Source organism: Terrapene carolina, unplaced genomic scaffold, assembly GCF_002925995.2.
Source record: "Terrapene carolina triunguis isolate 2854851 unplaced genomic scaffold, T_m_triunguis-2.0 Scaffold262, whole genome shotgun sequence".
NCBI classification, from domain to species: Eukaryota; Metazoa; Chordata; order Testudines; family Emydidae; genus Terrapene; species Terrapene triunguis.
In genome coordinates this window covers 3,174,176-3,318,354 of record NW_020664613.1, presented here as the reverse complement: position 1 = coordinate 3,318,354, position 144,179 = coordinate 3,174,176, and the positions used below count along the sequence as shown (strand labels likewise).

General features: G+C 42.0%; 3 protein-coding genes across 3 annotated transcripts in view; 2 read left to right on the top strand and 1 right to left on the bottom strand.

The window, feature by feature from the left end:
* Window positions 1–22,675, top strand: part of RRP15 (ribosomal RNA processing 15 homolog) — a 27,310-nt gene extending 4,635 nt beyond the window's left edge. The window contains exon 4 of the mRNA XM_029912842.1: window positions 22,085–22,675. Within this exon, the coding sequence (XP_029768702.1) occupies window positions 22,085–22,237 (153 nt within the window). The 3' untranslated portion in view covers window positions 22,238–22,675. The remainder of the gene's footprint in view (window positions 1–22,084) is intronic.
* LOC113407737 (signal peptidase complex subunit 1-like) lies at window positions 15,334–15,747 on the bottom strand. Its single transcript, XM_026657668.2, has one exon. The coding sequence runs from the start codon at window positions 15,730–15,732 to the stop codon at window positions 15,334–15,336; it is 399 nt and encodes a 132-aa protein (XP_026513453.1). The 5' UTR covers window positions 15,733–15,747.
* An 18,682-nt stretch (window positions 22,676–41,357) lies between the features above and the next one.
* TGFB2 (transforming growth factor beta 2) lies at window positions 41,358–114,705 on the top strand. Its single transcript, XM_024209327.2, has 7 exons — window positions 41,358–42,417; window positions 87,331–87,494; window positions 107,106–107,238; window positions 107,356–107,466; window positions 109,375–109,540; window positions 110,586–110,739; window positions 113,275–114,705. Exons 1-7 carry the CDS (start codon window positions 42,075–42,077, stop codon window positions 113,431–113,433), a joined length of 1,230 nt encoding a protein of 409 aa, XP_024065095.1. The 5' UTR covers window positions 41,358–42,074; the 3' UTR covers window positions 113,434–114,705.
* The last annotated feature ends 29,474 nt before the right edge of the window (window positions 114,706–144,179 follow it).

The window sequence follows — 144,179 nt, the reverse complement described above, 5'->3', positions numbered from 1 at the left end:
ATGTTTTTTGTTTGTGTGCATTTAGGCAGCATGTTGAAACACTCCATGGCATGAAGAGCACTTAGAAATTTCACTCAAGTGTAGTAATAAAGTATTTTTAAAACTCTTTGGGTAATTAGAGCAAGTTAGTTTGGTGCTGACACTTTATTTTTCTTAAAATCTGTGTAGCTTGCTTGATTTCAAATAGCAAAAAAAAAAAAAAAAGCTGGTATAACAGCAATGCCCACTAGTGCTGCTGTGGTTAAGGGTCTGACAGTATTTATAACTCTGTGGTCAGGGGAGATTGTACATCACCTGCAAAAATATGGCAGGCTGAGATTGGGCCAATAGTTGAGGAACTATTGGTTTTTTGTTTTTTGTTTTTTTGTTTATATCTATCAAATTGTGGAGCAGCAGTTTTCTTCTAGTGACAAGATCACAAAATGTCGGTTTCGAGTGCCTCTTTGTGTCCTTATATACACTAGAATGACTGATTTTGGGGGAGTCAGCATGGGCGTGTTCGTTTTCTGGTGCTTTGGAAAATCAAATATAACTCTTTGGATGCTGAATGGTGGTTTGTCTTTTTTCTAGCTTTATATCTGATGTCTTCTTTTTCCCTATCTGAACAAATTTACAAAGTCCAGGACTTCCTGAGGTGGGGCGTGGGGCATGAAATTTGGGGGTTGTGCAGCTTGGATTTGGGGCCAAATTTGCCCTTTTATAACAGCCATATCTTCGCTGTAGATACCCCAGTTCTTCTCTTCCCATCATTTCCTTTTGTCACCATGGTCCTACAGCCAGGACTGAACCAAGTCGGGAACTTTGTTCAAGCTGCTCTTAATCAAGGCTTGTTTTCTCTTGGCAACTTAGCTCTCTCATAGCTCACTAGTTATGGACACTCCCAGCTCGAACCTTGGTGAGCGAGACTAAGGCAGGTATCTAAATCTAGGTTTTCTCCTTAGTATAACACAAACATTCTGCCACTGAACAGGACTTGTATCTTTTTCTCACATCATACCTTGCTGTTTGGAGTTTGTGGATCTTTTGGGGGATTTTGTGTTAATTAATTAATTGAGATATCCTATCTCCTAGAACTGGAAGGGACCTTGAAAGGTCCAGCCCCCTGCCTTCACTAGTAGGACCAAGTACTGATTTTGCCCCAGATCCCTAAGTGGCCCCCTCAAGGATTGAACTCTCAACCCTGGGTTTAGCAGGCCAATGCTCAAACCACTGAGCAGGAGATTTTTAGCTTGTGTGGAAGGTCTGTAGGCAGGTTTTGGTAGCAAGTTGCTGTACATTTCAGCATTGGAGCGTGTGGTCTTTACTTTTTAAGAAACGTGAATGTGTTTATTTCAACAAACAATTCTAAAAGATGCCAATCCCACGCTATGGGCACCCTGCCATCAAGCAGAATACAGTTCATAACAATTCACCACCACGACCACCCCACCCACATAAAACAACCAGTCAGCAAGAAGAACATAGCAGAACAAAATTTCCCCATGAAAGTGAACCTTTCTTAAACCAATCCTTTTGCTATGCAGATACACTCCTGAGCGTAGCCTGCCTATCTGCTGTAAGTTCCAAATGCAGCGAACCGTGTACTCATGAACTGCCATGTCTTGAGGGGATGCTAATTTTTCTCCTCCCCTCCAATATCCTGGTAGCTGTTCTTTGGAGAGGCACTGATGGGAACTTTCAGGGACCATTAGTATCTGCTTTTTGCTGTGATTTGCTTATTAAAGCATCTGTGTACAGATCTGTGCATGTGAACATTTTTGAGACACATAGAAGTCCACCTGTGGAATTGGGATTTATTTCAGTAGCATAGGCACCCTTCTAATCGGGTTTGATGTGTTCCTTCTTTACCCTTACAACTTGGTATCTTACTTAGAGGAGGAATTACTTGTACCTTTCCTAGAACTGTATTTGTTGTATATGGTCTTGTAGACTTGCTTTATATCCGTGAGCTTAAAATCTTTTCAGTGTTTTTCTTTTTTCCCTAATACAGCTACAAAAGGAGGATCCATGGGCTTCTGTAAAATATTTGCTCATACAATTTAAAACTGTAGCCCTTTTGCAGGTTGTGTGTGCCCAGATGGGAGTAATTACTTTTCTGAATTGAAGCCAAAGGCTTTGCCTTTCATATCATTAACTGTTTATCAAGGTATTTCTTAATCCTGGCTGAGCCAGCTAGCTTGTGGAATATTTTTCCTTGTTTTTTTCCTAAGGTACTGTGCACAATACTTATTTCTGGGCAAGATCCTCCACCTTATCTGAAAGCCTTTCTATGTGGGAGAAGAATGTAGTCATTGAAAAGTACTCCAGTTTTTTGAGCATTTATTTTACAATGAGATGTATTTTGGTTTAAAGTCCTACTAGAACAGCTTTCTGTACAGTGCATTGCTTCTCTTTCTCTTCCGCCCCCCTTCCTTCCCTCCTGACCCCACCAAAACAATAACATAATCTACAGTATCGACAATCTTTTTAAAAAAAATAAATAGTGCCTGTGAAAGGTGCCATATTGCCAGCTCTGGGGACAGAAATCCTCTGTGAATCCACAGAACAGGTACAACATGGATAGTGGCAGTGCAGGGAAGCGTGCACTGCTCTCCAGATATGCCTCAACTGTAAATTGGAAGGACAGTTGAGGCATATCTAGGTGGGGAAAAAGCAACTTGTCTTACATGTCCATTGAGTACTTGACCTCTGAGATTGACCTCAACGGCGTCGATTTAGGTAGTGAACAAGTGTCTGTCATAAAACAACCCACAGGTGCTCTGAGCTACAGACGCATTTCCCAGAGGCCCCCAGACCACAACTGTGATAACTTTGATTATTAGGGACCTGGCCCAGATTAGAAGTGATGATCTGGAGGTGATGGTAATGGGATACAGAATTGCCTAGAGAGGTTGTGGAATCTCCATCATTGTCTAACCCTGCTCTTAAAACTCTCCAGACTCCTGTCAGGGATGGAGATAATACTTCAGTCCTGCCTTAAGTGCAGAATACTGGACTAGAAGACCTCTCGAAGTCCCTTCCTGTCCTACAATTCTATGATTCGAGGTTAAGGAGAACTTTCTAATTATAAGGGTAGTTAAGCTCTGGAATAGGCTTCCAAGGGACATTGTTGTAGAATCCCCATCATTGGAGACTTTAATAAAAGGTTGGACAAACCTTTAGTCTAAGGTTAACTTGGTCCTGCCTCAGCACAAGGGTACTGGACTTGATGGCCTCTAATTTCTCTGATTCTTTGCATTTGTACTACTCGCAAGTAAGATTGTCTTAAGTGATAAGAGGTATCTCAGTGGTATGTAATTTACATGGGAGTTATTTAGAAATATACTTTGTAACAAGCTTAGTCTGTATTTGTCAGCCTTTTTTTGAGTTAGTCAGTGGTCTCCTGAGTGTGATCTTCGAAGTCTCAGCTGCTTGCTTTAACCAACAAAACTATACTTTTACTATAGTTTTTATTGCAGAGCTGTTGCAATGGTGAAGTGTGAGCAGGACTCTCTTCTGCCCTGTTTATAGTGAACTAAACTATGTTAAATTGTTATTCTAGAAGCTTCATTGGTGACTATACAAATCAGTAAAAAGCATAATTTGATTCTTAGACCAAATTGACTTTCCCATGGTGACAGCTAGAAAAATCCCTTTGGTTTCTAAACAGAGTAAATTTGCAATGGCATACAAAAAAGTGAAAAAACCAAGGTGCTATTTTCAGCCACCTTTTGGCCCTAAGTGTAATTCTAAGTCCTTGGTCTGGAGTTGTATCATGGACCTCAGGAGATGGAAGAGCTTTGCTACCAAGGTTTCTTCTTCCCTCTTACTTTTTTGAAACTGAGGTTCATTTTATGAATGCTCCTGGTATTTAGTAAGCAAATCACAAGTGCAGATGATTGCAGGAGCAGATTGGCTGGGGAGTCTAAAAAGCACGAGCTTTGTTTTTGTTTGTTTGCCGTGTCCTGGTTTTTGAAAAGTTTTAATCCATAAATGTGGAAGTTCTGACAATAGCTTGCCATTAGTATTTTCTTTTGCTTCTGAGAATGTTAGTTTGACTCTGTTACCATGACTGCATCAGATGCTGGATCACAAATAGATGCAGTATTTTGGGTTGTTTGTTTTTCTAATCAGGTTTGAGGAAAACAAAATCACATGACACAATAGAAAAACATTTTTCAGGTGAAAAGTCAAATATTTTTTAAATAGATGCAAAATTTTTTGTTTTGTTTTGGGGATATTTTTTGGTTGTTTTTGTTTAGTTACATAGCTTTATGGGCTTTGTCAAGTCACATTGCCTTGTTCAGGGTCCTGAGGGTACAGATATGAAAATAAGCTCCACATCCAGACAACTTGTTGAAGTCACAAGAATCTCTAGGGCTTTTTGGGTCAAGTAGGATCAGGAGGATCATAACAGGGTTCAAAAAAGAACGAGATAAATTCATGGAGGATAGGTCCATCAATGGCTATTATCCAGGATGGGCAGGGATGGTGTCCCTAGCCTTTGTTTGCCAGAAGCTGGGAATGGGCAACAGGGGATGGATCACTTGATGGATTACCTGTTCTGTTCATTCCCTCTGGGGCACGTGGCATTGGCCACTGGGCTAGATGGACCTTTGGTTTGACCTAGTGTAGCCGTTCTTATGAGTGTTGATGAAGGTCTAGAACTCTGCTAGCAATCTGGGGTCGTTTGAAACCTGTTTTGACCTTTAAAAAGCAGTTGCTTATTGCAACAGGAAGGCAAAAATATTGCAGAGTAGAGTATGGTGCCAGATCACTGCTGTGGATGTTCTTACTGGCATTTGTTTTCAGTGCTACAGCCACTGTCAGTTCTCTGCGAGTGTGGTGTGAGCATACCGTAACTGTCAGCATGTAGTACGCTGCTCTTACAGAAAGCACTTAAATATAAATCCAAAGTGATAGGAATTAGTTGGGGACAAATAATTTGGCTGGATTTTCTGCAAAGTAATGTCAGGAGTGACAGCAGCAAGAATTTATTGCAAAAGACTAGTATTTTGAGAGGAGATAACAGTGTACAGTGGATGCCACTTGAAAAAAATAGCAGGAGTTAACACATTGAGTGTTTGACTTTAGCGTGGTATTGACACTATTTCTTATACTTCAGGTAGGAAATACCATAGTAAAGTCCAATACTGTAACATAGTAAACCATTGCTTTTTTGGAGGAATGCACCTACATTTTAGAGTGTTTAATATTCAGGTAAAGTTACAGAGTATGCAACTTGTCCAGGCAGTGAACAATTCCCTTTAGCCCAATTGACCATGCTGACAGCTGCAGCAAACCTGGAGTAATCTGGTTTGGCAAACTCCTGGAGTAAAGTGAAAATCTCTCTCACCATCCTAGTCCACAGTGATGGTCCCAGCGTCAATACGTGGGGATTTTTCCATATGAATTTTAGTTTAGGTTATTGTATAAATCCTTTTATTTGTATCAATTTCTCTAGCTGTACATATCTTTTATTATTGCCAGCCCACCTGCTGGATCATGTTTGAAACTCACTTATATTTTTAGTCTAGGTTTTTGTTACAATGGAATGTGATCATATAATTAAATACTGTATTATACTGCATAGGCACAATGGGGCTGAATTAAGGTTGTGTACCTGTGCAACCTTAATTCTGGCATTTCCTAACTTTTGAGTGCTTGACTTTGCAACTTTAATGATCTTTTAATGTAGGTTTTCTTTGTGTGTAATTTCATAATTTTTTTTTTAAGCAAACTGGAAAAAAACAAAATTCTATCCTGTGAGACCATGATCTCCACCTTGGGTTATCGGCAAGATTGGGATGTTTACATCCATAGTACGGTTGTCTGGCGCTTGAGCAAATGGAGTAATTGGCAGCAGTAGAAGGCTGTATTCTTCTGTGTGAAGCAGCCACTAGACAGGGGGAGGGACAAACTTAGTTTTATAACTATTTGCTAGACAACAAAGGAATGTTGAGACTCAGCATCCTGAGTTCAGTTCCAGATTCTGGAGGAGCATGTGTTCTACTGGTTACAAACAGTTCTGCCACTGTCCCCACCCCCTTTCTGCTATCTTTTTCCCCTTCCTGGCTCCTGCTCCTCCCTCCCCTCTGCTTTACAGTCAAGCTATTTCTTCCTCTCTATGCTGTCTGGGCACCAACAGGGGGAGCATTCAGAGTATGAGAGAGAGTCTCCTTGCTCACAGTTCTGATTCCTAACACCAAAATGACCCCAGCTGCTGGGAGAAGGAATTGGAGGGCAAATCCTGCAGCTGTGGGATTGAGCATGCTTAATTAGTTTCCTTGTGGGGATGGTACCTGTGCAGTCTGATCTCATGTGAGAGCTGTCAGGGATCAGAGCATGGTCAATGAAGACCGACTATTTGGAATTTTTATCTGCCAAACTTTAACAAGTCTCTATTAGCATGTGCAAACTGAGATTTTTTTCCCCCAAAGGCTTATAACTTGACCAAATTAGAATGAATCTTCATGAGAACATCAAAAGGCAAATCTCTGGCATCAGGGTGACCCCCCCCTCCCCCCGGCAAATTACAAGTCCCTGCTCCAAAGCATGAGGGAGTCTGAGCTTCTTAACAAGGTGGTTGTAAGAAATTTTATCATCATGGGCAAAACAACATTTTTCTCTAATCTCACTCTCGATAATAGCAGAACTGTTTTAACTGAAACTTTGCTTCAAGTTGGATTTTTTTTGGGAGACACCTAGCATAGAAAATTTCAGCCCAAAGGGTTTGTTTGGCAAAGTTATAAGCAACTAAAAACAGGGTCTTATAATGGGTAATGTTGGGCAACTTTAACTATAGGCAGTGCTATCAGCTTCACCCATAATATAAAAATAAAGTATTTGAGAATTACATGCCTTGTTACACGTTCATTAGTAATGCAGAGGGGGCTCCAGTGTTACTTTATTTTCCCAGATGTTGCTGCCGAGCTGGTTTTCAATGAAATTGTGTCTAAAACAGTCACAGGGAGGGGGTACATTTGAACAATTTGCGGTATACATCTTCTTTTGATCTTCTGTAAATGCACAATGCATAGACATCCAAAATGTCTAATCCTATTAAGACTACTTTATTGAACTCTCAAACTATGATCTCCAAAGCTATTTTAATGGGAAATATGTCTTGAAGAACTCAAATTGGATGTCTAGTTGTGTTGGCTGTGGCTTTAATAGCTCATGGTGTCATGATTGGCTTGTTGAAGCTTGTCCTTTTAATTTGGACCCTTTTTTTCCCCAATGTTCCTTTTTTGTTGTATGGGATAGCAGACATGTGTTGCTTTGTGGATAAATCACTGAGATCACGGTTAGTTCTCCAGGTCCTTTTTAGGATGTTTGACTGTCTCTTTCTAAATTCCAATTCTTTGTTATGTTTGTTTACAGACTTTCTAAACTGTCAAATAGCGCCTTCTCTTTGCATCAAATGATCTTCTGACCATTGGCTAAACACTAATTGGTAATTAAGTTTTTCTGGTCACTGCTTATATGCTTTTATCACCGAATCAGTTTAAAGACAAGGAAGTTCAACATATTGGCCCAAACTCTAGCGGTAAGCAAATCTCAAAAAGTTTAGAGTATGGATTTTGTTTCGGTTAAAAAACAAAATCTGGACTGCTTGCATGAAGGATTCACTTCTGCAATATTGATCTGAACGTTTCCCAAAAACAGACTTTCCTTGAGAGGTTTCTGTCTTTGTTCATAGCAGTTATTGGCAGGACAATGTATGTAGAGAAGAATATATATAAACACTTCAGAACCTTTTATAGAAAGATTTTGTTCTGGAAATAACTGAAGATTTGGTGTAGGTCTTTTATCTGAACTAGCTTGATTTACCCCATCTGAGTGCTGTCTTTCACAGATTATCTTGGGGAGCAATTTCCTCAGCTCTGTATTACTTAGGTTTTTTCGGTGTGATGTGTTCTGATTTCTGTTTACCATAATACAGATATGCTCTTTTATAAGTATGACTTCTCTGTGCACCTACTCTTTGTTTATTTATGTGGGTAAATAGAAGAGCTCTGCAGTATGAACTGGAAGAACAGTTGGAAGACTGAGCTAAACGTTTTCTTTCATCAAAGAATTTGACCAATTTTTAATGATGGTTTCTGAAAGGACACTGGTGATTAAAAAATAAATCACATAATTGAGATCTTTTTTAAAACAACTGTTACAGAAAACACCAAAGATGTTTTTAACTGAAAGATTAGAGAGCAATTAACCCTTTTCCAGTTTGTTTGAGCATGTGACACTATTCTGTGTATAGTCAGTTTAATTTCCCCCTTAATAGCCAGTTGGCTTTCCCCTCTTTGCACGGTAAAAGACCACACAAGAAAGAACACCCCCCCCCCCCCCCCAAAAAAAAAAAATCAACCCATGAGAATGGGGTGGAAGAGTGGAACAATTGGTGGCAACAAAAGAGAGGGAGGATGGTCCACTGCCTGGGGTGGTAGCCTGGAACTCAGAAGACCAGGCTTAAATTCCTTGTTCTGCTCCAGACTTCCTGTGTGACCTTGAGAAAGTCACATAATGTCACTGCCTCTGTTCCCTCTTCATAAAATGGGGATAATAATGGATAATTCCTACTTCGCAAGTGTGTTCTGAGGATAAATATACTGAAGATATGTGCAGCACTCACATACTGTGTTATGGGTACATTAAGTAGGGGGTATATTCTCAGATAGGTAAGTGGGGAATTTGGGGACAAGGTGTAGTGCCTGAAACTTTGTAACTTGTTTCTAAAAACTGACTGAATTTCAAATGAACTGCATTCCTTTTAAACAAATCAAAGTCCTGCACTAGCCAGACACTTTTCTTCAAAGGAGACTTGTCTTTATTAGCTATGTGCCTGGGATCAAAAATTACATTGGTCTAAGGCTTGCTGTGTTAGATGCTGGACCATTGCAAAAATAGCACTTCTGCTCAATGCCAGTTTTAAGGCCCATTATCTCACAAAACACCAGGGCAAGACATACTTAATTATTTAGAAATGTGGTTATTTTTTGAATTGTGAACCTTGAAAAATTCATGATATTAATACTCTTTCATTTTTTCTACATTTCCATTCCAAACTGATTTTAATGGTTGCCATCTTGAGGATTGTAAGAGCTAAAATGAGTACTGTGCATCATCTGAAAGTCCCATATTTTCCACTTAACTTAGCATTTGTAACTCCTGAAGGTGGAGGCACTGACTGCTTTTATGATGATAGCAGCAGCATAGGACTGAAATAGACGGACAAGCTTTGTTGGGAGAAGGAACTACAGTGATAGTCCAAAAAGGCCTCAATTTGCAGACCTTCAAGACATCCTGCCAAAGCTATGTGTAGGACGAGGGACCAGATGGGGTTTTGGGTGGAAAAGATTTGCACAGCTATCAAGAAGTTTCCAAGTTATTCACTAACAAAGATTTTGAAACAATAAATTGGGTGATTTTCACTCTTGAAATTCCACTATTTTATAACTTTGGTAGACCAGTAATCTCATTTCAGGATCCATAAACTTAAGCATTTGCCTTGGACTGGTGATCGGAAAGGAGGACCTTTTCCAAACTGGGACCCATTTGATCGCTTTGTCAGGTCACTTCCTTACCTGAAATGCCAAAGGAACTATCATTACTTTAGTCTTCATCTATTTAGCAAGTCTGTCTGGGATTGACTCTTTTGTGTTTATTGATCAGCCTTGATAAGAATGGCAGTTGGTATTTGATTATCATTTGCAGAGAGGTTTTAGTGTTTCTTTGGGGTCCCCCCCCAGCATTAAACATTCATATTTATAGTAAAACTCTTCAGACTTAACATTAATTCACTTTTGGGGGGGGGAAATGTACTATGGGAACTGCATTTTTAAAAGAGATCTCATTTCTAAATGATAATTGGACTATTTCTAACCTAACCGAGCTATGATCATTAAAGCCGTAGCCATTCAAATTTAACAACTAACTTGTGTTATCAGATTTATGAATTTCAATCAGTTTTTCAGTTCCTCTACGAGACAGATTGCTTGCCTTACAATTTGAGCTCCCTCAGATATGAAAGGTATTTTTTGTCTGTTTTTACAAATATCTGGCTGACTGTTCAGAGTTTTCACTGCAGAACTGATATGCTTGGTCAGCTCCTGATCTTGCTCCTGTTGAAATCAGTGGAAAAACTCATGTGGACTTCACTGGTAGTTGGATGAGGCCTTCAATCCGTGCAATATTCTCACTTTGGGAGTAGATCCTCAGTTTCCAACAGCCACCATTTCAAGCAGGGAATATCTTAGATGTAATGTTATGATAATTAAAGTTATTAATTTGTCATCTTCATAGGGAATGGAAACTACTATAAACTCTAATAGTCTCTACCCATTAACTTAAATTAGTGTTTTTTTTTTTTTTTTTTAACTTTTAGATTACTTTAATTTCCACTGGTTAAATTCATCACCCTCAAATTGTCTGAAACTCTGCAGCTTGTGTGTTTACTCTCAGTTGGATCTGGATAATGCTCTTCTTGACCGTGTTCCTGGCTGACTCCCTTTTTCATACAAAGCTCATACCTTATAGTTTCCAGAAATTTCTTGGCACCCAAACCAATCCGATGATGCTTGAATTGCAACGTTTGACAAAACATATGACAAAATTCTAATCTGACTCTAGAATGTTTATCTAAATAAGATTTATTTTTAAAAGCAATAATACTTATTATTTGTATATGTGAGCGACTGGAAGCCCCAGTCATGGGCCAGGACCCCTTTTTGCTCGGCATCCCCCCCCCCCCCCCCCCCCCAGATCTATCTTTATGCAGCAATCTGTGCATTGGGAGGTCACATGGGGGATGCTGTATAAAGTTTGGGTTCAGTGTTGGTCCTTGAACTCTAATTCTGGCCTGATTTTAACTGTCACTATAATCCTGTATCATTTGATCCCATGACACTTGGGTACACAGTAATTTCATGAGTATGTTACTCTATCTCACAGAGTATTAGTTCAAAATATTAACATAAAATAGGACCTCTTATACCTGTAATGCATCTTATATACCTATAAAATATCACATTGCATTTCACTAAGACAGGCTTGTTTTCAGGTGTTTCTGCATTGGGTACATGAGATTAATATAAAAAGAGCCTGATTACATTTTGCTAGACAACTTTCAAATGTCTTGTGGGCTATTGTTTGTAAGTAAAATGGTTTGTCATGGAAGAAATGAGAATGACAAGAATATTCAACCTAAAAATATAATTTAAAGGGGTATCAGCTTAAAAAACACTTCTTAATTCTTTGTATCCAGTATTGTTCCATGTAACACCTACAATGACTATAATTGAAAGAGATTGAGAGAACAGCATCTGTCCAATTTCTTTAGCATATATTTTACTAACTTTGTATATAGTCAATTTCACAATATCTGCTCCCCTTTCCTCTTTTCATAGTACCTTCCCTTCCTCATTACAGCAAGTTTGTGTGGGGGTTTTCAGCAGCAACACAGGGGAGAAAACCATGTTTAAAATAGGAAAAGTGACTGTAAAATCGCAAATTTTCAGAAGGTTTATTACCTGAAACTGCTTTGAATGCTTTTTTTTAATAACGGATTAGATTTCATGTTGATTATGTTCCTTTTAAAAGTCATATGCTTTCCAAAATACATGTATATTGTGCATAGTATAATCTGGAACCCAAATTTATGTTTTTTTCCTGGGCAGCTCCTAGTTATAATACTCCCATATCTTTCCCTACTACTTTCAACAGGTATATGTGAATCTCTTTGCCAACATGTCTGTATGTTGTCTTGCAGCAGCATGTGGTAAAATTCTTCTTGCAGTGGAAAGAATTCCCAGATGGCTGCTATCAGAAATGGAATGCCCCAAACTCTGCAAAGCACCAAAACTTCCAGCCAAAAACCAGGCCCCTCCTAACTCTATTTTTTTCTTTTAATGTCTTTTACATCTTGTGGTACAAATGCTCTTGAAACTCATTGGGTTTCTTTTACCAGGACTAAACAAAGCTCCCCCCCCCCCCCCCATGTAAATAGCTTAAAATATAAATGACTTCTATTACGTCTCTTTACAGTCAAGTGTTAAGTAATAGTATTAGAGAATGAGGTTGCTGTTAATTTCTTTTTTTCACTAAAGCCCAGGTGAATGTTTATTTTCAGAATTTATGTAATTCAATTCTGGGCTTTATTAGGTTAGTGTGTATTCAAACCTCTGTGCATGCCAACCCAAGCATTCCTTCTCATTCACACATCCACCTTCACAATAAACCCAAGAAAAGGATGTAGGGATAGGGGGATTACTCACTCAGATTGCTAAACTGTGGATTACTCTTCCAGTTGTGCCCAAAATGCAAATCAATGTTTGTTGAGCCCGAGTTGCCCCTCTGTGCAGTAACTCCAATGTTTTACCCATGTAGAAGTTTGAATATTAACGACTGGAATCCAAATGCTGTAAACAATTGATTGTAATGGTTGTTAACTGGAAATGGCCTCCAACACAAGACTCCTGGGTAGAGCTGTGAATAAATGAGATTGTGTATTGCTCCTAAAATCAACAGCATAGATCTATCTCAAATATTCAGTTGCATTTCAATTTAGTCACTCTAACTTGAAGTCCAGGGGAAGTGTGAATGTGTGTTGAATGACATGCTTATCATTAGGAGTAAGTGTTTGTGAAATTACCCTGGAGCAGAACAGGCACCTGTTGTACAATCGGCATGTTCTACAAGCTTTCACTTGAAAATACTTTCCTAAACCAAATTAATATGAAGTGTGTTGTTCAGAGAATGTAATTTATCCTGTTACGACAATTTTTGTGTGAAGGGAGTGTTTGTGAAAGTTGCCAGATTGAGTGTCCAGATGCTAACAGGACAGAATAACATAAAACATAGTTTATAAAGTCTTCAGAGCAGGGATGTTACTTCTGTGTCTGTTCAGGGTCATGCATATTTATGATGCTTTATTATAGATGAAGTTGGTATCAACACCAATATTTTTCCATTATAAGCCTCTGTTTTCAATCGCTTCTTATATTGCCAATTTTTAACTGCTTGGGCTGCAATTTTCCTTACATGTTCTCTGCCTCAGGAGAATTTTTTTAAAGCTTCAGAGAAAAAGCTTAGATATTCCAGAGAATAAGGTTAGAAAGAGTAGATAGTTTTGGCAATGTTAAAAAAAAAAAAGTTTCCAACTGTTTCTTTGAAGAGCTTTAGCACTTTAGACGTTGGGAGCAGGAACTGGAAATTTAGCAGGGAAATTGTTGTCAGAATCAGAAGAGCCTTTTATTATTTCCTTAGAAATCCACCCAGATTTATCCCAAGTTACAAGCATCTGAAAATCCCCATTTGCACTTGTTCAGTAGAGCTTATTCGAGTTGACTGCTAAAATCACTAAACATTCTATTCACATGGGGCATATTCGCCTACCCCAGAGTTCGACTTCTACACAGAAGCGGCAGCATCAGCCAGCCCTTTTTGCTTATGGGAAGGAGTGCTGGGCCAGGAGTCAAGAAGAGACGAATTCTAGGGCTTGTTTATACTTAAAATGCTACAGCAGCAGCACTTTGGTATAGACACTACCTATGCCGACGGGAGGGATTCTTTTGTCGGCAGAGGTAATCCACCTCTCGGAGAGGAGGTAGCTAGGTGGATGAAAGAATTCTTCCATCCACCTAGTGCTGTCTATACGGTGACGTAGGTTGACTTAGCTACGCCATCCAGGGGTGTGGATTTTTCACACCCCAAGCAATGTTGTTATGCTGCCCTAATTTTCTAGTGTAGACTAGGCCGTACTCTCAGATCTTCTACTTATTGGTGTTCATAATTCCGTGTACTTTCATCTCTTCGTATTGAGCAAAGTCTCAGATCCCTATCTTGAAAGTCAGGTAGTTCTAATTCCTCGCATTTTACAGATGGTGTAACTGAGATGCCTCACAAGGTCACTTTGAACAGAGCTTATAATAGAATATGATCTCCACTATAGCTACCCAAGCCTTATCTACTCATCCACACATGGCTTTTCAAAACAGCTGGCCTGAATTTATATGCTTAGGTGTGCTGTTGTTAACTGCTAGACCTATTCACTAGAGCCAGGAGTGGATCCCAGTATTTGATTTCCAGCGTTCTACTGCTATCTAGCAAAATATGTCATGTTCCCCTCAAGTGACTGGTCCATACAGAGGTTAACGCCCTACTGCTGCTTCAGGCACTCCTTTAGCTGAAGTGGAAGGGTTTTTTTTACTGTAATTTATAGGCCCTGGGTTCCAACTCTGCTAATGAAAGACCCAGAAAGGGGTTCAGTATGGTTCCATATAAGGGAATTTCCTCAGTTTTCTGTTTTTTTTTTAAATGTTTTTTTTTTTTTTAAACCTTAAAATAACCAAAAACAAATCTGTGTTTAAAGGAATGTTGTAGCTGCAAAGTCAAGCAGAAACACCAGAATTAAGGTTGCCTCTGAAACCTCAATTTGACCAGTTTGTGCATATGCATTATGATAGTCTTGAATTACATGATCATTACTTGTTCCAATGGGATGCCTGCCTCATTCAGTGCACGATCTGGACAGTGAATGAGGCAGAGGGTTGTAAGAAAAGAACAGTGTTCTTCTGTGGTAAAGGCAACGTGACTTCTGATTCTACCACGTACTTTCTATGTGATGTTGCACAAGACTGTCGTGCATTGGTACAAGTTAAGATTGCATAGACCAGTGCTTCTCAAAACTGGTCCGCCGCTTGTTCAGGGAAAGCCCCTGGCGGTCCGGGCTGGTTTGTTTACCTGCCGCCTCCGCAGGTCCGGCCGATCGCAGCTCCCAGTGGCCGCGGTTCTTCGCTCCAGGCCAATGGGGGCTGCGGGAAGCGGCCTGGGCTGAGGGATGTGCTGGCCGCCCTTCCCGCAGCCCTCATTGGCCTGGAGCGGCGAACCATGGCCAGTGGGAGCCGCGATCGGCCGGACCTGCGGACACGGCAGGTAAACAAACCAGCCCGGACCGCCAGGGGCTTTCCCTGAACAAGCGGCGGCCCGACTTTGAGAAGCACTGACATAGACAACCATAGTACTCGCATTGCCTAACTTTAGAGTGCTTGACTTTGCAACCTTAATTTTCTTAAAACATAGGGCTTTCTTTGTATGTATTAAGCAACATGGCACAGGTAGTGTCAGTGCAGACTTTCCCACACTGCACTGTTGATGTCCCTCGTTCCTGTCCAGGAGCAGTTACTCTTGCGGGGGGGAAGAGAAGTTCCAGTCTCCTTCGCCATTCAAAATTTTGCCTGTCTTATACTGCCAACAGGGTGCCAGTCATGATGGTGGTTACTGTGGAATGTGTATGCAAATACCAATTAACCAGGAAAGCTTTGCCACAACTAGATACTATTTAAATAATAAATGCTAGTTATTGATTTTTCTAGGTTTTTTTTTTATCATCCTAGAAACCTTTAATGAAGCAAAATTCTCCAATGTTACATCATGAGGGTTCATATTCTTCAACTTTGAGTATGCCTTTTCAGTTCTCTCTGCTGGCTTTTTATCTTCTGTTCCCGACTCTTGGACAGGTAGCCATTTCAGAGGATTGCGGCGGTACATAGGCCATGGAGGGAATGTTAGCAGGCACGATAAAGCAAACCCAGCCATAACTATATAGACAGCCCAACCGAACTGTTCAGCGACGTAGCCATAGATAAAACCAATTACCGCAGAAACAAGAATGATCCCTCGAAAAATCTGTTCTGCTAGTTTTTGACTCTTGTAGTCCATCTGGGTGGGGATGGAGCCGAATATGTCCAGCATGGTACTAGCGACGGAATTCGCCTCGCCGGCTGCTTTTCCGCTCTCGCTGCTCTCCTTGGAATTGCCTGCCCCGCCCTGAGAAGCGCAGGCCTCGGAGGCGCTCCCAGCCTCCAAAAGGGAAACTTCAGGAGTGTCCTGAGAGTCAAAGCCGGACTTGGCCTGGGAGGAGGAGGGAGGCGAGGTCTCACGGGCGGCAGCCTCCCTGCCGGACCAGCTAGCCCGCATCGACACTCCACCAGTGGCGGCGGAGGAGCGGGTCCGAGTCCCAAAGGTAGGCGCTGAGCTGGCCGGGTAGAAAATTATTTGCAAGCTTCTCTCCAGCACTCCTATTCTACCAGGACCTCAGACAACACAAGACTATGGTCAGACAGCTAATTCCAGTAGTGGATTCAGAAATGTCAAACATATCAAATGACTTTTGTCAATTACATTTCACAGTTCTTTCATGGCAGTCAGTGTCTCTATGTTTCAAGCTTTCAGACTGCTGTCTTGAGCTTAATGGGTGCAATTGGAGATGTAGTTTGAATTAATTACGCTTTAAGACAAAATGTAAAAAAAAAAATTCTCTAGATGTAAAGCTGTTGCTTAAAAATGTTTATATTAGAAATTCCTTCCTTGACAGGTTCAAATAAACACTTACTGTAGGTGAAAGGTAATGCGAGAGGGATGTCAGTGTGGTGTCTGGTAGTTCATCTTTGAGTATAAAGTGAAGGCAAGGGAAACCCAGTATGTTGGTTATAATTCCCAGGCTTGCAAAATGCCTGCAAACGTATCTGTTAATGTTCTACACTTCCAGATAAGGGTGTCAATGTACTTTACACCAGAGGTGGGGAACCTTTTTTGTGTCAGGGGCCATTGACCCACCGAAAAAATAAATGGCGGGCCATACACATTCAACTTACCTGCCCGGGGGTGGGGAAGAGGGAGCGGGAGGGGGCGCAGAGGTTTGGGGCTTCCAGCGAGCCTGTTCTCGCGGCTCCAACCCCGCGGGTGGGAAGCCCTGAGCCTCTGCGTGCGCACACCCACACCCGCGCACACCCACACACCATGGGGCTGGAGCCACGAGCACTGGCTCGCCCCACCGCATGGGGGAAGCCCCAAGCCTCCACACCCCCCGCGGGCTGCAGGTTGCCCACCCCTGCTTTACACACACAGCCTCACAACTTCCATGTGAGATAGGTTATTGTTTTTGCAGATGGGGACACTGAGGCAGATAGAAGTTAAGTGACTTGCCAAAAGTTTCAATGAGTTAGTGGAAGAGCTGGGAGTAGAACCAATATTCTTACTCTGTCATGGGTTCTCACTACAGGAGTTCACTCCCACCAAGAACTATACTTTTGCTGATGTTGTCTCACCCTACAAGGTTTAGAATCTTTCCTTTCTTTCGCCTTTAAAAATACTGTATCAGTTGAATGACTGTGCTTTCCTCATTCACTTAAACTTAGTTTCTGGCACACTAGTTATTCTAATCGCGTTTGCCAAGAGCGAGTTACATAACAGGTATTGGTACAAGCAGTAAAAACAACGGCTAAAAGCAGAGAGGGATGCTCAGTTCTAAATTCCAAAATTACTTCATCACAAATATACAGATCCCTGCTGTGGTGGCCCGGAGGCTGCACAGAGCTTGTTACTGCACTGGCCCCACGACACCCCCAAAAATTAGATGCCAAGGCCATATTGCTGTGTTGTGCTGTACGGAGTGACCTCCATTAATGATTATGTCCTCCTAGTCTATTGGACCCTGACTTTACTCATTTTTCAAGATTTGGCTGGCAAGATTCAGCTCACCGTGGGTGAGTCTGAGCTCAGGTGATCGGCGCTCACGGCAGGTCCACGCTGGGAACTTACGTCAGCATAGCTGCGTCCCTCGGGTGTGAAAAATCCACACCCCTGAGAGACGTGCTGCCCTAACCCCAGGTGTTAACAGTGCTGGGTCGACAGAAGAATTCTTCCATCAACCTAGCTACTGCCTCTCGGGGCGGTGGATTAACTTCGCTGACCTTGGTAGCATCTACACTGAAGCGCTACAGTGACTCAGCTGCTGCACTGCAGCTGTGCTGTTGTAGCGGTTTGTGTGGGCATTCCCTTAGACTTAGCCTAGCCCAGGTGGAGCATCCTCTCTGCAAAGCGTACCCATGCCAGACCCGTTTGGTTGCATCCACACTAGTAGTGTGCTCATGGATGAGAGGCTCTAGGAAAGAAGGAAAGATGTGGAGGGGTTGGCTGTCTTTTAGTGTTTTTCAGTTGACCTTAAGTGCAGTTGCTGTCCTGATACAGAAACATATCTGGTTTTGGGAACAGAATAGGGTTAGTCTGGGTGCTCTGGTGAGATAGAGGTCATCCCAGTGCACTAAGAACTGCTGACTTAGCTTGTGTCCAGTGTGGTGTTGGCTGCCCAGATGTATTGTTCTCAGCGCTTCAAGCCAGTGTGAACATTTATCTTGTTTGCATGTCCGATATCTTTTATAATGTGCCCGTGTTGTGCAAGCAAGCAAGTTTCCAAGAGATGCTGTGGATTAGATTGCCTATATCAATTAATTCATGCAATACTTCTGAATATTATCGGTGAAAATATAAGAAGCCATATATGAAATGTTCTCCAGCCTCTTCCATCTTTTAAAGTGATAAATGGAATTAGCCATTGGGCCCCTGTTGAAATTGTGGAATAAAACAAAATAACTTGAACATCACTAGGAAACAGCGACTCTTCAAACATATTACTGTATATATAGACATTGTTCTAGTCTCCTGAATGTCATAACCTGTTCGAAGAACAGTTTGCTCTACACATGTGAAGCCCTTGGTGCTTTACTCTTGCCTTTCCAAAACAGTCCTTTTGTGTAGCACTACACGCTAATGTTTACACACAGTTTTTTGTTTTCATTTGGGGATGTTCAGAAGGGACTTCAATACCGTAGTAAAATCTGGAAGATGTGGACAAACAGCTGAGAGAAAGCTCAAAGCAATCATCTGGAATGAAAGCTGGTTTACTTGGCAAGTGCCAAGAATCAGTTTGTTTTTACTTCGATGAAACTAGATTATGGTATTAAAAACCCTAAGACGTGAACATTCTTGCATAGATAAAGCATGTTGTGAAATTAAACTTGAACTAACTGCTAATTATACGCACAGATTTACTGCACATTTTCCTAGAACTTAATTTTGTTTGTTTGATATTACAACAGCAAATAGGTCAGTCTTGTATTTTCTTCAGTCTTAATTCATTGACTCCTTCAATTTTTCCTTCCTGCAGTAGAAGTGCCCCACCATTAAGTGGGATGAACATGGGTTTTCTCCTAGTGGTAATATATTCAAAATTGATAAACCACCTGAACGTAAATGTTCATCTTCCAGATTGAGACCTGCTGCCACTTTCTAACTCTTTAGTTAATGCTTGTGCAAGTCTCTAATCAAAACTTTACATGTAATTCATTTACACAAGAGATGGTAGCTATACTGAAGTTCAGCCTTTGGTTTTTGTTGAAGTCCTGTTTTCACCCAGGTGTTGCTGTTCAGTTGGCTGAGCCAAAAGGAGGCCCACTGGCTTGCTGAAGGTCAGATGATACTGGATTTGAATCTAGGGCTTTTCTGGTTCCTAGCACTTTTCTCTAATCCCCTAGAACTCACTGCTGCTACCTCTTGTCCTTTATCTTTTTAAACGCACCATGTGGATTAAAATGTAGTAATCTTTTTCTGTTGCATTTTTCTTTAGCAAAAGCAGCTTATTGGAAAAACAAGCTGGATTTTTTTCAGTTGAGTATTTAGAGTTTTACTTCAGTGCTATATCCAGACTTTGGTGATTATTAAATGGGTTTAGCAAAGAAGGGTTTGTGAGTATTTTCTTTCATCATTTTAGCCTCTCTTCCCTGACAGGGTAGATGATGAGATATAAAACAGCTGGGGCCCAGTCAAGCCCCAGATTATCTCGGCAACAGTTTTCTTTTTAAACTGTTCTTGTGCATTCTGGCTATCGGCCAAAGCGAACACCACTCTGTCTTCTGGGCAGAGCTCTTCTGCAAGCAGCCGTAGAGGAGCCCACCCTGCATGCAGACAAAAGAGACTCCTGGTATGGCTACTTGAGACTTTTATTACCCAGAGTTCATTGATGTTTGTATCCTGGAACAAACATTTGCGAAATATCCACATTAGCCTTTACCAACATGTTAACTGCTTTGAGTTAATTGGAAATCATTAAGGCAAGGTGAAAAAGCCTAATGTAGACAAACGCTGCAGTAGGTGGAGGTCAGGTCTGGTCTGCACACAGTTTTTGTACTAGTATAACTGTTCAGTTAAGAGGATGATTCTTTTACTGATCTAGTTATACCTAGTACAATCCCTAGTTATGCTGGGATAAAGGGGCCTATTCCCCTTCCCATATGGGAATAATTTATACCGATAACTGAGCCCATGCTGTGGGAGAAGCAGGTGTTACCGATTCCATACTGCAATGTAGTTACTGTAGTGCAACTTCTGTGTGTAGCCAAGCCCTCTGTGGAGTTAATCAACTTCTCTTGAGGCCAGTTGCCATAAGAGTAGGTGGAATCGGAGACACTGCTGTTGGAGAAGAGGATGTTGCTGATTCCATGGTGGCTAGAGATGGGAGAACTACTCCTTGGAATAGGAAGTTGCGGAAGTAGATGTAAAGGCCAGGCAACCCATAAGGAGTCTAAGCAGCAGCTGCAGAGGGTACTTTTTTCTGGATTGGGCTTTTGGAAACTATTTTGAGATGGGTGTAAAATAATAAAATAACCAAGCTTATGAGAGGCATCTTTTTAATACAAGTGCAGGACAAGTTGTAATTCTAGATGAATGCTTCTGTTTTTTGACATCCATAGCTTAAACATCTCGCTCTTTCTGGGACAGATTTGTGTTCCCATAACTTGTATTCATTATGCAGAAAGGCTTTCTTGCTAGTCTTTTTATATGTTTGCTCTTTACTAACTGACCTGAGTTCTCCAGTCTCTTTTTTTCCCAGGGCACTAAATCCTTATAATCTCCGTTTGCTCTCTCCCTGAGATCACATGAAAGTAGGCTTACGCATATTGTGTTCTGTACTCTTAATATATAGCATCTAGAAATGCACTAGAACAAGGGAAAGCATGCATAAATTTGAAGAGACTGACTATGTGCAGTAGGCAGAGCAACAACCGTCTCATAGTATTCTCATTTCAATTAATTCCTTGTGACAAGATTCCTTTAATAAGATAGTATTAATCCTGACGTATCCCAAAGCACGTTACAACAATGTTATGTGTACGCTCTGTACACACCGTACAGCATCACGGAAGTGCAAGCGCTTCTGGGGTGACCATTTACTAGTCAGTGATAGCAGTGCAGGGGGAGAGGATATTTTTAGCCAGGGACAGCAGGGAAAACCCCTACTTTTTATGTTTGTCTATACAATCTCATCTCAATAACCCTTCAATGGTAAACTACATGTTACTCCATTACTCCAAGCAGATATTGAGCCATGTTGTTCCTTGAAATATTTCACACCGGAGGCTTAGATCACTAAACTACCACTCTAGTACATGGAACAGTTTTGAGTGATTATCTTCAATAATAGGATATAGGTACAAATTTGTATAAACTGTGTTGCTTAAATTATTTCCACAGGGTGGTGCTGTTGCACCATCTGTGTTTTACCATGTAATCTTTGGCGATCTGCTGCCTTGCAATACATTAAATGATAAGCTAACCAAAACTCTTTGTCACCCTTCTTTTTATTAACCCCTGAGCCTTTAAATATTGCCTCAGTTAAACCATTTTCATTCAGAAGCAAATTTGGAATCAAGGTGCTGTTGGCTTGCTGACCATAGATCAAATTTCCATTTCTTTTGGAAGCATCTTTGTACCATATGCAGGCCCAGGTAGTGAGGCAATAATAACCCACATAAAGGGGATTTGGTTCACAAATCACAAACTATGTTAAATGTTAAATTTGTTTTTTACAAAGCCTTTATTAAATCCATATTTGTATTGCAGAAATGTGCCAAAAATGTTCTAATGAAGCAGCACCTGGGGGTTAATAAGTGATATCATGAGTCCATTTTGATTGCCAAAAATGATTTTATTAAAGGAAGCCATGCCCAGGGTTGACCGTGTTTAGTCCATGAAAAATAATTGTTTTGTTTCCATATTTCTTTTATTGCTTTGTCAAGTTTTTTATAATTCACTTGCATGCTTGTTTGCACTGAAAGCAAATGAAGTCAGCCCTCAGTTTGTCTGTGTCTTTGCATACATTGTAAACGTGGGTTTGGGGAGTGGGAGGGGGTATTGTGGAGGATCAGAAACCTTCATACTGTCTGATTTCCGCATTCACCTTTTTCGGTTTTTGTTTTATCCTATTCAGGGTGAAGTGAAATCTGATGAAGAGCCAGCATGGAACATACTCCGTGACGATTTCATGATGGGAGCGTCTATGAAAGACTGGGATAAAGAGAGTGACCGGGAAAGCCACACAGGACAAGATGATGGACTAAGGCAGGATAGTGAAAGTGACTGATGGAGGAAATGAAAGAACGTTCAAGATAAAATATTAGTTTACTTGAATAAAAAGCTCTACATTCTGTGAATGCACAGCTTTTGGGGATTGTAGAGATGCCTATTGTAAGGAAAGCAAAGACTTTCTTAGGTTTGGGTGTGGCTTCTTTCCTCATTAGCGTCAAACTTTTATTTACCAAAACTTCACTCCCTATACTGAAATCCTGAAATATTTTCCAAAACATGTATAATTTTCAACATATTTCCAAAACATTTTGTACAGTCAAAATAGTGGCACTTGCCCAATGAAAGATATGTTTTGCCAAGGTCATTAAAAGTGAATACATTGGTCATGGCTATTGACGTATTATTGTGCCTGCATTTCCAAAGCTAGGTTGCACCTTGAAAAAGTGTCAGCAATTTGTAAAAGAAATGACTTACAATAAACATAAAAATTCCATCACCTTGTAAAGTTATTGGTCTCTTGTAGAGTCTGCAATCCTTTGGCCAAGAAAGATTTTGTAGATAATAAAACTAACCACTGGTGTCATAGTACTGGTCTCTGAGCATTGATTTGGTGGGAGACAGTCTTAGAAACTTAATTAAAAAAAAGAAACTGAGGCCTATGACTGATGTCATTTCTTTATATTGTCTCTTTATTTTTTTTGCAAGTCTTAAGTTAATCTCAGTACGAGACTAGTGGGAGAGGAAAGGGCCTCTCGCTTTTTATTTTATATTTTGCCATAAATAAAACTTCAGGGGGCGATGTTGAGATTTGGATATTCCAGATTCAGAAAGGAACCTCACCTGCGAGGTCCATGCCATAACTGCTGCGACAACTGTACAGCTTGATTAATTAATGGTTTTATAAAGTGCTGTCTGTACATGGTGTTGAATTGTGTCAAGGAAGAGTCACTGTTCTGAATTGCTTTTAGTATGAGGGTAAGATTCTCAGCTGGAGTAAACAAGTGTCGCTCTGTTGGCATCATTGGACCTAACCAATTTACCCCAATTGGTAATCCAGTCCTTAAAGTACAATGGGTACAATACATATACATGTAAAGAAGGGATAGTTGTGTGGATAAGGAAGAAAAGTAAGAACCAGGGGACTGAATTCTCTCTCCGCCCATCCATAGGCTTGCTGTGAGATCTTGTGTAGGTCAGTACCTCAGTTCCCCAATTGTAAAATGAAGATACTTCATGGGTTTTAAGGCATAATTCATTGATATTTTAAACCACATTGTGCTGATCTGGAAGTTGTTACAAAACTGCCAAGTATTCTTGAGTCTGCTGCTATGGATTTCTCATGCACCTTTGTATCTTATTATATGCAGAGCACTAAGGAGTATCTTCACTAATTTAAAAAAATATTCTAAGTATTCCCTTATTCAGCATCTAAGTGAAAATATAAAGGACTTCATTGATGTAATAGAGACAAACTATAAATGTTAAATTGGATTTAAATTTCTTAAATAAGATGAGTGGAGGGATTTGTATATATTATACCATGTAAATATAATATACATATATAATTCATAAAACCAGCCCCTAACAGCTGGCAGTAGTTCTGTTATACTGTAGCCTGTTCATGCATCTGGTATATATTGTAGCATAATTCTTCGAGGAGAACTCGAAGTTAACAGCAGAAATGTTTACGTTTTCAAACTGGTTTGAGTGTTAAGTGTATTAGATATCTAAGGAGACATTAGCTTGTGGCCTCATGATTATTATCACAAATGAAGGCATGTACCCAAAATATAGAGTGGCAAAACCACAAAAGTTTGATGTACGTTTATTCCAACTTCTGAGGATTTGACATCTGTATAGTTATTAAATTAGTAGAATTGGCATCTCATTATTGCAGTGTAAACAAATATTTTTAAAATAAGGTAATATAGTTTGAATCTTATAATGTACCATTATAGTCTCACATCACATTTCTTGGTTTCTGCAGAGTTTAATTACTTTATGAGTAAAACCTACATGGACAGCCTTAAATCTATAACTTTACTGAACAAAGAGTTGATGATGCTGATTTGAATTTTCTCTGTGGTTTGATCTTAAGGCCTGGTACTAACTTACATCCAACATGCAAGTCCTGTTTGATATCAGCAGTATCTGGCTCTGACCAGTGGCTCATTGAGATCAACTACTTTAAAAAGATGATTTTTCCTACCAGAAAGTTGCTTGAGAAACAATAGTATATTTTGAAATGACTAAATTTTATAAAATTATTTTTAGCAAACATTTCCATAATCTTTTAAGTTTTCAGAACTTGTTTGTATGCACTTAGGTTTTTGCAGTAAAGTTGTAAGTGACCAAAGCATTGAGTTGCCATTTATAAATGTTTTTAAGAAAAACACGGAGAGATTATACATAAAAGATAATGTCTTAAGCTATAATTTTAGATCGCACATCAGCACCTGAGTGGTGTGTGTGTGTGTGTGTGTGTGTGTGTAGGCCACATGTATTGCCTTTCAAATCCCTTAACATTCATAACTGACCTTTTTTATGTACTACTTCACAGACTGCCTAACCAACCCTCTCACCCTATAAAGCCTCCTTGCTTTTTCTTTTGGGTTGCATACAATATGCTTATTAATAATTAAAATCTAAATCTGAGCCCTGATTGTTTTAAATTAATCTTAAATAGGTACTTTACTTGGACTGAAATCTACAAAGCATCAGCACATCCGTGTGCTGTTTGAATTGCTATGTTATTGACAGCATTATTGTCTAACTTTCAGGGAAGTACATATATGTGAACTTCAATCCTGCAACTTCGCTGGTCAATAGATTTTTTTGGGGGAAAAAGTGTTTGGGGGACATGCAAATATTGTAATATTTCATCAAAAACAAATCTCTTTCTCCCACCACTACCTTCTCCATCCAAAGCAATTCTGAAACTTATTTCAAGGCACAGAAATGGTCCACTTAGCTTAACCCAACTGCCTTCTACCTTCTCTGCACCTGAACCATTTCCATGAACACAAATCCTGCCTTGGTATTGTGGTTTTAAGCTGAGGATTTAAATGTGTAGTAAAAGTAGATTCCTGTTGTATAGAAGCAACTCTGAGACTGATTTCCTTTCGCAAGAGGGGAAGGATGATCAGAACCATGGGCTCAGTAGATGCTCAACACCTCTGGAATAGTGTGGCAGAGACAGAGCTTGAACCCACGTCTGCTGACTCCCAGCCCTACCCCTTTCCCACAGAGTCATTCAGCCCGCCCTCCCTAGCAGTGCGCTCTTCCTCTATCATCACAGAGAGAGCAGAACTTGGTTCTCAAGCTCAGTCTCCTGCTCCCATGAGTTTCCAGGCTTCAGAAGAGCTGTGCTACAGCCTGAAGGGAGGAGTTCATGATCCTACTTACCATTATATGGTGTCTTTTTACATCCATAGAAACAAAGAGACCTAGGACTGGTTCCAGATGTGCAAGGCACCAGGTAGGCTCCATAATATGCACATCTGGAAAAGGATTCTTTGCTGCATGGATTGCAGACAATACATTTGCACTGGGGAGAGGAGCAGTTCACCTTAATCTGTTGATTAATTTTGCCTTCATCTTCTGATCATCTTAGGCTTCTCTTTCTGTGAGGAAAGGACCATCTTCCCCTGGGGTCTGCCCCTGTGAGAGGACTTTTGGTGGAGTGTTCTTGGGGTCTGTTTTATACTCTGTACTAATTTTACTGGGACACAGAGAGGCTCCGGGAACTTCCCTGCCATGGCTGCTTGAGTGGGGAGAGCTCCTGCCTGTGGTGCTTCTCTCTGGCTGGTGATCTCTTGGTTCGGGGCTGAGGAGCGTCTCCCTTCTGAAGTTCTATGCTCTGACCAAGATGAGTAATGTGAACCAAGCATTCCCTTAGTGCTGATTGGGGGCCCTGCCTGTTTCCTAGTGGAAAGGGGATTTCTTTTTAGAAAGAATGAAACTGTTCTGGGTAGGGTGGTGCTCCTAGAACAGGCTGACCTGTGTAGCTGCATGACCTGAATGTCCCTTGAGCTATCTCTGCAGTCACCACCAAGGAGGAAGGCAGTAACCACCATATCACATCTAGCTCTTTGATGGTTAGAAGGACAAACCCTTCACTCTTATTAAATGGGTCCTGGCATCCTTAATAACCAGACTGAGCAGTCATCAACTTTGCTTTCTTCCAGCCCTTGCAAACTGATCAATGACTTATCCAGGACTTGCTGCAAGATAGAGGCAGGGGAAGACTTGAAATGTCAGGAAGCCTTGAGATCTTGTTAAATTTTGATCATACTTGGAGCAAATGTGCAGAGATCCTAAAGCCAAACGAGGTGCACATTAAACATATAGACAACGAACAGATGCTTACAACCTTAGCCATGGGTTTTGCATTCTGCAGTAGATGGGAGGATTGTGAATGGTGGTTTTCCAAAAAGGCAGTTGAAAACCTGGTGACTTCACTCCCCTGCTTTCTGATATACTGGAGATGCTTGAAGCAGAATGTTCTGAATAAGATAATAAATAATACCACAGGGCAAATACTGTAGTAAAGATTACATTTGGGGAATGAGGGGGTATGGGCTAGCTTCCTGAGCTGTCTTACAACAGGTGTTTGCTTTCAAAGGCAGTTGTTTCTTATCGCTCTTATCTTTGGGTACACATTGACTGAACAGAGCTTGATTCAAAATGTGCAGCTTCAACACTGAATAAAATACTTGCTTTTATCCTCGTGCAACATTTCAATCTTTAGAGTGAGTTCAGTCACCCTAACACGTATATAACTTATGTGCTGCCAAATGCTTTAATAAGTTTAAAGGGGGCCTTTTCAAAAGCTCCTAAGGGATTTAGCATGGCATTACTTTCAATGGGATTCTAAATCCTTTCGGTGCTTTTGGAAATCTTCCGATAAATCAACAATATTTCATTATAGTATCATAGTTCATCCATTCCAGTGAAATGACCAATAGCCTCTTCCCTCACTCCACTGAATGGCGGAGATTCTCAAGCACCAGCATGCAGCTTTTCAGTAATAATCTTAGTTCTATTTTCAGCATTTCTATTGATTGTAAAATTGCTAAATAGGTTTGCATCCTGCAAAAACTTACACCGGAGAGGTCTCATTCTGTAAATTGCATACATAAGTCTTTGCAGGCTTACAGCTCTAATAACTTTAAAGGAGAGGTGCACTGGTTGCATTTGATATTAAGATTCCATTTATAAATGGTTAATACATGATCAATAGATGTTATAAGCATGTTACAAACATGAGTAGTGTGTGTCATAGATGGTTACAAGCACATCAGTAGAAGGTGTAGTCGATGATTGTATACCATGGTTGTAAACATCATCTTGACCTAACCGAATCTGTAAAATGCATTTAAAAACATCTGTTAACCCGTTATAAACTATCTTATAAATGTCATTTTAATATTACGTGTGACTGATGTAGTTAGTTTGGTGAGTAAGTTTATCTCCTTGTCAACTGCAATTCTGTTATCCCCATCTGAAGAAAGACAGTGCAGTTCTTAATTTGAAGGTTCCTGAAGTATTTCCTTTGCCATAATCTTGCCTGGGATGGGCAGGAGATAGTAACATTAATTAAATTAATGTTACTGACTATTGCCTGGCATATCCGTGCCTGTAACCACATAATGAATTTTAGTTAGCATATGTCTTATAAAGTCATTTCTTTACATGAGAGAAGTAATTCCTTTTTTTTGTATGCGATGTAGATGTTAAATACATGTAAAACATGTATATGTCACATAATCTAATAGAAAAGTGCAAACTAGGTTTTAGAACAAGACATGAGGATCCAGGAATTCTAGCTTTTATTCACAACTCTGCCACTGATTAAGTGACCTTCCCAAATACCTCCAAGGAATTTTTAGAGACACGAGATTTCCCCATTCTGTTATCAGGGCCACGTGAGCAGATCCCTGCACCTGTGTAGAGCTTTTGCATGATCAGAGCCTTAATAAATATTTCTAAAGTGCTTTTAGATTCAAGGATAAAAGACACTGTAACAGCAAGATGTTAATAACATTCAGAAAGTGTGCCTGGTATGCTTTGTATAATACATTTTTTTAAGACTGAATGAAAAATTCAAACACCCTGTTAATCTCTGTGCTACTTTTTATTTTGCAGGCACATGACTGAATATTTCTTTATAAAACATGTGGTTTCAGAAAATTCCTTTAGGCTAGTAGCTTGCAAATGGTGCTATTGATTAGCATCGTATCACAGTAGGACCATGCTAATGCTAGTGACTTAAGACCATAGGGTCTGATTCTTAGGCTTGGTCTACACTTACCCCCCAATTCGAACTAAGGTACGCAACTTCAGCTACGTGAATAACATAGCTGAAGTTCGAAGTACCTTAGTTTGAACTTACCTCGGTCCACACGCCGCAGGCAGGCTCCCCCGTCGACGCCGCGGTACTCCTCTCGTATAGCTGGAGTACCGCAGTCGACGGCGATCACTTCCTGGTTCGACTTATCGCGTCCAGACAAGACGCGATAAGTCGAACCCAGAACTTCGATTCCCAGCCGCCGAACTAGCGGCTGGGTGTAGACATACCCTTAGATACATTCAGGTCTCTTAACAGTGCCAGTACAGTGTGTCAGACCCACAGAGTGTAAGCACACACATCAAATAATATTTAAAAACAGACAACAGTGAAGTAATACATGGAAATTCAGTCTTGGAGCTTTGGGTAGCGAAGGCCTCAGTTCTTGCAAGGTACCCTTCTCTCCCATTGCAGAACCTTGCAGGATCATGTGTGAACCTGCCAACTCCACACCTGTTTGTCATCTCCACATCAGCTCAACAGAATTATAGTCTTTATTACACGGTTAGTTTTCTGTGATATTATTTAATTGCCTGGGGATTTTTTTGTTTTTAAGTTTTTGGTGACAAAATGAAGGATTAAAAAATAAATGAAGTGAAATGTATTTAGTAGGTGAAGAACATTCCTCACTGGATTGTAACAGTTTTTAAGTAGATCAAATAGGAAATTCAACCTACTGGCTGTGTCCTTTTAAATTCAAGTTCCTTTAAAGTTTGCTTTTTGTGAGGTAAAAGATGATCAGATGGCCATATGACATACATAAGGCTAAAGGCTTGATGCTGGTAGATACACGGCACCCGTAGACTTATTGGTTTGAGTGGGTGTTGAAACATTCTGCAGGATTGGGTACAACACACATAATCTAGACTTGGTCCAGGAGACATTGTTTTCCTTTATAGGGTCACAGACTCAATTTTTGGCCTCCCGTACAGTCCCATACTAAATCCAAAGGATGATTTGTATCCTTCCTACGTCATGCTAGCATATAGTACTGATAGATGGGCCCCAAGGCTTGTGAGAGGGGTGGCCAATATTATCAAGGGGGCAATTAGTCAAGGTAAATTGATAGCAAGACTGACTTTGGGAACTTCTTTGTGCCTGTATATAGCACTCTCCCTGCAGGTTGAATTTTGGCAGCTGGGTGTATGATTCTGGCTAGCTACTTGAGAATAAAAACCATAGACTTGCCTCTTGAGACTTGAACACACACAACCCGTTTGAGCTGCTGATGATTCAGTAGGCCAAGCGTAGGGCCAAACCACGATACAGCCTGCCAGTGATCTACACTGGTGAATAGAGCTTTATGGGACAGATGAGCTGTGACCCAAGCTCTGGAAATGACACCCAAGGTGACACAGGCAAAGTCACTTCACCTCTCTGCCTTAATTTCCCCCAGCTGTAGCATGCAGTTAATACTTGGCCCTGTTTGTAAAGCAGTAAGGAATTACACGGATCTACAGCAGCTGAGGCCCAAAACATTTATTAAAAGTTAAAATATAATGAAGAGGTTTTTTAAATTGCTGATTCCAGCTCTGTTTTAGAGTGAAGGACGACAGGCATCTGAAAGGGAAAGGATTTAGCTCGTGAAAGATGCTAGAGCAGAAGGTCTGTTGACGGAAGTCTGTTCATTGACACCCACAGGGCCAGAGGAGGTTTCTGCCACACTGCCTTACCATTTGATCTCCACGCCGCATTCAATCCTTGGCTGCTCTGCTCAGACAACTAACACGTGTGTACGTATGATAGGTAGCTCTGTGAGGTGGAGATCTGTGCATTCAGACCATTAAGCTTATTACACCCAGGATGTTCAAACAACTATTAGCAGTTAATAATACTAGCAACGTGTGTTGCACTTAATCCAGGTGGCTAAAAATCCATCTTAACTAGCTACCCAATATTTTCAAACATGATGAAAAAATACTTGGAAGCATACACATTGATGCAATATAAGATATCAATTCCAACTGATGTCCTCCTAATTAATCTTTTTTCATCACCGTAACAAAGTTATCCAACCTGCTGCATACATATAATTCAGTTCCATCTGTTTCTCACTTTAATACATGTTTTATAATTAAGTTTTAGACAGATTTTCCAGCAAGATAATAAAAATCTACCGGTCAGCACTAGGGGGAAAAGGAAGGAAAAAACAATTGAACAGAGTTTGGGCCAAGATTTGAATGAAATGAACAAAATTAAAAGAAAACACTCTGTGCCGCTTCAATCTGGCAGCTGTGTACAATGTTGAATGGCCCAATAGGAAAGATGCAAAAAGGAAAGGGAAAGCTACAAGGGGGTAATGTCTGTACAAGGAGGTCTGTCAGACAAATTCCTCTTAAGTCTAAACTTTCCATAAATTGGATCAGGAATGCTCAAGATAGTTAGGAGATAAGTTCCTATAATTAGATAATGGCCAAAGGGCAGATAATTTAATATTTATTAGCACAAAGAGAGGGTCCTTTTCATGGTATTCTGAGTCCTGGATCCCAGTGGTATAGAAATCCAGGTTACACAGAACTCCTATTTGACTCCATATAATTCTATTTTTTTATTATTTTTTTTTGCAATAGGTGCTGAGAAATGTAGGCTTCAAAGATTTGCAAAATATGCTGCAATTATTTTGGTCTTCCTTATGGATGTAAAGACCTGGGGGGTCTCTAATCCACAGCCTGGTTGGCAGGAAGAGGGGCCTGGCCGAAGCTGGAGCTCCCAAGGGCATTTTATCTGACTCGGTTTCAGTGCCCTTGGGGCAGTGTGTGTATATGCTCTGCTGTGGGAACTCCACCATCTTTTTACAGGGTGCTGTATGTACTCTCCCCCATGCTTGTTCCCCTCCACTGGGGGTGGGAGGGTGGACAGCAGCGCAAAATCGTCATGGTCTCAGGGACAGATTGTGGCTCACAGATGTGCAAGCAGTAGTGACTTCCTAGTGCCCTGTTTTCTTCCCTCTATACCCCAATTGTGGGCACCCATGTAAGAATGGCCACCATCTTGCCCTATGGGTGCTCTTCATTTAAATTAATGGACTCCTAGGGTGCTGGACTAGGAAGTGCTCTGTGACCAGACAGCCTAATTGCTATGTAGGTCTCCTGAGCTGCCAGCTTCTGCAGGCCTCAAAAACTGGAAGAAAGCTCCATGTTATTGTCTCCACCTGCTGCAACACCAAAATAGAATACAATGAAGGACACAGAGAAGGCAAAGCGGAAGTAATAGGTGGGACGGTCCTGCTCTTATTGAAGTCAATGGGAGATGGAATAGCTAGACCTTGGAGGCCCTTAAAGTTTGCATTGATGAGGAATTACCTGCTTTAATGGCAATAATATTTTCTGTAACCTCTGTTCCTTGATTCTGCATTTATGATGGAATAGATTTACTGTAATAAAAGAGGTGGCACCAAATTTGCATGGGAGTGGGGCAAATGTGAATTTAGATACAAGGACAGCTGAGAGTTACATCCCTGTGTGTGTGTGTGGCCTTTGCAGCTGCTAATCCATCCTACATCGAGCTTCATTTGGAATGCTATAGAATTGCCTTTATAGACCTTACAGGGTCAAGGGATTGGCTCTAAGTGAATAAATGGAACAGCTGACTGGAAGTGCTTTATAGGAAGCCTCCAAAACTGCATACTAAAGGAATCCAGTTTGAGAGAGTTTATAGAAATGCAAGCAGGATCATCTATGCATGACTGGAAAAGGCCTCCAATGTCAGAGTCTATCCCCACCCCACGCACGTGTAAGGTATAGTCCAGGTTGAGGGTACATCTGGCATTGAGATACTAGGCCTCAGCTAAAAGACCCATGGATCAATCAGATCCAAAGCTGCTGTCTGAGACTGTTTGTGGTGGAGGTCCTACAGCCCTTACTAAATGTAGTAATACTACTGCAGATTCTGAAGGATGCATACTGGATGTGAGCAGGGAGCCTGGATGGCTCAGGAGACTAGTGATCAGAGCCCTGTACCTCTAGGTCACTAGCGCAGGTGGAGTAGTGACCAAAAGTGGCTATCTAGTAGCCGATGTGAAATCAGTTTGGACTCAGACTGGTTTGTAGTGGGAATGTACAGTTCAAAGATATGAACACCAGAGTTACGGACTTACCGGTCAACCAGACACCCTGTGGAACTGGAAGTCCTCAATGAGGCAGCAGCGCAGACAAAAAAAAAAAAGCCACCAGCAAATACTGTCCTGCCTCAAGGCTTTAGGCCCGAGGCTCAGGGCTTCAGCCACGGTGGGTTGGGGCTGCGGCCACAGGGTAGGGGGGCTCGGAGCTTCTGATCCTCAGGAGCACTGGGGCGCAGGGCTTTAGACCTGGGGGAGCGCTGGGGCTCGGGACTTTAGCTAAGAGGGGAGTGCTGGTTTCAGCCCCAATGCTCTCCCCATAGCTAAAGCCCCGAGCCCTAATGCAACCTCCCTCCCCCTCCCCACTCCCGAAGCCAGGAGTGGAGCCCTGGGGAGCTCTGAGCCTCGGCGCCTCCCCCCCAGGGCTGAAGCCCTGAGTTCCGGTGCCCCCTGCAAGGCTGAAACTGGGAGCAGAGCCATGGGGCTGAAGCCCCAAGCCCCAGTGCTCCCCCCATGTGTAAAGCACTGAGCGCCCGTGCTTCCGTGGGACAGAAGCCCCGACTCTCCCCTCCCCCCAACCTGGTTCCAGCTGCAGTCCCAATGCCCCACCCTCACCCCCGAAGTCCGTAACCTCTTCTTCAGAGTTACGGAACATTTCAGAGTTACGGACAACCTCCATTCCCAAGGTGTCCGTAACTCTGAGGTGCCACTGTACCCACAGCAGAAAAATGCCAGCATGGTTGACGCTCTTGATGGCAGTATCAGCTGAGAGACCAATGAAGGAGTATAGATATTGAGCTGCCCTCTGACCTGTTCTAGTCAGGGGATGAGCTGTGTTAGCAGTATCATGCTGTAGACAAATGCAGGATTCCAGCTTCTAAGGATGTCAATTCCTCTCACTGCATTGACTAAAACAATCAAACAAAACCCATACCAAAACAAACTAGAATGACTTATGTATGAATGAAATAATCCAATGAAGCCTGGGTTATGACATGATAGACCAAGGATGCCCATTGTCACAGTGAAAGCCAGGAAAAATAGTGAGACACAAAGTTTATTACACTTTATTATGGATACATTTGCTCACCGGGGTGAAATTCACTCCTGTGCAGAGCAACCACACAAGGCTTACATAACACTTAAAAGCACTAAGGATGGCTAAATGCATAGGCTTTTTGTAGGCACTCTGTACAGAGGCAAATCTGATCTGAGTTGGTCTAGGGCTGTCTCTTCAGTTTGACAAATGACTGCAGTTTCCTCATTTACATCAGCTCATTCTAAAGGGACCCAATCCTGCAAGCCCTTCTTGTGCAGAGCTCCAGTTGATTTCAGTGGTCCATGGACAGTGGACTTGAAAATGTGTTTGTTTTATAAATTTGAAGAGGATATCAATCTCTGGCCAGGGAAAAAAAACTAGAAGTTGTTCCACCCCTCTCCCCCCTTCCTACTTCCCGAAGTAGATCAGCGTGGACTTTCTACTGGGACAGTCTGAAATAGTAAATTGAAATCTAACTGTCTAGAGTTTTTCTTCCCCACTGCCCTTGAAAATGAGCCACTTTGAAGATGTTACACTCTTAAGAATCCACTTTGTTTTATTTAAGGCTTTTCTTTGTGTAAGCTGCACCAACGGGCTGCCGGAGAAACAAGAACCCTACAGTCTTTGTGAACTAAAGAATAACTCTGTTCCTGTGCAGCTGCAATACATGGCTTAAGATATTACATTACTAAAGGCCCATTTTTGAGGCTGCCGCCACTTACTTAATATTGCTTTATAAACAATCCTCTTCTTAAAAAACCACCACAAGTACCGCTTGGACGCATGTTTTCACTGAAGTTGTACAATTGAATTTCCTGAATATTGTCATATAGATGTTCTGCTAGAACTACTAACAATTTCTACGATTATCATTTGTCTTATTTATTGGAGCACAACCAACACTGTCTCTATGCAATTCTAAAATAACATGCAATAACCTTTCAGGCCTTGAAATATTATGAAAGAAATACATACACACTCCATATAAAGGAGTGGTCTATGAATTTATAATAGTTTAGATTAGAGGTCCTGACCACTGTATTCCCTGACAATTTTCATAAGACTAGTGCTCCCGATTTTCTGCAGCATCCAGTCTCCACTGAGTAGTGGAGGGTTGTGCCCCAAAGGTGCTGTTGTGGCTTCCAGATTGTCAGGGTCTAATCCATGTCAGCTAGTAACAGTTCCTAAACTAGAGTATTGTGCAATCTGGCCATACCCCCATAATTCCTCCAACAGCTGGAGCTGCCGGGAGGAGTGGTCCAAGAGATAGCTATGTCAGCTCAGCACCTACTGGGGACTGCATGCTCCTCCAGTTAGGGAAATCTGTGGTTGATCTGGCCTTAGGTGTCTTAATGCTGGTATCCTGGTCAAAATCCATGCTAAATTTGCACTATAGCTTCAGTTTCTTATGGTATTGTTCTTTGTTTCCTGCCTTAAATTGTTGTGTAGTGGTGGTGTGCACTGGAGAACAGTTCCCACCTTTACTCAGAGGTGCTGGCACTGTATAAGTGGAAAAAGTTATTCGGACCAAATTCTGTTGTTCTTTCTCACATGAACACTCCTAATGAAGCCAAGAGGTCTGTTTGCATGAGCTGGAACTACTCATGAGGAAAGGTTGCAGGATCAGACCTTCACTTTATAAAGTTTGCAAAGAACTTTGGGCCTCTAAAACGAAAATCACTATGTTAACATAAGATCATTTTAATTTTATGTTAAACAGCCAGAGATACAAATTAGTCAATGTCTTTGAAACGTAAGGGCTGCAGGACAGAGTCCTGTATGAAATAAGAGACACATCCTGGTGGCCACTTGCACAATAAGTAAGCTCAATAGGATGTGTCAAGTACACATAGGAATCACTATGCTCACTAATGAAAAGTATGATACAGAAGTGTAGAGGACTGATGCTTCCAGCTACACCAAAGGTATTAAATGGTAAAATCAAGCATTTTATTACTGTACAGTTTTCCTCTATTTGTCATCTAATCTCACCATTATAAGGTGCCACCTCTGCTCTAGAAATTGAATGATTGTGTGTTCTTGTTTTTATAGAAAGGAGAATTCTAAAGTTTCTTGACTGGCAGACTGCATCAGAACAGCTAAGATTCAACATGAGCAGAATAACTGCTGTAAAGTTCTGTGTATGCCACAAAGAATTAATTGTGCAATTGTCAGACGCTCGTCATCAATGTGAAGCTTATGAAATGTGCCTCTTAAATTTTAAAAGTTATTCCTTCTCCAACAATGTTCTCTACTTTATGAAATGTGGCCAACCACCTTACTTAATGACCTGGTCGTCAGCAGTTTGAGAAAGATTATTGCCATTGTATTTTGCACAGCACATTTGTGTATAACCAAAACAATCTAAAAAAGAAACCACAAATTGTAAAATCCTGACCACATAATTTTTAAGTTAACAGGAAACATGAAAGCCTTAAGTTCAGTAAGTGAAGTAACTTTCCAGGTGTCTCTGTTTTTGTAATAAACAGTTACTGTTTATTAAAAAAAATCAACATATAAAAAGACAGCATTGTACTGAATTGAAAGCGCAAGAACAGATACGTCCTGTTCTTTCTCTGTGCTTTCTTTACTCACATTTGGGTGCCCAAGGAATGCAGGATGGGGTCCATTTTAAAAAATATGTATATAGATCAAATCAAATTTAACTGTATTTGTATTTAGTAAATGTTTTCCACAGTAGTTTTTCACTCTAATTCACTCTTTAGAATTCAATAAATACAACGGATACCTTCCCAAAATAAAATGCAAGGGGTTAATTATGATAGTTTAGCCTATTAGATATGTGCAGAATGAAAATAAAGTTATAACTCAAAAACTGAATTACCTGTATTGAAAGGCATGTGGTTGTTTAATTCTGAAAGTATGTTTAGTTTATGGCACTTTATCCAGCAGAATTGCATTGGACCATGCACACAAAATGGCAAAAGTTACAGGGCCAAATTTTGATTGCCTTACTCAATGCAATTGCTCACGTGTCCATGATAAATAGAGGTATAATTTCTTTGGGGTCCAATTCTGCATTGCTTGTATATCCACAAGAACATTTGTGGGAGCAAGAGTTTTGGGTGCACATAGAAAGTAAGCTCAGGCAATGTGTCATGAGAGCGAGAATGCCATACTTCAAAATAGAAACCTGGTGCTTGTGTATTTTGGTATATATTGTAATGAACTGGCTAGTATGTATGTGTGCCATTGTCCTCTACTAAGGAGAATCAAAATGGCTGAGCTGTGTGTATCAGGCCCTATGTTACAGGTGGTAGGGGCTTAGCTCAAGTGGTAGGGATTGGTCTATGCTTTTGGAACAGGAGTCTACATTCTATCCCTGCTGCTCCTGAGAGCTTCTGAATGGCAATAATTTGCACCATAGTGATACCAAGAAGCCTTAGGTAGCAACAGATTTGTTACACTGATGTCAAACTGAGAGCTGAACTATAGTGAATGCCAGACGCTTGAAGTTGAGATTTGTCAAACTAAGAAAGTGTGTAATGAACTGGTAGTGTGTACCATTATTGGCCTCTCTACTGGACAGCATAAGAACTGCTCTGCTGTAGGTTATAAGACTTATAACGAGAGTTGATCAGAAAAGGAATTTGCTGATTTGGCAAAATCAAAATGTTTCCTGGAGACCATTTGATTTCGCTGACATTTAGCAGAAAACCAGCCAGGTTTTGAAACCTGCCCGGTTTCCTGCCAGCTCATTTGCCTCACTCCCCAGCTCACCTGGAAGGGTCTACGGCTCTGGAGCAGCCCCCCGGACAGATTGCCTCAGAGTCCGAGACCCTAGGGATTCCAGGGTCCACAGAGAATTTTGAAATTTTCGGTTTTTATTCCTAACTGCAACAAAAGCAAGTTTCAAAATATCAAAATCCTGAAGGAGAATTACCTTTCTCTGCCCAGCTCTACTTATCACTGGCAACCGCTAGTGAAGAGTTTCTAAATGCTCACATGGGCTAGTGCTTGAGTAGGAGGATCTGAGTTCTAGCCATGTTGTCGCTGTGAAGTTCCGGATCGGCATGAGGTACAGCCTAGTAACAATTGTAAATTCTTACGTGGCCATGGATGTATTACAGTATATTTCTTCATGGTTTCAGGTAAAGTTTTGGGAGGAAATACATTAATTTCACAAACTTATGTTCAGAAACATTCACATCTTAGGTACAACCGGTGGCAGGGCCAGATCTTTAGCTGGTCAGTGAAGTCAATGGAGTTATACCAATTTATACTAGCTGAGGAAATGGCGTTTTGTTTTTAAACAGGAATCTTGTACAACCTATCCTGGAAAACGATCCCTCATGCTCACAGACCTTGGGAGGCAGGCCAGTCCTCACTTACAGACAACCCCCCAACCTGAAGCAAATACTCACCAGCAACTACACACCACACCACAGAAACACCAACCCAGGAACCAATCCCTGTAGCAAACCTCGTTGCCTACTCTGTTGCCATATCTAGCCACACCATCAAGGGCTCATTCACCTGCACGTCTACTAATGTTATATATGCCATCGTGTGCCAGCAATGCCCCTTTGCCATGTACATTGGCCAAATCAGACAGTCCCTACGTAAAAGAATAAATGGACACAAATTGGACATGGTAACATACCATTGGAATGGTAACATACAAAAGACAGTAGGTGAACACTTCAGTCTCCCTGGACATTCTAGAACAGATTTAAAAGTAACTATTCTTGAACAAAAAAACTTCAGAAACAGACTTCAAAGAGAAACAGCAGAACTAAAATTCATTTGCAAATTTAACACCATTAATTTGGGCTTGAATAGGGACTAGGAGTGGCTGGCTCATTACAAAAGCATCTTTGCCTCTCCTGGAATTGACACCTCCTCATCTATTATTGGGAGTAGACTACATCCACCCTGATCAAATTAGCCTTGTAAACACTGGTTCTCCACTTGTGAGGTAACTCCCTTCTCTTCATGTGTCATTATATAATGCCTGCATCTGTCACTTTCACTCCATGCATCTGAGGAAGTGAGGTTTTTTACCCATGAAAGCTTATGCCCAAATAAATCTGTTAGTCTTTAAGGTGCCACCAGACTCCTTGTTGTTTTCAACTATATAGTGGTGGTCCAGAGACATTTATACGGAACACATCACAGGACACCGTCAATACCGCATTGAGTAACCGAGACCGCCAACCAGGGAAATAACCCACTTCCTTCCCTGAAGGACCAAGGGACGCGCCCCACCCATGTACTTATCCGCGACATCGATACTGACTTGGACTCCTTATTCATTCCATGGGTGACGTACCCGAGCCCACTTATCCACTGACACTTTAAAAACCCTTGCACCCCAATCTGGGTCTATGCAGGTTATGCGATATGTATGTATATTCTCATCCTTGCAAACGATACCTGTAACCCCTCATAACCCAAGCCTGACCCCAGATGTACAGTACCTTGCCTCTTAACTTGTGTATATTTCATCTTAAACATTAACTTTAATAAAAATTTTAATTCTCATGTCCTTTATCCAGTAGGAAGGCTCTTCTTTGCTTGTATCCGCAGCAGTGCTGGATTAGTTGGCAACACTGCTTTCCCTACAGTGGAGCCCTGCCATTGCGAACAACATGCAATAGTTCAGTACTGCTAGGCCCCTTTATCTCCCCTCCCCGGCCCCACACTATAACTGCTTTAAGGAAGCTGTTTTCCTTGCAGACATACTGAGAAGTAAAATCTTGCTTTTAATCTAGGGGCTACCACTTTCAAGTGACTAGCAAGTCTTAGAAATCTTTTTAATACTTCCTAGAAACAGTAGATTGTACTTTTAAGGCTAGATCATCAGCTGTTGTAAATTGGTGTAACTCTTTTGACTTCAATGGTTCTGTGTTGATTTATACCATCTAAGGATCTGGGCCTATATCTTTTGGGATATTTGAGCCATCCTATCTGGCTTCCTCTGTACATTTTTTGTAATATAATTAGGAATGGTATAGCTGTGGTCCTAATCCTTTATGCCCCTTATGTCATCATGCTGCAATGAATGCTCCTATACCCCATCTTATACCATAATAGGAGGTTTAGAAACAATCTTGTCACTATGGAAGAGAGTGGGCTAGATGACTTAATAGAGGCTCCAAATGATTCTCTCTCTTAACACATCCAGTGAAAAATTATGACAACTTAATGCTTAAGGGAATTTAGGGATAGAATGGCGGGTGTTAAGGGAACAAAGGCTACTTGATCATTTCATGAAGTTCATGCTGATGTACAGATGTGATAAATGGACTGTGACAGAGAAAGAAAACACATAGGGGATGAAGTTAAGAATGAGATCTATTTGACTGTAAAATAATTTCTCAAGAGCAGGGCCAGAATGCAGTATGGGCACAATGCATTTAGGTCAAACCACTAGCAATTCCCTATGTACAAAAAAGGAATGATCATGCATTGGCACCAAGATGGACAAGGTAAACCCAATAGGTTTTTCTATATATAACATCTAGGAGACTGTGGTGGATATAAGAAGTAACTGAGAGATCAAATTAGAGAGACAGAAATTAAAAAGCTCCTGGAGTGAGCAATTGAGTGGCCTAGTACAAATGACAATGTGCACAAAGGACACCAAAGAGGAGGCAGGAGAGAATCATCATCACAGTCCTAATGGGTATGTAACACTTCAGAGGGAGATGACAAGGCCACAGAATGTGTATGGAAATCGAACTTAAGTACAGGGGAGTGGACTGAGCAAAGCCAGAATGCCTTCTGCTGACTATTAAAACAATGGGCCAAATTTGCTGCATAATATAATAATGAATCGTAATTATTTGCACATATTCTTCTAACAGAAATACACCTCTACCCCGATATAACGTGACCCAATATAACACGGTAAAGCGGTGCGGGGCTGTGCACTCCGGTGGATCAAAGCAAGTTCGCTATAAGGCGGTTTCACCTATAACCTGGTAAGATTTTTTGGCTCCTGAGGACAGCATTATATCGAGGTAAAGGTGTATCTCACAGAGCTCCACAAAAGGTGGGGCAGGCATGACAGTGACCCCCTATCGCGGGTGCCAGTCAATTGCCTGCAAGAGAGTTGAAAGCAGCGATGTGATTTGGCTCCATGACGGTAATAACAGGCTCAAGAAACAGTAAACCCCAAGCAAGCCTGACAAGAATCCCCCCGTCTTCCCCTCTCCCGCTTCTCTCCCACCCCGCACGGTGCGGCACCTTGAAGCGTATGCAGTGCTAATGCGGGCTCGCGGGGCCCCCGCCTGCTGCACAGAGGGACTAAGGAGCCGGGGTGAGGGAAAAGCTGGAGGAATCCTCTTCCATGCAATCCCACCACGTCATTTTGTTGGGAGGCAAACACGTGGTGCAGGGAGACCTTATAAATCTCCCTCTCCCTGCAAGAGCGTGATGTTATCTGCTGGCAAAGTTTCCCTCTTCGCAAGGAAAGCAACGGGGCTCAGCGAGGGAGGGAGGCAGGCAGGAGGAGAAAGAGAGAGAGAGAGAGACTAACGGGGCTGCAGATAAAGTAAAGCAGGAGCTACGCGTTTCGGGCCGGGGGAAGCCCTGCGGATCGGGCCGTGCGTGGCAAGCACTGAAACCAAGCAAGAGGGGAGAGGTGCCCCCGAGGGAGAAAGGGGCAAAGCACCTTTTGAACGCCCGGGCTCGCGACCCACAGGAGGCTGCAGCAGCAGCAACAGCGCCGGCTTGTTGACTGTGGCTTGGGTTGGCTTTTTTTTTTTTTTGGAGGAAGAGGAGGGCGCCGGGAAAGCTGCACCGCAAGAGAGGGGGGCTGGTCGGTGCATGCAGCCCGGTGTGCCGGCGGCAGGATCAGCACCGGAGGAAGGAGCGAAGAGCAGAGCAGAGCTCACCCCCTGTGCACCCAGCCCCGGGGCGTCCCGGGCTCTCCCCTCGCGCACACACACGCACGTGGGCGCCCTCTCGCCTGCGGGGCGGCTCGCTCTGCTCGCAGTTGCGTGTGTTGTTGCAGCTCCGCAGCGCGGGGCCAGCAGCTCAGCGCGCGCCGCCAGCCAGCCCGCCCCTGACATCGCCCCTCTCCCGTCCCGTCCCGTCCCGTGCGTGGCGCTGGAGGAGCCCAGAGCAGAAGCCCGGAGCTGAGCGCCCGGCTGCCACCCGCTCGCCCTCCGGCTTCAGGCGCGCTGCTCACTGGCCAGCCCCGGCTCGCTAGGGAAAGTCCTTTCGTGCCTCGCGCCGCGGTGGGGGCTGGTGGAAATACCCCCTGAGTTTGTTCAGTTTGGAGGCTGATGCAGAGGTAGCGACCTGCTTTCTTTGCAGCTCGCCTGTATAACCCGGGGGCGTTTTCATTTGCACCCCTGTTGCCTTTTCCTGGCAACCCGGTTGCATCTCCAACCGCAGCTGCTTCCCCTCCTTTGCACCCCTCTCGTCCCCTTCTTTTTCAAGTCACTCTTTTTGGGACGCTGGGTTTAAACCCGAAAATGCACTGCTATCTCCTGAGCGTGGTGCTCACCCTGGATCTGGCCACGGTGGCGCTCAGCCTGTCTACCTGCAGCACCCTAGACATGGATCAGTTTATGCGCAAGAGGATCGAGGCGATCCGAGGGCAGATCCTGAGCAAGCTGAAGCTCACCAGCCCTCCCGAAGAGTACCCCGAGCCCGAGGAGGTACCCCCGGAGGTCATCTCCATCTACAACAGCACCAGGGACCTGCTGCAGGAGAAAGCCAACCACAGAGCCGCCACTTGCGAAAGGGAGAGGAGCGATGAGGAGTATTATGCCAAAGAGGTTTACAAAATAGACATGCTGCCTGTTTTCCCCGAAAGTAAGTCCTGTGTGTGTGTGTGTGATTTCACCCCCCAAGCCTTGGCAGTGCCCAGTGCCTTGAAATACCTGCCCCATGTATCGTAACCCCTCCCCCCATCTGTTAATTTAACTCCTTCTTAGTTCGTTTTTCATACTTGTTGGAGGGGGGAAAGGGGTCGGTTGCTTGCAGATCTGCTGTGTTTGATCTCCTCTCACCCTCTCCCTCAAACTCATCACAGAAGTCACCGTGTGTCCCCCTGGGATCTGGGTGAGACACACACACACACACACACACACTCTCTCTGTCTCTCTCAAACGACCCTATCTCTTTCCACAGCTGTTCTTTCCCTCGACTTGCCTCAGTCTATCCCTGCTAAAAAAGGAATAAAAAAGAATCACAGGCTTCTTCCCCCCCCCCCCAACTCCCCAATCTGCAGAACATCATTCTCAAGATCTCTACTTAAATTGGTACCCTAACAGAGGACAACTGCAGAGACCTCTCCCTTCTGTTTTCAGTTTAATAGCCTCTGTTCCAATGAATGGTGCCTTTAATTTTAGGTACAAAGAAGTTCTCCCTTCTGTTTAGTGTCAGATTCCTGGAACCCCTCTCATTTTTCTGCCCTTTGCTATTTTTTTTTTTTGAATGACACTGATGATACACATCTCATTCTGAACAATAAAAGGGAAAAATGTTCTGTGCTGATATCTCATCAGATCCCACCTATAATGAATACAAATCATCATAACATGCCTCTTTGTTTTGGTGGTGGCAGTGGGTGTGCAGAAAAGCATAAAACTCCTTAAAAAAAAGTAAAAGCTAGCTGCTCATGCCAAGGAAGGTTAAATACCAGAGAGAGAAAAAAAAAACTTCACCATCAGGGTATCCAAAACTCCAGTGCCTAATCTTTTCATTTCCCTCCCTGTTCCCCCACCCTCCACTTGATGCCCTATATATTTGCTGTCTGTTTTTGAAAAGTACATACCTCTTGCTTAAATAGATAATGTAGCCATCTTGGTAACTTTATCCAAGAGTTTCTAATTGCATTTTCTTTTATTTATTTTTAGTTTAACAAGTTGTAGCTTTAGGGCTTGCTGTGTCTTGCATGTGATAGTCCCATGATGCCAGTCAAAGTGTCTGAACCCCTCTCTTTGCAGCTGCCTTTTTCTTCCTTTACTGTTAAATGACACCATCAGGTACAGGACACCCTTGCAGTCAAAGCCATTTTATTATTGTAATTACAATAACAGCTAGGATAAATATACTCCACCCTTGTTACCCTCGGTGAAGGAAGATTTTTTTTATGTATATTGGTGCCAAGTGGGTATACGCAAAAGGTTTAATGTAATTTGTAGCAATAACATTCAGACAGAACGTAGAAATCATGGCAATTTTCCTTCAAAACACACACCCACACCCTCATTGCCACGCCACCCTTGCTGGTATTTTGGTCAGAATTTTGTTTTGAGACCCAACACCTCATGCCCTGAGCCTGGTAGCAAGTATTTATTAACAAAGGCCATAGAAAATAGTAGCAACTACTTGATATATGGGTATGAACTTGTAATAGAGGGTTTTTGAAGGCATTAATCCTGACTACAGATTTGCCTCCTTTTCCACCCAAAGAAAATCACACAAAGAGCTACTACTATAAAATCCAGCCGTATACTTGTCAGAACATTAAAATATCTGAAGTGTGTGACATCAAAGTTGACAAAAGAGGGTCTATTTTTAAAATATTGTCAAAAGCCAGAGCGGTACTAAAGTATCAGCAGGGGTTTTGGCAGCGTAAAGAAGACTTCAGGTATCTACCAACAGAGTGCATCAGAAGTTTGGGATCAGAAGGCCATTTAGCAGCAGATCCAATACTACTGTGCAAGTGCCGTGGCTAACATCATAGTAAGTAGGTTAACTGTTTTTCCACTGCTCTTTAGTTATACTGGATTGAGTGAACCTTTCCAAAAAAGACAGAAAGGAAGGAATTGCTCCACCATATTTTAAACAAACAAATTGAAAGTGCAGGATTGGCTGCTATATACACTTTCTCCTAGACTTCACTGAATAATTTTCATAACTCTGCAGTTCCTGATCCCGCGGGACAGTGATGAGGAAGTAGAAGGAGATCAATATGAATGCATTGAAGGTCAAAAGCTGCTGAGATGAAGGCATGGGAAAGATCAGTGGTTGAGTTTTTAACCACAAAGTTGTTAGCGTTCAGTAACTGACTACAGCCCAAGTATTACAAATATGCTCTAATTATACTCATAGTCAGCTATATATCACTGCAGATTGCTGATAGGTCTTTGTGAGGCATTTTATACAGTTCAGACTAAATATTTTTAGCAATGAGGAGATGTAAAAGGAAAACTATAAGAGATATTGTATATACCCTAAGGCATATTTTGTCTTAAATATTATCCTTGGCCAACTGTACTATATAAATACAGTAAATATGAATAGAACTGGCGAGATGCCAATCTCCTGGGATGAATTTTAGTCAAGAAGGTATTTATGGGATATAAATAATACTGTGTCAACATTTAAAGAAGGGATCTGATTAGTTTTGAATTTATTCATATTAATCTTTTCACATGCTGTTAGTTTAAGGCTCAAAGTAAAGTTATGCTAAGGTTTACTGATAGTTTGCACTGAGGGAATAAGGGGGCATCTGGCGTCTGCTTGACAGTCCATTTGAGGTTAAAGACACTTGTAGTCAGAATATATGTGGAAATTCAGAGAGTCAAAGAATAATAGACCCATGTAGACAATAGATTGCAAAATTAGTGTCATGAAAATAATATCAAGAAGCTTTGGAAACTCAAAAAGCAGTTGAGCTTTGGTTTGTGCAGGGAATCCCTATGTATCTTGTTTTGGGTTAGGTAATAAAAGTCCAAACGGTCAGTAATTGAGTTGTTTTACAGAGATTGAATGTGAAATCTAAAGACAGTAGATGATAGAATGCTTGAAAACTCTATGTCTAGAAACAATTATCTTTTGAGTTCCAAAGTCCTGGTTTTATTAAAATGGGGTCATATTAGAAGATAATTTTGTCTCTGTGATAAAATTGCTGACTAGACAGGTTCTGATATTTAAATTGAATGTTTATTTCAACTTAGTGATGGCAAACATTGCATTGTTAATCTGCAGATATGTAATACCAGTACAGTTACAGATTGCAAATAATAATAATCCGACATATCTGGGACATTTATTATACATACATATAATTAACAAGGCATGTTTTCAGGGACTTGGAAGGCTTATTTGTGGTAAACATATAAAGGCCCAATTCGGTATTCCTTATTCATCTAAAATTCCCATTACAGTCAGTGAGTCAGTAAAAACTGATGGATTGGGCCCTATGAAAGTAAGTGATCACTTTGAGTATTCTATCATCTTTGGGGCTAAAAATATACAAAACCCTGAAAAATTATGATTTCTTTTCTTGATAGTTGTTTCACATTAATGTTATACTAATATTATACAGACCCCATTCCCCGCCATGAAGCCAAGCTCTTGCCTATACATCAATTTTATGGGAGTTATTGATATGTCTTATCTTTCAATGAACTCTATAGCATGAATATTGCATTACATAGGCTGTCATTCTGCTGAATATTTGCCTAATGAAAAAGAAAAAACTGTATAAACTGGCTGGGTACAAGGCCATGCTTCTGTTTTATGAACAAGGAGTTGATTTACCAGTGATTATATGCATGTGGACTTCTTGTCTTCAGAATAATTGAGTTACTAGTACAGCGGTGGCTACGCTGTATGCCTCCCCTTCACTGATTGCATCATTACCAAATGTTAACAGCTACTGATGTGCAGCTCACGTGTGTTTCGCATTTAGCAGAGCCCAGAACTTAATCTTTCAGGATTTTCTATTTCGTTAAAAATATGGACGCATTCTCAAAAGGAGTATATTATTTTAAACCTCCCAACTGTGTTGACCCAGTGGCCTAGCTGTGGTGCTTAGCACCTCCCTGGAATTTGATTCCCCATAGTCTCTTGTAAGGAATTTGGAGTACTGGTGGAGGCTTCCAGTAGGGTAGAGGGAAGGTGGTGGGAATGATGCCATGTGGCTTACACATGAGTATCATTCTTGAGTCCTCCTCTGCTCTTTAGAGCCAAGAAGTTGCTGATGGATTTTAAAAGGGGCATGATAATATTATGAACAATGGTATCATTTGTAATTATACATACTGAGTGGGGTAATCAAATGTCTTGCTTCACTGCATAAGCTGATCACCATAGGAGTCAGGAAGGAATCACTCCTCCCACATGTACCCTCATCATACAAATGGCAAAGTGCATTCTGGGTGTTTTTCCCTTTCTTCTGAACCATCAGGTATTGGCCACAGCCAATAGTAGAGAACCAGATTTGGGAGCTCAGTAATCTGATCTGGCATGGTAAATCCTGTTACTATGTGACTTGAGGAGAGGGAGACTAAAGAAAAGAAATATGGAAGGAACACCTTAGGCTCTTAGTGGGGTTCGGAAGACCATCCAGAACAACAACAACAAAAAAACAACCCTAGGACCAAAATCCTGAATCCCTGTCTCAGTGCCTACTCAAACAAAACTCCCATTGACATCTGTCTTAAAGAGATACCATCATCTTGGAATCTAGTCAAGTTTTAAAAAAAGTAAATTTTCTGGTACTCCACTCAGCCCCTACTCCTCTGCCAGTTTGGTGTTTTACAGTCACAGGTGACAATTTTTAGATGTTTTTCTGTCTTCTGCTTCTGTGTGAAAGACCCACATACATAAAGGAGGAAACTGACTGACTAAAGTGCCAACTCTGAAAATGACTGTGTAGATGGAACCCTATACCCACATGAAGTTCCTTTGGCTTCAGTCTATTATAGGATCAAGGCACAAATGGCTACAGAGGGAAGAGAGCAGAACTGAGTATTCTCAAAGTGCTGTCAAACACACTATGTAAATAAACTGAAAAAAACGAAGACAACCTATTTGCTTTCACTAACCTCTGTCAGTCCTAGTCATTTTAGGTGTCACTTGTAAGGACAATCGATAAAATATTTTCATAGGCTGATGTTATCACTTTAAATTTAGGACTCTTGTATGTATAAGAACTGAGCAAAAGCTAAACAAGGACGCTAGGATTTGTTCTTCAGTGAGGTCCCTATTCAGCAAGAAACACATGTACAGCTTTAAGGATGTGAATAGTCCTATTAACAATTAAAGCTTAAGTAGCTTGCTGAACTGGGACCTGATTTTGTGGGACATTAGCAGAGATATGAACAGAGTTTTGGAGCCATGCAGCTGAAATCCCTCACAGCGCTTAGAAAATGTATTGCTAAACATCAGGACCAGTAGCAGAGGCAAGACTTGAAAAGTCTTTTTAAAAAAAAAAAAAAAAAAGTTCTCTGTTCATTATCTTTGTTATCCTGAAGAGTCCCTTCTCCTGTTGGACAGCATGTTTTCTTTGCTTATGCAAGTGTCTCTATGCTAGAAATGCTTCCACATTACAGATTAAGAGGAAACTCCCAGCACATCTTGACAAAACAAGTCATTAGTGAAGATGCACAAATGTTTCCATTCCCATTGTGAAACCATATGCTATACATTTAAACAGGCAGTTTTTAGCCTGGGAATTATATGTTCTCCAGGTATTATTTTAATTTAATAAGATGTTATGGATACTGAACAGATTTGTTTAGACTAAAAAGTTTGCTTCAGTCATTTGTACAGAGTATGTTTGCATCCTGCCTACAACCACAAACTGTTGTGTGTTTCTTTTTAAATCTATGATATCCACAAGTAGGTGCCTAACTGCAACATTACTATCAATTTGCTTCCTGGAATGGTCTGGCTAAAGCAGCTACGTTTCCTCTTGAAACAACTCCTCCAAAACCATCTACACCGTCCTTGCTGTTCTATAATAACTGAGGGAAAACCCAGCAGTGCAAAAATACAGCTGAATGGTGAAGAAGGGAGTAAAGGAGAGGGGGAAAGGGTTCAAAGGCCATAACTCTGCATAAGGGGTCAGGGAGCACATTCAACACCAGACGTCATATCCCCCTTCCTCCCAATGTAAGCTGCAGGCTCTGTGTGAATGAATGAGTGAATGATGGTGCCCTCTAGTGGCTGGCAGAGAGGAAAAGGGACCTACTATTATAATTACTACAGGAGTTCTGCTTTAGCTCATATGACAGTGGGCTGGGCTTTTGGATCTGAACGACTAGGTGTATACCTCTAGGAGGTAATGGTTGAGTTTTTTTGTTACATACAGCAGGAGCTCTGCAAGTTGGTTCTGAAATGGAAAGCACGTTCTCTGTGCGATGGCCTCCAAACCCAGTGGAGTTCCAAGTGGAAATCTGCTTGGGCTTTCTCACTGCTTGTTGAAGTACAGTATTGACTTCCCCCAGGGGAAGAAACCTGTGGCTGTTGCGTGAGCCATATAATGTATCTGAGGAGAAGGATCTGGCAAGCAGTGCAGATGGACTCTCTCATACCCCAAGGCCCAGGGAGACACACCTGGATTTCCCTGTGGATTCCCATGCAGTGTGAAGTTTGCACCCTGAATGCCATTCTGTGGATACTATCCCATGTTCCCACCCTAGGGAAGAAAACCCTGTAGCAATCCTGTGAGTCTGAATTGGTGGGATTTTCAAAATATCTTTTCCCATCATGCACGTTTTCCTGCAAGAAGGGAAGGTATGCCCCTAGAAACAGAAATTTCCTATGATTGTGGTTGCATGATGCACAGTGAGGTGCATTGAAACTATTCTGGATTTTCACTACAGACCTCATCTTACTCCTATTGAAGTCAATGGAAGTTTTGCCACCAGGCTGAGCTCTTTGGGGCAGGGTCTGTCTCTTTGCTCTGTGTTTGTAGAGCACTTAGCACAGTGGGTCCTGGTCCATGACTGGGCCTCCTAATCAGTACTGCAATACAAATAAATAACAATAATAGTTTTAATCTGGACAAGATTGCACCACATATCCAAATTCCCTAAGACCCAAAAGTCATTGAAATCAATAGGAATCGTTCCACTGACTTCAGTGAGCTTTGGATCAGGCCCAATATGTTATATTTTCCTTGTATTATAAAACTATTACTCATTTGTTTATAAATTCATTTGCTTTCCTTGCATGGAGAAGATATTGCTTTTCAGACAAAAATATAGGGCAGGCTGAGTGAAAATATTGACTAGTGCATTATATTTCAGCAAACACTGTAGCAAACAAAACAAAACGGGGGGGAAAAAAAAGGAGAGAGAAAGAAAATGTTGTGACTTTGACCTTGGCTCTGTTTGTTTGGCTCCTTCCCACCATATCTAACCCACACTACTCTGACAAATACTGCATCTGTCTTGACAGGCTAGTTCACAAATAACCATCCATTCATAACTCAGGGCTGTTGTAAGAATCCCTGTTTGTTGCTTAATCTGACGACTGTGAATTCGAACATTGGCTTTGAAAAAAGGACCCTGCAAAATGACCACAAGTCCAGTCTGACTTCGCAAAAACTAAGAGGGAGGTCTTGCTTGAAAGAGGATACTACGCTTTTAAAATATATATATATATATATGTATATAAATATATTTAAGAGCATTAAAACATCTATTGTTGCCAAAGCCCAAATTGGAATGTTCTGGGAAAGATAATTTAATTTTAAACTGCTGGACTCATTTCAGTGATGGTAATTTCAACACTTCCTGGGGAAAGTCTATCAGTGATTATTATATGCACACGCAATGCAGCAGTAGATCTGTAATTCTTTCCATTTCAGTTCTTTACTCGTATAAATTCGTTATTTTTCCTCATTTGGCCAGTGTCAGTGTCTTGTGTTTTCACTGGCTGCATCTCATTCAAACCCCTGCCTTGAATTTTAAAAGGCAAGCTAAGTGCCGCTGAAGCTTCCTTTTCTTATTTGTTTTTGTTTACATTCAGCCTTTGCAATTCAGTAGCTAGCTCAGCTAAAGCAGAGTGTTGGTTCAATCATAGAGATGATTGAGGAATCAAATATGATTTTTTTCCTTTAAAAAAAATTGGGAGTGAACTTTGTGAAGGTGAAAAACTGATAGCCCCGTGTCTTGTTGTTTGTTTGTACAGCTCCTGGCACAGTGGGCCCTGATCCTGCCATATGAGTGTTAAACAATAATAATGAGCCCAACATTCAGTGAGTAGATGCTGTTTTAAGCTCTCCAGCCTGCACATGTCTGCTAATGCATCCCAAACCTGACCTACAATAGCCCTTGTTATTTCAAAGCTTGGCTGCTCCTGAGCAGACACTGCCCAGTGTGCTGTACGGATTGGTGGTTTTGTGCTCTGGAAAAACAGGCACTAAGGACTAGCTGAAATAGCCAAGAGTTCTAATACGAAGAGTAATACGTAGCAATTTTATAACAGTTTATGTCTTCAAAGTGTCATGTAAATATTAAGGCACAAATTTCCCCTCTTTAGGTACAGAGGAGTTGAAATATTGGCTAGAAGTGGCTGGCAAGCTTGGAATGGTGAGAGAAGGATCTAAGTCACCGCTGGTCATTAGAGAATATAGGAAGCTGCTTGTCCATTTTCAAACCCTACTTGCTCATAAGAATGAGGCAGACCAACAAATCTGAGAAACACTCCTGTGAGCATAGTGAACATAGCACCAGCTATTTCTCTTGGATCTTAATTGCAGACTTCCACGTTTATGAGGTTTTTCATACTGGAGTCAACTCCAGCTAACCCTGCGCAAACCTCATATTTAATGAACATATAGTCAATGAAATCTTTAGCGACTAGGAGCTAGTTTCATTCCCACATGTGAAGGTGACAATTTGCACCCTTTGACCACATGTCGGCCGGAGCAGCTTCAACAGGAGGCATTCACCCTTGGGGAAAGAAAGGCAGCTATATTACTGCCATCCTTCATCAGGATGGGCACTTTTAAACTGGGGCTGCATAGGAGCTCTGCCAGTGCCTGTTGCCTAGGAGATGTGTTGGATCAGTGCATATCCTGGGTGCTCTGGTCCCACGCCCTCACCAGCTGATTCTGCCCAGTTTGTGAGCTGCTGTACTGGCTCCAGACTCCTAGCAGAGTAGAGGTATAGGTGGCTTGCACCATTGCTTCCCTTCCCTGAGCTCAAGTTCTTTGCGATGTGCTCTTTAGATACAGAGTAGCCGCATCTCAGCATTAAGATATGCAGAAAGATGCTTGCACATTTTCTTTGTCCCTCCTGTTGCATATTGACGTAATATAGAGCGACAGAATATTTCAACAAACAGCATTTAGAGCACTAGGTATGTCAGCCTGTGAATAAGTGCCACCTTTCTTGAAGAAATCCACTGATCTGGTGGTGTTACCAACCAAGAGGCTTATATTCAGGATCTACATTTTGGGTGGCTGGATATCTAAACTAGCAGTTAGATGTCTTTACAATGGACTTGTACCAAAACCCTGGGTCTGAGCTCTCTCAAACGTTGAATCTGGATTCAAACATGGCAGGTTGGGTCCATCTTTATGTCTGGGAGTGTCAGTTGGAATTTTCACACACCCTTCCTTTCTTGTGAACAGAAGACCCTAAAAGAATGCAGAAAAAGAGATCTTTAAATAGATGGCCAAGTCACAACAAGTATCACATGTCTAAGGGAACATTACACCCTTCCAAATTGGGGTCCTGTCTTAATCCACTTTATTAGGAAAGTTCTCTTCCTCCTGGTGGTAGGGTATTTGTTATGGTAGGGCTGGAGAGAGTTCTGTCTAATCCACACTTACCACAAGACCAGCTGCACATGTGATGCAGCTAAGTCCCTGAACTTTCTGTTTCTACCTGACTGTTGAGAGTCTGTACTACTGGTTTAGGGCCTGATCCAAAGCCCACTGAAATCAGTGGGACTCTTTCCATTGACTACAAAGGGCTTTGCATCAGGTCTATGATGCTTTACCCTTGGTTTAAAAAAATGACCATATTTTCAAGGTATTTTTGGACATTTTTGTAATGTGGCTCCTTGCCTTTGATGAATTGCCATCCAAGATGTTCTTCTGTATAAGGCTTTGTAAAAAGCTTCAAAAATAAACTACATTGTAGCTTATTGGTAGCAGCATTTGATAGCAGATGTCATCTGGTAGCAGCATATGGCAGCAATATGGCAAGAGCAGATGATTATAGAATACAAAGTATTAGGCATGAGTTTCTGTCCTGTACCTCTCAGATATTCCACTCCCCCTCCCTAAAAGAAATGACAATCTGACCATGAAGACCTTGCCAATAAACATGCTGCAATACCTTACTATCATTCTCTCTAAAGCCACTTTTAGTCTAGAAGCTAAGGACTCCATATCTAAAAGTCTCTCTACAGACAACTGTAAAAATCAAACCTTAATACACATAGCAAGAAAGATTCTAAAGGCTGCAAATAAGAATCTGGTTACCCAGCAAGCAACCCAGAAAGAAAGGCCAGGGTTAAGCCAACAAGGTCCTTTTATGTTATCTGCAAAATCTTAAAGTCAGTCCTGAATAGAGCTGGAACCAGCAGAGCGACTGCTAAAAGCATAAGTTTTTGAGTCAACTAGCTGTAATGATATATGCTGAATTTACAAGCTGGAAAGCAAAGGAGTTTGGGAACAGGAACTGTGCTAATGGGATGGAAGTGAATGTGGTTTTATATAGTGCCTCTTGCTTGATGTGTCACAAAGTGATGAGTTAAATATTTGGAGGTACATTCTGATCTCAGTTACACAGATGAAACTTGGAGTAAATCCATTGAAACCAGTGAAGTTAATCCAGATTTTCACTGGAGTCGTGGAGATCGGAGTTTGTTGAGTGACTGATTCAGCAAATGGAGCAGTCAGGGTGGATGGGATTTTCAAAGGAGCCTAAGGGAATTAGCTATCTAGTTCCCATCAAATTGCAATGAGATTTGGTCCCTTAGGCCCCCTTTGTAAATAGCAGTCCCCTGTTCAGATGATAGATCGACAGAGGAACCTGCTTTACTAAGAGTTTATCCTGCTTTCTTAAAAACACAAACAAAATCAGTGAGAGCTCAGCAGGCTTCAGAGGAAAAAAGAAGGGGGCTTGGTATAACCTCTTGTCCAAAGGAAGCCCCCACTACTGCAATACTCCCCGTGCCTGATCAGGGTCAGCCTGGAGTATGTGCCCAAATACCCTGGAGTAGGAATTAAAGCCAAAGGGCCTGATTCTCATTTACTCCTTTACATTGTCAGAGTGGTGTGCAGGGGCCTTGGTGTACATGACAATCAGACCCACAATCTTCTACTTCAAAGGCTTGCTTACTAATGGAGCCATAATGCCTCCTGATTTGTGCAGGTGCCACTGAGAGGAGCAGAGACAAGAGATTCTGCTCAGAGCATACATTTCCAGATCTGGCTGCATTTTTAACTAATAACTAACTGATAACTTGACTGTGTGGTAGTTGGCGAGTGGCTGTGTGTTAACCTAGGATCCAGTAGGGTTAAATGCATTGACCTAGGTTTAGAGCCTAGCATATATCACAGTAATTATGAATTTATTGGGCTTATACTATTTTCCATGGGTAAAATATTGAAAAGTGTCCAAATGACTTAGGAGCCTAAATCCTGGTTTCAAAAGCGACGTAGGCACTTCAGAGCCTAAGTTCTGTTGGCTTATTATTAGTGGGTATCATTATGGAGGCTAATTTTGAAAATTTGGTTCATTAGCTCATCTTGCTCATCTGCCTGCCAATGTAACATTGTTCCTTACAGAACAGTTGCTAGTGCTGTGTCCAGTGTAATACTGTATGGAAGGACCCAATGTTGGTATCCAAAACTGTTGTTAAAGAATAGATGTGATCAGAGACATGCTGCCCTCCAGTACATTTGCAGTACAGAATGAAAGCTAAGTGTGGCAGGGTGAATCAAATTTGACTCCTGGTTATGGACTCAGGGTGCAGTCTGGGAGCAGGGAAAACTTCCATTACCTCCAGTGGGACTTTGGTCTGTATAATGACTGCAGCATCAATTGCTACATAGTTTGAATTCTACAGGTTGGTTTCAAAATCCTGTAGTTAGGGTCTTATTCCTTTTTAATATCTATAGGTTTTCAGAGTATTGTTTATTGCTAGGATTTTCAAAGGTGCCTAAAAGAATGCCTTTAAGATCACAGGCCAGATTGGTTTCACCCCATTCACATTTATAGAACTTGCCAATGAAGGGCAGGTTTGGCCTGAGTCTCACATACTAACAGTGTAAAAAATATTTAACATTGGCTAAAAGTTGGAATTTAGTTTTGTTTCTAGTTACTACGTGTTGGTTCCTCCTCAGGTTTGACCTTAGGCCAAGTAATGCAGGTGACCACTTAAGTCACATCCCTATACCTCACCCAGGCTGTACTGTGCTGATTCAGCAGCTTGCAGGCTGGCTCTGTATCTCCCAGTAGCCATTCTACCAGGGTGGAAAGAAACCCACACCCAGAATACTCTCCCCACTCACAGCTGCTTGGACATCACAAATAACCATAAGACCTGTGCTTCATGAATCCTAGCTGCATACTGGTCTGATCTGATCATTATTTGTTCATTATTTGACCTGAAGAAGAGCTCTGATGGACTCAAAAGCTTGTCTCTTTCCAATAAAACGTATTGCCTCACCTACCTTGTCTCTCTTGTATCTGGGGACCAACATGGCTACAACAACGCTACAAACATTTTTTTCACTGACAGATCAAATGGCTGCTTATTACACTAGCATTAAATAATAGACGAGTGCCTACTTGAAATTTTGTGGTTACTAAATTTGTACTTGAAGGCATTAGACTTGAAAGGTCTGTTAGTCACAGCTTAGGGCCAGTTCATTCAGATACCTCACTCTGAAATTTTATAAAGAGTAATCTCACCACTCTAGGAGTTAATATCATTAGTATTACCCAGTAGTTTATTCTGAGGTTTCTTCCTGGTTGACAATGCAAAATCATTCTGTGCATTTCCAGTCCTAATTTGCAAGCATTGCTTTCACTTGAATGATTGATGTGAGACAGAAAAGACATCAGAATTCCAATTCAGTTAAAAACTTGCTATTTTTTCTGTCTCTGCCATTCATCTATTATCCATTAGCTGGAGTATCTTTATCTTAACTATTTTAAATTGTATTGGCTGAGATTAGAATCTGTGAATTTCCGTTCGATTGCAATACAAATCAAAATGTCCAATTTTCTTTTTACTTTCTTTCCCCTCCCTTCTTTATTGCACTTTTTCTCTCTGTATATTTCCTGTTTTTGGTTTTTTTTGTCTCTAGAGCAAAAGGTTGGACTACCCAACCTGCTTTTCTTGAAAATGACTTGCTTTCATTTCCTTCTACAGCCAGGAAATAGTTTAGAAATTCTGTTCTCTGGGCCCCGGGCTAAGTGTCAGAAGCCAGCTTCAGGGCTTGCCAAAGGAGCAGCAGGAGTTGTTCCTGGCAGAGGTGGGGCTAGAGGAACAGGATCTAAACCGTGAGACTCACTTTCATCTCCTCTCTACAGACCAATGCAGAAATTTGCTGACTACTACTTTTAAATCTTCCAGGCAGGATCGATGGGCCATTGGGGCCCTCTGTTTAAAGTAAAACAACCTACTCTGATAGATAGTAATTGAGTAAAAAGATACCGTAATTAGTTTGTGGGGGGTGGGGATGGAAGGGAGGCATCTAGTGTAAGAGTAAGTTACTGCATGCTGATTGTGATTTTGAACACTTGGTAAGGGAAAATGGGCTATTCTAAGCAGCTGGAGCCATCCTCACTGTCACTTTCCATGAACTGCCTCTGTTCTCAGATACACACATGCTCAGAATTGTTCTAGGGAGAATAGGGCCTGTATTTTCCCCTCCATTTCAACATACTGTATTTAGAGGCAGGGACAAGCCCTAAAGTTCAGATTCACATCAGCTTTTTTCCAAAATTCAGGGGAAATTTGGATCTGTTGTTTTGGTTTGGCCCATCACTGGTTTGCAGTGTAAAAGTATCAATGCTCAGAGTGAACCCTTCTGCTGGAAATAGTGTATTGGATAGTGATGATGCTTCAGGATTCTTATAGTCCTTTGCAAATTGCAAGCATATTATATCAGTAACAACTTTACAAATATGATATGTTTACAGACTACTGATTAATGAGGTACAGAGTAATAAAAGTGTTACTTGCAGGACTGCTGGTAAGAGACAACAGAACTTTGTTTCCTAATGTCACTCACCTGACCTATGTCAGGTTTACATGGGTTAGTCCCCCTGACACAGGACAGGGTCAGTATCAGGTGTTGTGTCCCACCCACTAAACAGGTACACAGTGCAAAAAACCACTACTGTATACCTGCACTGTAGTTGGGACCATTCTGCTGCTAACATAAGTATTGAGAAGATGGAGGCATCCAGCAGCATCTGTCTTCTGCTAGACTCCTTGATTCATCATAATCAGGTTTCAGATCAGGGCATAATACAAAAATGGCCCTGATGGAGAATCTTCTCCAGGCCTATTATCTGTCTGCTGATACTGCTAGATCTCTGTGTCTCAATAATTGCTCCCTTGCTCTTTAACTTCTTCCTGAGACCACTCAGAGAGATCTTGAGATGCCATTAGACTCAGCTGTCACCCAACTCATCTGAATGTCTTCTCCAATGACTCAGCCTCTGCCATCACCAGGGACAGGTGCCCCAATGTCTATATGAAATCAGCAAAAGGATGAAGAGTCGTTAGCTTAATCTCAATGTAGGAAAGACAGAACCAGTGCTGGTAGGGAGTGGGAAATACTTTTAAGGAACTAACGAGTACATTAAAATCATCAGTGATCCAGAACATCACAGATCGTCAAGGTGGTGCAAAGCCTCAGGGTCTTGCTAGAAGCCTTACTCTCCCTCGACATGCAGCTTGCCACAGTGCCAAGAAACACCTCCTTTGACCTTCACTTGACCAGTCAGCTGTGTTCACTCCTTTCGAGTGAAGACCTAGCCAAAGTGATCCAGGCTTTAAACTTGCCCAGGTTGGAATATTGCAACTCAGTCTACTTAGGTTGGACACAACTGCTTCAAAAAGGCCAAAGCTGGTAGAGCATGTCTGACTGGTAGAAATACCCAATGCAAACACATCACATTTATGCTTTGCCAATTTCACTGGCTTCCCCCATTTGCTTCAGTGTAAAGCTCAAATGCCTGGTTCTAATCTAGAAGGCACTTAATAGGCTGAAATCTGTTTGTTTTAGAGACTGCCTTACCCTCCAGGAGATCCCAAGACATCTACCCTCACTTTACAGGGACCATGTAACTGGATAGGTCCAGATTCCAACAGTCAGCCAGATAGCAAGAAAGCATTCTTGGTGGCAGGGCTTTGGCTGTAAAACTTCGTGGCAGAAGAGGTCAGACAAAGTACAAACCAGACAGTGTTTAGATCAAGGTACACTTTTTTGATAAGGAATTGCTATTCCTAATAGTGCCCCAGAGAAAATAATCCAAACCTCTACACAAGCAGTAACACTGTGCTCCAGAAAAATGGAGACAAAACCATTTATATTCTGGACTTTTATTCTTCTTAACTTTTTAAAGATACCCCAGTAATAGTGGTTATATAACCTCCCCTCCAAAAAACAAACAAACAGCAGACAGTAATATAGATAGGTACAGCCTCCCTCTGCAGATTATTTCTATCAGCTATTGCCAGATCAGGGAGTCTGTGTAACCCACACATCTCCTGGGTGTGGTGCTCTGTCCCCGCTAGTGTCACCGAGACCACTTAGAGATTAATGAGTCTGCTCCAGCCTAAGTTAAGGGCCATGTGGCTTTTAGCTCATGCAGTAGAGGCTCGTGCATTTAGCTCCAGAGGTCCCAGGTTTAATCCTACCTGCCGACGAGGGTCTGTTGGTGTTAAATATGCATCCCCTCCTCCATAGTTCTTGTCACAGAGGCCCTGCAGATTCACTCTTCTTTGATGCTGTGGAGGGGCCAAAATGGGAGGAACCACTTTCCACTCCGTATTGCAGCTGCTGGCTGAGGATTTTCTGGTGCGTGGAACCACATGCCAACCAGAATTTGGCCATGTATTTACAGGGATCATTTCACTCCAAACCTAAATGCAGCCAACTCCTTGGTAGAAATATGCTGCATCCATCTGTTGCTAACAACACTATCCAAGAGAGGCTTTAGGAGGCAAAGTGATGGATACCTTAATATATGCAGTACAGAAGCCCCAACTGAGATCAGGCCTCTGTTGTGCTAGGCACTCTCATATTCATAGTAAGAAACAGTTCCTGCCCTGACAGGCTAGCCGTTTAAATTGATGAGCCAGTGGATGCTCCATGATTTAATCAGTTATGCTGAAGAAGAAACGAGCCTGCTCTAAACTGGAGACTTTCATACCAGCTCAAAGATTTCTTCGTGCTGGCAGTATTCGTCATCCTGCAGCTGTACTAGTCCAATATAATAGTACTTATCTAGAGACCAGTCCTACAGTAGAAACAGGGAATTATGTGTTAGAAATGTCACTTATCATTCAATGTTACTGCTTTTTGCTATTTCTTTAACAGTGGCCAGATAGCTTCTAGTGATTGTTATTTCTTGTCAGCCGAGTGTGAGGTTTGCAAAGAGAATTTAGAATCTAGAGTGTATTTCCTCATCAGACTATAGCAGTTGCAATGTAGGTCAAACTTCTGGCTCAAACTGTTAGACTGTTTTGCTTTAGGCTTTTACTGCAGACCAGCAATAGCAGGAAGTTCAAAATTAAGGATGAAATACCTCCAATGACTCCAAAAAACACACAGTATAATGAACTCACTAAAACTCTGCCACCCTACTTGTGTTGAGTATAACCTTATTCTATGAGTTATTCCAATGAAATCAATAGGATTACTCATGGAATAAAGTACTACTCAACCTAGTAAGGGGAGGGTGGTAAATTCTGGTCTTGAGAATGGGATGTCAGCAAGAATTTGGCACTGGGTTTCTTTTATCACAAATTTACATTATTGCAAAATAGTTTTTCTATTTTATTTATACTGGAGTTCTTTATTTCTCTGCATTAATAGAAGTTATATATAAAGATATCACATTATTCATCCAAATAACAAAACTATATATCATGGTTTCCCAGGTAAATATATATATATATATATATAGAGAGAGAGAGAGAGCATATTTTGTTACCAAAGCATATAGTTTTTAACCTGAGGAGCTGTTATTGTTGATTAGAGAGCTAGCTCTAGTACAGTACTAGCAAATTTTATTTTAAATGGGTTATTTATCCAGTAAACTGTGGATGCTTCAAAGAAATATTGCCATCTTTCATTTATTACCTACTTATTTGACTATTAAATAGCACATTGGTATAACCCTGTCATTCACCGTGACTGTAATGGGAGTTAGGTGTGTCTAACAACTATAGCTTCAGGCTCATCCACAGTGGCTGCATATGCTTCAAGACAGGAAGGTCTGGTTGGTGCAATTCATAGCTGCAGATTCCCTGGCTGTGCCTGCTCTCCTCTCTTTCAAAGAACAGCTACTGTACATGGGCTCTCGGCCTGCTGTCCCTACATACAGGTGAACTCCATTGATTCTGCCGCCTCTTGGCCCATCTGTGTCTGCATGAAAGAGGAAGACAGGTATCCGGATTCCCCCTAATAGAAATATGTAGCAAACATTGACTTGGAAGAAGACGTTGCTGAGCATGTATAGCATCTGATTTTCGAACGTGAACAGCTTGACCATCATAATTTTTGTTTTGTTTTAAATGGCTGTCTGTAGTACAACACTTAGCAGTTCTTTAGTATCTTTCATTCAAGGATCTCAAAGCACTTTACAAATGCACATGGGAAATTATGAGACAGTGGGAGCAGTATAACTCTGCTCTGACTGCCAGCCTTGTGATTTTATAATTGTTTCCTCTTTGTTAAGGGCTAAGGATCTGATAAATGTTCTCTCAAAAAACTGAAGCTATTTCGGAATGATAGGGTTGGTAAATAAGATAAAACATAAACTCAAAGAATTCCTTTTTTTTCCTGCCTCTGACCTCAAAATGAGCAAAAGAGTTTCTAAAGTAATTAATTTTCATTCATCTTCAAGAAGTCAAAGCCAAGTAGTATCATCTTCCTGACCTTATTCAATCAGTGCTGTGCAGTGCTGGCAAGGGTTGCCATACTATCAGTAGGGTTTAGCAGAAAATGCCATCTTCTCAGATTTGTTCTTTGGACAGGGACTATTTCAGTTATGTTTGTACAGTGCCTCACCCAATGGGGTGCGGATCTGGAAGCACCACCATCATTATTATGATTATTTTATTATGATTTCCAAAACACCATCTCACTAGTGCTCTACATGTGGTGCCATGAGTATATTGCTTTGCTAATGAACCTCCCTCTTTCACCTCTTCTGTGCTTCCCTTCATCTCAGCCTCCATCTCTTTGTCTCCATCTAATGCACCTGTCACTGCTTAACCTAGGCATTATCTAGCCTCCCGGACTCTTCAGGTGGACAATAGGGGAGAATGGTTCTATATATTTGGAATGGTTTAGGCAAGGGAGCATATATAGAAGTGGCATTTTCCTAAGCATCTTTTGTGTATCTAATCTGTTCGTGTTAATTGATATTAACTATAAATTTATATTTTGTTTTTTAAATGAATTGCATGCAGATCCTTAGCTGGTGTAAATTGGCATGGGGCATCATATTTAATTCTGAAGCCAAATGTTTGTGACATAGTCCTAATACCTGGAGGACAGGGATTTATAAAGGAAGTGTTAACCTCTAACTTGGGGCCAAATTCTTCCTTCAGATAAGTGTGTGTAACTTTCCTTTGAATCCAAGGGCCCAATTTACTCTTATGGAATCAGCAACAGTGTTGCTTTGATACTGTTTCAAGGAGATCATGCTAAATTCAGCAGCTGTTTAAAGTGCCAGCTGTTAACTCAATAGTCTCTAACAGAATATCAGAACCGGCCTTTAACTAATCATGATCCCGTAAGTGTAGGCCTGAAATATTAACATTGCATCACCCACAGGAAGGGGCATGTGCATTCTTTTGCGTCTCTTCTCTGAGCATGTTACTACTGCCTGATTTGGGCCCTGCTATAGTTTGCCTTCACTTTTTCACCTTAATGGCGGTTTTGTTTCCTTTTTCTGTTTCTATTATTAAGATCATATCTTTCTTTACAAAGGATATATAGTTCCTCCTGGCAAATCAGGAATGCCTGTCAATAATTCTTTTAGCATTGAGTAACATGCAAGCAGGAGATGATTTGGCCACTTCTGACAAAATTTGCATTGATTTACTTGAAATGTCTGAGACGTAGGTGGCAACCAATGTTTATAGATAAATCATGAAAAGAGCCCATTTAAAGTTTTTTTGGACTGGTTTGTATAGTTTTCTTGGAATGCTTATAAACAGCAAATTGCCTTATTAGGAAAGAATTATCCAAATAAAATGTATAAGCACCTTTTATAATCCTAGACACATCAATACAAGGGCCAACTTTCCTAAGTTCCGTTGTACACTTTCTTCTGTATCCGGTTTGACTTCTCAAACTGAGAGACTGCTATAAGATATTATTTGCAGATTGTCTTCTGTTTCCTGCTGTTCATAATAGATCCTTAATCAGGACCAAGATGGGGCAGGGAAACTACAAATGTTAAACTTTTGTGAGGGCGGGAGTGTTGAGTGATGTAGGTGCAAGTTGTTCATCACTTTGCTTCCAGAAGGCACTGAATATCCCTCTTGTTTTTTAAAGCAGAGCAGAGTTCAAAATATATATGTAACAGAACATATAGATCAGAGAAGTTAGGTATGGAAAAGATCTAATAGGACAGGTAGGCCATCTCCCTGCCAATGCTCGTGTGTGTTCACTTCAGTCCAGTCTGGTGGTAACTGTCTGAACCGATAGGCTAACTTTTCCTGAGGGACTATGATTAAAATTTTCAGAATCAGCTTGGTGACTTAGGAACTTAAGTCCCATTTTCAAAAGTGACTTAGGCACTCATCGAAAGTTAATGGGACTTAGGCTTCTATGTCACTTAAGTGCTTTTGAAAATTGTACCTAATATCTCACTGTCTGGAGATATTAGGTTTTCCTGATATTCAACCTAACCCAACCTTAACCCAGTGCTTTTAGCTTCTCTTCCTTCTGCCTAACTGATCTGTCTGTCTATTCTGTACTTACCACCATTGTATCTGAGTGCTTAAAAACACCTGATAATGTTTTTGGCACCTTGTTAGCATTCACATGACAGTGCCAGAAATTATTCTAACAAACAAGATATGTTCCAGGGTAATGTTAATACTGTCCTAAATAAGCTCTCTTTTCTTGGTGTTTAGATGCTTCAGAGGTTTGTCAACAGTTACTGTGACCCAGTATTTAGCTCTTGTCATTTTCCCTCATGAGCCAGACCCTCCTGCCCTCTAATCATTTTGTTGCTTTTCTCTGAAGTCTCTCCAATTAGCCAGTATCTTTCTTGTAAGAGATGCCCGGAACTGAATGCAATATTCTTGATGTGGCCACACTTGATTCACATAGGGATGGTCTACACTACCGCTTAAGTCGATGTAACTTATGTTGCTCAGGGGTCTGAAAAAGCCCCGAGCGACACAAGTTACAGCAACCTAAGCATTGTCCACACCGGAGCTGTGTCAGTGGGAGACACTCTCCCGCCGACATAGCTTCAGCCTCTCGTGGAGGTGGAATAATCATGCCGATGGGAGAGCGCTCTGCCATTGGCATAGCGCATCTTCGCCAGACGCGCTACCATGGCGCAGCTGCATCAGTGCTGCTGTGCCAATGTAGCACTTGAGTGTAGACTTGCCCATAGAAACAGCCTCCCTGCTCTGTGATGGGATGCCTCTGGGCATGCAGTCCAAAAGCACATATTTTTTTCTGCTGCCATGTCAGATTGGGAATTCATCTCTAATCTGCTATATCCATTGTCAACTCTCTCTCTCACTACTTCCCAGGTCTCTCCCTCCAGCAGAACACTGGTATTTGGGGTTATTTCTCCCCAGACATATTAACCTTCCGTTTAAACTTCATTGTTAATTACTCTGTTTTTACTTTCTCTAGGTTTCCATAAAGCTTTTTATATGCAGGGGCACATGGGAGAACCTCTTGAAATGTTTATGCATACTGAAAAAAATCTTCTTCATGTGTTGTATTTCAAGAATCCCAGTGGCATTAGATGAGGTGTCTCAATGGCCTGTATGTAAGTGTCATTCTACAGTGTTACGTGATTCCTGTCATATGTATCAAGCTGGGTAAAGTGCATTCCGCAACCAAATGCACGTGTTGGAATTCTGCGGTACAATTCTGCAACCACCCTCAACATAGGGAGTTTGCAGCTTACCAAAGCAACCTCCCCTTGGGCAAAGTATGGGCACCCCTGAAACACATGTAAATATGCATGATGCTTCGCAATAAAAACATTCCATGTAACTCCATTTCAGAGTTTACAAATTCAGGACGGTTTGCCCAAAGGGAGCATAGCTACTTGGTTTTCTAATTTCTGGGTCAGTTCCATGTTTCACATCCTAGTTTTCAGAAGGGTGTTGCCTATTTTCTGTAAATCCCTTGCCAATTTAAACACTATATACTGTACTTAATAGCCCTCAGTATCCTGTGTAACTTGAAACAGAATCATATGACTAAATTAAATCAGGAAGATTACTTGCAGTTATGCTTCTTTAGCTTTAATCAGTTAAATACCTGCACTATCCTACTGATAACAACTGTAATCAATAAAATATATCTATAATGTATATACGACACAAAGCCGACAACTTGTTCTGAAAGGCCCTCTTGGTTGCTCTGTTGCTTTATACTAGTGTGTTCATAAGTAATCAGCTCCATAGTCTGTTCTTAGCAAGAGCAGACGCTTTGATAGTCTGTTTTGATCTTTAAAGGTATTGTTTCTCAGAGTGCTGTACATCTGTATTTTCTGAATCATCCTATTATATGAAGCAATCTGTAGAATATAACTCAGTTCACAGTCTGGGTTAGTTTTGGATTCTTTCTGTCTGTCTGTCTCCTGTTTCCCCACCTCACCTCAACCATTTATGTTTGTCCAGGAGACCGGGAAGGGAACTCCTACAAAAATGACGCAAGCGTTGCTTCAAGGATAATTTATTTTGGTGTTATTGTTAGGAAAAGAACAGACTAAGTAACAAAAACAAAACGGGTGAAACTTCAGGGACAATTAATGGACTAAAAGCATCAATCAAAACTTGCAGAAATAGGGCCTTTTACTTTGATCTGTTGGTGAGCTTGGACATCATTTCAGTATCTGTGGAATTCTGAGTACCCACTAATGCGGTTTGTAGCTTGCAGTCATACCCATTGCTACTGATACAGCTCCATAGCTTTCAGCATTGTAGGGTCATTCTGAAGTGCAGGTTTTCTGTCATGCTTTCAAAGTTTTTGACACCTCTTTTGGTATGTGGAAGAGCTGACTTAAAAGAAAATCTGAAACTCACCAAGAAAAAAAGAAACCAACCCCTTGACAATTTAGCAGAATGTGCTCTTTGAAACCAATACTTTGCTGATGAACATGACGCAGGTAGCTGCCATCTCTGTGACTGATGGAAAATGAGTATGTCTCAATCAAAGACATTTGTCATATCCTTCAGTTAGATCCAACTAGCTCCATTTAGCTGTTGCAGTCGCATCCAGGAAAACCAAAGCTTGCCTTGTAAAATAGGAAGCTCAATCGATTTTGAAAACACCAGATGCAATACACACAAGACTTATGTCTTCACTCCCGAGTTAACTCATGTGATTACCCTTGAGTTACTTCCTTATCACCAGGGAGAGCAGCCATACTGCAGAATAACAGCTGTGCTGCTGTTATGCCCTGCCTCCACACTGGCACTCTACTACCTTGTGTTTGCTGCAAAGACTTCTGGAGACATATCCCATGGTCTGTAGTGCTATAGTAATCTGTGCTGCTCAGTGATTTTGTTAGGTTTTGCACTTCTTCCATTCCAGCCACTGAAGAGTTAAAATATCATAAGTGCACATTTACTATATCAAATATTAATCCTTTTTCAGTCTGTATATGATTTTGCTCCAGGCAAGGCATCTGTCTAGATCTACAATAACCAGTATTAGAAATAAGTCCGTTTTAAGGCTCAGAAGACTGTCTAGGGCACAGTAGATTATGCTAGGCTGAAATCTTTCAGAAAAATGATCTATTTTTTCAAATAAAAAATAGTGACTAGCCAAGTTTTGTAATAGAAATAACAACTGTGTTGTAATTTGAAAACTTAGAATCCAAGTATTTTGGCAATATGCCCTTTTTTACTAACTTCTTCCCATTTTAAATTATATTGGGGAAGCTCTCCGTTGTACACAAAAGACCTTCCTGGTAGCAGCTAGACGGTTGCCAACCAAATGATCTTATGTTTCAATATAAATCTCACGTTCATTGCAATCGGAGAATACATTAAAACTTTTGACCATGTCAGCGATCCATTTCTTAGATTTCTGGACACAGTCAGCCATTTCCAGATCTACTTCTGAATCTGAGGAATTGCTTAGATCAAAATATGTAAAAGATATGTTGTTTTAGTAGAAACCAAAAAATAACCGTGAATCTTTTATTTATACCAATGATTACAGCATTTCCAAGGATAGTTTGGAATACCAAGAAATCTGAAACAATAGTGCCTGAGGAACAATTGTTAGATCCTGCCCTTAGTCATGGAACTATTAAATAAATGTAGGATTTTTCCCTTTTTTGATTCAAAGTGATTTCATTTGTTTCTATTTTGTATATTAAGTGCTGAATTCTGTGCTCACTTATACCTGGGCAACACTATTGTGGATCTACTGCTGCAGGTGAGGGTAGACTGAAGCAGAGCAATCAACTAAAGGTGTTCCCATATTTCCCTGAATTGAAGCTCTTAGTACAGGCTGACTGGCCTTGTGTTTGTTTTATACCTTTGTCAAAATCCTGGTGGGTTTTGCAGTAATGGTCTGGAAGCAGACTTGCTTATCCATCTTTTGACAGAAGCCTGTTCAGGATAGATACCATGGAAAAACCTACCAGATAGCCAGACTACTCTAGTTGTGTAGGCTAGAAATACATAGTACTATACTCCCTTCAGCTGTTTAAAAAAATTCTTCCCTATAGTACAAGGAGTACCCAGGAATCCTTTTGCACTGTTTCATACTGATGGTCACAGCAGGCCACAGCATGATTCTGTCTCAGACTTCTTGGATACATGGCAGCCCATCTGTAATTGCTTTGAGAACCTTGTGCTACATGTGACCTCTTTGGACATTCAAGCCTAATGGTGCAAAGATTCCTGTTTAGTATTCCATTAGACAGAACAATACATACAGTAAGTCTGCTTCTCACACATGCACCTCTACAGGGTGGTCTCTTCTTCCTTCAATCTTGATAAAGAAACACACCTCCTTCCCTTTTTCCGTCCCAAGTGAGCAGATGATAAGAAGAGGTGCGTTCATAATACTTTTTTTGAGGTAAAGTTAGGTTTAAGGTATGTTTAGAAAGCTCTAAAGTTTTCATATGATTAGACTTTTTTGTGGCTACCATATAATCCATTCCTGCTATAGCTGGATGTGTAAAATCTTATATTAAGATAGTTTCTTCAGTGAGTGTAGCAGTGGGGATACATTCCATTTCTGTCATCATTACCTTTCGAGTGGAAATACCAGAGACTTCTAAACTCAGGTCATAGTGTAAGTCCCTTATTTGAGTCTCCTTCTGTTCCACAAGCAAATGCTACCCGCAGGATACAGTGTTCCAGTTTTCTCCAGGTGAACCATTTAGTGGGGGAAGGGGTAGACCACAGGTGCAGTTTTGGGGGGGATTCCCCCCCCCAATAGAGGTGAGGCACATGGGATTACATGCCACTCTCCCGTCCCCGCCCCCATTTCTGCAAACACAGAGCTGCCCAGCTGAAGGAGGCTGTGTCTCTGCTCTGCTGACTCTGCCGCTGGACACCACCTCCTGGGTCCTAGTGCCAGTTGAGCTCCCCTTCTGTGTGCTCTGAGCCTTCCTGTTTTCTGTGCAACAGTAGTGCCCGTGGTGGGGCTGGGTAAGGGAGGTGGGTGGGGGAAATGGGGTAGGGGAAGAGGCAGTGGGGAAGGAAGGAAGAGGGTGGAATAGGGCAGGGGAGGGGAATGTGGGAGTGAGGGGAGATGGGTTGGAACATGGGGCAGTGGGAGAGGGGTATGAGATGGGAAAGAAAAGGGGATAGAGGAATTGCAGGGGGAAGCGGGAGCCTGGCATGCGGCATCCCTTCAGCAGCAGCTGGGGCTCTCCCATTAAGCAGGCCCATTAAATCCTCACCCTGACAAGTCCTACCCCCTACACCTGGACCCCCCTAACAAGCCCCCCACACCAAGACCACACCCCACTGAGCCTCAACCAGCTGCACCTGCTACCCCATCCCATCAAGTCCCACTCCCCCAGCACCGGGACCCCCCACTAAGCCTCCCACACCAGACCCCCTGCCAAGCCCCATCTCACCACACCCAGCCCCCCCGCTGAGCCCCAACCATCTTCACCTGGATCCTCTGCAGAGTCCCATTGCCCCTGCACCTGGAACCCCCCAACGAGCCCCTGTTCATCCACCTCTCCCACTCAGCTGTCCGCACCCAGACTGGCCTCCACAGAGATCTCTCACCCCACACCTGGAACCCCCACCCTAAGCCCCTCCACACTTGGATCCTGCTGGGCTGAGCCTGCCCACCCACATCTGGTGCGCCTGGCACAGAAGGGCAAAGCCTCGGGGTGTTTCTGGGGCAGGCCCGACCCTTGCCCTGTGTCTGGGTCGGGTGCAGCCTCACTGCCAAGTCCCTGTACCAGGGGAGATGGGGGCTTCAGGGTGATCTCCCACCTCAATGCAGCCAGTGGCCTGTGCTCCCCACTGCCATGCTGGAGCTACATTTATTTATTGACAAATAAAATTTGCAGAGTTTTGCAGAATTTTAAAACATTGTTTGCATAATTTTTATTTTTTTTGGCGCAAAATTTTAAAAAATTTTGGCGTAGAATTCCCTCAGGAGTATTTAGTGGAGAGGTTCTATAAGTCATAATAAAAGGATAATCCTCTTATAGTTAGGTTAGTGTACCGTACCAGTAAGAAAGTCCTGAGACTGTTGACTGATATGGCAGATTAAGAAAGGATGGTATATTTCTTACCTGTTGTTTGAGTTCTGTCCAATTCTAGATTTCTCCTCACCCCATCTAAAATATTTCTTCAACCTTTCAGTATTTTAGGAGCATGCGGAATACGTCCAACTAAAGCATTCCGGGATGTGCTATGAGCTGGAAATCCTATCTGTTTTCTATTTCTGTGTGTTGGATGTAAGGAATCTTAACCCAAGCATGAGGACTAGAAAGTGAAAATGCTAAGAACTGAAAGGCCAAATTTCAGAGCGGTTCTGAACACTTTTGAAGCACCTGCAATTCCAGCTGAAGCCCATGGGAGCTGCATTTGCTTAGTACCTCTCAAGACTTGGCCCTAAATTAGCAGATAAGAAATGTGCTTTTTGACAGCACATTTGACAGCATACTTTGTGATACAGAAGGTAGTTGCCATGATATTTATTTTTGCCACTCAGTAATGCTTGCTTATAAAGAGAAGACATTTGAATCTGCCTACTGCACTGTGATTATATTTTTACCCTTTAGCATCAACATTGTCTCCTAGGCAGCAGGCAGAGGCCTGTTTAATGCATCCAAATAGGCATTTTCAGCTACTGGGAGATACTGTAAGCAAATGTCTCCAACCTGGCTCTCCTAACTCATTAAGTACCACACTTTGCAGACATCTATGACTAATTCTATGCTAGCAGAATGGCGGTCAAATGATTTTAAAATCCTGCATGCAGGAAAAGCTTTTACTTGGTTTAAAATACTGCCCCCTGAGCTTTGTTGTAAAATGCCAGGAACTCCTGCACTTGCTGATGACCATGGCTATGTGTGATGATGTGGGGAAAGATTCTATGGGAGGTGAAGAGCATAACAAATCGGCCCTGATCTTCCTTCCATTGTTCTATATTTATGAAGATCATACCAAAAAATGTAAACATTTTGTTCCTCTATCCAAAGTTGAAAGGTTTATTCAAGACCCGGCACTCTTTAAGGTTTCTAACTAAAAAGGCAAGTAGCACTTGTCTGTTTCCCTTAGGAAGGCATTTCTTTTAACTGTCACTTTGATTGGTAAACAGTCTGACTGTTTATATATCCCAAGATTTTAATACCTTTATTTGAATTGCATAAAGCCAGTTGAATGCAGTTTGGCACTAGGCAACAAAGCATATACATTTAGGTGCCAAGGAGAGACTCTGCTGTGCTTGAGATGCTTTACATTCCAAACCAGTTACCTTGTAAGTGTAATATTTACCAGATTTCAGTTCAGCTGGAGATGAAGAGCAGGCCTGTGGAGGAGGGGGAGCTAGGGAGAATTTGAGCTTGAGAAGGAAAAGCTTGAATGAATTGGTACAGCTTGCTAAATTCTTATTGGGTAATTGACTTAGGTGAAGACATTGTAAAGAACAGAGTCACTCACTGGGCAGTTTATTCAGGCTAAAATCACTGTGCAAGAAAGGGAAGGGGAAAATTGAAAGAACCACTCTAGCTGTGGATGTAAAGCTCTCTAGGCTTTGTTGGAGGTGGCTAACCTCTTAGCAAGCTTTGAGTTTTATTGCATTTGCACATGTGGACTGGTTATTACGATGACACAATAACAGTTTTAAGACTTTCATCCCTACATAGCTTTACTTTTGTGCCAAGCCAGAATTTGTCTAGCCACGAGACTCCACTCAGTCAGAGGGGATTTCGGTCAATTTCTCAATCAATGCTGGAAAACTTCTTGTTTATAAACAGAGCTAGTCAATGAGATAAAGCTAAATGGTTGCAGGGACAGGGTCCCATAAACATTTTTCTGCTGAGCAAATAATAAAATCCAGAGTCTGAGAAGAAACAAGATTGATTTGCAAAATCACCTACATAATTTGTGTCCCAATAATCCCCTCTACATGCCAGTGAAGAATGATTTCAAATGTTGTCTAGTAAACTGAAATATTAAAAAGAAGCTGGATCCAATTGGACTTCATTCTATTGGTTTTTTTCATGCCTCTCCAGATTGAAAAAAAATGCTCCAATTCCTAATACAATGTGTTACAATTGTGCAAAATCCTTAATCCTATTTTCCATTCATTTTATGTAGTAATTAAAACCACAGCACTGGGAACGGCTTTCATCGGCAACTTTCAATTGCAGAACCTACTTAACTTCACATGTCTTACAATTATGCATTTAATTTGACTGCCTTTCAATTCCAAAAGATGCTGAAACTTGACAATCTTACCTTAATTATCAATATATGCATCTGTTCTCCTTCTGACATGTACAGAATTGTACTGTACAGAACATGACAGCACAATTAGGCCTTTTTAAAAAAAAACAATGTTGTCTTTCATGGAGGGCATTGCAAAATGCTTCACTGAAAGAATAATTTATGAGCTTAAAGAGAAAGGAAAGTTTTAAGGGAATAATTAAAGATGGGAAATGACTCAGTGGCTTGAAGGAAGAAAATTATGGGAGAGTTCCAACTGAGATGCGGCAGCAAGAGTGATGGAGCCACCACCAACTGTGGAGAGTCATTTTTGGGAGGCACTCAGCATCTCTCGTGGTGGAGCCATACAAGTAGACTGAGAGATGGAGGGATAGTTTGGAAGGGACAACACCGAAGGATCATGATTCATTCAGATGGCAGAAATTCAACACTAAATCATTAATGGGTGCAGTGCCCACTTTTAATGGGATCTCTATGGAGAGAATTGTCCATATAAGCTAGCTCTCTTGACAATTAAAACAACACTTGCTTGTTGAGTTTTAAAAGCCAAACTTCATATTTCAAAGTTAGATGCTTTTTTGGGACTGGATGGCTCTGTCTAGACTGACATCCAGTCCAGGTGAATCTCACTCCAGTATGTAAATGTCTGCTTCACAGATTCCCCATCCACGGTTGACACTAATTGTCAGCCCTGATTGGGAGCCTCAGATAGGAGGGCAAGAATGGAATGGTCATGAAGATTGAACTACACTCTTAGAGGTGGTCTTTTCAAGACAGGAATCAAGTACATTGGCAGGGCACTAAGGGGAACTCACATTGCCACCATCATAGATAAATAGAGGGATTCAATCATTAGGGCTATCCATCCAACACAAAATTCACACCATTTGCTCTTACGGTTACAGACTGTAACTCAGGAGAGCTCTTAAGCACATGCTTAAATCGATGCCTGTTCAGAAAAGCTCTTAAACTGACTTAAGTGGGACATAAGTTTAAAGTTAAGCACAGGCTTAAGTGCTTTCCTTAATCAGAGCCAAAGACCTTTTATACCACTGCACTATAGAAGATTCAAACTGATTTTATCATTTTTCCCACACATATTCTTTTCCAATTGGTTGAAACTCTCTGCAGATTAATAAAGGGAAAAGAAAATGTTTTACATGAAAACAACAATGCTGTGAAACAAGAGCAAAATGATTACAGTTGGATTCCCCCGCTGTAAGGTAGAGACACATAAACACAACAGTCTGAACAGCTCAAATTGAATTGTGAAATAGCCTGAGAATGTATTTTCACTGCCATTTCCTTGATTTCAACACCACTAAGTTTGTCATGTATGACGGCTTTGTGGTTGTTGTGACACTGTTGTAGAAAATTGGATTTAGGGAAAGCTTACTTAGTAGTTCTTTAAGTAATTCAGAATGTTTCCAATCCCCCCTCCCCTTGCTCCCCCCCCCCCAGCACAGCTTGCTTCAGCAGTGGCATGTTTATGTATTGTATGAATAGTCTGTTAGCACTGAGTCATGGTGTCAGTGTATAACCGGGAGGTAACCTTGGGGGTTCCAACCATTGTACTGGGTTGTACAACAACACTTGCAGTTACAAGTCCTTTCCCACAGACAATTAAAATGCAGATGTGTGTTCAGAGAAGTAAAACATTGTCCTGGTAATTTAGCATTGAAAAGCTTAACTCAGCTGCTAAGAGAATTTGTGATGGCTGTGTGTATTGTGGAAGTTGTAAGGTTTACAGAACCGGTGTTTTGGGCCCGGTCTGATTTTAGGGACATAGAAATATCAAGGCCAGTTTAGTTTACATTAAAAGAAGAGTAAATATGTGCAGGGGATAGTCTTGAAAGTGTACTAAACCAGTTTTTGGTGTTGAAAGTTTGTGCCTGTGCTTTACTCCAAAGATAATGGGCTAATCACAATCTGTTTTACAGTCACCCAGGACTGGCTTCTGGTACCCCAAAAAACACACAGCCATGAATCCTCCAAATCAAGGGGACTGCAAACCAATTTGTGGCCGAGGGGGCTAGTGCCTCATGGGCTGCTGCTGCTGACAAGGCAGCAACAGGCCTCCTCTCAGCCTGCTGGCTGGCTCCCTGAGTACCCAGCATGGAAGGCTATATTATTAAATGGATTTAGCCTGGGACTAAGACCTGAGGCTTCCTACATTCTAATCTGTCAGACAGTGAATTCTTTCTGGGGGCTAGTCAAATCACTTAGCCACTCTTTGTTTCTGTGTATCCATATGTAAGATGGAGGCAATAATACATATCTCCATACCTACTTAACATATGTAGTGTTGCAAGTTTTGGTTGGACGTATTCCTGGAGGTTTCATCACATGACATAATCTTTAATTAAAGATTAATCTTTAATTCCTGGAGATTTCAGGACAATCCTGGAGATTTGGCAACCCTAGGGTGATAAGAACGGCCATACTGGGTCAAACCAAAGGTCCATCTAGCCCAGTCTCCTGTCTTCTGACAGTGGCCAATGCCAGGTGCCTCAGAGGGAATGAACAGAACAGGTAATCATCAAGTGATCCATCCCCTGTCGCCCCGTCCCAGTGTCTGGGATTAAATAGTGAATTGATGTTTGTAGAGCACTGTTATGCGTGTGCTAGAACTCTCCCGATTGCACACGCTCGTCCTCACAGGGACTGAGGCCTAGACCCCCAGACTCCAGTCTCATTTGGAGAATGTCCCCTTGAAATTAAACATTTCTAAATATTACAACCCTAGCCTCCACTTCTGCCGTGGAAGAGAGCATAAAATTTTGCTCCAGAACCTTTTTACATAAAATGAACCTGTTAAGTTTGGGATTCCCCACAGAACCACCATTTTAACCCACCCTAAACTCCTCAGCCTGGCCCTGAGAATGGTGCTGTGATCACAGCAGAGAGGAGTTATTTATATTTGGTAGGGGGTAGGGAAAGAGGATAGAAAAGTGGCCCCATAGACCCTAAAAATATTCAGGCCATTTCTGAAAGTGTCAAATACTAAGGAGTCCATTGGAGTCATTGAGAAATATCACCAGCTGTCCAGTATGCCCACTCAGGGCTTTAAACATAGCTGAAATAAGGTTACTTTCTTTTTCTAACTTATATGTATAGTATGTTTAGTTTATTAACAAACAATGATGACAAATCTTTTTGCACTTGGCGCAGTGTATTGAAAACTGCATTCTTGCTGCCTCAGAGCTGGCCTGAGCAGCCATATTGGCATCAGACCCCTGTCTCCAAGTGCAGGTGCATCCTGTCCATCTGCGGCAGGTTCCCCTTGAAGTTGTTAAGATTCCACAATTCCCATGTGCCTCTCTCTGACCTTATGCCTCGGTTCCAATACCTTGAGAAATCTTAGAGCCGTGAAAAGAGGGATATGCACAGCAGGTGCAGCGACGTAGCTATGCCAAGAGTCTCATATGCTGAAGAGAAGAATAGATTTGTAACAGAAGTAACGTTTGCAATAAGTCTGATGGATTCAGTAAAACTATGTCTGGACAATATTTTTTTTAAAAAATATGGCTCATTAGTAAATTGGCACTGAGATAACATCCCAAAGCCAGGTTTAATTCTGCTGTCAGTATAAATGAAATTTATGAGGCAGGTGCCAAAAAGAGGACAGATTTAATAATAATAAACGCACACGCAAACCCAGCCCAATACTTAATCTCCTGTTGATAAGAGAATGAAAAACACTGTCTTTCATAAAAAAACATTCTTGGGTTTTTTTTATTATAATTATTATTTTATTTTTACTACCACCCTCAAGAAGTCTGCGTATAAAGCAGTATAGTTACAAGTAATGTAGCCAGGCTTTTCATTGTATCTGCATGTTCACTCTGCCAATGGGGATGTCTCTTGTTACAGATCCCTTCTGAAAATTTCATTTAAGTAGTCTGCAACCAAGAAAAGAGGTGGGGGAAAGAAAGGAAGAAAAGGCCTTTGTTATGAAGTAGCCTGTGGTCAATCTTGCAAACATTGAAGGAGTTGAATCTGATACGTTTTAGGCATCAGCATGCTCAGCTTACCCAATACAACAAATTCAGAGGGCCTCAATTTTACCAGTTAAGAGGGTCAGCTTGTGTTCCCTGATCAGTTTCTTAAATGGAGATGGGAGCTAGCGCCTGTGATTCTTGCTTATAAATCCTAGCTGAAAAAGGAGCGGCACTCCATGGAAAGAGATGAAAGACACTTTGGGTATTTTTCTTACATTCCAGTATAAGCAGAATAGCAAAGTGCATACCTGAGAATTTTCCAAACACAACACACATCTATTTACGTATTTGATTTCAGTGGTGATACATGATAACCTGGGATTTCATTCAAAGGATACCGATGGCGATTTGGAAGGGTTCTCCTTCCTCAGACGTTCAGAAAATAGCTGGCGAAAGCTGAAGGACCGTTTGTTGGCAACCGTAAGCAGGAGAAAACATGAGGCAGAGAGCGTGAAGACTGTCATCTTGTGCCGAAAAAACCCTCTTCCATTGTTACACTAGACTGCTGTGCATGCAGGGTGAAATCCTGGCCCTCTTGAAGTCAATGGGATTGACTTCAGTAGGGCCAGAATTTTACCCCAGAGCTTTAAAGCGAGGCTGCCGGCCCTGGTGGAAAGACTTGCGCTAGTGGAAAGGGTCGAGCTAGCATGCTAAAGATAGCAGTGTTGGTTTTCTGGCTCGGTTCTGCCAAATCTCACCAGGAGTAGAAAATCATGAGACCATGTGACTGCAGTAATGATATGAGATTCTAGGGTAGAGCAAGCAAAGCTTCACTGTACATTTAGCTATAGAATTATATTGGTCTTTTTGCCTTTGTGTCATAATTGTAGAACATTCTGATGTGTAGCCACCATTAAGCCTTGAGCCGTGTGTGTCAATTACTAATTTAAAAAAATAGTTAAAGGGCCCGATTCACATTTACATTCCTTTAAAGGCCCCTTTACACTAGCAGAGTGGTGTAAAGGGGCCTTAGTGTAAATGAGGGTCAGTTTCATAGCTTTTAATCATTTTAGTTTGTGTATGTCTTAAAGATGGTCCAGGATGGAAAGCCAACTGGTACCACCAAAGTACTCTTTGGTTCCCCTTTTAAGTAGTCCAAGATAATTGTTGAGCGGCCCAAAATATGACCTGAAAATAGCTCTCTTGATGTGCACCAAGTGTTATCATCAGTGCTCAGTCCCTGTGTTTCAGCATGGGAGAGGAAAAGCAACACAGCAGCACCAAAAGATATAAATAAAGCAGAGGGAAGGAACGAGACGAGTGAGTGTGTGCCGTGGAATTTCTTTTCAATTGATTCATTTCCGAGCAATCCTAGAGGCAGCAGCAGAATGCATATAGTAAAGCAGAACACATCTGTGAAAAACTTGCAGGTGTTTACATGCAGGTTGCTGGCTGGCCTGATTTTCTGACTTTCTGATCTTCCAGAGAGAGAGAGAGAGAGGGAATAATTACTAGTCTTTCCCACTCCAGTGCTGCTTGTTCTGCTTCATCCTGCGAAGTGTAATTTAGAGGGGCAGATTCATAATCTGGGAAGGGTTCCATATTCATTTCTAAGAAAGTGAAGCATTCAACACTGGTCACACTAAGTCTTTCTTTGGTCTGTCACTGTGCCATCAGCAGTGATTGCTTTGTCCCATCTGGATTCTCTGTGCTCTGGGCAGGAGTATATAACTTCATTTATCATTTTATAATCCTAGAGATGTAATGTTACACAGCACTCACGCAGCAAATATAATAGTCTAGCACAGCCGTGAAGAAAGATGAGCTCTGAGTGCACATTGGAAAAAAGAGAAAGAAAGTTTTTCTAGGGAAGGCCACAGACCTTCTTTCTCTAGTCAGAGGTTTCAACCATTTGAATATAGCTTTCAAACACCTCTGTAGTTCAGAGATATTTGGATCAGGATTTTGATTCAGGGCTTTGTGCTTAGTCCTACCACACTAAAATGTTTCCCCCGATACTAGTAATGTTTCTTCTGTAGTGGAACTGCACTTCTATACAGTCCTGGCCCTTTACAATTCCACTTCTCTTGTGGGGGGAGAAGTGTCATTTTTACAGGAACTCAGACTTATTCAGTGGAATGCACTCTCAAAACAGGAGGATTTTTAAAGGGCCAGGATCATGTCTTGTGTTTGACTGAATAGCAGTGCCTGACTATGAAGCACTAATAAAAAAAGGTCCTCACAGTCCATATGATAATTTACTCTAACATATATTTAAACATGTAAGTCTGACTGCACAGTATCTAGTCTTCGTTCTCCTGTCTCTACCACTAGATTTCCATAGTCATTTCCTTTTCAATCTAAGCAGATGTTAGATGCACACATACAACTCCCTTTCCAATCAATGGGATTTTTGTGCGTGGAAAGACTTTGTGATGGTGTGTATGTAGCCCTGTATGATGGTGTGACTCCTAGCCCTGAGTCGCAATCAGATCCCCCATTCTGTTTTGCAAATGGGTGACCCTGCAATACTTCGTTTAGGCTAAATTCAACAAGGTCTCTCTCTCTCCAAAAATAAGTGTGTTCTAATTTGTTCTGTGGCCTGTTTCTCTTTATGGGAGCCTCTTAGATCCCACATAATGTCATTGGCATGTGTTGTGCAATGCAGGAAGAATGGGTTAGTAAGAGCACACTGACATACAGGTAATTGTTTTACAGCAGGCCTTCTTTTGAAAGGGAATAGTAGCTGTTGAAAAAAACCAGCTTTTGTTATCCACTGACATTAAATATGGTCACCCTTCTCTATAAAGGCCTTTTCCTCTCACCTCACCCACCAGCCATCCAGACTCTTTCACTATCGCTTTCTATTTTGGTAAAATTCTCCTGCAGCGGGTGGCAGTGTGTGTGGGCTGGAATGAAGCAGGCATGCGTAGTATCTCTTTCTCCAAACTATTTAGCTCTTGCTGTCTCTACTTCGACAGCACTTAGCGTTTGGTCTTGTTTTTTTCATAGTTCATTCATCTGCAGGAAAGGAAGAAGGAATGGGTGCCCATGATGCTGTACAGCATCCAGTGACATATTAATGTTGGGTTTGTTAATGGCAAATAGGCAATATCAAGAGAAAGAGAGCGGTAAAGAGAGGATACACAGATGTTTTTTCATAACATTTTTGCCTTTTCATTTAGGCCATGCCCAGTGTGTTACTTTATAGCCCACTGTGTGGCTTTTTGATCACGCAGACACTTGTGTTCAACAATTGTTTGCGTGTTTTTGTAGTTGGTCTGTTTATCACACGTTTGACACCATTATCCTAGGCAACTAGCAGGGGCTGGGAGAAAGTTTTTTGCTTTATGCCTTTTGGAGAAGGGAGCAAGGGATTGGCGAAGATTTAGGTCAGATTTTCAGTAGGTCTCACCACCCACAATTGGGGCCAGGTATTCAGGAGCACTCTGTTCCCATTTCAGCACCAGAATACATGCCAGATTTTCAAAAGAGCATAGCATCTGCTGAGTGCTTTTGAAAATCAGGCCACAAGTGTCACAGTAGCAACTACTGGTTGCTATGGTCTCTGGAAAATCTGACCCTTATTTAGGTATCTCTGTGGGAGCTGAGCAACTTTGAAAACCTATCCCGAATTATGGGTGCTGAGCATCCAGAAAATCTGGTCTTTCTTGTCTTGGCTTAAAGCACTGGAAGAGGTGTCTCAAAAATACGTTAGCATTAGTTTCACAGTTTGCAAGTGGACCCTGGGTCTCTTTGCACCAGGGTGGGTTCCAAGCCTGAATTAACTCAGTTTCCTTGCAGCTACAGTCTATCAGAAAGCAGTGGCTGTATGTGCCTGATAAAGGGATGATAATGTCAACTATGGCCTTTGGCCATCACCAGACACAGGTCATCTTTTCAGATAAACCAGCAGTGCACCCACATGTCCCTGTAACTTTGGGTATGTCTACACTACGGGATTAATCCGAATTTAGATAATTCGAATTTGGGAAACAGGTTGTATAAATTCGATTGTGCGCGGCCACACTAAGCACATTAATTCGGTTTTTAACCACATTAATTCGGTGGTGTGCGGCCACACTACCCCATTAATTTTAACCACATTAATTCGGTGGTGGCGGCCACACTAACCCTAATTTGAATTAACAAAATCGATTTTGGCGCTACTCCGCTCGTCGAGGTGGAGTACAGAAATCGATTTAAAGCGCCCTTTAATTCGAACTAAATGGCTCTGTTGTGTGGACGGGTGAAGGGTTAATTCGAATTAACGCTGCTAAATCCGAATTAATCCCGTAGTGTAGACCAGGCCTTTGTTAAGTTTCACCATCCTCCCCCACATTTTGAGGGAGTGAAGTAGCTGATATCCTTTCTCCTGGCCTCCTCAGCTGCGGGGACTGGATGTGTTTTGGCAGCGTGGCTAGCTGTTACTGCCATGAAGCACAGAAGATGGACATGCATTCACTCTTGCTGTCTTGCACAGCAGCCCTTCTCCACCCGGTAGCACACAGTAAATGAGAGAGGGAGAAGGAAGAGCCAGAACTGACTATGTTCAGTAGGGTAACCGGTTTGTAGCCTGTATTGGTGGTATGGGGTGGCACTGCACAGAATAGCAGCAGTAAGCTGTTGAGTCATGCTCTGCTAGCTCAGATTTGGGTAAAGAACTTGCAGGGCCTGCAGAGCAGCAGGTGAGAGTGCTGCATAGGTGGAGTGGGTGTATAGCCATTTACTGCCTTGTTTGTTTGTTTTCCAGATTGAATTATGTTTTAAGTTGAGACTGCAAAGATTAGTAGCTTCATGGGAATGGGAGTGGAAGGGAGACCAAGAGAACATGCACAGTCAGAGGCAACACGTGGCGGGGCAGGGACACAGAGTCATGTGACCCCCCTAGATTTCTGCCAGGCCTGCTGCAGGGTCACCGCTGGGCAACTGTCCCAGTATTTGTTTGGGTCTCGCACCGGGACGTGTGGGTGATTTAACCAGGGCCATAGGGTGGCTGATGCACAGGAGCCCCCTCCAGGGGGGGTGCGGGTCACCTTGGAAACCACGGCTGGAAGGAAACCACCCAGCCTCCAAGGGCTCGGGGCATGGCCAGGGCTGCCCCACTCCCGCGCTTGGATTTCCTGTTGACTCAGAGCCTGCCGTGCTCAGTCACGTGGTGCTGCCGGGCCCCAGCCCTGCGCAGCAGCTGGCGGAGCCAACCCAGGCAAGTGACCGCAGAGGCCAGGCGAGCTGCGCTGCAAGATGCACCCTGCGGGGAGAGGCAGGAGCAACAGCTGGGTGCTGCAGGGAAGGGCTGCTGCTTTCCGGGAGGGGAGACTGAGGGCAAGGGGGAGGCCTGCCCGGGTGTGTGACCTGAGCTGTTTGGGGGGGTGAGGAGGAGGGCAGTCGAACCTTTAAATTGTGCCCTCCCAGTATCAACAGTTATGCGTCATCTCTGTTAGAAGATTACATCTTTTTCTAACTGTGGCCAACTTTCCAAGCAAATAAACATATTAATTTTCTTATTGTATTGTAGATTTTTACAGAGGAACAGCAGTTCAACAGTGGAACACTAAGCACAAAGTTGGATAATTATCATCTTGTAAATCCATGACCCCCTAGAACTGTATGGCTGTAGTTGGCTGTGCACTGCGTGGCTACATGGAGCTTCACAGGCACAGCGTGGATAGAACTCACCTCCTCCTGTTGTAATACTTGTACCGTTTCAGCATAGATCATAATCTATTAGTTATCAGCAGAACAGGGCCTGTGATGTACATTGAGTCCTGATAGGCAGTTCATGAAAATATAAAGAGAAGATTACACAGATAGATTCCCTTCTGGGTATGCATTGACCATAATGACTCTTAAAAGTTCATGAGCTAATATGGAAAGAAGTTAATTAAATAAAGAGACCTTGTCAGTATTGATTTGTGTAAATATAACTGATTGGGGGAAAAGTCAGCATTTTGGGTAACTAGAGTAGGAGTCCTGTCTAGGGCTAAGGTTTTGGGTTTGGGTTTTTTCATAGCAAGGATTTGGACTTGACAATCCATGTTCTTAATGGTGGCATATTGGCCCTTTACCATTCTGCTGGGTTGACAGTTCTAGCAGCCAGTATCAGTGGTACAGCAACTGATTTGATTTCAGTTGTCATCAATCCTCAGTTTTCCCACGGCTTCAGAAGAGTAGTCAGCAATTGGGTCCCAAACCTATTCTCTTTCTTACTGCCTTTATGTTAAGGAAATATCTCTTCCTTTCTTTCTCTCTCTCTCTGTATATCCAAATATATTATGTCCATTGTCATGATATGTAGATACCAAACACAAATTCAAAGAAGTACCAGGGGTATGAGATTGTGAACCTTGTACTTCACTTCTCTTCCCTCCCCTCTGCCCACTGTGATTAGGATTTATTACTACGGATTATTCTGTGGAATAGATCAAGCTACCTACCATTTTGCTTTGGCCCTCCAGAACAGATTTTTAAACATATTTAGGCATTGCTGCACTCAGTGTTGCAACTTCTGACTTTGTTAGGAGCCTTAGTCTCATTTTCAAAAGGGATTTAGGCACTTAGGAACCAAAATCCCATTGAAAAATCAATGGAATTTAGGCTCCTGGGTGCCTAAATCCCTTTTGAAAATGAGACTCAGATTCCTAAATAAGTGATGGATTGCAGCGTGGAGTGCAGCAATACTTAATGCCTTTATAAATCTGGGCCTCCCTCAATAAGAGAAGCTACAAACAGATGTGTCTTGCATTATGCTCTGAAAGAGGCAAGACACAAATGTATCCTGATCTGTGGTGGAAGGGAATGCCATTGCCGGGAGCCCTCAGCTGAAAACTCCCTGCTGTACACTTCCAAGAATGTCACCCTTAGCTCCATCAGCCACAGTGTCCCTGTTGGATGGTAGTGTTAGCAGGGGACTGTGGATAGAGAAGTGGTTGCTGAAGGAGTCAGGTAATAACCCACTGACAACTTTGAAGATTAAAAACTGGGATGTTAAAGCGGATCCAGACAGGGAGCCAGTGCAGAGCTGACTTTCTGACTTTGTGGCATCACTGCAGGAAGTTGAATAGATATCTGCATCAAGCTCCACACTGCAGCCACAGTATGATCCATTTAGGTCCAAGGCATTGGAATAGCAGATGGATGTCTTCAGAAGCCTTTATCACAGAGGGAAAAGCTTACCATGGGGGTGTACATCTGAGCTGTCCATTTGGGCCTCTGAATACTTGAATGATGGACCCCTGAAAACACGAATGAAGCCCATAGGCATGATTTGGCTCATCTGTATATAGGCATCTGATTGCATTCTGGAGACTGCTTCCCACAGTATTCTGCAGTCACGTTGGAGTCACAAGGGGTGAGCAGAATAATTAGCCGTGAGCTTTTGGAATCCAGATGTGTTAGACAACTGTCTCATTCCTTGGAGAGGTTTTCACTGGAAGAGGGTGCCTGACAGCAAGGATAGGATCCTGCTGGAAAGATATTCAGTGATAGCTTACAAGTTGCCTTTCCCTCCACCCCCCAGTACATACAGCTTCAGTTGTCACATGCCATTGTTGTTAAAGGAGGGCTGCTCTGGACAAGAATCCATATGTAGGGCCAGGAATGAAATCTAAACAGGAGGTGGGAAGAAACAATGTCATGTTATGCAAAAGTGACTGCTGCCTATTTAAAAAAAAAAAAAAAAAGTAGGCTATTGCTATCAGTGAGTTGCAATCTAAACAGCCGAAATGGTTCTAATAGTCAGAGGGCTAGGGACCTCTGCCAGAGCATAGAAAGCATAACAACTGCATTTAATAACAATCAAGCTACTCTTATAAATATTTGCATATGCTTCTTCAAAGCCTAGTACATGGCCATTCATATAATTCAGTTAGGACGAATAAAAAGGAGAGACAGAGAGGGGAAAAAAAGGGACCCCATGTTTTGTAACTGTCATAATGAAGAACGGGCAGAGCACCAGAAAGAAGAGGAGAAGGAGGGGAAAATAAAAAGCAAAGAAAACCCTCCAAAGTTTAATAAACACAAAAGGGAATAAAAATAAATCTTTGAAGCATTTATTACCAGCCCTTGATGGAAGGATTAGATTGAAGCTCTCAACCTTTCCAGTGTGGGTGGATGTGTGAAGTCAGTCCTTATGGTTTCTACCAATGAGAAAAGAAAAGTTGTTTACATTTCCTAACAACAGGAAACATATTGAATTAGTTCCACTCATTCGTGATGCTCTTTCAAAGAATGTTTAAGGCTTCTGCTCTCTAACAATGAAACTGTGCTTGGAAACTAAATGGGACGGACTCATCCCTGGTGTAAATGCATTGAAATTCTTGGGCCAGAGTCAAAGGGGAGTTGAAGGGAGTCCAACTGTGCCTAATTTGATACAATTTGTATGCTAGGGAGGGGTCAGAAGAAGATACAAATTACAGCATCATAGAGTCACTTGGGGCCAAATTCAACTTTTTTTAAAGTCAGTGGGAGTCTTTCTACTGTCTTAAAGATGGCTACAATACACAGACTTAATGTTGATACAATAGGATGGATAGATTTCTGAAGCCCCAATTTTGCAGTTATTTTTAAAGATTTTGTAAGTTAAAGTAACCCGTCCTCAGTTATTTTCAAGTCTTTGATATCCCCACACCTTTCGTGTAATGGAGATTGAATTCTATTTTATTTGGCAACGAAAAAATGGTAAAATAAATAGATAAAAATATTGATTTTGTTTGATCGGAAAAAATATATTGGGGAGGTGCGTCAAGGAAATTATTGGCAGATCCTTCAAAAATGCATTCATGGATTAATAATAGGCTGTATCTAAAACAAAAAACAGAAAAGGGACAAGGAAGTATAATTTCTATAAACAACATTGAGCAACCTAGAGGAGACCCTTGCTAGATCTTATTCAGTAGAAATAGAGGAAGAAATATGTGGACATACAGTAGAACTTAATTTAATTCTGACACAGAGGGATGAATGGGATCTTATGTACCTCAAATAAAAGCATATGAACAGGATGTGTGCGTTTGTGCATGCGTGTGCATTTGCCTGTGTGTACGGGAGGAGTAGCCCTTTCCTAACCTGGTTTATCCACAGGGAATAAAATTGTAGGCTGATACCATAAATAATTGACAAGGAAGGACAATTTACAATTAATCCTAAAGACATCAATCATATATTTATGAATTATTAGCCAAAATTATATTCCTCCCATGATGTGAAATCTGAGGGTTCTATTGAAAAATTTCTTTTCCTAGTAGGACAAGATTTGAACCAGGGACAGGTAGTAATCTTGGAGTTCCCTATAACAGAAAAAGAAATCAAGAAGGTTATTTCTGCTCTAAATGGGGATATACCCCCTGATTCAGACACCTTTCTGAATTTCTCAAAAGTATTGAGACTAAATTTTGTTTGGTATGTAAAGGGAAGAAGGCAATTCCCTAGTACTTTGAGAGAGGCCCACAACCATTGTATTACTCAAGATAAGGACTTCCTGTTACCAAGGCTTTATAGACCAAATTCTGAATTTAAGATTATAGCAAACATTTTAGCCAGCTGGGTGGCAAGGATGTTGCCCAGCATAGTGATCAGATGGGGGTTGTTTTAGGATGTGGTATATTTGCTAATTTGAGAAGATTTTTTAATTGATGGGACCAGTAAGAAAGACTGGTAAGTCAATGTGCTAACTGCACTAGGTGTGAGGAAGGCATTTGACCATGTTGAGTGGAACTTTATTTTGGAAATCCTCTTTTATGTGGGCTTTGGTACGTATTCTGAGAATTGGTTATCTACTATGTATAGTGAAGCCAAACTATGGTCTAGATCAGTTCTTTATCATCTGAAGTTTTCCTCTTATTAAGAATTACTTTTCAAGATTATCCATTTTCCAGGTTTTAATGAGATTTTGGGCCATATGTCTAGAGGAGATGCCCTTGTAAAGGGCATAAGGACAGTAGAAATATATAACTTCATTTTTTGCTGATGGGGCCCTTCTCTTTACTGCATTGGTACTTGCCTTGTATTTGTTCTTTACTGTATTCAAATCCAGACAGAATGTATAAAATAGATGCAATGAACAGTGACAGGTGTACTAAATGTAAAAGTGAGGCTGGTGCCTTTTTGAAAATTATCTAGAACTGCTGGGTTGTTCAAAAGTTCAGATAGCAGAGGAAAAATACCTTAAAGACATTGTAGACATGCAACATGTTCTTTGTCTGTGGGTTTCCATTATTAATGATCTGTCCCAATCATCCTCTAGTGGCTTAGAAATAGACTCAAACTTATTGGAGTTGTCTTTTCAATAGCTAGGAATTGTATAATGCCTCACAGAAGAAAGAACTCTATTCCATCAGTAGGATAATGGATTAATGCCCTAGAGTCAGTATACTACAGGAAAAGGGATTGAGCAAGAGTCTCCTCCAGGATGTTTAAGAAAGCTCAAGAGTCACACTTGGGTTTTTAACTGTCCAGAGGCCCAATCCTATAATGTGCTGGGTGCCAACTGCTTCCACAGCATGACAAGTATTGAGCTGTGTGAAGGGTGGGGAGAATGTTGTGTTTTAAAGATGGTGGCCCAAATTTTCTGCTGGCATAACCCTGATGAAGCCCGCGGAGTTACATGGACAGAGGATTTGGCCCATTTTGTCAATTTGTAATGCTCCCCCCCCCCCCCATTATGTGTTTTTCATCTTTGTTGCTCTTCTATACAGTTTTCAATTTAAAAAAATGTAAAAGAAAAGTCAGACTTCCCCTTAGCTTTAGTGGGAGTTGTATCAGGCTCCTAGCTTCACTTAGACTCATCTCTGAATTTGGCTCACTGTACCCACTCTGCAATTGGAGGACCTCTTGCCAAACAGCAGTGTGAAGAATGTCACACATGCAGAGCGTTTTCAGCAACACTATTACTCCTGCACCAAAAAAATTAAAAATTCTGCACCAAAAAAATAAAAATTCTGCACACAATATTCTAAAATTCTGCAAATTTTATTTATCAAATATATGTGGAGGCTCCAGCATGGCATTGGGGAGCACAGGCCACTAGCTGCACAGAGGTGGGAGATCACACCTCTGTGCAGCTCCCCCCTGAGACATGGACTTAGCAGTGAGGCTACACCCAACCCTGACACAGTGCAAGGACTGGGCCTGCCCCAGAAACACCCCAGGGCTCTGCCCCTCCAGGCCAGATGTGGGCAGGCAGGCTCAGCAAGCCAGGATCCAAGTGTGGAGGGGCTTAGTATGGGGGATCCAGGTGTGGGTTGAGAGGGTTCTGTGTGGGGCAATCTGGGTGCGGGCAGCTCAGTAGGGGATCCAAGTGCAGGGGGGATCTAGATGCACAGGGTTTTGTTGGGGGGTTCTAGGTGCAGGGGAGTCCAGGTGAAGGTGGTTGGGGATCAGCAGGGGGAGGAGTGTGGGTGTACGGGGGACTGAACTCAGCAGGGGGGTCTGGGTGTGTGGGCAGCTCCCTGTACAGGGATCCCTCCCCCTGCACCTGAGGAGCAATCGGTGCAGGAAGCACAGGAGGAGACGAGGAGTTTGCAGAGCTTCCTGCAGCTGGGGGAGAAATCTGGGGGTGGGTCTGACTTGGCTCCAGATGCTGTGCAGGGGAAGAGGAAGTCCCGTCCTCCCCAGCCCAGCCGGGACTAGCAGCTGAGCCTGGTGCAGGATAGAAGCCACTAGCCAGGTCTTCCCCAGTCCCGTCCTTTGCCCCACAGTGATTTACCTCTCTGGTGGCTGCCCTGGGCACCCGAAACATACTGCTGGGGAGGGTAGCTCACTGCGCTTGTGGCTTCCCTTTGCTTCCCTGTCAGAAAGTCATTTTTCTGCAGGGAAGCAAAGAAATCTGCAGGGGACATAAATTCTGCGCATGTGCAGTGGTGCAGAATTCCCCCGGGAGTAGCATTATGCATAGTTTGCTGCTTGTGCTCATGGACAAAATTAGGTAGAACAGCTTACGATGATCACTGAACCCATTAAGTTACGTGGAATTGGGTGTAAGTGCTTGCCATGTTAACATCAGATAAGGTTTAGGAGAGGAAGCCTTTTGGAATTTAAACTGATGATTTTTGTAATGCTGTCTTTTAAGATTTTGATTCAGCTTTTCTAAATATTAAAATAGTGCCTGTGCTTTTGTCTGATCGTCTTCAGTGCACAGCAAGAGTTCATTTTAATATATATGATCAGTTATCGTTGATAGTTGGTCACTGGATATGTAGTTCTCTTTTTGTACATGCTGGTCTATTCCCTTTCCCTTCTAATTATTTTTTGCAGTTTAATACAATCAAAATATTTAAAACAGAAAACACATTGTACAGGGCTGAATATTTTTACTGTAGGCTTTGAAAAAATGAAACCTATATGGGGCAAAGTGCTTGCCATTAAATTCTGTTTTCTTGGAAAATACAATTAAGCCTATGCAAGTCTGAAGTCATTCGCCAGATATCAACTGTCATGAACATGCTCCAATTTATAAGCATCCAGGATTTTCCACTGTTACTTTCAAAGAACAGGGTTAAATGCATGCCCTGAAATAGAGTTTGAAATGGTTTGTTAATCTCTATTAATCTGCTATTCCTCTAGTCAAACACATGTGTTTATTTTTCTGGTTAAATTGTTAATGATATTAAATTGGCCATTGGAAACTGAATCATGCTGCACACATTTCCCTTACTGTTTCTTGAGGCTATCTTATGTTGCGGTCTTTGAAAGAACAATGTATTTTATCATTTTAAAAGATTACACTAACTTCTTGCAGATGCCATCCCACCAAACTATTACAGCCTTTACTACAGAATCGTAAGATTTGACGTCTCAGCGATGGAGAAAAATGCTTCCAACTTGGTGAAGGCAGAGTTTAGAGTTTTTCGTATGCAGAATTCAAGGGCACGGGTATCTGAACAACGAATAGAACTGTATCAGGTAAAGCTCTGACTATTACTGCGGATTATTGTACTAAGTCCTTATGATAACGTTCCCTGTGCCTGATTCTCTGCTGTCTTACTTTGGTTTACCCTCAAATGACTCCATTCATTTCAGTGGAGTGACTCCCAGTTTACACTTATGTAAGCGAGGAGAGAATCAGGCTTCATGTGCTCAAAATCTTAAATTGAAAAACTAATTTCAAGTGTCTTCACAGTTCAAGCTAGTAAATTAATAATAATAATAATAGTAATACTTTGCACTTCTACATCTCCTTTCATTGCAAAATCTCAAAGTGCTCTACAAATATTAATTCACTAATTAGGTCTTACAGCACCTTTCTGAAGTAAAAAAATATTATTATCCCCGATTAAACAGATGGAACAAAATGAGGCAGAAAGAGGTTAAGACCCAGTTTTCAAAAGCACCCTCTAATTTTGGGTGGCCAGCAACTTCAGTTGAAGTCAGTGGGAGCTGTAATGTGCTCAGCACCGTTGAAAATTAGACCTCAGATATCTAAATTTGGGCATGCAACATTGGAGGGTGCTTATGAAACTTGACCCTACGTGACCTGCCCCAAATAACACACTGAGTCAGTGGCAAGAGCAAGGAACAGAATCCAGGATCCTAACTCTCCATCTCTTGATCTAATCACTAGTTTACATATGAGAAATGGGACTGTTGTTCTCAGGCCTAATCCCCAGCTGAACTGGATCAGAGCCTGTTTACTCTTCTTTACCAAAAATTATCATTATAGCATTTCAAAGTAAGATTACAATTTGAGGCTTTATTTGTGGTACTGTTTCTGTATGATAGCCACATAGATCAAAGGGAAAGGAGGAAGCAGAAACAGAGAGACGAAGAGTTACATGCTCTTGCCTCTCTTCCATAGGTCCGTCCTGGTGAGACTTGTTTATATTTTAATAAAATGTATTTTTGTTGGTTACTCTGAAAGTTCACTAGGCATTTCAGCTAATAACATATGGTGACTTATGAGCTCAGCTCCCGGGAGTTCTCACCAAAGGAGTATGTTGGTTATCATATGGGTATTACAAGAACCACATGATACTTGTGTAGCATTGCCTCTCTGCTAGGCATTCTGCCCTGGATCACACCTGTTAAACCCCAGTAAAGTCCACAGGGGAGACTCTGGGCAGTATCATTGACTTCAGTGAGACTACTTGTGGAGTAAAGTACAGCTCAGTGGAATAAGGGTATTACCATTTGCTTTAAGAGTTTGTGCTACTTTCTTGCAATTGGAGCTCTGCTGCCATCATCCCTGAGAAGCTGCCATGAGAAGTATGCACTGCAGTCATCATTTAGGCCAGGGATACGTGGAATTCTGTTGCAGGTGCCCAGCTTGCAAAACAAAGGATCTCAGAATCCTCTTAGAAATCAGCAGCAGGAGTGCTAGAGTTCAGATCTGCAGCTGGTTGTAGACTGGAACCTGGCTTTATTTGATACCCACGATGGAGTGGGAGATAAGTTCAAATATATATGCTATGATTTGGAAGTTTCTGTAACATTCATTAAAAGAAATAATTAAAGTGAGTCTTTGATGAAGGTGACTGAAACCCTCTATTTATAAACAAGATAGGCAGATCATAGGGGAGTGACATTGCAAGCCCACTATGCTAGCACACCAATGTGTGTCTCCCTACCTGAGGGTAGTTCAGTCTGTGTACTGACTTGGTCTCCCTACTGAGACTTCCTCTAAGGGCCCCGCTCCTCAATGGTATTTCGGCACCTGGCTCCCATCAACAGGAGTTATGGTCACAGTGCTTCTGTGGTAGCTAATCAGCATCCTGAAAGGTGTGTGTTGGGGGCAGCCTGAGTTAAACCCATTGAATTTCTTCATTTGGGCAGTGAGGGACAGGAGGGTTAAAAAAAAAAAGTGCCTTTTCTTAACTGAGTACCTGACTGGTAATGAGGGCCAGCTGGAGCTCATTATTGAGGGTATGCGCTTGAGCAAGCTTGTGCCCTAGGTAAAGTATAGACACCTGGGAAAAGGCAGGTACTTTGACCTTATATATACAGTTATTGGTGAGAGCTGCCTACTTCTTTGTGTTGGGCAGGGGGTAATGAGGGAAGGTTTTATATCAGTAATAAATCTAGACTAGAGTGAAATCAAATCGGACTTCCCCAAAGAAATGAAGGCTAAAGCCAGCTAGCTGGGTGTATTCTTGTATAAGAAGAATGGGTTGTGCTTATTATTTTGCTCTTACTTACTGATTAAAGACACCAAGCCTGGGACTATAATACAGTCTTAGGTCCCCAGTGTGATAAACTGAATTTGTTTGCAACATTTCCTCTGCAGCACACCTATTGGAGTGATGGGTTTGTGTGGCCACCTGTTCACTGGGTACTGAAGTGAGACACTCTGATTCATTTCTTAAAGGCTCCTGAAACTCTGGGACTTTCTTATGGCTAGTTCCCTCCTCTCGTGGTTTTTATTTTCCTTTTCACTGAGGCCTCGTTATCAATCTTAAATCCTTATATACAGCTCTCAATAAAAGGGTTGACCCCAATCATTCAGCTAGCTCTGTAATGGTGAATCTGTGCTATAAGGTACCTTCACTAGTGGTTCTGCCTACATGAGCACCACCATCTCTAAGTACTGCTAAATTCTCTTTCTGACCACCCCAAGACCTGCAGGCCGAATAGGAGGCAGCAAAAGAAGGGGAACTTGGTGGGGTCTTCAGAAGACCAGTTCTTTGAAGTGCCTCAGTTGGCTCAAAGATGAATTGTTGTCCAACATGAAGAGTTGGAGCTGGGGAGGAAGGGAAAATCAAGGAGGGTGGGTGGGAGAGAGGGGATTAAAAAAGACCAGATGTCTTGGGAATGGAGGAGAGCTTGAATAGAAGCATGGGGCTAGGATGAGATTGAAACTAGAGCTAGAAGCTTCAGAAGTGGAGAGGAGAACCTGCGTATGGGAGGTAAAGCAAGGAGTGCTGAGGCAGGTTCTTAAGTCCACTGGGTTGGTAGAGGCAGGAAGGAGAGAGGAATAATAAAAGAAAGTTACTATCTGCAGAGACGTTCACAGCCAGCCCCTGTCACTGCTTCTAGTACACAATCCCATGCACGGACAGCGAATCTCACACAAGAGCAGCAGGGCTGCTAGTAGGGTCGGCCTGCACATTCCATATTCCCCTTCCATGCATAAATACAACCCTAACTTCCTGCTTCTCTGTGGGATATGTGGAGGGACTGCTTGTGCTAGGCTTGCTAGTACTAGTGAGCCTGGAAGGGACAATGTGGCTTTGCAGCCCACATGGGGAATATATAATTTGATTGTTAGCTTCCCACTCCCTCTGAGTTCAGGGGTGGGTATTTGCATTATGTGTCAGAGTTGCATTTCATTAATGAGATCCTATTCATTAGTTTTAAAAGGACTTCCACACCCACCAGTTTCAAGGAATGAGTGTGCATGTGAGTCCTCTACTACCTCTTTGGAGCTGAATTCAGGGGGTTGGGAGGGGCAGGAGCCACTTCAAGGGGAAGGAGGTGTTCTCCAATATGGTATGTGCAAGGATGATATGACGGGTGAGGGCTCCATGGAAACAAAGAGACCTGGTTAACTTTTGCCCTGTAGCAGATTTCACCTCATAGTCAGAGGCTATGATTTGAGTGTGTGCACCGGGGCTGGGACCAGTTGGTGTTCTTCCTAACCTGGTTAGATAGAAGTGAATGGAGCATGCATGGAAGGACTGGGTCCTAGTATTTGGAGTTAGTGTCATAGTCTTATCTTGGGAACAATTGCAGTCAAAAATATAAAGGTGGGAAAGAGAAAAACTAGGAAATTAGCACGTGACAGCTATCACAATGATAAACATTCCTTGCATTCTCCTTCTAGTTCTCCAGGTACCTGGGTCCCTCACCTTACAGAACCATCCCTTCAAGCTGAAAAAGATAGAAGGCAGCATCTTTGCTTCTCTAAGATCTTCTATTGACAGTACTCACCCATTCCTTTGAGGCCTCATCAGAAAATGGGTGCACTGCTTTTTGCTAAGGCCCAATAAAGGCACTTACTTCAAGACTGTATTAAGACAATCAAGGGCCTAGATGCACCAGAACACAAATCACCCAGGTCTCCAGCCCCGCATTTGGTGCGATGGTGCCAATGTCTTCTTTCCCAGAGAGGTGGTAGTGGCATGGAGCCCCATTCTTACTCCAGGAGCAGTAACAAGGGCCTTCCTCCCCTTAGGGGTGGCAGAAGGGTCCCCTCTCCCCATCCCCAGAGAGGCAGGGTTGGCAGCAAGGAGGCCTCCTTATATCTACCTCAGTAGTCAGAGTGTAGCTGTTTGAGAGGTTGGCCCAGGCCTTCTGTCACCAGAGCCAACGAGATGGGGGGAAAGCTGGTACAAATTACCGGGGCCCAGCGGTCCGGAAGGGGGCCCGGGGCCCAGCTTCCCCCCCCCTCGTCGGCCCCGTTTAGCTGGTCCACCCTTGCTGGGGGGCCTGAAAAAATTCCGGGCCCGGCTTCCCCCCCCCCCCCTCGTTGGCCCTATTTAGCTGGTCCGCCCTTGCTGGGGGGCCCGAAAAAATTTTTTCACCGGGGCCCGAACCCGCTCTCGGCGGCCCTGCCTGTCACATAATAGATCTCAGAGTTAACACCCCATTGAGATGCATAAGGAATTTACACTTCTCAGAGCTATTGTTTCTGTTTCCCTGTGGACTCAGGCAGACATGACTGCATTGGTTACATCAGGGGCATATATTCAAGATTTTCTTTACAGCCACGATGGCTAAAAATTTAAAATGAAAGCTTATTTCTGAGGTAATGACATGACTCCACAAGCTGGTCTCAGACATGCACTTATAGTACCTATGCCTTAATCTAGCTCTGATTGACTCTATTCTGTCATAGAATATCAGGATTGGAAGGGACCTCAGGAGGTCATCTAGTCCAACCCCCTGCTCAAAGCAGGGCCAATCCCCAGACAGATTTTTGCCCCAGATCCCTAAACGGCCCCCTCAAGGATTGAACTCATAACCTTGGGTTTAGCAGGCCAATGCTCAAACCACTTAGCTATCTGTCAATGATATTCCCCCTTCTGCACATTGTGGGGCCACTGTAGGTACCAGCTGATTTGTTCTAGTTCTGGCTCTTCCACTGACTTGCTGTGTGACCATGAGCAAGTCACTTGGTGTCCTTTGTACCAGATTCTGGTGTCTTTTACATCAGTGTAAATTTGGTGTACTTCCACTGAAATCAATGCCTGAGTAGCGTAACTGAGATCTGAACAAGACCCCGTTTGCCTTTGTTTCCCCATCTGTCAAAGAGGTATAATAACACTTACTTACCGCACGGTGGCATTCTCAGGATCAGTGAAAAGCCCTATGCAGATATGAAGTGCTGTATAGGTGCTAACTATTTCATCCTTATCATCAAAGGAAGGCTCTCAGGAGCAGGAACCAAATTTCTTCTGTATTACACAGATGCTACTATCTTTCCAAGACTGTAACAGGTGGACGGACCCACAGAGATTTAAACTTGTCAAAAGAGCTATAATTTCTGTCCCTTATCTTCCCTGAATCCTCCCTTTAATCAGTTCACGGTGGCTGCTGAACATCAGCACTCTGGAGAGTGGGAAGCTGGAAAGAAATAAAACAGCACAGCGACAAACACCAGAGAATGATCTTTCCTGCTCCCCCCCCAGCTATCGGCTCGAGAGCATTCACGTGATGCACTTTTGAATGTACATGAAGACTTTAGAGACTATTAGGAGGCTAAAGTACTTTTGGAGGAGGAATAAGATTAAATAAACAAGTCCTAGCATCCTCCAGTGGCCCTTGCTATGTTTTTAAAGATTTATGCCAAATGCCGGCTTTATTAGAAGTTGATCAGATAAAGCTCGGATGTTATGGGAATATCTTTGTTCATCAGTGCTTTGAAGACTTCAGCACATCTTTCTTTTATTAAGGTGCTTCTGTATTTATGAATAAAGCCTCTGCACTCTTCTGAAAAGGCCCGACTTTTATGAATAAGCATTCCAAAAATAAATAGGCACCTTAGCAAAGCTGGAGAAGTGAAAAGCGCAGCAGGGCAGACTCCTATCCACTCTAGTTCTGAGAGGTATTGTTTTTAAGGTAGCTTTATTAGGTACAGACTGTCAAACAATAACATGTTAAAATGACTTCCCGTGGAACCGGCGCCATGTTTTGGTAACACATCATAAAGCATCGTGAAGCATGCAGTTGAAACGCTGGTCTTACTGTGGCTGCTATCTGAGGCTGCTATATATATGGGTACCTGATAGGCTGGTAGAAGAGAGGAATGCACCACATGAAACATTAGAGGAAGAAATAGTCAAACTGAAATAAGCACGCAGCACCAGGGTAGAGCCCAAGGGGGACATCAGATTACAATGAAGAATTTGAAGAAACTGGGAGCAGAATTTTAGCCTTTGTGTCTCAGGACCCAATCCAAGACTTCAGTGGCATTGGATAAGCCCCTAAGAGCTGAACAGTAGAGTACACTTCAGACAAAGTTACCTCAAAAATTTTAAGGGCCCCCTTTTGAGGTGTAGAATGACGATGCCATGGAATATATCATCCCATTATAAATCAGATTTAAATGTAAGCCACAGCCAGTGTTCCAAATACCACACTTACAATTCAGGCAGCCTTTTGTCTTGTTTTCAGTTAGGGAGTACAGTTAGAACGAGATACTAAAAGCTTGGGCCAAGTTACACTCGTGTAAATTTGAAGTAATTACATTGACTTCAGTGGAGCAACCCCAGATTAACCTTACTGTAATTGAGAACAGAACGGGGAGGCCTCATTTCTCTTTTGAATGAGATTTCCAATTGATTCAATGGGCTTGCTAAATAATGCTTTTTTCATGCTATGGGAAATACTGGTTAGAGAAACTGGATTTGGGAATCTGAACCAGGACAATCTATCTGTATTATAAACCTCACCTGAGACATTTGACTTCACTTGGCTGGTTTTGCGATGGACTACATATAAAGCAGCTTATTTTGATAGTTATCACAATTTATATGATATTTTCCAGAAATTATACTCCTGCAATCTGAAATTTAGCCTTCACTATGGCAAATACACTATATGCTGTGAAACTATAAACTTTGTAGGATATGTGGGCATAACAGTTTTCTTCCTTGCAAAAGGAAAAAATGAATTGGTGAGGTGTGGCGGGTCAGTATGAAGTGTATGTCCGGGTATGTGGGGTATATTTCTGCCTAACCTTTTTCTATTTGTACTATAATTCCCTTTTGTCCAAATACTACTTGTCCTGCGAAGTCTAGCACACACCAGACCTTATATAGAGTACCTCTGGCATATCAGTTGATAATGCATATCAGTTGATTAGAAAGAGTCTCATTTTTTAAAAACTTTATATATAACTATATATTGTGCTTTTGGAAACTCACCTCACCTACTGAAGTGCAGCTATCTCCTGGCTGGAATGCAGCAACTGTTGGAGACAGGGTCTGGGAACCAATCCATATCCTATTAGAAATTCACACAGGTGAATACATATTCACAGCTATACATCATTGCACATAGAAATATAGACCATGGACTGACAGAGATTATTTACAGTTAGTGGCAAGTATACCTTATTAAAGCAAAAGAGTGTCAGAGCAACTGAATGCAGAGGTGCAGTATAGTATTTGGCTACATCTTAGGACCTAGTAGTTAATACCCTGTAGGATAGAGGGTTGGGCTGGGTTCCTACCCCCAAACAAGCAGGAGTTGGGAGTGTTATGGAGGGAAAAGCTTTAGCCTCCATTTTGGGCAGAATTTCAGGAGTGATAAAGAACCTTGAGCTGTTGAAAGTCATCCTTTTGGCTGATGAAAGAAAAGAGATGACGAGTTAGAAAGAGAGTTTAATAAATCCTGGGTCAGAAGAATGACCACCATGGTATTACAGTGCCTTTTGGGCACTGACAAGAGCGTGGGGGTTCCTTGGCAAAACGAGCTGATACTTTGCTCTGATGATTATTCATACAGGACTCCTTTGCCACTCTAAAGAGAAAGGGCTTCTGCCACACAGCTCCGTCTTGGGAGCTAGAATAATTTGTAAAAAGGGACCCAGGCATGAGCAAAAATAAGGGAAGAGTGAAGCAGAGCACAGGGACCCCTTCTCTGCTAAAAGAAGAGAGAAAGGTACCCCCTTCTTTCGCTGTCATGCAGGAACACAGATCCCCTTCTCCCATGAAATAAGAACTCCCTTGGCAGGGAAATCTGAAGAAGTTGCAGTGGAAAGAGCAGGTGCCTGGTGGGAAGAGTTTGGTGGAGTTCTAATCTTCCTACCTGTAGATGGAGCAGCATCAGTGCTTGACAGAGAAGAGATGACCCCATGAATATAAGACTCCTCCCTCCCCTTCATAAAATAAAAAGGATTGAAGAGGAGATGGTCCGTTAATGAGCTTCCCCTCCCATCTTGGAATAGAAGATCCCAGGGCAACAACATGGCTCTGTTGCCCCTTAGGTTCCGCACTACTGCTAGCACTCCATTGTGTATGCACAGGGAAGCAGTAATCAGTAAAGGGGGCAGATAAGTGAGTAGAAAAGATTTGAGTGTGGAGGACAGTGGAGAGAAAAGGTTGAAAGAAAATTGGCGTGGGACAGAGTAAAGATTTGGATGGGAGGGAAGTTAATCATAAGGGAAAACTGGAGTTTAAGGAAAACAAGGCAAACTGAGAGATGGAAAGGAACAAAGAGGAATGACTTATGGAGCAGGACAGGATCTTGGGAGATGTAGTAAGTCAAAACATTTTAAATTGGATAGTAAGTATGGTGCTAAAGTATTGCAATAAAATGCACATGAATGTGAGCTGTAGATGTCAGGGGACATGACTGTAGGAGGAGCAGGAGAGACCTAATTTTAGATGGGAGATGAGCTCATGATTGCACAGGACTCTGAGGGTAGGGATAGAAGAGTGGAAAACCCATTCTCTCCTTGTTGGCTTTGGCTCCTAGTTGTTGGTACTTTAATAAAACATAACTTGCCTCTGGCAAGTTACTGTTAAATGGCTAGATAAATGTACAGGATTTTTTTTGTTTTGATTCATTTTGATCTTGCTTCTGAGCTATCTTAAAATCTTCTAAACTGCAGGAAATTGCATTGAGTATTTCAAAATCTTCCGGGAGAAGGTTTCCCAGTCATCCTTTCCGGTTTGTTGCTTACACAATGAAGAGTCTTCCCTCCTGGTGAAGTGTAAAACATGCATTTGTAGAAAAGAGGCTGAGGAAAACCAGGGATGTCTCCCCAGCGCCATACATTGTACCCACCCAGGCATAACCTTCATTTGGCTGGCTAGGCCCCTCCTTGGAGGATAGAGATGCCTTCTGCATGGCTCGTCCCATCATCACAAGATGATGCAGTGCTGTATCATCACATTTAGAGACCTGTCCACGATGACCACCTGAACTGCTGGTCAGCTTCCTTTTTGATCTGCTTTAACCACTCCCCCATCCCTCCTCCATACCTTCAAAGCAACTAGCAGGCCGATGCAGCTAGGTCAGTGGTTCCCAAACTTGTTCCGCCACTTGTGTAGGGAAAGCCCCTGGTGGGCCGGGCCAGTTTGTTTACCTGCCGCGTCCGCAGGTCCGTCCAATCGCGGCTCCCAGTGGCCGCGGTTCGCTGCTTCAGGCCAATGGGAGCTGCTGGAAGCGGCGGCCAGTACGTCCCTCGGCCCACTCCGCTTCCAGCAGCTCCCATTGGCCTGGAGCAGTGAACCGCGGCCACTGGGAGCCGCGATCGGCTGAACCTGCGGACGCAGCAGGTAAACAAAGTGGCCCGGCCCGCCAGGGGCTTTCCCTGTACAAGCAGCGGAACAAGTTTGGGAACCACTGTGCTAGGCAGTTATTGTGCTCAGCGCAGCTGCATTGAACCTAGATATAAAGTGGATTTGGGTCTGTGTGCAATATGTTCTCTTTATTTGGAAGCTTGCATGAAGAACGTGTCTGGCAAGTTCCAAGCAAATGTATCACAGCGCTATAGATTTTCAAACATTTTGGCAAGTACTTTGTACTTTTGTATTTTGGCAAGAACTCTGCACCTCGTGTGTTAGTTTCTAAGGACCAGATTCTGCCCTCAGTTAGAGCCTATCCAAAGCCCACTAAGTCAGTGGAAAGATCCTCATTGACTTCAAGTGAGGTTTTGGATCAGGGCCATAGACCCTCGTAGGTCTATAATATTGCATAGGGTTGTATGGATCAGAGCAGACTCTGATTCTGAATGTTTTGCAAAACCTGTTCCAGAAAAATCTTGAAAATTGATGCAGCAAATATTACAGCAAATAAATGGTTGATCTCTTGCGCCGATGGTGAGAACCACTAAACAAGCAAATACAATTAGATCAGTTTTATCAGATAGTCGGTATCTTGTGAAATGTGCTGCAAAAGCTTTTCACAGCTAATTTACCACATGAACTTTCACACAGAATCATTAAAGAAGAGAAGAAGAGCAATCAAGAGATGAAAGTGGTTTACAACAAACATATAGGTTTGTTTCTTGCTAGAGTGCAAGATTTTGATCCCAGTTCCTGAATTCGGCAGTAGAGTGAGGAGAAATAGAGGACGAACGTGAAAGTTGATTTCTCACCCTTACTCCTTAGAAAGGGTGGGGTGAAGTCAAAGAGGACTGTCTGAGAATATCAGTGAAATCTGGGATCTGACAGGGAATGAGTCTCTTACTCACTAGAGCAAGTGGCACACACTTCAGAGGAACCAAAAGCTGCATATGTCAGAACTTGGAAACCTTTTCACGTATATTGTACAGGATGAGATAGCATCTGGTGACTCTTGGCATCTTACCTGAGGTCACAGTGTGAACTGTAAAAGCTGTTATCCTGACCATTTACAGCCATGGTGTTGTGCATAGTGATCTTATCTCTCATGCTCTTCCCTTGACCAATATCAGTACATAATTGGTCATTGTTTAGGGCTGTTCAGTACAAGGGATAAAAAGTTGAAAGAAGGTTATTTGTATTATTGATAAAGGACCATGAAGTAAAGGACACTGACTGATGAGTAAGGGAAGAATTAGTGAGTCTGCCGAGATGCTGTAATAGAAAACAGTCTGAGAGGTCCGAAGCAGCAGAGGAGAGGACAGAAGGAAGGAAGTTATAAGTGAGCCAACAGTATCTGGAAGGAGGACATCAGGAGAGGGGAAAACAGATTATTGACAGGTTTTTACAAGAGAATACCCTCATTGCTATTTCAAAAAAAAGAGCTAAACCCCACCTTAATTGATTATAATTGCAACCCTATTTAAGGTGGTAACGTAGCAGACAAGATAGTTATTTTAAGGTTGCCATTTGATTTTTGTGTTTTGAAAATTATTCAGCAATTTTTTTAAAGGAAGGGTAAATTGCCTTATAGTGACTATAATACTCAGCCTCAGATATCAAATACCCACATTATTATTACAGCTTGGCCTTTGATGTGTGAGCAGAGTTTTCTAGGCTTTAATTGATGTAAAAAAGCACAGTATCAGCCTGCATTTGTATATAGTCATTGCTGAACTGCAGTTGGGATTTTGTTTGTTTTTTAAGGAGGTGATGGATTTATTAGCCAAAATTACCTAGTAATAAATTACAAGGTTCCTGGAACACGTGTTTATAGTTTTTCTGTTCTTTCATTTTTTTAATGTAGTGGCTGAATACCAGCAGCTGTTGGCCAACCCACCGTACCTGGATTACACTATAGTCCTGATCCTGGAAGCCCTTATGCCTCTGGATAACTGTACAGTTGAATAGTCCAACTGAATTTAATAGGACTATCTATGTATGAACAGTTATTCAGATGAGTGAGTGTTTGCAGGATCAGGGTCTAATTTGCAGCTTAACTATATTTACTCTAAGAAAGTTGGTTTTGGAGTTCTAGTTATTTGAAGAGAGTTTCTAATTATTTGAAGAGACGTTCTGTCTGTCTCTCTGTGGGATTCTTACCTTTTTCTGTGGGGGGGGAAGGGAATCTGCTGTTTTAGATGGTTATTGTTTTCGAAGTCATTCATTCATCCCCTATTTTTGCCACTTGTTATGTGAAAAGGCCAATGAAAAGGTTAAAACAGAGCATTTCTGTATTTGCACATTCAGATCCTCAGCTGGTGGAAATCAGCATAACTCCATTGAAGTGAAACAGAGCCACACTGCTTTACACCACCTTAAGATCTGGTCTATCTTGAAAAAAGAGCTGAGTTTCTACTAGTCTCAGAAACTCTCCATTATTGTTTATTATCATATAAATAGCAGTGTAAGTGTACACAGTGCTTTACAAAACACAGAATAAGACAATCCTTGTCTTCAGTTTTTACATTGGCAGCTGATATGTTTTGCCTAGTTATTTACTGAAAAATGCAGTACTTTCTTGGGAGTGAGTACTCATACACACACTAAGCAGGTTTATCTTCCAAGATTTTAATGATTTCAGCTAATTGTCTTGTTCTCCTAGTTTTTTTTTAAAAAAGTCTTTTTAAAAGCTAATGCACTGTAGTGTCTATTAAAAATAAAGCGGAACGAGTGGCAACAGCAACTGAGAATACAGCCTATACTAGAAATGCATTTGTAGTTTCCTCTAACTTCTATCTGTGATGGAATCTGAACCTTCTTCACCATCGAATATAGTGACCCTACTCTTCGTAATTCCAGAGTCTCAGAAAAGTCTACTGTCTTCACAATGGATGGGGAGATGCATACATATATCCCTCCTTGCTGAGCAGTGAATGCACCCCTTTGAGCTTCAGGGTTACTTCGTAACTGTTCAAACTTAATAGTGAGTCCCTTTAAAGAATTAGTAAAGAGCAGCATGTTTGGTGGGAACGAGAACAGAATGGGGAATGGCAGAGAGAGGTGGGTTTTTTTGGTCCTTATGCTACCACCAGGAGAAAATTTCAGCATAAGATATAATACTTTGGGGTCTTGTAGGCAATAAGCAGCAAAAATGTGAATGCCCCGTTTGTTTACAGTGCCTTGGGTGTATTCTGCAAAGATGCCCTAATGTAATCTGCAAAGGACTAGACTGTGGAACCCTTACTTGCATCCATGAGGATTTATTCCTGTGAGTAGCCCCTTTGAAATCCCTGTGACTAGTCCTGCGAGTGCTCATCAGCATGAGTTAGGGTTCATTAAACATGTGCAGGTAGATGAGGTCTTATGCATGTTTCTGTCTACGCTGCTTCATCAGCCTCTCCAAATGAACTACAGTGTGTGTGTGTTTCTTTCACAGGTTTCTGATAGTACATGATCATACCCGATGTAAAGCATAGGCAACGGGGCAAGAGACCACCTGTGAGTTTTGTTAAGGTGCCTTCAATTCATGAGTTTGTAAAAAGAAACTTGGTCCAGAATATTTTTTTTTTTAGCAGTGCTATCGAAAACGAGCCCTTGAAGGTATGGCCCAAGTTTGGGAAACTCTGGTCTAGAATAATCCCATCCCTTAAGGATAAATACATTAAAGATTATAAGGCGCTCAGATACAACAGTAATCGGGATCTTGAAGAGATTAACAAAGACATTTCTCCCAGCCATTGCCTTTACAGAGGGGTACCGTACACAAAAGGAGAGCAGGGAAAAAACAAGAAATTGCTCTCAGACGTCAAAGCAATACTACCAAATAAAACTGATAGTGTGTGTAATTGTCCAGAACTTTACTGGATAAAGTCCTCTTACCTGGGTAATCTTTCCATCATGTGACCACATGCACTTGCATACCATGCTACTGTGCAGTAACCCTTTTTAAAATCACGATTGTGCGAGCCCACATGAAAGCTAGACCAAAAAAGCACTTTATACACACACAAGATCATTCACACACATATCTTTATAAGCTGCAGGTATTTCACAGAACTTTCACTCTCCTTTTGCATAGCTTGGGCCTGATTTTCAAAGGTGGCCTTCACTCATACACCGATAAAGCTGTGTATGCACAGACCTGTGCATGGATCCTTTTGAGCATTATCACCTACCCATGTGTGCATGTGATCAAATGTATCACTGGTACATGTGGCTGATGGGGTTTTGTACATGTAAATTCTGTCTCCTAAGCCTGCACATGATTGAATCTGTCACCTTCACACGCAGGTGATAATGCACAAAAAAAGGTTGGGATCCAAATGAAAATCAGACTCTTTGTAGCTGTTCAAAGGGAGGGATTAGAGGAGATGCTAGAGCAGGGGTAGGCAACCTATGGCACGTGTGCCGAAGGCGGCACGCAAGCTGATTTTCAGTGGCACTCACACTGCCCGGGTCCTGGCCACCGGTCAGGGGGGGCTCTGCATTTTAATTTAATTTTAAATGAAGCTTCTTAAACATTTTAAAAACCTTATTTACTTTACATACAACAATAGTTTAGTTATATATTATAGACTTATAGAACGAGACCTTCTAAAAAACGTTAAAATGTATTACTGGCACGCGAAACCTTAAATTAGAGTGAATAAATGAAGACTCGGCACACCGCTTCTGTAAGGTTGCCAACCCCTGTGCTAGAGGGACATCTGAAGTGATTGCTTTGTGAAGTGGGCATTTTACCTCAATGCCCCTCTCTGCACCCCTGGAGTCATTTATGTCTTTCCTTTCTCACTCCACTTATTTTCTTCTATTCTCCATTAGTATGTGGAACTACATGGTGCTTTGCAGATAATTTAAACAAGCAGGGTCCCTGCCCCAAAGACTCATCGTCTAACTCATGCAAATGCAAGTCACAAGACAATATTTCAGGTCAGAGAATGTGCTGAGACGTTGTCAGAGGGGAGAGCAGCATAGAAAGAAAAGCTTCCCAAAAGGAATGGGCTTTAAAGAGTATGTGACAGAGATGGCAGGTCCTAGTGCACGGGAAGTGGAGAGGTTGTTGCCAGTATGGAGTATGACCAGAAATAAAGTGCACAGCAAAAAGTATGAGAGAAGGACAACAGGGGAAGATAGGAGAGAGGATGTGAAGTGTTATCATCTCTATTCAGTTATAGAACACCTTTTTCCTGTAAGGATTCCAAAGCACTATCTAGAAAGAGGAGTCACTTTGTCTCCTACTGGGTGGCTGTGTCAGAGTGCACAACAATACTGTGCTGCAGTGTAGGAAAGGAAGTGGAGAATACTTTATCTAATTGAAAGTGCAGGAGGAATTTTGATCAGTAGATTGTAACGATCCATACTGGTATTTGGCCTGCACAGTGGGGCTAGTATGCCCTTACCTCTCGGGGAAGAAAATGCCATGGGGTCTTTCTTGATCACCAGCAGTCAGGGGACTGATTTTATGTATCTTCCTAACAACATATGGGGGTGCTGATTCAACCTAGAGGGAAGAGAGGAACACTCCTGCTGATTCACCAATATCACTCAATGCAGCACCTATAGTGCTTGGAGGCCTCCCATCCAGGAGCGCCGCCAGCTTTTCTGCCGCCCTAGGCGGCAGAAGGTCCCGCCCCGAAATACCGCCGTGGTCGCCGCCCCCCAAATTGTAGCGCCCTAGGCGACTGCCTAGGTCGCCTAATGGGTTGCGCCGGCCCTGCTCCCATCCAAGTACTGCTCAAGCCTGACTGATTAACCAGTGATACTGATAACATAGGTTAGCTGAGCACTGCTTAGTTTGTGAATTAATAACCTGGCCTGAGGTGCCATAGCTTTCTGTTCTTCCTGCAGATGCTGTGAATGGAATGAGGAGATAAGTCTCCTGATCAAATAATGTAATAATAGTCATGTAACCTTCACACTGAATTATCCCCATTCTAGTGTTTCTACACTTTTCTCATAACACTTTCAGTTCTGAGAGCAAGATTGGCTTTCAGTGCACCACCGTGTAAGCAGGGTGAGTGAAATACGCTCTGTCTCTTATGCCTGGTGAATACTGATAGTCTCTGACACATGCCTTTCACAGTGTTCCTCTTGCCAGCAGGTTGTCATGGGGGAGGGGGAAGGAAAGGGGTAGGAAGACATGCTCTTTGGGGACTGGTTCTCTCCTTTGGCCAGTCCCCTCTACTCTCTCAGGCCCACCGGAAGATCCTTAACTTGTCTCAGGGCAACCATATCAAATCTACTTGCTTTAGCAAATGGCTTTTTGCATGTTTCGTACTTTAGAGACATATGATGATATGAAGAGTCAAACCTGCTGTGAGGTGTGACTGCACAGAAGGGCGGAGTTGAGGAGAAGTGCTGGGTCCTCTTCAGCTCTCTTCTGAGAAGCATCCATCAATCCATGCAGCGTGACAGCTGTGTTTTCTTCTTAGGAACACTGGAAGTGATCCAGTAAAATTCCAAGGGAACCCAAAGTTATATCTGTGCCACCATTGGATTTTCACAGCTGTAAATACTGATTCACTCAGCCCTCGGGCACAGCTGAGAAATGGGAACCTCTTTGCTGCCTTCATTCTCTTGCTGTAGAGTTTTGTGAATGCTTAGTTTGAAGAATGCATTGTGAAAAAATAGGCCCCAGTTCTGAGAGGTGCCGAATGCCCTCAGTGCCCATTGAAGGAGTTCACCATTTCTGGGAGGGGCTCAGCAGCTTGTAGGATTGGACCAATAGCATCTTGTGTATCCCTTCTCTCCCAGTCCTTCAATAGAAGTCTGGGGGAGGAAGAAACGCTCCTTCCTTGGAGTAAGAACTTACCATACTGTTGTTCTTGTCAAGAGACAAGTTCAGTGCAAGGGCTGCTCTCTGAGAGGAGAGATCCAAATACAATTCTCTGATCCATACAGAGGCTCCAATGAAGTCAGTGGAGAAATACTGTATCTGGGGCAGTATCAGACCCTTAAAGAGTAGACAAATTCCCATTGTTTCACGATGAAGAACCTACTTCAATCACATGGCCTATTTTCGTGCCTGTTGTCCATGAATTTTTCAGGTGAATTCTACCATCTCATTTGCTGATTATGTACCAACAAAGTACTGACTTGGGGTTGAGAACACAGGATGGAAAAATGAATATGTCTGTCACTCATTCATTTTAGAGATGGACTCAGGCTGTGGCAAAAAAATCCATGAAGTCATGGAGCTGGCATACCAATGGGTGCAAACTGATATTATCATTAGTTCTTGATTAAAATGTACTTAACATGGCATGACATTCCAGCTCCCTGAATCAAAAAAATCATCAGTGTAGTAATGCTGGGGAATTGGGCAGTTCACAGACAGCCATAAGCCCAAGTTTTCCTTCCTCGATATGGAGGGAATCTGTGATTATATGCAATGCGGTGATTGCTCAGTTGTTTGGAAATAAGGGGAAGAATTTGTTGCACTTGAGAATCTGGAAATGTGCTGCAACATCGTATATAGGTAGAAAAAGGGGTTTTCTAATGAGGTGTGTGCTCAGTACCAGGTTGTGATAAACCTGTTGGCATAAAATACAAACTAAGTTGGAATGAAAATTTGGGTTAAAAAAAGCATCCTAAACAGTACAAATAAAAGATGATATTCAACTAGGATTTACACTGCTTTCTATTGCTGCATCCTCTACAAACAGCTGCATAAGCTACGTCTTCTTGCAGTTGTCTGTAATACAATGAGCATTCCTGTGGCCAGTAACCCTGAGTCAGAACATTAGTAGCTCTAACAAGGTAATTTTTATGTACAGATGAACTGCTCTTGAAGAATATAACAGTATCATCAATGTACAAAGCACCAACAGGCTTTCTTTTAGCCTGAGGTGTGCATGTGTTAATTTACCCAACATATGTTGTGACATTGTGCAGTCTATATGGTTTTATAAAAATATGATAATAAGTGAATATAATGCAACTGGAATATGCTTCATGCAAAAGGTCTCTTGTAAGGTATCATTACAAAGCTTATAATCTACTGAGTGTGATCATCCTATTTGTATAAATGTACCACTCTTGTATCTGAAACTAGAAATATTAAATATAACTCTGAGGGCCTATTGTAATTATGCAAAGTGTGGGCCATTAATGGTGGTTTGGGAATCTTGATGACTCCCATTGTCTGCAGATGGCTGTTTACCTGTGAGTCTTCCTGTATATGTGTGTACTGGCAAGTGGGTAATGAAGTCTTGCAGTGACATGTGATCATGTCACCTGACTTGGAATCCATCTTTAACCTGGTGCTTTTCCAGTGAGGGGGGTGGAAACCCAGAGGGACAAAGGGTTCCCTCCTTATGCAAAAAATATATAAAGGGGTGGAAGAGAACAGAGGGGGAGAGGAGCCATCATGAAGAATCCCCTAGCTATCACCTGAGCTGGAACAAGAGCTGTACCAGGGGAAAGAATTGTGCCCAGGCCTGGAAGGTTTCCAGTCTGAGAAAAAACTTATTGAAGCATTTCTGAGGGTGAGATTATCTGTATTCAGTTTGATTAGACATAGATTTGCGCATTTTATTTTATTTTGCTTGGTGACTTACTTTGTTCTGTCTGTTACTACTTGGAACCACTTAAATCCTACTTTCTGTATTTAATAAAATCACTTTTTTTCCTTATTAATTAACTCAGAGTATGTATTAATACCTGGGGGAGCAAACAACTGTGCATATCTCCCTTCAGTGTTATAGAGGGCGAACAATTTATGAGTTTACCCTGTATAAGCCTTATACAGGGTAAAACGGATTTACTTGGGTTTAGATCCCATTGGGAGTTGGGCATCTGAGTGCTAAAGACAAGCACACTTCTGTGAGCTGTTTTCAGGTAAACCTGCAGCTTTGGGGCAAGTAATTCAGACCCTGGGTCTGTGTTGGAGCAGACGGGAGTGTCTGGCTCAGCAAGACAGGGTGCTGGAGTCCTGAGCTGGCAGGGAAAACAGGAGCAGGGGTAGTCTTGGCATATCAGTTGGCAGCTCCCAGGGGAGTTTCTGTGATCCAACCCGTCACAGTAAGAATATAACAGTATCATCAATGTACAAAGCACCAACAGGCTTTCTTTTAGCCTGAGGTGTGGCATGTGTTAATTTACCCAACATATGTATTATGGCCAATGGTGGACTGTCCTCGCTAACTTGAATGTTGGAGTTTATTCCCATTGCTCCACCACTTCTGCAGTATTGTAGTGCAGGGCAGCATTTTGTTGCTGTCATTTCTCTAGATTTCCCTTGGAGAACTATGTGGAAGGCAGTGCTTTTGTTTCTGGATATAAGCTGATTACTTAAGTGGTTTCCCCAAGTCTACCCAGGAAAATACTTTGTAAGTCTAGGTGCAAATATGGGGATTCCTCACCCTTTTTTGAAGCATCAAGTATATTAGAGGTAAGATATATTGCATTAGGGATAGACATGAACTGCAGCTTGGCAACTCCCGTGTCCCTATGACTAAACAGAACTATAGAGTAACTGGTGGTGGACCATATGCACTACTGGTTCTGGAACAGAATAATAGATATAGAGATGAAAAGACCTCATTTGCCAGTATCTTTCATGTCACTTTTACCACAATGTGCAGATGACTTAATCCCTGCTCTTGTGTTCTCTGAAGTCAACAGCAAGCCTCCCATTGATAGAGCCTTCTCCTGCACCACTACTTAGCATACATTTTTGTGTCAAAATGCCTGAATGTCTGTCTATCCTGTGTATGTGTAGATTGCTGTTATGTTATTTATTAGCGTACCACTGTGTTATGTTAAGCTCTTATAGAGTGTCCATTTTGATAAGTCTTCAAAACTGTAATCTACAGAGTCTTGACATGTTCACTGTTTCTTTCAGGTTGTTAAATCCAAAGAACTACCTTCGCCAGGACAGCGCTACATTGATAGCAAGGTAGTTAAAACAAGAGCTGAAGGAGAATGGCTGTCTTTTGATGTCACTGAAGCTGTACACGAATGGCTCCATCACAAAGGTGATGAGAAATTCTCTTCTCTCTTGCCTTCCCACCCCAACTCTTCCTCCATTACCTGAATTATTTCAGGGTCACTCCAGATGTAAAAATGATCCCCCTCACTTTCATGTTTTGCAGAGAGGAACTTTGGATTTAAGATAAGTTTACATTGTCCATGCTGCACCTTCGTGCCTTCAAATAATTTTATCATCCCAAATAAAAGTGAAGAGCTAGAAGCAAGATTTGCAGGTAACAAAACAACAACAAAAAACGGGGGAGGGAAGGGAGGGTACAAAGGGCAGTCATGTTTGCAGATGAAAAGATAGAAATAAGGAACTTTTTATGGTCTCTGTAAAATATAAAATACAACTGATTTGGGGGCCTGAGGATGATGAACTAGAGAGTTTGACTCTTTGTTGGGGGGAATGGGATGATTAAGGACACATGGGTAAAGCCATGTCAACACTATAAAATATAACTGTTCCACAACTGAATCAAGGAGATTGCACTGCCATAAGCACAAATGGTTCAGTGCATCCATGCTAGCCTGTTCCAAACCATTTTACCTTCAATGCCCTATTGGTATCTATCTCACAATCTATCGCACAGATCCCAAAAGAGTGGATTTTGGGAGATCTTGAAATCACTTGAAGTGCACTATGGGACATAACTAAGCTGACAGTATTGACTGAACTATTTCAGTCTGAACTATTTTATTGCTGTCCACACTGGCACTAAAATGGTGCAGGCTACAATAGTGCAGACTAAACCATTGATTAGCCCTGGTGTAGGCAGGTCTAATCCAGACAGTGTTTAGAGCACATGCAAACTGTTTGCAGCACTTTTGTCTGTGAACATGATGTGTTTTACAAGTGTGCAAGAGGGACTAAGCAGTTCTGAGCATGGTAAATTTCTCTAGTATAGGGAAGGCAGTAGTCAGGTGTTTGTTTCCATTTCCCCAAACAAATGAGTAATGTCATCTTGAATTTGGAGGACAGAAGAGCCATTCACATAACGTGAAGAATGTCCTGGTGCCAAACACTGTTTGGCTGATCACAAGATACCATTTTTGGAAGGATAATTATTTTGCCGCTGACATAAAACCATATCAGGCCCTGCTGTTTGTGAGTACCTGCAAATGGACTCCCGAATCTTCGCAGGATTCTAACAGCGCCTCTTGCTCCTAGGTTTTTTCACTTGGTTATATCTCTGATGTAACGTTTCAATATGCATTAACTCTAACTGTAGCATAGATCATTTGGGGAAAAACTATACAATATGTGCCAAAGTTGTATAAATGACCTACAATGTTGTATTCGCCAAAGTTCTGTTGTATCTATTGAAGTCCTTTGTCCTACTGAATAAGACTAGTAGTGATCTAAGACCATTGTCAATGGCTCCCAAAAAAATTTAATTAATCCCAATATCAGTGATCTCTAGTTCCAGTAAAATTATTTTAAAGTCCCCATTGCCAGATATGTACCAGATTATGGGGCTGGAAGGATTGATTTATGCAGGAAGATTAGCAGAACAAAATAATATTTATTGGTTAGTAATATGGAAGACTATGGAAGATAGGAGAAGAGTGTACAAGCATTTGAAAGATGTAAAAATGAAGAACGAAGAGGAATTGCTCAGATGGCACAGTGGGGTAAAATAGGAATAATGGAATGAAATTAAGCAAAGAAAAGTGTAGGTGAAATGTCAAGAGATGATCTAATGGTGCCTTCTGGCCTTAAAAGCTATGAATCTGAAAAGAGAGAGATTCCATTGGATTGGACTCCCACATAAAGTGGCAAAAGCATCATCATGCAGGTCATTTAAAACTAGCTTAGACAAAGTGGACTTTCCCACATGGGTAGGTGATCCAATAAGTCTTTTCCATCACTGATTTTGATAGATCCATTAATTGCTTTCAAAAAGCCATTTATATAGACTAAAATTGGGGGAAGGCCAATATGTCAAACATGAGGGTACATGACGCTATATATACCTTAATGCAGAGATCTCAGGTTGTGATTCCCTGCCCCCATGACACACCCAGCTGATGTCCTCACCACCAGTTTTCTAAGAAAGAGATTTTTTTAAAGAGATGGTTTATATAATTTGTGAAGAAAAAGCAACACAATGTTTATCACCAAAATGTATTTTTTGAAGGTATTGATGGCTCCTCCAGTGATGAGAAAGCTTTCAGGTCCAATAGGAAAAAATACAGTGGGAAGACCCCACATCTTCTGCTAATGTTATTACCCTCCTACAGACTTGAGTCGCAACAGCCCAGTCGGCGGAAGAAGCGTGCTTTAGATGCTGCCTATTGTTTTAGGTAAATATACGTATAAAGTCAACTTACTTATATTTACTCCTACATGCCTAAAGGTGTAACTTGGGTTGTTTCTAACATGATTTGATAAATTTCTTTTCACTAGGTGTTAACACAAAACTCTGCCCCGTGTTCTCAGACAGGTTAGGTCAGTCTGTAGTAAAACTGACATGTCCATGTAGAATCTGAACCTAATAGGAGATGATTACCCTCAATTCCCATTGAAGTTAATGAGAGTTGAGAGCACTCATGACCTTTAGAAAACAGGAAATCAAGATCCACCAGTACTAGGCCCCAGTCACACCAGTCATGTAATCACAGGAAATAGTTCATGTGAGGATGCTAACCTCCTCAGAGGAAGTTCACCTTGGCAGAGTCTGTACCTGTATGACCTTCCTAATGTTAAGTCTGGCAAACAGTCGTATATGCAAGCAAAAATAATTGTGGCTAAGCATTGGATTTCAGTATACTCTGAGCTACTATTGGTTTCCAAGTAATTGTTTCTTTTTCTTCTTGAATCCCATGAGTGTAGATTCTGCCAGTAGCTCATGGTTTAAAGAATTACAGCTGAGTCACATAATTCTATAGGGGTTGGTCAGTTGCCCTGCACATTTCCCCATTGCAGAGCCACAAAATCTTAAGTCTCCCAGGCACTGTTGTTTCCACACAGGAGACAACTATAGATTAGTTTCTCAAATATATGCCTCTGATTCAACACTGGTAGACTAGTGACTGATTAGTGCTTCCCCTGTACATGGGATAACCTGTCAAATCGTAGCTTACCATTAGTAGTGAGGCATCTATGGGTCTAATTTCAGTGAGACCAGGATTTGGTCCTTTGTACTTGGAATTGAAATCATTGCTTAGGCACTGTATGGAATCTTACAGTTTGAATTAATATGAGAGTCAGGGTTGAGCTCACCTGTAAAGCATTATGAAGGAAGCAATTAAATGGATTCTCCCTCCCACTCTACCTTCCCCCTGCCCCCCGCACACACACACACATTGTGGTTCTGACCAATGCATTTGTCTGTATTTTTATTTCCAGAAATGTGCAGGATAATTGCTGCCTGCGTCAACTTTATATTGACTTCAAGAGGGATCTTGGCTGGAAATGGATTCATGAACCTAAAGGGTATCATGCTAATTTTTGTGCAGGAGCCTGTCCATATTTATGGAGCTCAGATACTCAGCACAGCAGAGTAAGTCCTGCCTTTTGAGAACTTGGATTCATGTGACTTGTATTAGAACATCTATGTTAAAACCTTGGGTGGAATTGTATTATCATTGCCACCAAATGCCAAAAACGTTAACAGTGCAAAACATGTATTATTTTAATGACTTTCTTAGGGTGAAATTCAGCCTTGTAGAGGGAACTAGTGAAGGCCTCCATTTAGAGATTAAGTGGGATTTATGTGACCTTGTGCTGGCCCTCTGCATGGGAGTGAATTTCATCTTAATAGTGAGCCCATCGCTGTGACATATGGATGCATCACGTATGTCATAAACATCAAGGAGAGAGTGCCTTATCTTCACCACTGGCCCATTTGACAAACTGGGCCTTGCCTCGCTGTCTCTGGAGGTTAACATGATCTAGTTTTGCTAGGCTACCCAAGAAAATGGAGCTTCCGCTAAGGATTCTCTTTCTTCCACCTACAAAGTTGCAAAAGCATGGTATCTGCGTGGGGAAGCTTTCGCTGCCGCTGCCTGGACCTTACCTATTGTTTGGATAAATGGAGGAATTTGGTTTCCACTGTTGATCTGCCACCTTTCACAAATTTCATGAAAACTGAATAGATGTGATTTATTCCCTATTTTTCGTTCTGCTTTTAAGATTCAGTAAATGTGAAAAGTTAAACTTGTCTCCTTATTGTGCCATGGAATCTGCAGCTGGATTCAAACCAAGAATGATGGCTCCCATTCCTCAAGCCTTCTTTAAAATATCAGATTAGCATTAGCAAGCAATTGGATTACAGCACATTGAACAGTAATCTTGCTTTCTCTAGTATGAGAAAATCTTATAGTCCAGGCCTGTGTTGATCTTGAATATAAACAATTCAGTATATATGCACTGCATGTGTGTGGGTGGCTGGCTGGCTGCATCAGTGTAGTCCGGCGGTGTCAACAGGCTCAGATACAAGAGAGTATAAATTCCCTCTGATACACAGAAGTAGTATGCAAAGTTTGGAGCAGCACTTGTTTTTTAAGGAAGAAGGAAGAATAACTGTCATGGTCACAAATATGTGGTTTGGACAGTTACCCAACAAGTTAGAGGTTGTTTAATAAAGTAGTTAGTGTTGCTGCACTGAACAGGACTTCTGTCTCAGCTGCGAACGCTGTGCTGAAACTCTGGGAAAAGGTCACTTAGTGTTTAACTAACACATTAATGGCATCCTTGGAAATACCTGTGTATCATCAGTGGGTAACCTACATACTTCCCTTAGAGAAAACCGTTCTGCATGTGAATCTAATGTGGCATGAAAGCTGCTAACTTGGCCGTAGTTGGTTCCAGGCAAGAGTTTTGCTATCAAAGTCACAATTAATCCATAGCAACAATAATGGACATAGCAGCATGGGAGAAAAACAAAGCAATGCCTAACTCAGTGAATGGTTCGCTTCTCCCTTTGATGCACTTGCAAAACCAACATCAGTTAACAGTCAACTAAAATCTGAAAGCATAAATATGGCTCTTTCAGTGTCCACCACATTAACAGAATGTACCATACAGAATGTACATCTAATACATGTAGATTTAAAGGGCTGAATTTCCAAGGTAGTCTCCATGGATGTCCCTAGAGAAATACCCATAAGTCCATTGTTCCCTCAAACCCCCATATCTGTGCACAAATCAGGTCAATGTATGTGCAAATAAAAGAGTTTAAAAATAATTTCCTCTTTTACTCACCTGCCAAGACCTGAGTTTAGTGTTGTGCCTTCTCCTCCAGCAATTGATTACTGCATATCACTGACACTTTAAAGCATTGTAGAAAGTGAACTTAACTCAGTTCTTGGCAGATAAAAAACCTTTCCGTTCAACTCTGACTATGCTTATTTACCATTAATGGAAGTTTTGCGCACACATTGTTATTTACTTATATCATTTTATTGCATGGTGTTTTGCAGCCACGTAAGAGGACCAGGCCTCTGTCCCAAGAAGCTAACAATCTAAATAAAGGGGACAGCACCTCAAGGGTATAAGAGATCCCCAAAGCAAAAGAATGCTGAGCATCAGCACCAAATGTGTTATTCGTTATAATTTGTGAAGCCTGCAGTCACACACAGTGTTGTACAGTGAATTATCTGTGCCAGTGGCTGTACCCCTGATGGTTTACAAGCTGGCACAACACAATACAAAACCGAACAGAGTTTGGAATGATATTTCTAGATGGAAAGTGGTATGGACCAGGTTTTTAGAAGTCTGTTGAAGCAGAAAAGGATATCTTGGTGTATGTTGGCATCTATTGATGATGGGCACAGGGTGAGTGAGGTAGAAGGCACGAAGTTGTATTTGGCAAGGGAGACAAACGGGATGAGATGTATTGTTAAAGTGTAAAGTGTGACCAGGGCTACAGGCCTGATCCAAAGAGTATATAAGTCAATGGGAGCCTTTCCACTGACTTCACTGGACTTTGGCTCAAACCCTATAGGAGCAAGTGATGCCAGAGATGGAGATAGGCATTGATTTGTGGACACAATGATAAATGTTTTCATCACAGTTTTTTTCTTTCTTCTTCTAGGTACTCAGTTTGTATAACACCATAAATCCAGAAGCATCTGCCTCTCCATGCTGCGTGTCCCAGGATTTAGAACCCCTCACCATCCTGTACTACATTGGCAAAACACCCAAAATTGAACAACTTTCCAACATGGTCGTAAAATCTTGCAAATGCAGCTAAAAGATGTCCCTGAAACCGCAATAAACAAATGCGTAAAAATAACCAAGGAAGAAAGAAAAAGAGATTAAGAAAGAAAAAAGAAAACCTAAGTTCATCAGTGTTAAAAAAATAAAAAATAAAATAAAAAAAAAAACTAAAAAGAAGAAGAAGAAAAGCGGTACTAGTCCGAACTGTTTGAAAGTTTGTTTGTTTTGTTTTTTTAAAACTGGCATCTGAAACAAAACATTGAAGGCCTTTATCCTAGATTTCACCTACTCAGTTAGTGAGATAGACAAGAAGCAAACAAAAACCAAAAACAACAACAACAACAAAAACAAAAAGAACCACACCTTTTAAAAAATAAACACTGGAAGAATGTGTTAGTGTTACTATGTGAAAGGAAAAAACAGGAAAATCCCATTAAGTGGAGTTGCTGTATCTGTCCCATGCCTTACTTGATCTCTCTGTATTGTTATGCGATAGACATCCTACCCATTCTTTTTAGTTTTAGTGTTAACAGTGCATTATTTATTTGTATGTAAAAACTATCACATGAACATTTCTTCACCATTGGAAAAAAAGAAACAAATGTGGACAAAGTGGAGACCAAATAAACTGCCAGAAATATGTTTAATGCTTAGGGGAACTCAAGCTCAAAAGATCCTGAAAATAATGGTTAGTTTAGTTCAGTTAAAACAGAAGTCAGTTAATACACTATTGAGAAAATCTGCCTTAAAAATGCCTTATTTTATATGCCAGTGGCCTAGGGAGGCTTCTTGTAAGGTCTCAAACCCTTGTTTTAAATACTGAAAAACTTACTAATAAAGGACACTCTGTTTCAGTCTCAAAGACAAGTCTATAAGATTTTTTTTTTACTGTAAATGATTAAAATGTCAGTTTAGTAAACCAGTGAAATATTTAACATGTACTGGTCTAATCTTCAGACCTTAATATGTTGCTGTATAGCTATGCTATGGGATGTTTTGTTCTTTTGGTATATGTAACCATACCTATAGTATTACAATAGGTGGGTAGTAAAAGCCAGCTTAATTGGAAACATATCTGTAGATCTCTATTGTAAACTATTAAAAAAATTAAGTACTTTATGTGTAATGTGTAAATTTTCACCATATTTTTGTATTCTGTAATATTGTCAACTCTCACGAATTTGAATTTGGGGCTCTTTTTGATCACTCAGTCATGTGTTTCCCTCTAGCTGGCCAGTATGAGTAGAGTCCCTATATTTTGACTTGCACTACAAATACATGTTTAATAATAATTTGCTATACATGTGCTTTGTATATTGTTCATCATTATGACATAAGCTACCTGACTCCATTTGTTTTTTGTTTTACAAAAAGGATGGATTAAAATAGTCTCCTCTTCCCCTCCCCCACATCCTAGTTCATCCACATTTGTAGCAGTGAATCGCAATGCGACTCAGAGTTTTAAACCCAGTTTTGTTTTGTTTTGTTTTATTTCCTCGGCTAAAGACAGTCAAACAGATGGATAAAGGAGCAAGATTTTCAAGAAAAGATTTCACAGCCTAAGTAATACGAGGCTAGGGCCCCGCCCTACAAACCCTTACACACAGGGAAATTCTCTACTGTGCAGAGGACCAGGACAAAGCACCTGCGTCACTGAAGCCCTAAAAACAAGGCTTGAGTGGGACTTAATCAGTTTAGAGGCCTTGCATTGGCCTTTTGCACAGCAGTGATTTTTCACCTGCAGTTAGTCTATGGGAGTGATCCTTCTCCCACAAAGGTCAGCAGAAGTTTTGCCATTGACTTCTGTGGCATCAGATGAGGCCTAGTGAGAGTGTTGGCATGTGGAAGGATTTGGAGGATCGGGCTCTGTGTCTTTGTTTAATCTTTTTTTTTCCCCCTTCAGATAACACCTTTTCTTTCCCCTCTTTCTAAAAAAAAAAAGGAACATAAGTCTCCTAGGAAACTCCTTTGGGCCCTAACAATCTTCAGAGAATTCCAGAGGGAGTAAAACGAGATCTACATCGTACCCGGTGTTTAAAAATAAATGAATAGCAACAGATCCCTAAGCTAGACAAAGATGTGTAAAACCATGAAAAGGAACAGTTCAATTGATTTCACATTATAAATTGTTCTGAATGGCAAAGCTTGAAGATTGTGCAAGGAAACATGACAATTGGATGTAAAGGGCACATTCCCTCAAATACAATACAGGAACAGGACCTAGGGTGAGATCCTGGCTCCATTTAAATTGATGGGAGTTTTGCCATTGACTGAAATGGGGCCAGGATTTCACCCCTGAAGCTTTAAAGCAAAACATTAGTGGCCTGATCCTCCACTGTGTTAACTTGAATTTAGGATAGTGTAACTCCCTTGACTTTAGTGGAGCAACATTGCTGTAAAACTGAAGTAACATAGTGGAGAATCAAGCTCAAGGTCTGGATTCTACCCCTTTGATTTGCACAGACAGTTCCCATTAACTTCATTGGGAGCCTGTGCTCATTGCTGAGATCATAATGTAGCCCTGCCCATAATGAATAATGAATAATCTGACCCTGCCCATTGTCTCAGTGCAGAGGAGGTATATGAGGGTTTGTATGTGTGTGTGGTTCTTCTAGTATTATTATTTAGCAAATTGAAATTAACAAATGAAGGGTCCAATCCTCCAAACACTTGCAGGAGCCATGTTTACTATCCTGAAGAGACCAATGGAAATAAACGAAACTCTTTGAGGTAGAAAGCACTGTGATTGCTGGCGTTTAAGGCTAAATGCTGCAATCTGTTTTATTAGCTTCAATATCAGAATTCTATATGTGGGGAGGAGGAGACAAGGGTTGGACAATTTAAAAAAAAAAACCCAACTTGCCATTATCAATTTAAATGTGGCAAAAACCTGGTATTGAAGCTTGATGATTTGAAATAGCAGGATCTGAGATGCCATTAGTGTCAACTACACTCACTATGTGCTGGACGCAGCCAGAAGTTTGGGCCTGGGAGGTGGGTAGGTTTTTAAAAAATCTGTGTATAATGCCTTATAATTGCGTTAGGTCATTTTCCCCAAATTGGATGAAGTTTTGTTTTCTATTTGTTCCTCAGAAATGCACTGATAGTATTTGAAATGTTCTATTTTACAGCTCCTAAATCTTTCATTTTTTGGTTTATTTTTAGACATATATTTCCTGTTAGTGAATAAAAAGGACATTGGGCCTGATCCTACAAAGTGCAGACAGAGCTCCTTTGGGGTGAAACTCACCCCTGTGGAGAGGGGCAGCGTGAGGGAGGTCCTGGCGCTATTTAAGTTCAGCGCAAAGCCTCAGAATGAGGTGTAAGTGGAAATAAAGAGGCACAGAGGGGCATACTATGGCGCCCCTCTGTGAGGTGCTGATTTCCTCAGCTTGCAATGAAGACAGTGGGAATTAAGGATACTCAGCACTGGGCAGGAGATACTCAGTACCTCACAGGATCAGCCTCCAAGGGAAGGGGTGGGGCTGAGGGACAAATCTTAGCACTCAGCTGGTTGGGTTAGGATAGCATTTTTTGTGTGTTTAGCAGCAATACAGTTGTATGGACGGCATGGTTTTTAAAAAAAAGGAACATAAAAACAGCTGTGTTGTATTTTGATGACCGATTACCTTGTATTTTAACACAGTGTATGTCTGTTTTTGTGGTGCTCTAGTGGTAAATAAATTATTTCAATTATATGCTTATGTCGCATTCATATGGCAGTCTTCTTCTGACATAAGAAATCCCTCAGTTCAGTACTATATGTCTCAGCCTAATGTGGGAAGTAATTTTTGCATACTTGCTCTTCAAATTGTATTCTGTGGCCTGAATCTAACAAAAACTGTTCTCTGTATGGATGGATCGCTTCTTTGCTCTGTTTTAGTGCAAAGATTACATAATCCATGCAGTGCTTTTTTCCTTTCATTGCAGTATAAATACAGGCATATTGATTGACAGAAAATTGTTCCAGGTAAATGTAGTGCCAGCAAAAGGTGTTCTGGATTGACAGTCCTGGAGAGTAAAGTCTTCTGTATTCATAGTTACAACATAGGCAGTGGGATTGCAAACCTCTGTTACACCTCCTCATCGCTGGGGCCAGACCCTGATCTGTGCCACACACAATCAGCCTAGAACCTCTCTACAGAGACTGCCATCAGTCTCTTACCAATTGTGTGGGGGGCTTTCCCTGCTAGGTCACGGGTTTGAATCCAGACCAGGTCAACCTGGCAGTGACAAAATAATTTCTACTTCTGTCTGTTCAGTTGTGCTAGGTGAAATGAGTGGGTGATCTGAGTCCAGTTCTTGATCCACATGACAAAGGCTCTCAGCCAGCTCAGACCTCTAGATAGAACTCATTGAAATTGTACAGTATTCACATTGATGAGCTACATAGTCATTGTGAGCTCTTGTCTTGTGCTGTTTCCCACACAGTCTCATAAGAGGTCACAATTCTGCCTGCCTTAGTTCTGTCATGTGTTGGCTAAGTGTGTGCGTTATACTCTACTTGCAAACCACTGTGTTTATAGTGGTTTGTTCATAGCAGAGAAATAGTTACATGGTTCTATTTCTCTTGACAAGTAATTTGATTCTACTGTTTGTTATGAGAAGAGTCTTTCCCACCCCATTCTGCAATGTACAATCACGTCATCTGAGCAATTAAGAATCAAGGGGCCCAATACCACAACTTTTACTCCCTGGACCATCAGTAGCCTTAGTCACATGAGTAAACGTAACTCAAGTGAGGGATGGTCACAGGACTAGACCACAATGTTTTAAGATGAATTTATGAATACTGTATATTAAAAAGTGTTTTCAAACATAGAAGCTGATGGCAAGAAGTGCAAAGCAAGTGCAATTCCTGTTGATTTCAGTGGGAGTTAAGGGACTACCCAAGAAATACTATGCACATTTTGGTGCTGAAGAAAAAACCCATCTGTTTGTACCTGGTTATTTAGCATATTTTGCTAATAATAACAAATGGACCCCGAGGACTGTAAATATCTTCCTAAACAATTAGGTTTGGGATGAACATTAAAATAATCTTAGGACTCAGTTCACCAGGGTCAGTCTAGTTTTACACTGGTTGATCTTCATTAATTTCAGTGGTGTTACACTGGCATAAAACTGCAGTAATGTAAAATGATTAGGCCTTTAATTTCCATTTATATGAAGTTCTGCTGAAAGATGCTGCTTTTGATGTAAAATTGCCAATGATAGGACTTTCCAATCACATTCTACCAAAAGTGATCCATACACATTCTTACAGAGCACCTGTTTGTCAAAACACTTTGAAGTCCTGGTTTCTCTATTTCTACAAGTGAAGAATGTTTCATGGGGGATTGATGGGGATTTTTAGTTAGAAAAATAATTACGGTGCGTATAATTAGAAAGAAACAAAGTAGAGAGAACAGAATGTCCTGAGAAAAGATTTTATGATGTGGGGCTGAAAAATGAGAACTGCCCCTTCATAAAGAGATGTAATCAAACAGCTATGCATAATTAAAGGTAGACTATTGGTGCAGAATATTTCTGTGTGTTGGGCTTGTCTTTTCCCTTTACTAATACAACTTACCCAGACTTGATCAGAGACACTCGTGCTACAGTGCTTGAATCAAAATGTGGTTAATAAATATAGAGTATTCAATATAGGAATAAAACCCCAAACTCTGTAACTGTCTTGAAAACCAGTTTTTAGGCCAAAATCTGCCTCTTAGATCAGACGGAATAGATTCTATGAGGAGCCATGAGTTCTGGGAGAAAATAAACCAAGAGGTTATGTAATTATATGTGGTTATAAAGTAGATGTGAAGTAATGTAGTTGGCTTGTCAGTGGGCATGGGTGTAACAGTAATTTCTTCATCTGTTTAAAAATAAAATTAAACGGAACAGAGAGCTGATGAGAACTCCCAATCAAATTTGATATGCTCGTTTAATGAAGTAACCTGTTGGAATCTAATACTGAGCCCCATGGGCATAAAGCCTTCTTAAAACATATTGTGGTGGTCCAAGAAACTAACATTGCCTTTTTTGTTGTTTTAATCCAAACCAAAATGTTGGCAGGAGTGGGGAAGGGGTCAGTGATCATTGGGTTTCTGTAATGTTTGCACATGCTATAGGCTGAGCCCAATAAAACTTTTTAGGTGTGAGTTGCATGGATTGTTTAGTCATAAGAAAGGGAACTAGATGCAAGTGGCAAATAGGACTTAAAGTGCTTTTTATGCTTTGAAACACACTGTGGGATTCAGAAGATTGTTCTTTTACATCATTTTCATGCAGCTAATTAGAGGTGGGTGCAGGCCAAAATAAGGTCCAAATTTTTTCAGATTCTGAGGTCAGGGACCTAGAGCCAAGCTATAATGTTCAAATCTGGATCCACACTTTACCAAAGTTTGGGGGATTTGGTTCTGAGGCTGATCTATAATGAGAGTTTTTATGGGCAAATTCACTGCTGGAGTATGCAAAGACAGCTCCATTGACTTTAGTTGAACCCACTTACACTAGCAGGGTGAAATTTGCCCCTGTGCAGAGGGCTCATGCTCACCCAAGGCCTATGCACTCAAAAGTGAGTGACTAGAGTGAATTTAGCCTCTAGACTCTTTGGCCATGGTGCCATGAGCTCTTATGCTTGCATAACTGCCAGCACTCCAGCTCCAAATCTCACATAGGGATCTAATCATCTGAATTGCCATTTGCTAAAATAGTAGTTACAGGACTGTATTTCTACAAATCAAGATGACCCTCAGGGAAGTCTCTGTCACCTAGTGACCGAAATTCCAGCAGTATGGTACTGATCTGACAACGTCGTTGCCAGCTGATGGAACCTGTGTGAATGAATTGGTGGCCTCAGTCCAATTCCTAGTGGAAACTTGTTGGCAATCTCAGCAGAGAGTCCAAGGATATACAGATTTATCTCATCCAGCAAAAGCAGAAAGTGTCTTTATCTGGAAGAAAATGGCTCCCCCACCCCCCACTTGGAAAAATGTAAATATGAAGTACAAAATATGCAGCAGTTCACGGTCAAGTTATGCATTCCATTGCAGTGTGTAACCTGCTATCTTAGAGGTGGTCTGGATCAATTTAAGAAGATTTGGGAGCTGCATCTGTGTTCAGAGAAGTAATAAAATATGTTGCTTCCATCAGTTTGGTGAGAAAAGTTAAATAAGTTTTCAAAATATAATAAATGAGCATTTTTTAACAAACCCAAACTACTATATGTGCAATGTAGGAGATTAATCATTGCAGATGTCTGGTCTGAACTAAAGCCAATTCACGTATGAGGAGACAGGTGCACATAAATCAGGAGCACTGAATGTGTGCAAGGAGTATGTGGATAGAGGATGGATTGTGTGAACATAAAGCACTGTAAGCTGAACAGAGACACGAGTAAATTGTATTTGTTTTTGCTTTGGTCTTCGTTATAGTATTCATCAAACTTGCAACTGGTTCCTACTGTTCCTAAATTCCTACTCCTTTGTCTTGGCATAGAGAAATCTTTTAGCGGGTCGGAATTTACCTAGCAATATCTGCAATCATAGATATAGTCCAGCATCTTTATCAGCCACTTAGTGCATGGACAGAATCCTAGGGTAATTAAAAGGAACAATTAACAAGACTCGCATGTGGTTAATTAACCACAGCAAGTATACCCTATATACTAAGCACAAAATCCCAGACAAGTAACAAAGAAGCTTCGCCAGCAACTAAATTGCTCTTCCAGCCTCAGTCTCTTAGTCCCAGATTAGGAGGACCTCCTTCTCTTTTGGGTAGCAGATGATGGTTATATGGTGCTGCCAGCTTAGCAAACACACTGGGAATTAGCCTGTGGACCTTCAGACCTAAAAGCATGAGTTACTACAGTTTGAGCAGGTCAGCCAGGGCTCTCTAAGTGGTGCTGTAGCAGACTCATATCCTCTGCAGACTGGGCCCAGAGTGGGACTTGTAACACACACTCATGAGTGGGTTACACTTGCATTTGGCACAAGTATGCAGTGGCCAGGTCCTGGTCTCCACACCATCTTCAGGGGCCTATCCTTTTAATCCACATACTGGTCAGAGCTTCCTCCTGGAAGCTGGATATCTCAGCCTGATTGGCTGAACTAGTTGTGATGCCATTGTCTTTGGCTCCAGCTTCACACACAGGCTTCCCTTGCCTGCAGTCACCGCATCCCCGCTCGCTGCACTGCATTACCCCTGCAGCTGTGCTGGCTGCCAGCTAACTGTGCTCATCCTCTCTGGGCTTAGGGTGACCATACGTCCCGTTTTGGCTGGGACGGTCCCTTTTTTAAGCCCTGTCTTGGCTGTCCCGACGTTTTTGGCCAAAGTGGGCACTTGTCCCATTTGCTCTTGCCAACTTGATCAGTTGGCAAGAGCAAATGGGACAAATGTCCATTTTTGTCAAAAAGTAGGGTGTGGTGGAACGTGTGGTGGAGGGGGAGCAGTGATGCCAGCCCCGTGCAGCGCGGGAGACAGGGCTCGGGTGAATAGCTTAGGCCAATCCTGCGCGGGTCGGGGGGGAGGAGGAGGGCTCGAGCTAGTTCCCCTTTGGGAAATATAGTCACCCTCGGGCTCCTTCTGTGTCAGGCCAGATTATAGAACTTTCTCCTAATTACCCTGACCTTTGGGATCCATTTGTTCATAGGCAGCCAGACCTACTGGGGTGGGCCTGGTGTAGGCTGTTCTCTGGGCTTAACTCTGCCATGAGCTCAGACTGTCACAGCAGCCACCTATCCCACTGCCTGCAAGCCATACTGTGCAGTCTCCTCCCAGCCCTGCCCTGCAGGCCCCTTCTCAGCAGCATCAGGCCCAGAGCTGATCAGGTGGCCAGTGCTCTCTTTTGCAGGGCTGAGCTCCTCCTCTGCAGTGGCATCCCCATCACCCAACAGCAGATGGGCTGCCAACTGATCGGGGCTCTGGGATGCACAGAAGCCAGCTCCTCCCCTCTATCTTCCCCACAAACCAAACAGGGCTCAGGGGATAGGGCCAGCCTCTTTACCGCACTGCAGCTGCCACATGGGGTGGGGACTCCCCCAACCAGCCTGCACCCCAGACTCAAACTTTGGAGAAGTGAATTTAGCAGTTGATCCATAACTCCTTGATGGGCAGACTCAGACTCCAGATGGGAGCACCCCCGAACTCTAGGGAAACGGTCTGGCTCAGGCTCAGCTCTCGTGTGTAGATGATCACCTTTTACTTAATAATGGGTGTGACAAAGTTCCTCCTCTATCTTGGTGGGTCCTGCGCTTATTGGCGGATTTTCTTGCCTCAGAGATTCACCATGTGGGTTGGGGAACAGCCCAGAGCCCTTCCCCTCTGGAAGAACCCACAGTCCAGGTCAATTGGGAGGTTTGGGGGGAACCCGGGCCCGCCCTCTACTCCGGGTTCCAGCCCAGGGCCCTGTGGACTGCAGCTGTCTATAGTGCCTCCTGTAACAGCTGCATGACAGCTACAACTCTCTGGGCTACTTCCCCATGGCCTCCTCCAAACACCTTCCTTATTCTCACCACAGGACCTTCCTCCTGGTGTCTGATAACACTTGTGCACCTCAGTCCTCCAGCAGCACACCCTCTCAGCTTCTTGCTCCTCACACTCACACCACAAACTGAAGTGAGCTCCTTTTTAAAACCCAGGTGCCCTGATTAGCCTACCTTAATTGATTCTAGCAGCTTCTTCTTAATTGGCTCCAGGTGTCCTAATTAGCCTGCCTGCCTTAACTGGTTCTAGCAGGTTCCTGATTACTCTAGTGCAGCCGCTGCTCTGGTCACTCAGGGAACAGAAAACTACTCATCCAGTGACCAGTATATTTGCCCTCTACCAGACTCCTGTACCCCACTGGTCTGGGTCTGTCACATGGGTTTTAGTTGTTAAGCTTTGCGGGAGTAGAGTGACATAGATTTCCTTAGCACATTTCATTTGTGTGCCTAGCTCCGAGAAGCTGCCGTGTGATCAGAAAGCTCTTGGGGCGCAGAGATAATAATTGCTGCTAGCTGAGTCACAACAGGAAGCATAATCCTCTCATCCGTCAGGCGCATCCAGGACATCTACCCTGACCTGCATCCTAGACATCTCCATTGGCATGTTTTATTCACTGACTGTATTCGTCTGTGGGAGTTGGGATGTGTTAATGTTTTATCTGCATGTGATTTTAAAAAAAAAAATTAACAGTGGACATTGGCTTCTGCCTGTGACAGGAGCAAGCGCTTTAACTCTGAGCCATGTCACGTGAGTGAGGCCAGGAAATAAGGCCCAGTGTTTTACAACACTCCTGCACCAGATCGAAACCTCAGAATCAAACACATCTTGAACTTTAGGAAAGTTTGGATCTAAATCTGGACCCAACCTTTGTGGCTTGGGCCCATCTCTCTGACCACTCCTAATAACAATACGTAGCTCTTATGGAGCCTTTTTTTTTAACTCTAGCTCTCAAAGGGCTTCACGAAGGTCATTACTGTCCCCCTTTTACAGATGGGGTAACTGAGACACAGAGAAAAGTCGCTTCCACACAGTAGGTGAGTGGCAGAGCTAGGAATAGAACCAAGCTCTCTTGAATCCCAAATCAGGAGCCAGATTGTTGTTAATGAAATGAGTTTCATTATAAAGATTGCCAAGGAAAAAAATGCCGTGTTTTAAGAAAAGCATCTTTGTAGAGAAATGTAGAACAAGACATATTTTTGTCAAGGCGGTAAAGGATGACAAGACCTGTTTCTGCTAGGATAACCTGGCTGTGAATTGTGGAGAAATAGTTTAATTGCATAGTCCGGGTAAAACTGCAGTATGAATTTGGGTTACTCTCCTCTGTTACAATGCACTCCTGTCCCTTCATCTTGATATATTCCTTTGAAACTCTGCCAGAGATAATCTCTCACAGTACCTGCTTGTACACTGAGATGAAAAACAGCTAATGTCTAAATAAAAACGAAAGGTCAGCCAACCTCTTTAGCAGCCTTTCTGTATGAATCACTAGCACATCTGTATTTCCTGCTGGAATCATTAGTGAATGAATCTGGGAGACAGTGATTCTACTGCTTGTACCCAATTATGTTATAATACACTCATCAGACACTGGAGGTTCATGTATCACACACAGTGGCAATTCCCCGTCTGTATGAATTAATCTGGCCCTTTATCACTTCCCTTCTCTCCCCCACAGACACGTCACAGCAAAGGAATACACAACAAGGATAACATTTCAAAGGCGACACTGTGCTCTGTGCTCAACAGTGGAGAATTCCCTGGGTCCCACATACTGCTGGTGGGGTCCAATGGCTAGCTGTGCTTTACTTTTTACATATGAAAAATGTAGTGAGGGTGAAAGGAAAAAAGCCAACAGTCTTTGAAACAGATGTCACTCTTTTATCCATGTGGTCAGCAGCGTAGCCACCTCCCATACGCAACACTTTGTCAATGCGGTTGAACCCTCTTCATGGAGAAACACTTCCAGAGGCTAAGAGGGTAACCAGTCCTTATGTCTAGTCAATCGATGGCCGCTATGCTGAGATTGTCCACAAGCTTACCAGTTGTAACGATGGGAATTTTGTGTTTGATGTGGATGTTTGTCCACAAGGAATTGGACTGAGACCACCACTTCTTCACACAGACCAACTAATAGCCATGAGATACAATGACTGACTTTGAGTGGAGTGGATTGGATTCAAATCAGTGGCCTAGAAGTGAAAGGCCCATTACCAATCTCCTGAGCAAGGCTTTGGAATTCAAGTTTTTCAAAAAAATTTCTGGATTTACATTCACGACACCCCTTCAGAAATCTGCCCATAGAATACCAAACAGACTCCCAAAGGCGTCTTTAACGACGGAAACTAAGTGGGAAGGTCAGAAAGCCCTTAGAACATTTTATAGGCCTGGCAGCCTCTATATACTCATAACTAAACAATATGCAATGGTCAAATAGAACAAAGCTACCATTGTCCTGAATGGCAAATAACACATCTCTGAAGTCATAATACAAAAAATATTTGTGGAAAGGGGAGCTAAAATGCTATTCCAAAACATAGTAAAACATGGAGAGTGTTAGGGATGCTGAACACCCATCAAATTTCCACCATGCAGCTTTACATCTTATTTGTCTGATAATAAATATTTTTGTAATTTAAAACCTGGTGTATTATTGTCACTCAGTCTTCAAACTCGGTGTCTGTGCCCCGCTTAAAAGACAACTTTTCTGCTTTAATCTCACTAGCTTATACAGCAAGAGAGCAGAGATCAAAGTACCTTGAGAACTACATCTAATTATTATTGCCTCTGCAAATACTAGAGCAAAATGTGACTCTTTCATAACAGAAAACACTGTAAAACAATATTATGCAGTTTACAAATTCCATCAAACCACTGTACAAATAAACAATGCTACTGAATCACACAACAAATCATCTTACAATTAGGCCACACAAGATCATCTGGTTTACAAACCAGCCTACGAGCCAAAGAGGAAAACTTTGAAGATAAATAGTGCCATATGTGGAAGGCCAGGGAAAAAATTACTAGCATGGAGCATCATTCTGAAATGTCATTCTTTGTGGGAATCAAAGATTTCATATTGAGACTGATGTGTTTTTGCAAGAAACCTCAGAAAACGGAGGGGTCTGGAATCACAGATAGGACTGGTGACCATAAAGGAATAAGATAACTGGCAGAATTGTTGGACTCTGTTTCTTAGTTTGTTTTCTAGTCGAGTGCATTTGTGGATAATTCTGATTATTCACAAGCCAACTTGAGAGCTTTAACATTTTTCCCATCTAGGAATGTATATTTGTATGCAAAAAATTTCCTGCTCTTTCTCATTCAAAATGACATCGATAGCAGTAGCATATTTATTCAGTCTATACAAGCATTTTAAAGGCTAAAGCTCAGTTGGTGATGCTGCTTTATACTAACTCAATATCTAGAGGTTCCCAGCATACCTTTCAGAGTGTCTAGCAATACCTGAAGACCTAAAGCTAAGATTTCCAAAACTGACTCACGATTCTGGGGCACCCAACTTGAAACACTTTCAAAAAGCTTGATTTTTCAGAGAGAGAATGGTTGACATTTTTTGAAAATCAGGTGCCTTTGAAATCGCAGAAACTTAATGCCCAAAACTGAGGCACCCGAAATCACTGGTCACCTTTGAAAATCTTGGTCCATGGGTATGCTCCTACTAATGTGGGTGGTAAGACTCCTGTTGACTCCAATGGTACAGGATCAGGCCCTAAAGTAATAATTTCATGGCCCTAAACCTGGATGAATCAAGTCAGAAAGATAGCTTAGCAAAAATAAACAAGAACACGATCAATTGCCCCCTCCATCCCAAAGGCTCTTGACTGAAATATTACATGAACATATAAGATAAAAAAGTGCTTGATGTACTGGTGATATATACAATGTGGGAGCAATGCTGTGAGTCCGGTCATACTTTGTCTTGCCATAGCCTGGAAGATTGCGAGACAGTTGGGGGTGGTTGTAAATTTTATTTTATTTATTTATTTTGCTGAGAAACAATACAAATGTGCCAGGGAAATATTATATTTCAGAACTTATGTACAGAATTTCAGAGCATTCCCTCCCCCCACCCCCTGGCTTTTAAATATAAAATATTTGCTTAGAAGCTTGAAATTGAATTTTGTTTAACTCAGTGGGTTTTTTTTCATTCTGTCACTGGTGGTTTGTCATCAGGTTGCTCGTGGGTTCTCGGGCTCTGCACAATGGCGGGTTTGTTGTAGAGTGACTCATGAGCGTTGAGCTCGGGCACAGTGTGTTGTTATTGTAGGGCTGATAAGAAGTGCTGGGCTCCTGCCGTTCAGGTGGTTCTTGTGTTCTGAAGAGAGTTTAGGAAAAATCATCAGTGAAACTTTATGTGGGTTTTTTTATGTCATACCAATGAATTATGTGGCTGTTACAAAGATATAAGACAAAAGAAGGTCAAAATCTGGGCCTAACATTGGTAGCATCCCTATAGGTAAACACAATTGAACTTCTTGGAAGCTGTTGCATCCAATGCCTAATCCTTTAAAGTTGAAAAATAAAAGTTTGGGTATCAGTGACTTAAAGCAAAAGCTCAAAAAGTAAAGAACTTTCAAAATGGACAAAATATGTCAAAATGTTTTGTGGACTATGATTTGGGCCTGATTCTCCATCAGTTACACCAGTGTAACTCCAGTGATGTCAATGGAGTAACTCTTGATTTGCACCATTCCCACAATGAATGCTGATTTAGGCCTTACTGAGCCAGCACAAAAAATAAGAATGACCTTAGCTTAGCCTCAGGCCATATTAACTTCTGGTTAATCTTGTTCTTGTATTTCAGCATAAATTTAGTAGCTGATAAATATCACAGGAAAATAGTGTAATGTTCTGCATATCTTGCTGCCTCCTGGGCCCATTTAAATCTTCTTAAAGATTGTCTTAACTCAGAGGGTGGAAATAGTATGTCCCTCTACAATCTAGCCCAGTGGTGGACAACCTGCGGCCCGTCAAGGTAATCCGCTGACGGGCCGCGAGACAGTTTGTTTACATTGACCATCTGCAGGCTCCCATTGGCCAGGAACGGTGAACTGCAGCCACTGGGAGCTGCGGGCGGCCATGCCTGCAGACGGTCAATGTAAACAAACTGTCTTGCGGCCTGCCAGCGGATTACCCTGATGGGCTGTGGCGGTCCGTGGGCTGCAGGTTGCCCACCAGTGAACTAGCCTATTCTTTTTCCACATTCACTCACTGATTTACTATTTTCTTTAAGGCCCACATCTTGCACCTAGCATCTGGCCTGAGTAGCTGGGAAGTGAGAGTAGCGAGGTATTGGGTAGTGAGAGAAATCTCTCCCCAGTGTTACAGAGCAGCTGTGTTTGTCTCTGTGTATGTATATATAACATTTTCAGACTGATGCTAACATTGTTAGATGCACATCTACAATAGAGTTGATTAAAGTGGCCAGCAAGTAGGTTAGACAGGATTTCAACTCCATGACCTTCTAAATATCAGCCCACGAGGCACACCAAGGCTATTAGTTATTTATTATTTGCTAAGCATTGACAAAGTACTTTGCACTGTACAAAGCACAGAGGAAGATAGGCGCCTCGCCTTAAGAAGTTTTCACTTCAAAATAGATGGACAGAATAAACTGCATGAGGAAACCGAGAGCAAGGTTCTAACTTGGGACTGGATAGAGCCTCAACTAGTACAAACTGTCCACTGACTTCAGGAATGAAATCGCCTTGGAGTATTGAAACTTCAATGGAGCTATGACAATTTACACCAATTGCGGATCTGCCTATATACATTCATTTTCTCTCTTCACAACATGGTTGGGTGCCAGCATTTTCGCTGAGGCGGGCTAATGGTTTGGGACTGCATGAAGAAATGAGTTTGGAGGAGCAGGAATTTGAAGGAGGAGCATCTAGGCAACTAGCACTCTAGGATGAAGGGCAGTTTCAGATACCAAGGACTGCGCAGAAGAATGCGCTAAGGTGAGAGACCTCTGATTGTGATGAAATGCTGCTTTCTCACAGCTGCTGGCCTCATTCTGATGTTTCCATCATGCACACCAGACTTCAAAGCAGTCATGGCAGCCCTTAGACCAACAAACAACAGTTCTCTTTTAACATCAGATTCTGGGTAAGATGTGAATGGAGGAAGAAGCCTCTATGGTCTCTGCAGAGGGTTGTCTATATTGAGCTATATTATCTCCCTTGTTGCAACACAGTGGAATATGTCATTGACCTCCTGAGACCAACGAGTCCCTTGTCTGGTATTCAGTAACTTGTTCTTTTTTATTTTTATTATTTACCTCTCTTTTGTCTGGGAGACATTCTCTGCTTCTCTTCACAAATCCAGGTCTTCTCTCCAGCTCCTGCCAAATGTCAAAGCACTGTTCCAGTAGAAAACACTAGTTTGATTAGGTGAAGAGCTGGTTCCTGTCTTTTAGCTGAAAGAAGCTGGCCAGACAACTGGCCAGATACCATGGGTGCACCTGCTAGAGGTGGCAAGTGCTGGGCCTAACATGCAGAAGTGTTCCTTGCTGAGAGTGGGGAGAGGTTTAATGGTGTAACTTCTAGGCAGCTCATAAAGCTGCCTAGTCAAAGCTTTCCACCCACTGTTGGCCCTGGATTCTGTTCCCCAAAAGGACCCTGCTCTCTGGGGGTGGTGGGGAATGTATCACAGAAGGAAACGAAAGGACAGTTTTGTGGGACTTTGAGACGCTTTGCCAGAATTCAGGGTGACCCCAAAAGTGCACTGCATGTTGGCTCTAATTATAAACAATGCCTTTTATAGCTATAGCTGCACCAGTTTACTTAGATGTGTGTAATATTGGTGACGCAGATCTAGATAGGCCCAGGTCCTCTGCTACCATTAATCAGTGCAGAGCTATTAAAGTGAATGGAGGTATGCTGAATTACACCAGCTGGCCCTATCTGTATCATCTATAGCTACACCTATGTACTTATAACTCTCTGTCTATCACCCACATCTAGAGCTGCCATCCGACATGTACACATAGAGACAGACTGAGGATGTGTAAGGTGTTGGGGTGCTGCAAGGAGCAGACGCTGCACCCATTTAAAGGATGGCTCAGCTACAGGGGGCTCCTCAGCACCCTTGGGGCAGGCTGTGCCGTAGAGGCATAGTCTAGCCTTGTGAAAGAGAGTAGGACATAATCACATTTTTTCAGGGTCTAAAGCACCTTATATCATTGTTGTATATGATATGATCCCACCGTTAAAAAAGGGAGAATGAAATGTTCACCATCCATTTCAAACAGTGTCCAGAAAGCCTGTCCACATCCTGTTGGAATCCCTCCAGGCAGGTATTCATTACATAGATTTGACTTTTTAAATACGATAGAAATGAGAACTGCAAACTTAATATGTTTTTCTTCTTATGCGGTGAGGGGGCAGAAGGAGGGGAATAACATTTACCTCATAATTTCCCTTTCTTTTCCCCCCTCTGTGTAAGACACATTATTCTCTCTGCAAAGGTACTTGCTAAAATTTTCCCTCACGCTTGAAATTTACTTACCCTGGGTAACAGGAAATGTGGAGCCTTGTGATGTAGATTGTTATACCAGATGGTAATCTTAGCACATGCTATTTGTGTAGATCAGTGGTGCAAGTGAGTCATCATTTGTAGCTGGCCTTAGCTGCTGTGAAAATGGTCCTTTCAATAATAATAAATAATAATAATAATAACAAAGTCTCAGCATTGTTTAGGCCAGCACTTACCTCAAGGCTATTTTACATTTTCGGCTGCTGAAGATGGGTTCTTTCTTCTCCAGGGAGCTCAGTTACAAGTCATCAAGGACCAGATCCAAAACACACTGGGAGTCTTTCCATCAGCTTCAGTGAGCTATGGATCTGGTCCCAGTTTGTATTGCATCACACTTCTGTACAGCAACCCTCATCCCATCTCTCCACATTCCAAAGGATACAGAAAATGGTTGCCCACCTTCTTTGACATATAAAGAAGTGCATCTGCATTAAACCCCCAACCTCAGATGATAGTATTGTGCTTTGTTCACCTTGAGAACTGGTTCTAAATTCTCCACATTGGGCTAAATTCAGAAAAAGTGCCAGAGGGTGGGGTAAATTACATCTTTGTTCACTAAGTGAAACCCCCCACACCCTAGGAGAGGGATTCACCCTGATGTTGGCAGATGGTGTCGACCACTGCCACTCTCCTTTGGGGCTTTAACTTTTGCTGAGAGCAGCAGTTCTCAAACTGTGGGTCAGGACTCCAAAGTGGATCGTGATCCTCTTTGAATGGGGTTGCCAGGGCTGGCTTAGACTTTCTGGGGCCCGGGGCTGAAGCCCGAGCCCCACTGCCAATGGCCGAAACCAAAGCCTGAGGGCTTCCGCCCTGGGCGGCAGGGCTCAGGTGGCAGGCCCCTTGACTGGGGCTGAAGCCCTTGAGCTTCTGTTTTAGCCCCCCTGCCCAGAGTGGTGGGGCTCTGGCTTTGGCCCCTCCCACCCAGGGCAGTGGGGCTTGGGCAGGCTCAAGCTTCGGTCTCCCCTCCTGAGGGTGAAGTAATTTTTTTTGTCAAAAGGGGGTCGCGGTGCAATGAAGTTTGAGAACCCCTAGCTGAGAGCATTAACACAATATCTTTATTATATTTCTCTAGCACCATGTGCATGATGCTTTACAGATAATTATAAATACATGTTCTTGTCCCAAGGAATTTGTAATCTAAAACTCTGATGCTGCAAAAACTTGGGCTTAATTTTACACAGGTTTTGGGCTTAAATTGTAATTACAGTTGTTACTGCTGCTCACAAGGTTATCCATCCCTGTGATGAGGTGTCCACCCCTACACAAAGCCTGAGTAGGTAGAAAGGGCCAATTAACCCCATGACAGGCTACACCTGGAGGAGAATGAGGGCTGATAAGCTCTAATTGATGATGAAGCCCAGCTGGGCAGGGGCAGGCTGAGCTGGTATAAAACCATAAAGTGTTGAGAAGAAAGGGCTACAGGGAGGAACTCTGCAGTCACTTCCTAGAGGGGTGGGACAAAGACGTGTTGGGGGAGAGGGGAAGTAAATTCTGGGATGCTACCCGGGAATAATAAGAAGCTGAGAAAGAGTAAAGTAGCCACAGGGAACAGAGGAGGTTCCAGGGCTGGGCCAGAAGATGGAGAAAGGAGGGTAGGAAAGAATGTAGGAGAACAGTGGTAGGGCAGACTAGTTGCTGAGGTATAGGGTCCCTGGGCTGGAACCTGGAGTAGAAGGTGGGCCTGGGTTCCCCTATCTTCCACTGGGGAAACAGCACAGTCTGGGAAGTGGATCAGAAGGCTTCCTGAAAGAGTTCATCCAGTGGGACTTTGATTCTCTAGAAGGGGAAAACTATAGTGACCTGACTGGAGGACTAAGCCTTGGAGAGGGAGCAATCAAGCCCAAAGGGAGAGAGACAGGGCAAGCAACTGAAGGAGGGAGCATCAGACTGGTTGAGAGCTAATCCCCAGATACAGCTCCTAGATTTTGCAATCTGTTCAAAAGCATCTGGTGGTCTGGCTTTGACCCCCGGTCTGCCTAATGACTACCCTTGAGCTAGGCCCTATCCAAAGCCCATTGAAGTCAGTGGTATGACTCCCACTGACCTCAGTAGGCTTTGGATCAGACTCCTAGTGACTGGTTTTATTAATCTGCTAAACCACTGTCCTAACTAAAGTTCTGTTTTCCAAAGCTGAAAAGTAACTATCCCTGACAAAAGGGAGCACAAGTGGCCTTTATACTCATCTTAGAGCTACTCTGTAATTTTCAACAGCTTTGACGGTGGCTATTAGAAGACAGGCTATTATGAGGTGTGGACTTTTTTACTCAGAGAAAATAGGTTTTGGAGGGAGATGTGGCTTTATATTCTTCCTGATTAATCCGTATATTCTGAGAGAACTTTAAACATGTTAGCTTCCTGCTGATAGCTGCAGTAAAATGTCTTTAAAGCTGAATGCTGTGTTCTTGCTCTGATGTCCAGTGTGTGCAACCCTTATAAAAGGCAGAAAAAATCCTGATGTTTGAAGAAGTTGTTTTAATATCTTTTGGTGCCAAAACAGACACAATATGTCTATGCTCCTTTGGAAATCTGAGGGGAATAAAGCTGTTTCTAAGAGGATAAACGTCTTTCTCATTTCCTATTCTGTTTCGTTGGTTACTGTAGCTTTCAAACATTCCTAGCATTTTGCAGGAAATAAAAAGGGCAAACCTCCCTCTTCATTTCGACAGAAGGCTTTCAAACCAAACCTGCTTGTGTAACTGAGGTGCAAAGAGTAGTCAGTCCTAAGCCAAGGTGTAGCAACCTATCCTGGATGGAGCCACAGCTATTTTGCTTACCGTGCCAAAACTACTCTGAAAGTAAGGAGAGGTGAAGTGGGGGTGGGGGGGAAGAAAGGTGAAAACGGTGTAGGCCAGATTCACATTAAACAGTAGCTGACTGAGAATAAAGGCTAGTCAGAGGTGCTACTCTGAGAGTAAGGTATTATTCAGCATGAGCTAGGGAGGCAGAATCTGGTCTTGAGTAAATGCCGGTGCTTGAAAAGTACATTTGTAAGAGCCCAGTTCTGTTCCCATTTGCTTTGTGACAAAACTCCCATTGAGTGCAGGGGGAGCAGGAACATTCAGTGCTTTTTCTTCCCCCTGCAGTTTGTCCCTTCTGTAAGTGTTATATCTGAGTTCCATCACAGGGCAAGATTGAGCCCTGAGGCACAGCCCTCAGCAAAAGGTGGTGCATAAGCATCGCTGCCCCAGGCAGCTCCTGTGCCTCACAGCCACTCTTCAGAGGCTCAGTTCTCCAGGAGATTCCCTCTTGCTCTGGGCAGGGTGGGCATAAACATCTACAGCTATTTAAAGGGCACCCCATACCCCCTCTACCTTGCAGCCAGCCAGTACCATCTACTCCCATCCCTTCCTGCAAAATTGCTCCCCAGAAGGATCACCTAGTCAGGTGACCCTTCCCCTCCCCTCCCCACCCCAACCTGGTGCTGTGTTCCTGACAGGTCTAGCATGTCTATCCAAGGAGTTTGTTGGGGAAAGGGAGGGAGGTCCTTGTTCCCTTCTTTCCCCCTCCCCTCCCATGAGGGTGCATTATAGCCGAGCACTATGTAGCCAACACAACACATTGGGTAAAATTCTAGCCCTATTGAAGCCAATGGTAGTTTTGCCCTTGGATTTTATAAGGCCAGGATTTCACTCATTATTTTAAAAACCTGATGGTTACATATTTGGTATTCTCTCCGGCTCTGCATGGTACAATTTGTTCATCTAAATAATTTACCTATAAAGTCATGGGTTGAAATGTTTCTACAAGAGTTTGTTACTGATTTGTAGCTGCTGCATCATTTGAGTATCTATTTCAGTGCCAAACTGAACTGTGGTAATGAGGATGGCCATGACTCCGCCATGATACCACCAGTGGAGTTTAGAACACAGGGAGATTGAGCAGTTTGTACAGAAAGAAAGAACATAAATTGCAGTGTAAAGACCCAAAGTCCTACCTGCAGGAAAGCAATAATCCTCCTATTGCATTTCTCTGCAGAAAAAGTCATAAAATGGCGGCTGTCATCCCATAGCTTTTAGGGTGAACTCTGAAAGTGGACAATGAAATGCAAAGCCAAGTGGAATATCAGCATATAACACAAGCTGTCTTTTTTACAGAGATTTAAATGTACTCTAATTGCACTAAGGCACACCAGGGTGTGGTCCTAGCTCTTGGCACGGTTAGTATTGTTTTGCATATGGCTCCTCACAGATTCTTTCCAGTGATTCCTTTTGATCTTTCTGAACAGGCTGGCATCTGCCTCTTCACAGACAGGTCAGTGCAGTGTGAGCCTTCAGTGGGCGTTTGTTGAAAAAAATTCTTTATAGTGTTAATGAGTCACTCTAGTCCTGCATATTGTGGACAGACTGTGCGGTATTTCATTTACTTATGTATCGTAAGAGCTCTTAGTCAATGCAACTCACTAGTGTCACTGTAATAATTTCGTAATTTAAAAGCATATTTTATTTCTACCTTGCATCATGTTACTTTGCATCTTTTCAACATAGCTTTTTTTTTTGTACTTCAAATTACCATGCAATTCATTATTTATTTCCCTCCTAATATTTACATAGGAAGCAAAATAATTTACATATTTCATCTGTGGCTGAAATATCTACAACCACCACAGCCTCTAACGCTCTGTCTGTCGCTAGTAGCAGCCTATGGTAATCCCTGGCTAAAACATTTTTCAAATACACTGTTTTTCTTGTGACTTATTTATTCAGCATAGCTCAATTCAGAGGCAATATCTGGTTTTTAATGGAATCCAGTCTTACAGCTGGACTGATTGAGGCACAAAAAAGTCAAGTGACTTGCCTGAGGTGATACTTGTCTTCATTTGAACACAGGACCTTCCTGCTTCCCAGGCATTGTGCTGTAACAGGCCACACGTTCCTCAAATCCACATCTCCCATGATGAGATTTTCTCAGGTCCTGATTATTCTCTTTATTGCACTCATCGTCTGGCTCATTTTACTTCTTTATCAGTTGCATCAGTTTGGCCAGACCATATTAAGAAACCACTGTTCGACATTCAAGTTTGGCTCTGGATTTCCTTCTGAATCATACACTAGGGCAAAACTTTGAAACTCTCATCCAAGACAGATAAATTATACACATGGCTTTAAAATGTCTTTCAACAAAAAAAAGTAAAAATCCAATAGCTTTTTGTTCCCTACATATATCTGAGACAAACAGAAGTTGTGTTGTCTTTGTTTGTTTTGTGAAATCATGTTCTGATATGAAGCTATTCAAACCATGTAGAATCTACTCAAAAAACCCCATCCCCCTCTAAAGAACATGAAAAAACTAACTATTGTCCTGTACCATTATTTGTGCTAATTAAAAATCTCTGAACAGCCAGTTTCAAAATCATGTAAACTCTCTAATAAATTTGTAATGAAGGAAATATTCAAAGATTTAGTGATTAATGAGCAGATGTTAACAGGCAATGCAAACTTATGGGAAACTATTTCTAATAGTGATGTCAACAGAGAACAATTCACAGACATAATTACTAAAAAATTATCAGAGACTTCCTTGTCAAGTATTTTGTATGTTTATAAAGGTGTTGGTGACTCATTTTTAAGCAGTCTGGGAGACTTATTTGATTTGGAATCGGGGTTTTATTATAGCTTAGCTGTTATGTAATAGTTTACTCAGACTAATGGTCAGCTATTCTTCCTTGTCAACATATTCCTTATGTGTGCAGTGAGATTTCTTGTAATTCTTTCTGCAAATTGTATCTAAATGCGTTTCCACACTTTCAGCTTTGGAATATAGTCACCATTTAAAGCTGAGTGGAAGAATAGGTCTTTGCTTAATTATTCATGGGATTGCCTGCTAACCTCTGTAAAATTCAAGTGCCAGAGTACTAATAACCAACTTAACAGTGCAGGTTGTGTCATGTGGAGCAAGTATCTCGAACATGCAAATAGACTAATGTAATTTTTGCCTACATTTACTTTAGAGATCATTTTATTGCATACAGAACATTGTTTTTCATGCAGGGCAAGTGTGTTCACTGATTGGTTAGGCTATGGTATGAATGCTAATTGGTGTTGCTGGCTTCTCCGATGTCATTAATGTTGAAAGCAAAATAATCTGGGTATAGTTTAAATATTGGCACTCAGACTATTTTAGCAATTCCGTTAGTTGCTTTTTCCAAAATATGCCTGTATAATCAGATATGTTTTACCTATCTTTTTAGATTTGCCAAGCATTTGAGAGTTGCCACCCTTGTGTACAGGGTACAGGAGTATTTCTGAGTATATTTTTGTGTCTTGTCCCACACTACAATGTCAGATCATGTTCGGCTTAACAAGATCCTGCATGCATTTCAACTGTGATTAGATTATTGGATGTGATCAGTCCTTCCATGGACAAAAGGTTTGGAGCTTTGCGCAAGTATCACACCTTCCTGGGCAGCCATCTGTTTACACAAACTTGAAAGCATGTCAATGTAAATATGCTTTCCAATCTATCCTTAGATTGCCAAGTCTTTGGGACAGGGATTGTTTGTTTGTTTGTTACATGTATATACAGCACCTAGCACAGTAGAGCCCCGATCCCTGACTGGGGCCTCTGTGTGCTACCACTGTGCTGCTAATAACAGTCAACGATGAGCAGCTTAGCTCCACCAAACTATTCTCAAAGGCCGTCTCCAGTGTCAAGTCCAGATAAACTGGCTATGGGTCTCCGGGGAAAGAGGGAATGGAATCCTCCTCCAGGCCATGGAGCAACCCCACAGCCACTGCTACACATTTAGAACTGTAGTGACCCCTTTGGCTGCTGCATACATTCTTCTCCCCTTCCACAGGGGAAATGTCCAGTGGATCCATGTAGTCATTGCCTCCCAAACCTCCCTGCTGCACTCTGAGATGCAGGAAGTCCTTAAAGAACAGTGCTTTGTGACATGGATGGGCTGCACACTCCCTGTGTGAGCTTCCCAAATCCTGCTGCTCCGCATGCATGCTAGAACGACTGCATACAGGACATTCATCAGCCCTTTCTAGGGCTTCAGGAATTTGACCCATAGGAAAATATCCTATTGACTAGAGCTGGTTGGGAATCTTCCAATGAAAGAGAGTTTTGACAGAAAAGATTTGTCAAACCTGAAATTTTTGTGGGAATATCTTGGCTTTGATGAACTGTCATCACACCCCAGGCAGGGTCATAGTAAACCAGCAAACCCTTGGTCGTGTAGACTGAGCTGTAGCAAAGCTAAGGAGAAAAAAATCTCATAGATGCACCCTCACCTCAACAAGATTTTTTAAAAAGCATTTTAGTCACATGAGCTACCAAAAAGGGATTTCTGAGAAGTGGTGTTTGCACAACATGTGAGCACCACAGCACATAGGAAACAGTGTAACCTAGCAATGGTAGCATGGCTCCAAGCAACAGTCTGGGCATTTATTTCATTTCCATACTCTGTGGACAACTTGTTGAACTGCACCACAATGTCTGAACATGTTCTTCTAGGCTGGGATTTCAAAGGTGCCTAAGGGCTTCCAGCAACCATTGGAAGGTAATAGGATTTGGATGCCTTAGGCTCATTTCAAAATCCCAGCCTCATTCTGTTACAGGGTAGACACAGGGCTTTTGGGGTCTGACCTTGTAAGGTGCTGTTTACCGCCAGGGCCCAAGTGCCTACCACACCTTCTGAAGTCCATGGGCCAACTTCTGCTCTCAATTACACAAGTAAATCTGGACTAACTCCCCTGAAATCAATGCATCTGCTCCTGGACTACACTCCAGTTGCTTTGTGCCTTGGCACCAGGGCACAGTGGCCCTAAACCAGGTGAATCTGGCCCTGACTGGATCTCCCTTGTACAGGAAGAGTGTTGGATACCAAGCTGCCACAGTAAGGGCTTCCCCTACACCGCACTGATTGCCAACTGTTGTAACCTGTGCCCAGGAATGAGGCTAATGCAGAGAGGCCCTGGGATTGGGAAGTACAAAGGGCACCTTCATGCCTCAGCTATGCCAAATGTTCCTCAGCCACAGACAATGGTCTTGCCCAATGTAGTTACCCTTGGTTTACTCCAGTGTAAGTTAGAGAACACTTTTGTCTAGTGTGAATGGAGGGCACTCAGTTCCTCCTAGGGGCAGGTCCTTATATTGACAATCCAGTCCCAGAGTGAAAAATATACCTCCTGTGAGTCTCCATCTAGGAGTCTACCCCTGTCCCACTGAACATTTAATTCAATGGGGGCATTTCCACATAGGTTTAGAGGAGGAGGGGGGGAAAACAAACAAAAAAACCAATATTGATGAGCTCTGAATACAGTCTCTTCCTGGTCGCTTTGTCACATTTCATGTGAAAAATAAACCCTTTGTAGAAGCTGTTGACTGTACACTATGTGGTGATGGATGGATTTTCCCCATTCACATGTCCCTTTATGATGGATTTATCCATTTAAAAACATTGCAAAGAATATTGGAGGCAGCAGAGGAAGTGACCCTTGACCCTCAAAGCCTGCACGCTATACCCAATTGTCTGAACTCTAGCCAGATCCCATGTGTTGAGAACCGGGCTTTCTCCCCACACCATGTTCAGCTAAGCTCTCACTGGCTCCCGCTTGTCTGGCGACAGCTTGCTCCAGCCGAGCAGTGTGATTGGTAGTGTTTTGGTCTTGCTCTTAAGCTGTAGTGTTATACCTTTATAAATACATCAGAGCCATGATATGGATGATGAGAATAGACATACTACAGTCCGCTCTCCATGCTGCTGCTGCTTGTATCCTCCCCAGTGTCACTGGGGAACTGTCGTTCATCTAAAGAACAACTATCCTGGAAAACAGGATAGGTCAGTGCTGGCTGTCAACCTGGAAAAAACTATTCTAGTTCTGAGCTGTTAGGGCTGCCTTTCTGTTCTCACGAAGGCTGGAGATTTTCAAAGTCATTGTGAGGAGGTCTAGCAATGATTGTGCTCATTGACACAGTGTTTCGATCTTCCGAAATGCTAATCAATATAAACAATAGAACGTACCCTATCTTATCATTCATCGAGTGCCTTTTGCCTTTCTCAGATATTGAGCTCTGTTTCCTGGGACTCAGACAACATCAGAGTGGAATTTGCGCTTTGAAACACTGTATTGGCAAAGCGGAAGCTCTCCCTGGGTGAAATTCATTCCTGTGCAAAAGGCCAGCATGGGACTGGTGCATTACTTAAGTCCCACATAAACTGTCAAAACTAGGGCTCAGCAGGGTCTTCAGTGGTGCATAGTTCTTATACGCAGGGTAACTTTCACCCAGTGAGGGGTGCACCATTTGGCTTGGGAGCAACTGAAACAAATATTTCTAAAGCTTGGAAAGTTATTTTCGGTGGATGCAGTGTTTTCTTTCAATGTAACTATCTAAGGTATCCTGATTTATGGCTCAGCCCACCAAAGAACTTATGCACATGCCTAACTTTAAGCATGCAAGTAGTCTAATCAGCTTCAGTGAGACTACTTACATCCTTAAAGCTGAGTAAATGCTTAAATGCTCTGCTGAATTGATGCTTGTGTACATACTCTTGAAAGGCCTGTACATTGAACTCAATGTGAGTTATGCCACTGACTTTAATAAGAGCAGGATCAGGGGTGGAACACTTGCGTGTACTAGAAATAATCATTCCAGTTTGCCTTTTAATTCTTAATGAGTCCTCTTGTCTGTGGAGAAGGCAAGAGAAAATAATAATTCAGTGTCAAAGGGGATAATGGAAGGGAGAGATGGGAAAAGTGGAGAGAGAGTTGCTCTCTGATATAGCTAAATCTAGTGCTGTATATTTGAGACTCCTTGACTAGATAGTGGCTAGAGTTTGAAATGTGGCAGTTGTTTCCCTTTCAAAGGGATTTTTAAACGATCCCTATTTTATTTTTCTTGCAATATATTCGCAATTTTGTTTAGTAGAAATGTTTATGGAAAACACGATCAAGACCACTTGCAAAGTGATTATCAATATTTTTCACTTGTGGAAAAAGTGGGTTTCCAGTAAATATTTTGCTGAAAAATGATTTTGGTAATCAAACAAACAAACAAAAAAGAGAAGTGGTGGTGATGATGATGTTTTCAATAAACATTTTGATAAATAAAGTTGCCAACAAATTTATGAAAAATGACATACTTTGAAAAAGGCAAGTTTTTGTTTTGTTTTGTTTTTCTTCAAAAAAAAAAAGGGGGGGCAAGTTTTGGACAAAAATGGCCATTTTTTCAAAGAAAAGGTTTCTCTTTAAAAAATGGTGATCAGCTCTAATAGTGTGGGAGGTGGGGAGAACTCACTGCAAAGCAGCTTTGTAAAATGCCACACAACTGTAACAGCAGTTCCTTTCAGGCAGTGTCCTTCTTGCTATTCATAGGATAGGGATGCCAGGGAAAAGAACGACAGATCCAGCAAATAAACTGTGTGTTGGTCTATCAATACTTGTCTGGAGAACAAAGATAGGAGAATGGAGGTGCTGTGATTAAGAACAGCATGGGCCTTTTAAAACAGAGAAGGAAAAGAGAGGCTTTGGGGTCATCCTGCTGCACCGAAAGGGTGTGTGTGTGTGTACTGAATGTGTCTGTATATTTATGTGCTGTGTGTGGGTGAGAGATAGGATCCTGGAAGCAAAGAATGAATGAGAGACATGGTCCTGGAAAGAGAAAGCTAGAGAGAGGCCAAAGAGCATCGCTGAGCTGGATCCAACCCTGGGACATCACTCTAGCCAAGGAAACTGTAAGTTAGAGAAGGTTTTTTTTCATGTACATTTTTATGACATTTTGAGTAATTTCCCACAACATTCCACATTTCTAAAACCTTTTCAGAAGGGGAAGGAGAGGGAGGGTTGAGAAACATCCATTTTTTGAGAAATTCCAGAACTCTTGAGAGTTCTCTTGTCCCTAGTTCTAAAAACTAGCAATGACATAATAGACTTAAAAAAAAACCCCAAACCAAACCAAAACAAAAAACCCAGCAGCAGCTACTCAGTGAGAAGAACTTCAGCTGGTGTCAACTGCCCAAATCAATGGAGTTAGGACTATTTACAACAGTTACGGAACGGCCCCCTGGTCAATAATAATGGTATATTTCAATAGTACTTTTCATCCATTATTGTAATTGGGGTGGCGTGGGCAGAGGATTAGTGTCTATTTTCCAGGATAAGGAAGCAGGGATGATGTAGAGGGGTTAATTGAGTACTTAAGGTCACATAGTAGCAAGCTAGGAATAGAACTGAGGCTTCCAGCCTCTTGTTATAACAACTAGATGACACCCCACCCCACCTTTCTGCCAGCTCGCCAGCTAAATTCAGTTTCAATGTGTAACTGGCTGAAACCTTGTAATAAGGTGCCATTATAAGTCATGTCTTATGCTCAGTTAGGTAGAGAAAGGTGCAAGGTCATGTGATCCTAAAGATTACCTTGGAAAGATACTACAAAATAGCCATTCACGCAGAAATTTTCATGGGCTTTGCTGCTCTTGGTCTGTCTTTTCTTCAGTTTACCTTTACCATTATCATGTCTCAAAGTGGTGTAGGCCAGCTGACTGTGAGCTAATTGCAGATGAAGGTATATAACTCACTAACTAATCTCTGAATACTGTGGGAGATACATACATCATAACATTTTTATGGCAAATTTACTGCTCAGCTCATCTGGAATAAGCTGAGAGAGCTGCACTACAGGAAGCTGTCAGGGTTATTGACGATTTTTTATTCTCTTTGGAGAATAAGAAAACACAGGCTTCTGTCCTCAGTGGATAGTGTGATTTGTGAAGCACTGAAAGAGATCAGATTACTGCAGAAAAGGAATATCCAATGGGTGAGTATTTGTGCCAATTCCAGTTCAAACATAAGCTTTCTTATACAAATAGTTCATGGCAGAGCAAGAGGTCTTAAAAGGGATGTGAGCTGTAATCAGAGCAGAGGGAAATGCTAACATTTTGTTCCGATCAGGAAGAATTTTTATAACCAGTCTTTAGAATGAGAATCTGGAAGTTCTGGAATAATGTTATATTTTATCTTGGTTATGTTTTGAAACTCCATCCTAGTAGAAGAGCTCTGTCCTCCTTCCCATGCAGGAAAACAGTTCCGTTTTCCAGATGGACGAGGCTAGGCTAGGCATTTTATACACTGCTCTGTGTCGGGGGCATAGCAGATCCATTCCATCCCAGGAAGAGGACCAGCAGGCATTCTGCCACTGAGGCACCCTTCAGAGGCACAGTGCCTGCTGGGGGAAAGATTGGGGCGGAATTCACTACTTCCTTTTAAGTAGTGTTCTCCTCTGCTGCATGGAGCCCAGGATGGGGTAGAGCCAGAGCCCTGCCTACTCTCAGCTCCTGCTGTCTCCCCTCTGAAGAGCTGCCCCTGTGCTCCTTTAAGCAAAGAGACCGTGATTCTTTCTGCCTTTATATTGGTTTGCAGGGCAGGGGAAAGTCATTGCTTCCTCCTCTCACACTGCACAGTCAAGTTAGGTCAGGGCATAATCTTGCCCAATATTTGTAATATGGTTGCTTAGATCTGTTTCCCATTGAACAAAATAAGACACCGAAGTAGGCAAGAAACATTCAGATGCTGGCAAACTGAGCCGCTTTGGTGATACAGGATATGTATATTGTAACCATCCATTAAATAGGGAAGTGGTTAAGGCTCAAAACTGGACGCAAGAGATTTGAGTTCTATTCTTGACACTGCCACAAATTTCCTGTGTGACCTTGGGTAAGGCACATAATGGCTATATTTACTATTACCGTTGTTGTTTTAATAGCTAGTTCTCATGTAGCACCTTTCATCTGCAGATCTCAAAGTGCTTTACAAGGGAAATCAGTGCTATTATCCCCCATCTTACAAATAATTACCCAGTTGTAAAAGAGGAATAAGAAGAATATGTTTCTAGCATATAGGGGCATTTTGAGGCTTCACTGTTAAGAACTTGCAGGTTTCATTTTTTAACATTTATTCCCAATGAATGGTTGATCTACAAGGCTGAACTGGATGCATTTCTGACTTGCTTTCAGTCTGTAATATTTATATTCTTTTTCAAAACTCTCCATTTAAACAAATTGTATTTGAAGTTTTTAATGTTTGGCACACTGTCACTTTATTTCCATGTTATAACAGTTGTGTGTGTGTGTGTGTGTGTTGTTGTTGTTGAATGCCTTGAGGAGTTGGATTGCATATCTGCTGGTATGCTGCTGTAGCACTGTAGCAGACTGAACTAAGCTTCCAATAATAAACAGTGACATTAACATAAATATTTGTGGTTTATGCTTTCCATTTTTTCCTTATAGGAACCAAGTTAAAATTTTGAAATACTTTGGGGATGTGATCAGTGGACAGTAGTGGGAAAGAATTTCTCCAAAACTTGACTTGTAATCAAAATAAGGAAGGAAGAACTGAAAGACCAGAGAATATTTTTGTTAATCAGGATATGGTGCTTTCCAACATCTGGATGTCAAAACAAGTGTTTTTGAATTCAATACTATTAACATGTGTCACTTTAATGAATTTTTTCCTTTCGAGCCTATTGGGTGGTTACATTTTTTTGGCAACAGTTTTGTCGTCTGCTGCTTACATTACCTGACCCATGGTCTATTTTTCTTATGATGGCTGTGGGAAAAAAAACTGAAAATAACTCAGAACCTGGAAACAGCTCTAGGGCTGAGTCTCATCCTCTAAGTGAACCATTTCAAATGGAGGGGAACCTCGTGGGATTTGTATTGCTTTTTGCCTATGACATCATGTAAAGCCAAATGAAGAAGTATTCAGTTCCCCTGCATATCAAAGAGCCGTGATTAAAGGAAATACATTGGGA

Excerpts from the sequence above, each read along its gene's own strand:
- LOC113407737 (XM_026657668.2), bottom strand. The coding sequence starts at position 15,732 with ATGCTGGACATATTCGGCTCCATCCCCACCCAGATGGACTACAAGAGT.
- TGFB2 (XM_024209327.2), top strand. The coding sequence starts at position 42,075 with ATGCACTGCTATCTCCTGAGCGTGGTGCTCACCCTGGATCTGGCCACG. Across the intron at positions 109,541-110,585 it reads GATGCTGCCTATTGTTTTAG|AAATGTGCAGGATAATTGCT; the intron begins GTAAATATACGT and ends TTTTATTTCCAG. Across the intron at positions 110,740-113,274 it reads CAGATACTCAGCACAGCAGA|GTACTCAGTTTGTATAACAC; the intron begins GTAAGTCCTGCC and ends TTCTTCTTCTAG.